This window comes from Salmo salar, chromosome ssa03, assembly GCF_905237065.1.
Source record: "Salmo salar chromosome ssa03, Ssal_v3.1, whole genome shotgun sequence".
NCBI classification, from domain to species: Eukaryota; Metazoa; Chordata; class Actinopteri; order Salmoniformes; family Salmonidae; genus Salmo; species Salmo salar.
Genome location: NC_059444.1, coordinates 66192839 through 66333770, shown reverse-complemented (window position 1 = coordinate 66333770; position 140932 = coordinate 66192839). Strand labels below are relative to the sequence as shown.

General features: G+C 42.4%; 11 protein-coding genes, 1 long non-coding RNA gene and 1 other non-coding gene across 21 annotated transcripts in view; 6 read left to right on the top strand and 7 right to left on the bottom strand.

Annotated features, from left to right (window-relative positions):
• The window catches only part of LOC106601231 (cdc42 effector protein 1), a 10048-nt gene extending 7871 nt beyond the window's left edge, over positions 1 to 2177 (top strand). The window contains exon 3 of the mRNA XM_014193273.2: positions 251 to 2177. Within this exon, the coding sequence (XP_014048748.1) occupies positions 251 to 894 (644 nt within the window). The 3' untranslated portion in view covers positions 895 to 2177. The remainder of the gene's footprint in view (positions 1 to 250) is intronic.
• Positions 2178 to 26048: 23871 nt separating this feature from the next.
• Positions 26049 to 32436, bottom strand: LOC106601232 (galectin-2-like). 2 transcript variants are annotated; one of them, XM_014193274.2, is made up of 6 exons: positions 32165 to 32436; positions 31862 to 31959; positions 27690 to 27785; positions 27210 to 27289; positions 26602 to 26773; positions 26049 to 26324 (listed from the first exon to the last, which is right to left on the bottom strand). In XM_014193274.2, exons 3-6 carry the CDS (start codon positions 27702 to 27704, stop codon positions 26178 to 26180), a joined length of 414 nt encoding a protein of 137 aa, XP_014048749.1. In that variant the 5' UTR covers positions 27705 to 27785; positions 31862 to 31959; positions 32165 to 32436; the 3' UTR covers positions 26049 to 26177. The 2 variants fall into 2 exon arrangements, with proteins under 2 accessions (XP_014048749.1, XP_045571102.1); XM_045715146.1 differs by lacking the exons at positions 31862 to 31959; positions 32165 to 32436 and adding an exon at positions 28299 to 28505.
• pick1 (PRKCA-binding protein) lies at positions 29101 to 37875 on the top strand. Of its 3 annotated transcripts, none has more exons than XM_014193144.2 (13): positions 29101 to 29305; positions 29981 to 30046; positions 31544 to 31655; positions 31884 to 32012; positions 32984 to 33050; positions 33716 to 33805; positions 34338 to 34391; positions 34484 to 34546; positions 34742 to 34875; positions 35066 to 35158; positions 35286 to 35336; positions 35462 to 35606; positions 36150 to 37875. In XM_014193144.2, exons 2-13 carry the CDS (start codon positions 30006 to 30008, stop codon positions 36404 to 36406), a joined length of 1236 nt encoding a protein of 411 aa, XP_014048619.1. In that variant the 5' UTR covers positions 29101 to 29305; positions 29981 to 30005; the 3' UTR covers positions 36407 to 37875.
• Positions 37876 to 41076: 3201 nt separating this feature from the next.
• Positions 41077 to 41149, top strand: trnar-ccu (transfer RNA arginine (anticodon CCU)). Its single transcript has one exon. It is a non-coding gene; the product is annotated as a tRNA-Arg (tRNA).
• Positions 41150 to 42059: 910 nt separating this feature from the next.
• Positions 42060 to 47242, top strand: LOC106601234 (uncharacterized). Of its 2 annotated transcripts, XM_045715145.1 has the most exons (7): positions 42060 to 42265; positions 42348 to 42431; positions 42540 to 42681; positions 42784 to 42924; positions 44015 to 44177; positions 44569 to 44733; positions 46652 to 47242. In XM_045715145.1, exons 5-7 carry the CDS (start codon positions 44084 to 44086, stop codon positions 46957 to 46959), a joined length of 567 nt encoding a protein of 188 aa, XP_045571101.1. In that variant the 5' UTR covers positions 42060 to 42265; positions 42348 to 42431; positions 42540 to 42681; positions 42784 to 42924; positions 44015 to 44083; the 3' UTR covers positions 46960 to 47242. The 2 variants fall into 2 exon arrangements, with proteins under 2 accessions (XP_045571101.1, XP_014048751.2); XM_014193276.2 differs by lacking the exons at positions 42060 to 42265; positions 42348 to 42431; positions 42540 to 42681; positions 42784 to 42924 and having other exon boundaries at positions 43895 to 44177.
• A 133-nt stretch (positions 47243 to 47375) lies between these two features.
• Positions 47376 to 65821, bottom strand: LOC106601233 (heat-stable enterotoxin receptor). The gene is made up of 27 exons (XM_014193275.2): positions 65081 to 65821; positions 64792 to 64904; positions 63229 to 63296; positions 62748 to 62966; positions 62419 to 62537; positions 62132 to 62228; positions 61931 to 62036; positions 61632 to 61788; positions 60919 to 61004; positions 60685 to 60802; positions 58356 to 58437; positions 56299 to 56401; positions 55970 to 56032; positions 54856 to 54927; positions 54343 to 54447; positions 54003 to 54089; positions 53571 to 53703; positions 53301 to 53438; positions 52933 to 53021; positions 52752 to 52843; positions 51771 to 51929; positions 51445 to 51637; positions 49539 to 49713; positions 49266 to 49364; positions 49012 to 49106; positions 48845 to 48921; positions 47376 to 48733 (listed from the first exon to the last, which is right to left on the bottom strand). Exons 1-27 carry the CDS (start codon positions 65289 to 65291, stop codon positions 48529 to 48531), a joined length of 3261 nt encoding a protein of 1086 aa, XP_014048750.1. The 5' UTR covers positions 65292 to 65821; the 3' UTR covers positions 47376 to 48528.
• An 8725-nt stretch (positions 65822 to 74546) lies between these two features.
• LOC106601237 (uncharacterized) lies at positions 74547 to 77745 on the bottom strand. The gene is made up of 2 exons (XR_001327986.2): positions 76824 to 77745; positions 74547 to 74579 (listed from the first exon to the last, which is right to left on the bottom strand). It is a non-coding gene; the product is annotated as an uncharacterized lncRNA (long non-coding RNA).
• LOC106601236 (phosphomannomutase 1) lies at positions 75719 to 83996 on the top strand. Of its 2 annotated transcripts, none has more exons than XM_014193281.2 (8): positions 75719 to 76167; positions 78301 to 78385; positions 79202 to 79278; positions 79507 to 79598; positions 79910 to 80009; positions 80408 to 80483; positions 82860 to 82975; positions 83323 to 83996. In XM_014193281.2, the coding sequence occupies exons 1-8, from the start codon at positions 76087 to 76089 to the stop codon at positions 83443 to 83445; spliced, it is 750 nt and encodes a 249-aa protein (XP_014048756.1). In that variant the 5' UTR covers positions 75719 to 76086; the 3' UTR covers positions 83446 to 83996. The 2 variants fall into 2 exon arrangements, with proteins under 2 accessions (XP_014048756.1, XP_014048754.1); XM_014193279.2 differs by having other exon boundaries at positions 75720 to 76167; positions 78268 to 78385.
• Positions 83997 to 86918: 2922 nt separating this feature from the next.
• csdc2 (cold shock domain containing C2, RNA binding) lies at positions 86919 to 91554 on the bottom strand. 2 transcript variants are annotated; one of them, XM_014193142.2, is made up of 4 exons: positions 90930 to 91554; positions 89226 to 89574; positions 88882 to 89004; positions 86919 to 88652 (listed from the first exon to the last, which is right to left on the bottom strand). In XM_014193142.2, the coding sequence occupies exons 2-4, from the start codon at positions 89405 to 89407 to the stop codon at positions 88478 to 88480; spliced, it is 480 nt and encodes a 159-aa protein (XP_014048617.1). In that variant the 5' UTR covers positions 89408 to 89574; positions 90930 to 91554; the 3' UTR covers positions 86919 to 88477.
• Positions 91555 to 91784: 230 nt separating this feature from the next.
• LOC106601238 (DNA-directed RNA polymerase III subunit RPC8) lies at positions 91785 to 103978 on the bottom strand. Of its 3 annotated transcripts, none has more exons than XM_014193283.2 (7): positions 103714 to 103978; positions 102668 to 102782; positions 102359 to 102455; positions 100195 to 100281; positions 93437 to 93500; positions 92999 to 93215; positions 91785 to 92380 (listed from the first exon to the last, which is right to left on the bottom strand). In XM_014193283.2, the coding sequence occupies exons 2-7, from the start codon at positions 102776 to 102778 to the stop codon at positions 92330 to 92332; spliced, it is 627 nt and encodes a 208-aa protein (XP_014048758.1). In that variant the 5' UTR covers positions 102779 to 102782; positions 103714 to 103978; the 3' UTR covers positions 91785 to 92329. The 3 variants fall into 3 exon arrangements, with proteins under 3 accessions (XP_014048758.1, XP_014048757.1, XP_014048759.1); XM_014193282.2 differs by lacking the exon at positions 103714 to 103978 and adding an exon at positions 103055 to 103269; XM_014193284.2 differs by lacking the exons at positions 100195 to 100281; positions 103714 to 103978 and adding an exon at positions 103055 to 103270.
• Positions 103979 to 104693: 715 nt separating this feature from the next.
• Positions 104694 to 114979, bottom strand: LOC106601239 (aconitate hydratase, mitochondrial). The gene is made up of 16 exons (XM_014193285.2): positions 114569 to 114979; positions 112921 to 113063; positions 112392 to 112650; positions 111779 to 111871; positions 111355 to 111513; positions 111069 to 111219; positions 110798 to 110902; positions 110555 to 110646; positions 110341 to 110446; positions 109965 to 110122; positions 109689 to 109874; positions 109325 to 109603; positions 108881 to 109072; positions 108626 to 108758; positions 108097 to 108218; positions 104694 to 107977 (listed from the first exon to the last, which is right to left on the bottom strand). Exons 1-16 carry the CDS (start codon positions 114602 to 114604, stop codon positions 107846 to 107848), a joined length of 2346 nt encoding a protein of 781 aa, XP_014048760.1. The 5' UTR covers positions 114605 to 114979; the 3' UTR covers positions 104694 to 107845.
• A 1201-nt stretch (positions 114980 to 116180) lies between these two features.
• Positions 116181 to 123327, top strand: LOC106601240 (protein Tob2). The gene is made up of 2 exons (XM_014193286.2): positions 116181 to 116407; positions 118342 to 123327. Exon 2 carries the CDS (start codon positions 118617 to 118619, stop codon positions 119829 to 119831), a length of 1215 nt encoding a protein of 404 aa, XP_014048761.1. The 5' UTR covers positions 116181 to 116407; positions 118342 to 118616; the 3' UTR covers positions 119832 to 123327.
• Positions 123328 to 128788: 5461 nt separating this feature from the next.
• Positions 128789 to 133213, bottom strand: LOC106601241 (thyrotroph embryonic factor). The gene is made up of 4 exons (XM_014193287.2): positions 132939 to 133213; positions 131858 to 132259; positions 131233 to 131450; positions 128789 to 130966 (listed from the first exon to the last, which is right to left on the bottom strand). Exons 1-4 carry the CDS (start codon positions 132976 to 132978, stop codon positions 130751 to 130753), a joined length of 876 nt encoding a protein of 291 aa, XP_014048762.1. The 5' UTR covers positions 132979 to 133213; the 3' UTR covers positions 128789 to 130750.
• Between the last annotated feature and the right edge of the window lie 7719 nt (positions 133214 to 140932).

The following is a 140932-nucleotide window of genomic DNA, read 5'->3' as shown; positions in this document are numbered from 1 at the left end:
CTGGTGCTCTGAAAATACTAAACACCTTGCTTGTTTTATACTGTCACCCTCTGGCCAATGTGGCAAACTGCAAGGCTCCCTGACATTATTTTCAATGCGCTTCTTTGAAAGTTGGTTTCTCTGTCTAATGAAAGTAATTGGATATTATACTGTAGATGCATTAATAGAATCAACAATGGCCTTTTTCAAGGCATGAACTGTTCTAAAAATGTTTTACATGTTAATATGTTTTTCTCCTTCCTGTCTGCAGGTCTGCAGTCTGGTTTCGTAACACTACCCCGCCACTCCCGCCTTGATAAACACCTACAGGATGGCACCGGACTGTTCGCTCAGGACTTTAGCTGTGGCTCGCTCCCAGACAACGACGGCTTCGCGCTGACGCGCTCCGACTCCTTCAACTCGTTCACAGTGGACCTTGGCCCCTCCCTCATGAGTGAGGTTCTGGACATGATTGACAGCCCCAGTTGCCTCACTATGCCCAATCACAACTGGGAGTTGGGGGAAGAGGAGGAAGAGGAGGAGCAGAGCTCTGTGTTTGAGCTGGCTGTGCAGAGCCCCATGCTAAGCTCATCAAACCCTTCTATGTCAAGCACTCCTCTCAAAGTGAATGTGAACAACAGGGGGCGCTCTTGCAGCTCAGAGTGGCCAGAGGGAGAGGAGGAGGATGAGAGGTCTCTTAAGATGCCAGACGCATCTATGGGGTCTCCTACACAGGTAGAACCAGTTATGGAAGCTGAGAGGTTCCAGAGGGCAGCTGACGTGCTGGCGCGTCACTACGGAGGAGGCTCCTTCTCCAGGAGTCATTGCAGCGATTCTGCCTCCTCCTCCTCCTCACCCCTCAGCCAGCCTAAAGCCCCTTACGCCTTCCCTGAGGAAGAGGAGATCAAAGTCTGAAACATTTACCAAATGTCTATCATTGTGAGGAGAAGAACCCTTTTGATCATTAGACTACTTACTGGGTGACCTTGGTTCTGAATCCTTGCACTCAAGACCTTCAGAGGGACCCGTGTTTTTCTATAAACCTTTTACATGAATGATTTGAATTGGAAAGCTCCTCCTCATAATGATAAGAGCTCTCTTGTCTACCATCTAACAACTGGATCAGTACTGTCTCTTGTTCAGTTCTAGAGAAGCTTGTGTAGAGTTTCTCAGACATGATCTGACAGCAACATTGGACAGGGTACATATAAAAAACAACCTTTAAAACATGACAGGTTTCATTCTATCTTCATAAGAAATATACCTTATACTAAGCAGATTCCATTAAACTGTCATTAAATTCTGGGATGGAACAATCTCTTGATATTGCGCAACTCCGTGCAATAGCAGCTGCAGTACAACAGTCACACTAGACGCCGTACAACAACCAGAAGGAAGGACACAGGGATCATGAGCCAAGGCTGTGTCTGTCAAAACCCCTCATAGTGGTCATTCACAGACATGCCACATGGATGTAAGGAACATAATACGTTTTATTTTTAGAAGACAAAGGTAGGATTTCCAGCCTAATGACACACTCCTGTGAAAAAGGATTGAAAAGGGAAATAAAACATGACTATCTGCAAAACTATTTGTAACAGTATGTGGATACTAAAGGGACAATACATTTTGTTTTGTTTGATTTAGTTTCTATCCACCTGACCTAAATTGACATATCGTCAGTGACAAAATCATCTATGTTTTTTATTCAGAGTTCAGTGGTCACAGTTTTTACTTTCAGTTAGACCTAACACAAAGCCAGTTTCATAATTTATCATTTCCTTAGAAAAGTTTGAAAGGAATAAAGCTTTTCTCACTAATATCTGGAATAATATCTGAGATTGCAATGCATGCTAAAGTTGAAATGAAGGGTGTGCCCTGTAAAATGTATTTGGGTTACACAGCCCTATAATCGTTTAAACCTATAGCTGCCTTACAGTGATAGTTATTGTCAAGTACTTTTTCCAAGTATGTTTGTTCTCAGTGTTATGTTCATACATGTGAGTATACATTTTTTTTAAATAACAAGGAAACAAATGCATACAGGCACTCTACTTAAAATGACCAGTACAGACTTGTATGTGATGTCACATATGAATACAGTATGTATACGGAATGAAATACGACTGTATAATTTGATCCATTTACCAGTAGCTGTCGTAGCAGTCATATTCTTAATAAATACCGTTTTTTAATAAGCATGGTTCTGTCCTTTTTGACACATTGAGTAGATAACGAAAATATACAGAAACAAGCAACAGTGATTTTCAACCAGGAATGGATATTCACTATAGACCAGGGGTAACTTGATTCAGCCATGGGACGATTTATTTCTGAGTGAATAGGGGGCCGAAACATAATGATAATAATTTGTACACTACAAATTGACCACAAGTAAGACCAGATAGATATTGTATTTGGAAATAACATTATCATTTCATACCATACATTGAGACACTATCACGTGTCTCTCTACTTATTCAAGGGAATACTTGGGAACAGATTTACTAGATTAACATCATAATTTGTACTAAAAACTACATTAGACATACAAAGTATGCAATACTATATTGTCCCTTCATTCAGATGTAGAAGCTAAAACACTCAAATTCCACTTTCTGAGATCCCAATGACTAAGAATGAGGACTCCATGGCACCTGTTTTATAGGACTGGGCAGAGCTGATTTTAGTTCAGAGCTGAGACACTGCATCTCTTCCTCTCTCTCTGTCAACTACTTCCTGCACACACACACCTGAGGTTATCTTGGTGCAAGTAAGATGACATTCCACAAAAGCATTCACAGACAAGCACATGTATAAATACAAATGCACTTTTACATCTACCCACCACAGCCACACACACATAATGCTATGCAATTTCTCAGAGCAAACTAAACTCATTATCCTTGTAAACCTGCTTTATAAAGGTGAGTCATTCAGAACAAACTCTGTCTTCATCATGTGACAGGGTGGGGGTATGCATTCTCAAAGGTCTACAGTTGAAGTCGGAAGTTTACATACACCTTAGCCAAATACATTTAAACTCAGTTTTTCACAATTCCTGACATTTAATCCTAGTAGAAATTCCCTGTCTTAGGTTAGTTAGGATCACCACTTTATTTTAAGAACGTGAAATGGCAGAATAATAGTAGAGAGAATGATTTATTTAAGCTTTTATTTCTTTCATCACATTCCCAGTGGGTCAGGAGTTTACATACACTCAATTAGTATTTGGTAGCATTGCCTTTACATTGTTTAACTTGGGTCAAAAGTTTCAGGTAGCCTTCCACAAGCTTCCCACAAGAAATTGGGTGAATTCTGGCCCATTCCTCCTGAAAGAGCTGGTGTAACTGAGTCAGGTTCCTTGCTCGCACACGCTATGGGATTCTATGGGATTGAGGTCAGGGCTTTGTGATGGCCACTCCAATACCTTGACTTGTTGTCCTTAAGCCATTTTGCCACAACTTTGGAAGTATGCTTGGGGTCATTGTCCATTTGGAAGACCCCATTTGCGACCAAGCTTTAACTTCCTGACTGATGTCTTGAGATGTTGCTTCAATATAGCCACGTAATTTTCCATCCTCATGAAGCCATCTATTTTGTGAAGTGCACCAGTCCCTCCTGCAGCAAAGCATCCCCACAACATGATGCTGCCACCCCAGTGCTTCACGGCTGGCATGGTGTTCTTCGGCTTGCAAGTCTCCCCCTTTTTCCTCCAAACATAACGATGGTCATTATGGCCAAACAGTTCTATTTTTGTTTCATCATACCAGAGGACATTTCTCCAAAAAGTACAATCTTTGTCCCCATGTGCAGTTGCAAACCGTAGTCTGGCGTTTTTTATGGCGGTTTTGGAGCAGTGGCTTCTTCCTTGCTGAGCGGCCTTTAAAGTTATGTCGATATAGGACTTGTTTTACTGTGGATATAGATACTATTTGTACCTGTTTCCTCCAGCATCTTCTCAAGGTCCTTTGCTTTTGTTCTGGGATTGATTTGCACTTTTCGCACCAAAGTACGTTCATCTCTAGGAGACAGAACACGCCTCCTTCCTGAGCGGTATTGTAATGTGGTCTGTGTATATCTTGTGTAGAGGAGTCAGGCGCAGGACAGCATATATGAGTAAATAAACGTAATTTACTCAAAATAGACAAATATAATACAAAGAGGCGAGCCCACATAACGGACCGTCTTACATACAAACAATTACTCACAAACAAACATGGTGGAACAGAGGGTTAAATAATGAACAAGTAATTGGGGGATTGAAACCAGGTGTGTAAGACAAAGACAAACCAAAAATTAAAAGTGGATCGTGATGGCTAGAAGGCCGGTGACGTCGACCGCTGAACGCCGCCCGAACAAGGAGAGGGACCGACCTCGGCGGAAGTCGTGACAGTACCCCACCTTGACGCGCGGCTCCAGGAGCGCGCTGACACCGACCTCGGGGATGACCCGGATGACGAGGCACAGGGCGATCCGGGTGGAGACGGTGGAAATCCCGCAGCAACGAAGGGTCCAAGACGTCCTCCACCGGCACCCAGCATCTCTCCTCCGGACCGTACCCCTCCCAATCCACGAGGTACTGAAGGCCCCTCGCCCGACGCCTCGAGTCCAGGATGGCTTGAACAGCATACGCCGGGGCCCCCTCGATGTCCAGAGGGGGCGGAGGAACCTCCCACACCTCAGACTGCTGGAGTGGACCAGCCACCACCGGCCTAAGGAGACACATGGAACGAGGGATTAATACGGTAATCTGGGGGAAGCTGCAACCTGTAGCATATCTCGTTCGGTCTCCTCAGGACTTTGAATGGCCCCACAAACCGCGGACCCAGCTTCCGGCAGGGCAGGCGGAGGGGCAAGTTTCGGTTCGAGAGCCAGACCCAGTCCCCCAGTGTGAACACCGGGGGCTCACTGTGGTGGCGGTCGGCGCTCGCCTTCTGCCGCCTCACGGCCCGTTGCAGGATCACATGGGCGGCATCCCAGGTCTCCTCCGAGCGCTTAAACCATTCGCCCACCACAGGAGCTTCGATCTGGCTCTGATGCCAAGGTGCCAGAACCAGCTGATACTCCAGTACGCACTGGAAGGTAGAGAGGTTAGTGGATGAGTGGCAGAGTGAGTTTTGCGCCATCTCTGCCCAGGGGATGAATGCCGCCCACTCCCCCGGCCGGTCCTGGCAGCATGACCGCAGAAACCTACCCGCATCCTGGTTTACTCTCTCCACCTGCCCGTTACTCTCGGGGTGAAAACCTGAGATGAGGCTAACCGAGACCCCCAGATGTTCCATGAACACTCTCCAGACCCTGGACGTGAACTGGGGACCCCGATCAGAGACTATGTCCTCAGGCACCCCGTAGTGCCGGAAGACGTGAGTGAACAGGGCCTCTGCAGTCTGTAGGGCCGTAGGGAGACCGGGCAAAGGGAGGAGACGGCAGGACTTAGAAAACCGATCCACAACGACCAGGATCGTGGTGTTGCCCTGTGAGGGAGGAAGCTCCATCAGGAAGTCCACCGACAGGTGCGACCACGGCCATTGTGGAACAGGTAGGGTTTGTAACTTCCCTCTGGGCAGGTGCCTGGGAGCCTTGCACTGGGTATTTGAGTGCAGTGTGTTCATGTGTGTAGCTGCATTAGAGAAGATTATTAGCTGACAATCAAAGGTGTCAGCCTATTGAGTCACTGCTCAATAAGCCATATCTAAAGTGACCTGGTTGGTGAGAGTTGTTGTCTTGGTGTTGTCTTGGTGTTGACGCCTGTAGTGGTAAGAAGAGAAAGCACTGGGTGAGAGTGAAGTGGTAATAAAGAGTGTTTTAAAGCTGACACAATCCCATTACAGTTCCTTAACAAGTTATTTATAATCTCCAACAAGTTTATTGGACAGAGCACACAAGGCCAAGCAGCTTAAACATAATCACTTTCAGATGTATAACACAGCCTAACTCCTATCTACTGTACTGTACCAAGTCGAGAAGGAATTTTAACCAGGTTTACAGAAAAGTAACTATTTCTTCTCATTTTACGAGGATCTCGTAAACCTCTGGCAAGGTGATTAGTGTCTAGATGGATGGGATGTTCGTTAACTGTTTGTAAACAAGACCTTGGATCGTTTTCACAGAAAGGGGTCTCTAGGTAACTGTCACGCCCTGACCTTAGAGAGCCGTTTTATTTCTCTATTTGGTTAGGTCAGGGTGTGATCTGGGGTGGGCATTCTATGTTGTCTGTTTCTTTATTTTTGGCCGAGTATGGATCCAATCAGAGGCAGCTGTCTATCGTTTTCTCTGATTGGGAATCATACTTAGGCAGCCCTTTTCCCACCTGTGATTGTGGGATCTTGTTTTTGTGTAGCTGCCTGTGAGCAGCCCAGAACGTCACGTTTCGTTTTTCTCCTGTTTTTGTTATTTGGTGAGTTTCATCTTCATTAAAAGATGTGGAATTCCATGCACGCTGCGCCTTGGTTTATTTATGATAGGGAGTTTGAAGATAGTGAACGTGACAAAAGATACCACCACAAAAAGAGCAAGCAGCGTGCGCCTACGGGGAAGACGAGTTGGACATGGGAGGACATCCTGGACGGCAAAGGATCCTGGACGTGGGAGGAGATCCAGGAGGGAAGGGATCGCCTCCCATGGGAACAAGTGGAAGCAGCGAGGGAGGAACAGCAACGAGATCGGGAGTCACGGCAACGACGAAGCCCGAGAGGTAGCTCTAAAAAAATTAGGGGGGGCACACGGGGAGATTGGCGGAGTCAGGGTTGAGACCTGAGCCAACTCCCCGTGCTTACCATGGGGAGCGTGTGACCAGTCAGGCACCGTGTTATGCGGTGATGCGCACCGTATCTCCGGTGCGCATTCACAGCCCGGTGCGCTCGTTGCCTGCGCCCCGCATTTGCCGGGCTAAAGTGAGCATTCAGCCAGGATGGGTTGTGCCGGCTCAGCGCTCCTGGTCTCCAGTACGCCTTCTCGGTCCAGGATATCCTGCGCCAGCTCTACGCACTGTGTCGCCAGTACGCCTTCACAGCCGAGTTCGTCCTGTGCCAGCGCCCCGCACTTGCCGGGCTAAAGTGAGCATCCAGCCAGGACGGGTTGTGGCAGCCCTACGCTCCAGACCTCCAGTGCGCCTCCACGGCCCAGTATATCCTGTGCCAGCCCCACGCACCCGGTCTCCAGTGCATCTCCCCAGTCCGGTGAGACCTGTTCCGGCTCCATGTACGAAGCCTCCAGTGATGTTCCATGGTCCGAAGCCTCCAGTGATGATCCATGGCCCGGAGCCTCCAGTGATAATCCATGGCCCGGAGCCTGTAGTGATGATCCATGGCACGGAGCCTGCAGCGACGGTCCCCAGTCTGGAGCTTCCCGCGATAGTTCCCAGTCCAGAGCCACTCCAGCGACAATCCGCAGTACAGAGCCTCCAGCGACGGTCCGCAGTCCAGAGCCTCCAGCAACGGTCGGCAGTCCGGAGCCTCCAGCGACGGTCGGCAGTTTAGAGCCTCCAGCGGGGTTCCCAGTTCTGAGTTTCCGGCGATGATCCACGGTCCGGTCACACAAAAGCGGAGGGATCAGCGGGCGGAGAGGGGGCTACGCCCCGAACCGGAGCCGCCACCAAGGGTAGATGCCCACCCGAACTCTCCCCTGTAGGTTCAGCTCTGCGGTCGGGAGTCCGCACCTTTGGGTTTGGGGGGGGGGTACTGTCACACCCTGACCTTAGAGAGCCGTTTTATTTCTCTATTTGGTTAGGTCAGGGTGTGATGTGGGGTGGGCATTCTATGTTGTCTGTTTTTTTGTTTTTGGCCGAGTATGGTTCCTAATCAGAGGCAGCTGCCTATCGTGGTCTCTGATTGGGAATCATACCTAGGCAGCTCTTTTCCCACCTGTGATTGTGGGATCTTGTTTTTGTGTAGCTGCCTGTGAGCAGCCCAGAACGTCACGTTTCGTTTTTCTCCTGTTTTTGTTGTTTGGTGAGTTTCATCTTCATTAAAAGATGTGGAATTCCATGCACGCTGCGCCTTGGTTTATTTATGATCGGGAGTTTGAAGATAGTGAACGTGTCAATAACACTGCTGGCAGTCCAGTCTTGAAAGACGACATTGGTGCTCATTTTAAAGGAAATAGGTATAGACTTCAGTTTGGACTGATCCTAAATAGAGAAGAAGAAGAATATTTTTTTTGTAAAGCCTCATTGCTTAACTTTGAGAGGGAAGTTTAAGGACCTGTATATTTTTGTTGCTGAAGGGAAAGGTGCGTTTAAGTGACATAATTATAGAAATTGTTGTGCACGTCTAAGATTGATTTAGCTCTAGAAACGTTCACAGGTATGAGCTTGCCAACAGAGAGAGCATGATAGTTATATTGTTAGTGTTCATAAGCAGAAACACAAGTTTAAAATAACAGTCAGGCACTACTCCAATCCACAAAGAGTGAAATGTATTTTGTCTGATGGACAGAATATGAGCATCTCTTGGTATTCTCTCACTCTTTCACTGCACAAATACTGGATGAGTTATCTTTCACTGTCAGTTTATATTTGGAGCTGCAACTGGATATATTTTCTGAACTGACATTCAAAAACCCACCGTCTGGAAAAAGCCTAGTGGATCCCAAGCTCTCAGACCACATAGGCTGTGGTTATTCCAGAATCCCTGGGATGTGTCATTCCTCCTCTTTTTATTCCTCATGACTGAAAGCTGCTGGGAAGGGGGACAGGATATCTTTGAGGCTGGAGTCATTCTAAAGCACAGAATTGGCCCTGAGAGAGAAAGCTTTGAATGTTTCATGACTCCAATAGATAACCATCATTCAGCTGAAAACTTCAGTGGGACTTCCTAAAGCCAAACTGCAGGCTTACGCTCGATGAATAGCTGGCACTTGCTGCCGTGTGGAGAATGTATTCTACACACATTCTCAGCACATCATTTGTGTTTTTCTTTTTTTTAAGGATCCAGAAAGTTGTTTAAGTGTCTTTTAACACTCATTTTACATTGGAAAAGTTGACTGATTTCTTACTGGATTTTTTATCCCCCTGATTAATTATATTTAAATGGTATTCATCTCTGCTACCATGAGTCTGGGAAAACTGCCAGGGATTAAAGGCCTAGTGTCGGGCTCTCAGGGGAAGAGGCGCTTTAAGAGTGAACTCTCCGTGGACATGATCAGCCCACCGCTCCCAGATTTTCGCCACACCATGCACGTGGGCCGTGGTGGCGATGTGTTCGGAGACACCTCCTTCCTTAGCAACCATGGGGGCAAAGGGGAACCAGTGAGCCCCGATTCAGCCACCAGCAGCACGAAGACCACCCGCTTCTTTTCCCGCACCCTGAGGCATGTACGCCGGTCCCCTGTGCCCCGTGCCAGGATTGGTTCCCGTGACCTTTCACCCCCACCACCTCCTGTCTCACCCATCATCAAGAACGCCATCTCACTGCCCCAGCTGAACATTGACATGCCCAACGGCTACCAGAGGGTGCTGTTCCCCAGCTCAGTGAGCTCCCCAGATACCTCCCTCTACAGCTACGGTAAGAACATCTGTAATGGGAAAAAGCACATACAGTGGGGGAAAAAAGTATTTGATCCCCTGCTGATTTTGTACGTTTGCCCACTTACAAAGAAATGATCAGTCTATAATTTTAATAGTAGGTTTATTTGAACAGAGAGAGACAGAATAACAACAAAAAAATCCAGAAAAACGCATGTCAAAAATGTTATAAAACAATTTGCATTTTAATGAGGGAAATAAGTATTTGACCCCTCTGCAAAACATGACTTAGTACTTGGTGGCAAAACCCTTGTTGGCAATCACAGAGGTCAGACGTTTCTTCTAGTTTGCCACCAGGTTTGCACATATCTCAGGAGGGATTTTGTCCCACTCCTCTTTGCAGATCTTCTCCAAGTCATTACGGTTTCGAGGCTGACGTTTGGCAACTCGAACCTTCAGCTCCCTCCACAGATTTTCTATGGGATTAAGGTCTGGAGACTGGCTAGGCCACTCCAGGACCTTGATGTGCTTCTTCTTGAGCCACTCCTTTGTTGCCTTGGCCGTGTGTTTTGGGTCATTGTCATGCTGGAATGGCCCCGTCCATTGTCCCTTTGATGCGGTGAAGTTGTCCTGTCCCCTTAGCAGAAACCCCCCCCCCCCAAAGCATAATGTTTCCACCTCCATGTTTGACGGTGGGGATGGTGTTCTTGGGGTCATAGGCAGCATTCCTCCTCCTCCAAAACACGGTGAGTTGAGTTGATGTCAAAGTGCTCCCTTTTGGTCTCTTCTGACCACAACACTTTCACCAGTTGTCCTCTGAGTCATTCAGATGTTCATTGGCAAACTTCAGATGGGCATGTATATGTATTCTTGAGCAGGGGGACCTTGTGGCCACTGCAGGATTTCAGTCCTTCACGGCGTAGTGTGTTACCAATTGTTTTCTTGGTGACTATGGTCCCAGCTGCCTTGAGATCATTGACAAGATCCTCCCGTGTAGTTCTGGGCTGATTCCTCACCGTTCTCATGATCATTGCAACTCCACGAGGTGAGATCTTGCATGGAGCCCCAGGCCGAGGGAGATTGACAGTTCTTTTGTGTTTCTTCCATTTGGGAATAATCGCACCAAATGTTGTCACCTTCTCACAAAGCTGCTTGGCGATGGTCTTGTAGCCCATTCCAGCCTTGTGTAGGTCTACAATCTTGTCCCTGACATCCTTGGAGAGCTCTTTGGTCTTGGCCATGGTGGAGAGTTTGGAATCAGATTAATTGATTGCTTCTGTGGACAGGTGTCTTTTTTACAGGTAACAAGCTGTGGTTAGGAGCACTCCCTTTAAGAGTGTGCTCCTAATCTCAGCTCGTTACCTGTATAAAAGACACCTGGGAGACAGAAATCTTTCTGATTGAGAGGGGTCAAATACTTATTTCCCTCATTAAAATGCAAATCAATTTATAACATTCTGACATGCGTTTTTCTGGATATTTTTGTTGTTATTCTGTCTCTCACTGTTCAAATAAACCTACCATTAAAATTATAGACTGATCCTTTCTTTGTCAGTGGGCAAATGTACAAAATCAGCAGGGGATCAAAAACTTTTTTCCCCCACTGTATTGCACACACACACACACGCACACACGCACGCACGCACGCACACACGCACACACACACACACACACACACAGGTTGCCATTTCCTCTTCTCAAACCTCCAAACAGTCAACAAACAGAGTCATCTGCAATTACCTTGGTTACACCTGTGCACAATTACGCCTATAAACACAATCAAACACAGCTGGGGAGAGAAAGATACCGAGAGGGCATTTCCTGTCATCTTTTGTGTTTGTGTGCTGCTTGACTGCACCGCATAAACCCAACACTCATCATCTCCCTTTTAAATCACTGCTGGTACAGCGAAACTGTGTGTGTGTGTTCAGGGGTAGGGTTTTTTAGAACAGTATGTGGGATGTCTGGAATTCCCCCCAGCCACTGGAATAGTTACCCAACTCAGATGGAATGTACCCAAATAAAGAGAACCAACAGAAGGCACAGAGAGCTAGATGATCAACAGGTTAACTCACACTGTACCACCCCTTACTGTGATGTACATGTTCATTTGTATATTCTTGTCATTTCTTTAGCTCTTCTTTCTTTCCTCTCCTGTCCCATTTTCCTCTCATTCCTTTTCTACTCTCCACGTCATCAATTGTTTTTAACTTTAAGTTCCTTTCTCTTTCCCACTCTGTTATCCTCTTTATATGTCTTTCTGGGTCCTCCTCTCACTTCTCTTTCAGTAGCGGCTGAGAACTGTCCACTATGCATAAAACCAAGCCCCCCACCCCACCCCAGGGAGCATTCAGAACCAGGAGCCAGTGAAGTCATGGCACTGTGGAATGTGTGTGGGTTGGGCTGGTGCTCTGAAAATACTAAACACCTTGCTTGTTTTATACTGTCACCCTCTGGCCAATGTGGCAAACTGCAAGGCTCCCTGACATTATTTTCAATGCACTTCTTTGAAAGTTGGTTTCTCTGTCTAAGGTGGAACGGGTAGGGGTTGTAACTTCCCTCTGGGCAGGTGCCTGGGAGCCTTGCACTGGGCGCACACCGAGCAGGAGGAAACATAAACCCTCACGTCCTTGGCCAAGGTGGACCACCAGTACTTCCCTCTAAGGCAACGAACCGTCCGACCGATGCCAGGATGACGTGTGGGCCCAATAGATCAGACGGTCGTGGACAGCAGACAGAACGTACAGGCACCCAGCTTGACACTGAGGGGGAGTGGGCTCTGTGCGTAACGCCCGCTCGATGTCCGCGTCCAGCTCCCACACCACCGGTGCCACCAGGCAAGAGGCCGGAAGTATGGGAGTGTGATCCATGGACCGCTCCTCTGTGTCATACATCCGGAACAGTGCATCTGCCTTAGCGTTCTGGGAACCTGGTCTGTAGGACAGAGTGAAAACAAAACGGGTAAAGAACATGGCCCACCTTGCCTGGCGAAGGTTCAGTCTCCTCACCGCCCGGATGTACTCCAGATTGCGGTGGTCAGTGCAGATGAGGAAAGGGTGTTTAGCCCCCTCAAGCCAATGTCTCCACGCCTTCAGAGCCTTGACAACAGCCAACAGCTCCCGGTCCCCCACATCATAGTTTCGCTCCGCAGGGCTGAGCTTCTTCGAAAAGAAAGCACAGGGGCGGAGCTTTGGTGGCGTGCCCGAGCGCTGAGAGGTCACGGCTCCTATCCCAGCCTCGGACGCGTCCACCTCCACTATGAACGCCAATGAGGGATCCGGATGAGCCAGCACGGGAGCCGAGGTAAACAGAGCCTTCAGGTGACCAAAAGCCCTGTCCGCCTCAGCCGACCACTGCAGTCGCACCGGTCCCCCCTTCAGCAATGAGGTAATGGGAGCCGCTACCTGAACAAAACCCCGGATAATCCTCCAGTAGTAGTTGGCAAACCCTAGAAACCATTGCACTTCCTTTACCGTGGTGGGAGTCGGCCATTTACGCATGGCTGAAATGCGGTCACTCTCCATCTCCACCCCTGAAGTCGAAATGCGGTACCCTAGGAAGGAGACGGACTGTTGGAAGAGTAGACATTTCTCAGCCTTCACGTATAGGTCATGCTCCAACAGTCGACCAAGCACCCTGCATACCAGGGACACATGCTCTGCGTGTGTAGCGGAGTATATCAGAATGTCGTCGATATACACCACTACACCCTGCATGTGCAGGTCCTGGAAAATCTCGTCAACAAAGGCCTGGAAGACTGATGGAGCATTCATCAACCCGTACGGCATGACGAGGTACTCATAGTGCCCTGAGGTGGTACTAAATGCCATCTTCCACTCGTCCCCCTCCCGGATACGCACCAGGTTGTAAGCGCCCCTGAGATCCAATTTTGTGAAGAAGCACGCCCCGTGCATTGATTCAATCGCACTGGCGATGAGAGACAGCGGGTAGTTGTACCTCACTGTGATCTGATTGATACCCCGATAGTCAATACACGTGCGCAGACCTCCATCCTTCTTCTTCACAAAAAAAAAAAACTCGAGGAGGCAGGTGAAGTGGAGGGCCGAATATATCCCTGCCCCAGGGATTCGGATACATATGTTTCCATAGCCGCCGTCTCCTCCTGTGACAGAGGATACACGTGACTCCTGGGAAGTGCTGCGTCTACCAGGAGATTTATTGCACAATGCCCCCGTCGATGGGGTGGTAATTGAGTCTCCTTCTTCTTAAACTGCCCGAAAGCGGCGGGTGAACTCTGCGTAATGGTCCAACGCCGCGTCTCCTTCACTCCATACGGAGTTGGGCCACTCCAGGGCTTTGCCTAAGAGGCAGGAGATGAGGCCGGACACGCTCTCACGTCCCGAAGGAGCCGGGTGGACAGTCGCCAGGTAGAGCTCAAGCTGGAGGAGGAACCCCTGGCATTCGGCAGCAGTCCCATCATACTCCCTCGGGAGCGCGAGCCGAATTCCGCTGGGACCGGGTGAAGGAGGGGTGGACAGTGGGGTCTGCTGTAGTGGGGCTGGTGGAGGCGCTGGACGACCTCCTCCTCTCTCCCAACAATCCATCGTCTGCAGCACGTGATCCATGGCTCCTCTATCGCCACCGGGAGGGTGTCTGCTCCTGCTGACTCCATTCTTGGTGAGTAATTCTGTAATGTGGTCTGTGTGTAGCTTGTGTAGAGGAGTCAGGCGCAGGACAGCAAATAAACGTAATTTACTCAAAATAGACAAATATAATACAGAGGCGAGCCCACATAACGGACCATCTTACATACAAACAATTACTCACAAACAAACATGGGGGAACAGAGGGTTAAATAATGAACAAGTAATTGGGGGATTGAAACCAGGTGTGTAAGACATAGACAAAACAAATGGAAAATGAAAAGTGGATCGGCGATGGCTAGAAGGCCGACCTCGGCGGAAGTCGTGACAGGTATGACGGCTGCGTGGTCCCATGGTGTTTATACTTGCGTACTATTGTTTGTACAGATGAACGTGGTACCTTCAGGCGCTTGGAAATTGCTCCCAGGGATGAACCAGACTTGTGGAGGTCTACCATTTATTTTCTTGGTCTTGGCTGATTTCTTTTGATTTTCCCAGGATGTCAAGCAAAGAGGCACTGAGTTTGAAGGTAGGCCTTGAAATACATCCACAGGTACACCTCAAATTGACTCAAATTATGTCAATTAGCCTATCAGAAGCTTCTAAAGTCATTACATAATTTTCTGGAATTTTCCAAGCTGTTTAAAGACACAGTCAACTTAGTGTATGTAAACTTCTGACCCACTGGAATTGTGATACAGTGAATTATAAGTGAAATAATCTGTCTGTAAACAATTGTTGGAAAAATGTATGGTGTCATGCACAAAGTAGATGTCCTAACTGACTTGCCAAAACTATAGTTTGTTAACAAGAAATTTGTGGAGTGGTTGAAAAACGAGCTTTAATGACTCCAACCTAAGTGTATGTACACTTCCAACTTCAATTGTATATAACTTGTAAATTAGGTCAAATGTATACTGCATTACACAATTAATGAGTTTTGTTTCCCTACCACTCAAATAAAGGGTTGTGTGATAACACTTTTGATTGGGATTTGTTTCGCTGTTTGAAGGATCTACGTTCGTAAGTGCCATTGCATTGAGCGCAGCCATTACACTTGTAGTTTCCATCCGGTAGAGGCGTTGTGCAGGGGTATTTTGGGGTGGTAAAATCAGAGTTTAACAATTGTGCTCTGAGATTTCTGCCCCGTGAGAATATGTCAGAAAACACATTACCGATCTCAGAATGTGCCAATGTTTGCAAACGATGCCCCTTAATTTGTTCAGAGCTCTTTATTTTAACCTTTATTTAACTAGGCAAGTCAGTTAAGAACTAATTCTTATTTTCAATGGCAGCCTAGTGGGTTAAGTGCCTTGTTCAGGGGCAGAATGACAGATTTTTACCTTGTCAGCTCGGGGATTCAATCTTGCCACCTTTCGGTTACAAGTCCAACGCGCTAACCACTAGGCTACCTGCAGCCCCACTTTGAATAGCAGGTAGTAAGAATGCTTCTTTTTTTCTTTTCTTTTTAATCTGACCATTTTTGTACCCGCTCTCCTTTAATTTGCTTTGCATCTCAGCCATATTTCTGTCAAAATCTGATTGTTTTTTGCAAATTCTTTTGATTCGACAGAATTGGCTGCAGGGAAAACTGTTTTTCAAGGGAAGCGGGTAACAGCTATCAGCCCTCAACAAACTGTTATGATCAGTAGGTTTCCTGTATGGAGCAGAGTATAGAACATTATTCTCACATAAAATCAGAAGATCAAGGAAAAGGATTTGCCGTGTGCCAGACTGCATAGTAAATCTCAGGTGCTCAGAACAAGAGTTAAGAAAAACATGGAGTGCCTGGAGCTGTTTTTCATCAACCCTCCATAGAACAAAAATATCAATGAACCGTTTCCATTTAATAATGTTAGGCAATACATATTTGTTTTTAGTGTTGAGTACTGTTTCACATACAAATTAGTATAGTTAGGAGCCATAGGGGATCCCATAGCAGTACTCTTGGTCTGAATAAAGAAATCATTTATAAGCATTAAATAGTTTCTAAACATGTGTGAGTACTATTTCAGTAAATGTTATTATGCATGCACTGGAAGGTAGTTCATTAGGGTCACGTGCAGAAGAAGGACACATGTCCATGGAGGAGGTTTTACGCACATCCAAAATAATAACAGGAACTGGCTAAAATAATGTCCAATACATAGATAAAAAGGGAATGTCCGCTCACTGTTTTGCTGCTCACAAACATGGTTTTAATAAATCTTTGGTGATTAAGATGTACAAAAAAATATATCTTTACATGGGCATTGCGCCATGGCCACCGCTGACAAAATCCATGCTGTAATCATCTGCGTTTGGGAAAAGAGGTAATTTGAGTGGATCTCAAATGTCCCCACCTGCCACCCCTCCCACCCCAGCGCAAACGAGCTGATGTTAGACAGGTAAATTGTCAAACCTGGTGCAAAAGGTGGAAAATGCCAGAGCGCCAGTTTTTACAAGCCAAAATTACTAACTAACGTGTGTTTAACAATAACCGCCTTGGCACCAGCTGAAAATAGAGCCAACAGAATCAATGTCACCAATCAATGCAATTATCAGGTGTGTCACAAAAATATAGTGCATAATAATAAGAGCAATTTAGAGAACTATCTCTAAATCAAAGTTATACTGTGAGAATTAAATGAGGGTTGACTAAAACGCTCCCACCTATCTTACTGCTTTGTGGGAAATTAGAAGAAATTGTTGTGATGTCTGTCTTTTCTTCATCAGCCTTAGTTGTCTTGTCATCCTGTTGGTCGCTGTGTTGACTCTCAATGTCTGTGATGTCAAGGGCCTCAGGCTCCAACTGTAGAAATAGTTGTAGTGGATGAATCATTATCATGGGAGTATCAAAATACATATCTGGATTACATCATTTGAGTACAAACATTTCTACAAGTATTTTGTTATAGTTACTGTGTAAATTAAAAGGTAGTGATCAGATTACATTTACTTCAAACCCAAGGTTTCACCAAAAAATAACTCGACTTTTGGGCTATTCATCACCCTAAAATTGCCACTTTCTATACTTTGCCGAAATTACAAAAGAATGTTACAAAACCTCCAGGGCGAAATTACACAAGAATGTTACAAAATCTCCAGAGCGTCCTATTGTGGCGGTCAGTGATGCAGTAACGGCCCCTTTATCAACTTGTGTTTACTTTTTTTATTTGACCATTCACGAACAGCTCCACCCTCAACAAAGTCTGGTTCATATGCGTCGGTGCATATTAGTTTTAATTCTGGCCATGCATTAGTCAAGCAGCCTATCAATAAAATGTTTTCAAATTGTCTACTCATCAGAGTGCCTTGAAATATTTTGGAGGTTTTTGCCCGCATGTGTTTGTATAATTCACACACTGTACCTGCACCGTTACACTCAAAAGCCACTGAATTGGTGGAACTTTTGATTTCACCTAATTTTAACATTGTCATAAGAAGCACATGTTCAACTTAATAAAAAAACGAGTTTTTCCATCTCAAGAGGTTATCTTGTGACAGGGGGAATGGAAGCTTGTTGTGTGTAACAGGGAGTGTCAATTGAATGCAAGCTTAATATATATATATTTTTAGTTAACAATTCTAGCCTATCAATGGGTAAAGGGTTGATGTGTTATGCTCGACCTGCTCAGTTTGACCACAAAACACAGAAAATGGCCAAAAAGAGTAGAACCAGTTCACCTGCTTTTACACTATGATTTGACTATGATTTTCAATGTTTCTTTTTAAAGAAATTATATTGAAAAAGGAATAATTTCATCATATTAAAATGAGAGTTTAGTTCCTATAACAGGGACGTAAATTAATCACTAATCACATGAAATAAATAATAATATTCCGAATGTCACGTTCTGACCAGTAAAGGGGTTATTTGTTATTGTAGTTTGGTCAGGACGTGGCAGGGGGTGTTTGTTTTATGTGGTTCGGGGTTTGTTGGGCTATGTGTTTATGTAGAGGGGTGTTTGTTTAGAGTGTTCCGGGGTTTTGGTTCATGTTCTATGTTAGTATATTTCTATGTTCTAGTCTTTCTATTTCTATGTTTAGTTGATGGGGTTGACCTTCAAGTGGAAGCAGCTGCTCTTCATTGCTTCTAATTGAAGGTCTTATTTAAGAGGGGTGTTTTTGTCATGGGATTTGTGGGTAGTTGTCTCCTTGTTTAGTTTCTGAGCTGAGCTGAGCTGAGCTGAGCTGAGCTGAGCACAGTTAGTGTCGTTCATTGTGTTTGTATACGTGTTTTGTTTGTTTTTCCTTCTTTTTACCAATTAAAGAAGATGAGTATACACGTTCCCGCTGCACCTTGGTCCAATCATTACGACACCCGTTACAGAACTACCTACCACCAACAGACCAAGCAGCGGGGGAAGGAGCAGCAGAGGAACTATGTGGAATACAAGGAATCATGGACATGGGAGGAAATTCTGGATGGGGCTGGACCGTGGCACCAGGCTGGTGAATACCGTCGCCCACCGGAGGAGATAGAGGCAACCAAGGTGGCGCGGCGCCGGTATGAGGCTTAATACGCGCCGATTGGGAAGCACGAGAGGCACCCCCAATACATTTTTTTGGGGGGGCACACGGGTAGTTTGGCTGGGCCAAGGGTGAGCCCTAAGCCAACTCCCCGTGCTTATTATGGGGAGCACATGGAGTGGAGAGCGCCGGAGTATGCGGAAGTGCGCACGATCTCGCCCATGCGCACGCACAGTCCGGTGCGAGCAATCCCAGCCCCTCGCAAGTGCCGTGCTAGAGTGGGCATCCAGCCTGGAAGGAGGATGCCTGCGCAGCGCATCTGGCCACCGGTGCGCCTCCTAGGTCCAGGCTACCCTATGCCTGCTCTACGCACGGCAACCATCAGGCCTCTGCACAGCCCAGTTTGCCCTGTGCCAGCACTCCGCTCGTGCAGGGCTGCTATTACCATCCAGCCAGGACGGGTTGTGCAGGAGGTGTGCTCCAGACCTCCAGTGCTTACCCATGGCCCGATGTATCCAGTTCCTGCTCCTCGCACTAGCCTTGGGGTGCGTGTCTCCAGTCTGGTACCTCCACTACCAACCCCACGCACCAGGCCTCCAGTGCGTCAGCCCAGTCCTGCTCCTGCTCCTCGCACTAGCCCTGTGGTGCGTGTCCTTAGTCTGGCACGTCCTAAGCCAGCCCCACACATCAGGCCTTCAGTGCGCAGTCCCCGTCCAGAGCTTCTGGTGACAGTGCCTCGTCCAGAGCTTCCGGCGACAGTGCCTCGTCCAGAGCTTCCGGCGACAGTGCCGGCGACAGTGCCGTAGAGAGACGGCCCTACAGTCCGGAATCGGTGCAGCCAGAGTCGCCCAACAGTCCGGAATCGGCGCAGCCAGAGTCGCCCAACAGTCCGGAATCGGCGCAGCCAGAGTCGCCCAACAGTCCGGAATCGGCGCAGCCAGAGTCGCCCTTCAGCCTGAGGTCTCCAGCAACGCACATCAGCTCGAGGTCTTCAGCGACGCGCCATAGCCCAGAGACTTCGGGAGGGGTAATATTTAATGGGTATTTAGCGGGGGTGGAGTTAGACAGGTTAGGTTGGGGAGTAAGGCCGAAGCCTGATCCACCTTACTCCCCAACCTAACCTGTCTAACTCCACCCCACTCCATAGTAGGTGGGTTGGGGAGCGGGGGTGTAGCACAAGAACCGTCGGTGACGGTGGCCACCCTCCCTTCCCTCCCTTTAGTTTGGGATTATTATTATTTCTTTTTTGGGGTGGTTATTTTTGTGTTTATTGTTTAGGTGCATCCGGGGTCTGCACCTTTGGGGGGGTGTACTGTCACGTTCTGACCAGTAAAGGGGTTATTTGTTATTGTAGTTTGGTCAGGACGTGGCAGGGGGTGTTTGTTTTATGTGGTTCGGGGTTTGTTGGGCTATGTGTTTAAGTAGAGGGGTGTTTGTTTAGTGTTCTGGGGTTTTGGTTCATGTTCTGTTAGTATATTTCTATGTTCTAGTCTTTCTATTTCTATGTTTAGTTGATGGGGTTGACCTTCAATTGGAAGCAGCTGCTCTTCATTGCTTCTAATTGAAGGTCTTATTTAAGAGGGGTGTTTTTGTCATGGGATTTGTGTTTAGTGTCTGAGCACAGCACAGCACAGCACAGCACAGCACAGCACAGCACAGCACAGCACAGCACAGCACATGACATGACATGACATGACATGACATGACATGACAGTTAGTGGCGTTCGTTGTGTTTGTATACGTTTTTTTTTTTTTTTTTCCTTTTTACCAATTTAAAGAAGATGAGTATACACGTTCCCACTGCACCTTGGTCCAATCATTATGACACCCATTACACCGAAATGACTTTGTCAAAGCTACAAAATAACTAGGGCTTTACAATGATGGTGAGCACTTTGAGAAATGTTGGGGTTAAGTGGATTAAAATCTTCCTAGAAGTCACAGAGGGTGCATGGAGGGACATGTCAAAATGCAGAATTTTGGCACTTTAGCAAATCTTTATTAATATTCCAAAAAATCTGATTTATTGCATTCTCCATGTGGTCTATATGAAAGGGCACTTAATTTAATATAAACGGCATATAAAATGCAATATTAGTGCACAATTTCTACCTAAAATATCAAAGGGTTATGGCACTTTTTGTGGAACGACCCACCTGCATACTTAATTTCGCGTGTTCAAATATCCATCCCATTTTCAAAGAACGCGTCTCGTCCGATTACCAAAGCCACGCTCCTTCAAATGTATTTAAATTTGTCAGTCCTAAAATGCCATATCAACGGCAAAAGTATCTTGCCTACTGAGAACGTGCCTCGCACATGAAATACAATTTATAAGAGCCTTTTTATTTCTGGAGAAGTGCGACTGATGTGTAAAGACATGTAGACCTACATGTTGACGCCAACTAGGACAATGTGGATTGCAAATAACATATTTAGCAAAACTGTATGCATTTTATTGTTGCTATTATTTGTTACTGTATCAATCCACCTACAATTTATTTATTCATCCAAACCCTGCACTTTTGTGTCACCGCCAGCTATTGAAATATTTCTGCCACACCCACAACTTGACAGCACTGCGTGATTGCACTGAGTTGCCATTGTTAGATTTGTTAAAATAGAACCATGTGAATATTAAATCTTGATATGTCCTAACAAAAAACAACTCTCCTGCCTCTGTCTATACCTAACAGACATTGAAAACGAAAGCGATGATTTGGTGGAACGTTGTGATTAAACTTTAATCGCTACTTGCACAATTCCTTCGGCTCATCAAGATCAAGATACCATGGTTCACCTGGATCACTTTACTGACACCCATATTTCAAGAAACGTGGATAATGTTGACACAGTGAGCAAAAAAGCTGTAAGAAATATTGCAACAGCAGTGTTTATACTATTGTTAAACAATGGGGGGTCGGTCATTGAAATGTTCAAGATAAGTGATATTGTATTTCCTGTACAAGTAAGGTTAAACCTCTTTCAAGAATACTTGGAAATTTGGACCAACATCTCTCAGTAGTTAGAGCTTTTGTGTTAAAGCACTGCAACTATTTCTACAGTTGGAGCCTGAGGCCCTTGACATCACAGACATTGAGAGTCAACACAGCACAGACAATCAAGACTGATGAAGAAAAGAAAGAAATCATAACATCTTCTAATTTCCCAGAAAGTAGTAAGAAATTTACATTTTAGTAATTTAGCAGATGCTCTTATCCAGAGCAACTTACAATTAGAAGTAAGACAGGTGAGATTGTTTTGGTCAACCATAATGTTATAGCATTGTAAGTGATTTACAGCTACTAACTTACAGTATGTACATTTAATTGTTCTTATAATCATTTTTCAGCGACACCTGTTCTGACAATTGCATTGATTGGTGGCACTGATTCTATGTAGATTGAATCTGGAAATCTCCTTCTTGGTCAAGATGATCTACCAGCAGCAGAACTCTCACAGATAACACCCAGGATGTATGATCTACCAGCAGCAGAACTCTCACAGATAACACCCAGGATGTATGATCTACCAGCAGCAGAACTCTCACAGATAATACCCAGGATGTATGATTTGCCCAGTCATTGTGTCTCTGTTATCAACATGCTGGGCTTGCAGAGTTCTGAACTTACCCAGGAGAATCACATAGGTCTACTTGTTCATAAGCAGGGTATCAATGCTGTCCTCTTACTTCTACCATTGGGTCAGCATATTGATGAATTCAAAATGGGAGTGGGGTGGCTGGAAAGAATGCTTGGAGAGAGAGCCCTTGCCTTTACAATAATCGTCTTTACCCACAAGAATGGGCAAGACTTTGGGTTGGGTGATCTAAAGGACAACAATGATCTGATGGATCTCATAGAAATGTGTGGAAATAGGTATCTCACCTGTAAAAAGAGTATGAATGATCCAATCGAGATTTCAACATTACTTGAATAGATAGACCTCATGGTGTCTGAAAATGATCCATGCTGCTACACAGGATACATGTATGATGAAGAGATCAGGAAACGGCAACTGAAAACAGATTGGGGTGACCGATCACAAAGCGAGGAGAAAACTGCATCAGATATGTTCTCAATGCATTTCTTACAGCAGCCGTAGGAGGATTTTCCCCATCTTGACAGGTGGCTCCGTCTACACAAACTTACCCCGATCGTTGATGATACCCAAAAACTGTTTTACGGCCTATATTTCGCATATTAAGAAAGGCAGAGTGTGAATTATACCGTGACATTCGAGGGGGGTCTATTTTTTCAGAGAGCACTCACACCATTTGATAAATGGAAAGAGACATCTGTTACAAAACACCAAAAAGTGTAATGACATTTGGCGATTGTCATTGACCACGTTTACATGCAAATCAAATCAAGCTTTATACAGCACATTTCAGAAATGGAATGAAACGCAATGTGCTTGACAGGAAAAAACTATGAAAATAAAAGCTGCAATATTTACTACACAACAAAGATAAGGTAAAAAACAAAAGAATGACACAAACTGAACAACTACAAAGCACCCTAAGGAAAAGCAAAGCTAAAAAGATAAGTTTTAAGATCTATTTGAAATATGTCCACAGTTTCAGCCCCCCTCGGGTTCTATGGGAGGCTCTCCATGCATCTTGGTCCTAGACTTTGGGGTAGTTAAAAGGACAGTGCCAGAGGACCTGAGGGACCTACTGGGTACATAACTTAAAAGCATGTCTGACATGTATTGGGGTGAACAATCGTGGATTGATTTAAAAACCAAGAGAAGAATCTTACAATTAATTCTAAAACTCACAGGCAGCCAGTGCAGAGACCTTAAAACTGGTGTAATGTGTGCTCTCTGTCTGGTCTTGGTCAGTACCCGTGCTGCAGCATTCTGTATGTTTTGCAGTTGACCAATGGCTTTCTTGGGTAGACCAGACAGGAGAGCATTACTGTAGTCAAGCCTACTTGTAATAAAAGCATGGATGAGTCTCACTGTATCAGCCTGAGAGAGAAACGTCTGCACCTTGGCAATGTTCCTCAGGTGGTAAAAAGCCATTTTGGTCACATTCCTAATGTGTGACTCAAAATGTAGTCCAGAATCGAAAATAACACCAAGATTATTTTACCTGGTGTTTTTTTCTTTATTGCCTGTGAATTCAAATGTGTGGCTAGATTCTCTCTCTGTGCTTTGGCTCCAACAATAAGTATCTTGGTCTTTAACTGGAGGAAGTTATGAGCCAACCAAATATTTAAATCACTAATACAGTCTAATCATTTATCCATGGAGCTAAAATCCTCTGGTGACACAGAAATGTATCTGTGTGTAAGTTGTGTATCGTCTGCGTAGCAGTGAAAATCAATGCTGTGCTTTCTGATAACGCTGCCAAGGGGTAACATATATAAACTGAACAGTATTGGGCCCAAAATCTAAACTTGTGGAACGCCACGTGATATGTATTTTCTCTGAGTTATGTTCACCAAGGGTCACAAAAAACTCTCGACCGGTTAAATAGGTCTAAAACCAATTTAGAACCGGAGAGGCCAACCCACCTCTCCAGTCTGTCATGGTCAACAGCGTCGAATGCAGCACTTAAATCTAAGAGTACAAGGACAGAGAGCTGTTTGGCATCTGTGTTGGCTCTATAATTATTTACTACCTTAACTAAGGCTGTCTCTGTGCTGGGCACAATAACCACATTGGATTTTTTTTTTTTTTAAATACAGTTGACACTTAAAAAAATAATTTAGCTGTTTGAATACCAATTTATCCAGAATTTTGCTTAAGAATGGAAGGTTGGAGATTGGCCAAAAATGGCTAAAAGTTGAAGAATCTAGATTATATTTCTTCAGAAGGGCTTTCACCATAGCAGTTTTTAGTGCACACCAATATCCCGTTATTATTCTGGATACTTAAGTATTCTGTTTTTGAGTTGAGGCATATAAACATCATATCCCATTTACAATAACCCGAAAAGCTTGTATCCCCGTTATGAGAAACCTGGATAAAATGCCTGGGATATGATCATCTTAGACGGAATACTGTGGCATGTAAACATCTTATCCCGTTTACTGTTATTTTTCACAGTCTGTGCAGGCTCACTTTCACATATCATGGGTGTTGTGTGATGTTTTCATCTGATTGCCAAACAAATCACTTCAAAAAGTAGGTTTGATCCACCATAATCATTTCATAATAATTTATTTTGCTGATAATCATACTGCACCGTATTGCCTACTGGCTATTTTCACCCCTAATTTAGACAAGGTTCAATGACAGTTACATGCAAGAAATAGGAACTCATGTCAAAGAAAGCATTTAGAAATTTGAATCGAAGATGAGAAAATATGCATTCAAAAAGGAGTTTACGATTGATCTTTCACTTCATGTGTGTGAGCTTGCAGGAAGTAAGTTAGCAGATTCCCATAGCAAATTCAGAAGCAACAATGATGCCCTTACTTACCTGGAGCAGAAGAGGCCACACTACAACAAGATTTAAGGGACACTGCAAAGGTTCCTCATCTGCAGCTGTGCTTATTGAGTGAATTTGCAACACACTGAAAGAGTCGATTGTACAGGCGGTTTATGACCAGACGGCCATTGACTTGGCTGGAGAAATGCAATTAAGTCACCCACCATTCATTGGAAACAGGTATAACATGGAGAAACATCCTGACATCACTGACGGAGAAGGAGAACTTTGACAAGTTCATGACCTACATTCACAACCCAAGGAAATTTATGAGAGAGAATGTAGAGAAATATATGCTCACAGAAAGGTCCAAAGTCCTTGCCTTGATTGAAGGGAACATAAAAGTTAAAGAGCAGCGTGTGAGCCATGCAGTGCATACAGCAACAAAGACGGTCAAAAACAGGAATGGAGACACCAACATGTGGCTTATTCCAGTGCTCTAAAAGATGAGCTGAAATTTGCCGAAAATCATTTCAGTGATTTCTGTGACATAACTGACTTTGACTTTCTCGAAGAAGAGGTAAGGGAAGGTCTTGCCAACAGAATCATGAGATCAACAGAAGCCTCAGCAATGTGTCACTCCTGGGCATGAAGCAGTTCAGGGAGAGTCCAGATGAGATTCTGATCAAACATTTTTGTGATTGCTGCTGGGTACCGTGTCCCTTCTGTAAAGCCATCTGCACAAACACCATGGAGGGGCACAAACCGAAGGATCACAATGTCCCTTTTCATCGCCCTAAAGGAATCAATGGATGCCACTTCAAAGACACAGTAGAATTTTGGATAGATTTTTGTACAACTTCAGTAACAAGTAATGGCCGGTTTTACCCATCCCATCAATCAGAGGATAAATATATTTTGAAAGAATACTGAAAAGCTGGCTCAGGATTTGCTGATTGGAGCAACACACCAGACCTCTCTGAACTTCCATACTGGAAGTGGTTTGTTTGCCGATTTCAAGAAGATCTGGAAAGGTATTATGACCTAAAATTCCAGGGCAAATAGTTCCATAACCTCATATTACCCTTGTGTTTAGTGTACGTGCGATTGTGAATATTATTGCAACAAATATACCATACTATGGGAAAAAAAAGATAGACTGTGGTCAACCCAGATACATATTTATTATGTCCAACAGTTCACTAATACATATATTAGAACAATGATTTGATGAATGTCATTGCTCCTGTCCTAACCCATTGCTCTAACTAAATCACCCCTCATATATTGGGGTCTAGTAGATTTTGAACGAAGTAAGCTTGAGGTCTCCTTTGATACGAATGTAGGTAATGATGTCTAGGCCTTCACGATTGGGGAACTGGATCTCCTGTCCATCAGGCATCTCCACTTCAAACATGTCGCCCGTCAGCTTCAGCACAATCTTGAGAGGGAGAAACCCCATTTGTTTACATCATTAGTGTTGTAGCACATTCACCCTTATACCCACATGGCCAATTGCAACGAACAAGCTAGACTAAGCACTGTGCAGTGCATTAGCGCTAGTTTCCTTAAAACGATACAAGCAGGAGATTACATGGACATAGGCCTTATTTGTTTCTGTTATATTGAACACCTGAAACATTATGCCCAAGATTCTCAATTTTTATAGTCAGGACCAAACCCCCCTCCCTCCATATTTTCAACCTCAATTTTCACACCTTGAATGTAGAACCCCTTTGGAGTGGATTGTGGATCTCTCTCTTCTCATCACCCCAGCAGCCGGCAATCTTTGAGTTGCACACGAGCACAGTACCGTCAGTGTCATCATTGAAGCGTGGGTTAAAGTGCAGTGCCAGGTCATCTTCATCACAGCCCAGGTCGATCTGGAACCTGGATATGGGAAAAAGGAAATCACATCCTTCCAGAAACCCTAATACATGTCTGTCTAAGATTAATTGATTTCACACATACAGTATACCAAAACAAAACCATTCTCTGGTCCGTCCTCTCCTCTTTTGAGCAATAATTTGTAAAACTGGCAGTTTATTTATTTTTTTATGCATAAATTAATCTTATGGGTCCCTCTGTGTGATATAAACACAAAAAAACAGTTAAATGCAGCTCCCGAGTGGTGCAGACACTGCATCTCAGAACCCGGTTCGAATCTAGGCTGCATCACATCCGGCTGTGATTGGGAGTCCCATAGGGCGGCGCACAATTGGCCCAGTGTCGTCCAGGTTTGGCCGTCATTGTAAATAAGAATTTGTTCTTAACTGACTTGCCTAGTTAAATTAAAAAATAAAAACATATTTTTTTTTAAATGTACCTCTCAGCCTCATCCATAATCCTCCCCTGTACTTTGAACTGGTCTCCAGCTCTCAGCTCCACATGCTTCAGCTCAAGTTCCTATGAAGAACCATATAATTAAATTGAGTGCTTTTGAACATAAGGTAAAAGGGATTTTGTATTTTAGTATGCCATGTTGGGTTATAAAATATTTAATGACTGACTTTTAATAATCATTGGAATCACAATGTACAGTGCATGCATAGATTACTTTTTCAACAATGACCAAGTTGTCAAAACATAAGAGTCAAGGGCCTGACCGTTTAAATTAATTCACTCAGCAACACATATGAGTGCAGTAAGCATGTAGGCCACTATGGCTGAGTTTACACAGGCAGCCCAATTCTGATCTTTTTCCACAAAAGATAAGATTTGGCTGCCTGTATAAACACAGCCTCTTCAGTAAGTAACTGTGTGGGATAAAAGTATCAGCACATGCATGAAAGTTAATGAGACTTACCATTGGCATTGCCATGTTGTCACTGGTGGTGAAAGCGGCCCTGAATCTGGTTTGAGTTGCAAGACGGACTGGGATCGGACAAGATAACCTTATTTCCTGAGATACAGAGAGTAAAATGTTCGTTGCAAGTTTGAACTATCCTTTTATGTGCACAACCCTCCTCACACAGGTCTCTCACTGATTAGCATGATAATGAGGCGTGCTTAATGATGATTCAATAAATAAATACAAATTACTCTCTCACTCACACCCTGATACTAAGTTATGAGAAGAAGCTTGGTGGCAGACTGGCAGTGAAGATAGTTGCCTACTAAACTGATGCTTTTACTCACATTGAAAAGCCTGATATTTGATCAAAGTCACTCTGATCAGTAATCAACTGTGTAGTGCTGCACTGTATATTATAAACTGGGTGGTTTGAGCCCTGAATGCTGATTGGCTGACAGCTGCTAGTGGTACTGTAATGACAGTGTTTAAAGTAAATGACTGCCCAGTGAAAAATCTCACTTTAAAAGCTCATGTTGTGTTAACTCATACCCAAATAATGTTATCAACTCATCTTTTACTCATATTTTGTGGCAAAAGCATACATTTCAGAAAAAAACTCACTTCAAACACCACCTTAAAGTTGTACCTCAAACAGACCGTTTCAAAAATGCTTGATATTTCCACATATAACGTGATGTCACGTTTTTGGCCGAGACATCTCATTGGTTCATTGGCTGAGCTGGCCATTAAGTCGTTTACTTGTCATTAATATTTTTAACGACTGGTATACGCCCACAGCATTCTGTTGTTTCAAACACAGAAAAGCGGCTTTTTAACATAATATTTTTTTTTGAAGGAAATAACAATTTAAATAATATTGTAATTAATTATAGGTCATATTTAATAGAAATCTGGAAACATTGGACAGTTAAAGTGCATGATCTACCCTTAACAAATACAACAATGAATAGATTTTATGAATCAACAGTATATTCAGATATATGTGCTGGGAAAGTGTGACTACGTCCCTAGCCTATCAACATTTTAGTCTTTGAATGGTCTTCCAAGTGCAAAACACACAAAAACGCAATTGAAAATCTTTTAGAAGGGCATCAGGTAGAATAAGTAGATGAATCCACAAGTACAATTTTATACATATCTTAAATGACAGCGTGTTCATGAATTTGAGGATATAATATTGAAATCCAGTCCAAAACAGTATGGTCCTTGCTATCTGGAATTCTTGGGACCTCCCTACCCCATTGAAGTAGAAACGTTAAATGGTTAAGGTAAGGGTTAAGGATTATGGTTAGGGTAGGGGTTAAGGTACGGGTGGGACGTCCCAAGGGTTCAGGATAGCGCTGTTTTGCATTTTACTTTTTAATTAAAAAAAAATATCTATGGGGAAAGAGGAAAAAGAAATCAGTGACAGTTTCCGCCAAATTCCCGGAAGTTACGAGGACAAGTAAACAGAATCTTCTTTTTGACAGAGGAATAAACTGTGAAGTGGTCCGAAGAAATACATAATAATCTAAAATAAAATGTACATTTAAATAAACATTCCCCAGGGGCATGAGATAAACGTTTGTGTTAAGATAACAACGCGGGTGTCATCAACTGTGTCGGAGGTAAATGGCTGGCCAGTGGCCACCTTTCTTTTTTTATCATGCTCATTTGCAATATACATACTGCTGACAGCTGCCAACATTAGGTAGCTTAGCTAGCAAGTAAGGTAACAATTATTTAGGGAGGTGGCTAGAAACGGTGCAGCGGTCCAAGGCACTGCATCGCTGTGCTAGAGGCGTCACTACAGACCCTGGTTCGACTCCAGGCAGTATCACAACCGGCCGTGATTGGGAGTCCCATAGGGCGTCGCACAATTGGCCCAGCGTCGTTAGGGTTTGTCCGGGGTAGGCCGTCATTGTAAATAAGAACTTGTTCTTAACTGACTTGCCTGGTTAAATAAAAGCCTAACTCGGCTTGAACCAGGACCGACTAGCTGTGCTTGTGGAGACGACGATCTCGTCATATTCATCGTCTACTAAAGCCCAGGTACTGGTTCAAGCTAGGCTCAGCTATCTACCGTTGGCTTCATCATTAACTGACTAACTAATTCCAAAAAATTTTGCCAGCAAATAAAGGAAAGCTTTCTAGTTATATTTGTTGCCCACATATTCTGTTACACTTACTGTGGCAACCTTAACCTGTGATGGAATTTTGTGTGACGTAACTAGTTAATATTTTTTTGAATGTCTTTATAGACTAAGAATAATCAATGTCATTCTTGTTTTCCTCTTAGCCAGATTATACAGTATAAACAGTCCTGGAATGTTCACAGACATGGACTATGAGTTGGAGGAGGACAAACTGTAAGTAAATATGATTTGCATCCTTTTCATGTTCTACATGTAAAAAAAGTGAAATCAGGTTTTTAGAAATGTTTGCATATATATATTCAGACCCTTTGCCATGAGACTCAAAATTGAGCTCAGGTGCATCCTGTTTCCAGTGATCATTCTTGAGATGTTTCTACAACTTGGAGTCCACCTGTGGTAAATTCAATTGATTGGACATCATTTGGAAAGGCACACACTTGTCTATACAAGGTCCCACAGTTGACAGTGCATGGCTGAGCAAAAACCAAGCCATGAGGTTGAAGGAATTGTCTGTAGAGCTTCGAGACAGGATTGTGTCAAGACAGAGATCTGGAGAAGGGTACCAAAAAATGTCTGCAGCATTGAAGGTCCCCAACAACAGTTGCATCCATCATTCTTATATGGAAGAAGTTTGGAACCACCAAGACTCTTCCTAGAGCTGGCCGCCTGGCCAAACTGACCAAGAACCCGACGGTCACGCTGACAGAGCTCCAGAGTTCCTCTGTGAACATGGGAGAACCTTCCAGAAGGACAACCATCTCTGCAGCACTCCACCAATCAGGCTTTTATGCTAGAGTGGCTTGACTGAAGCCATTCCTCCAGTAAAAGGCACATGACAGTCTGCTTGGAGTTTGCCAAAAGGCACCTAAAGAAATCTGACCATGAGAAACAAGATTCTCTAGTCTGATGAAACCAAGATTGAACTCTTTGGCCTGAATGCCAAGCATCACATCTGGGGGGAACCAGGCACTGCTCATCACCTGGCCAATACTATCCCTACGGTGAAGCATGGTGGTGGCAGCATCATGCTTTGGGGATGTTTTTCAGTAGCAGGGACTCGGAGACTAGTCAGGATCAAGGGTAAGATGAACGGAGCAAAGTACAGAGAGATCCTTGATGAAAACCTGCTCCAGAGCACTCAGGACCTCAGACTCGTGCGACGGTTCACCTTGAGAACAATGACCCAAAGCACACAGCCAAGACAACGCAGGAGTGGCTTCGGGACAAGTCTCAATGTCCTTGAGTGGCCCAGCCAGAGCCCAGACTTGAACCTGATCAAACATCTCTTGAGAGACCTGAAAATAATGGGAGAAACTCCCCAAATACAGGTGTGCCAAGCTTGTAGCGTCATACTCAAGAAGACTTGAGGCTGTAATCGCTGCCGAAGGTGCTTCATCAAAGTACTGAGTAAAGGGTCTGAATACTTATGTAAATGTAATATTTCCGGGGGGGGGGGGGTTATTATGCATTTGCCAAAATTTCTAATAACCTGTTTTTGCTTTGCCATTATGGGGGTTTTGTGTGTAGATTGATGAAGGAAACAAATTATTTAATACATAAGGCTGTAATGTGGAAAAAGTGAAGGGGTCTGAATACTTTCCAAATGCACTGTACATCTCATCTAATTGGCTTTGACAGCGCTTGCTTTCCAAAATCATATTGTAGATACTAGACAATGTATTTAAAAGATCTCCAATTATTCTTCAACAGGGGGATCCCTACAGTCCCTGGGACTATATCCCTGAAAAAGGATGCTCAGAACCTGATAGGGATCAGCATCGGGGGTGGGGCGCAGTACTGTCCCTGTCTCTACATTGTACAGGTATTATGTACCTCTATACTGTACCTCAGTCCAATAGAGCGGTTTTTTGGTTCAGTAGCTATGTATCCAGAGTGTTAACTAAATCAGAAACATTAGATTATAGATGCATTGTATAAACCATTTTCTTGAACTTTCTTAAAGCAGTTTGTTTTAAAGCTCTGAGCTCTTATGGCTTGGTTTTTGTAATTATTGGATATATTCTTTACCTGTAACTGGGATCTCTGTCAGGTCTTTGACAACACCCCTGCTGCTCTGGAGGGGACTCTGGCGGCTGGCGATGAGATCACAGGAGTGAACGGCAAACCTGTGAAGGGCAAGACAAAGGTGGAGGTGGCAAAGATGATTCAGGCTGTCCAGGTACAATAAGAGGGCTTGGAATCAGCTTTTCAATCAATTTTGGTTTGATACAGCAAAAGACTACAAACCAGTTAGTGTATTTCCTCTAGTTATTTTTTTGTTAGCCAACACAACCCAAACCATGTACCAACACTGACAAGACTAACACTTACCAGTAGATACAAATAAAGTCCAAAGCCACAGTATTTGATTCTGTGTTTTTTAGCGGTAAGTTACCAGTCAGTCTGAAAAGGGCTGCGGTCACTATTAGACGTTAAATAATAGGGACACCTCAGATCGCTCAGCGGAGTTAGTGAGAACAGGACGATAACCAGGAGTTTGGGCCCTCACGTCACCAGTGTGGAGTGGCAATGTTGTTTTTAAATCCATTGTGATGACACAGGAAGCTATGCGAGTTCAATGACTACCCCACCATGGTCTGTGCTCAGGATTAGAGAGATGAGGAGAGATGCTCCACTGTCTCTATAAAGGATTAGTATGTGCCATTGTTGCCCTTAAGCTTCGCTGACTCTTTCATTTTTTTTGCATGCTATGCCCACTGAGTTGAAATTGTCACAGTGGTATTTATTGATATTACTTGCAAACTTTGTGCAGTTTTATCAGAGGATCTGTAATTCATATGTTTCTACACTTGCAGAATCACCTTTGTTTGGCTTAAATACTGCTATATTGTGCAGTCTTGTCCTTATTTGCAGACACACTTTGTACACATGGATTGTTTTGCAGCACCTGGTTGACTATGACCTGCCTGTAAGCGAGTCCCCAGACTAACCAGGGGAGAAAGCCAATGTTGGGTAGATCTAGCAATACTGTATTGCCTGGGGGAACTCCATAGGCTATATATTTTAGTTTGAGTAATATGACCCCTGGGAGAAGTGTCGATGTGGATTTGATTAATGGTTTTTATTATACTGAGATGGTGTTTTGAGTGACTGTCTTATCTCTTCCATGCATTCCTCTTGTCTTTGCAGGGAGAAGCAACGATCCACTACAACAAGCTGCAGGCTGACCCCAAACAGGGGAAGTCACTGGACATAGGTAACAGACGCAGAATACATCTCTAACATATACAGGTAATTGACAAAATAAAGGAAACACCAACATAGTGTCTTAATAGGACGTTGAGCCATCACAAGCCGCTAGAACAGATTCAATTCCTCCTTGGCATAGATTCTACAAGTGTCTGGAACTCTACTGGAGGGATGCGACACCATTCTTCCACAAGAAATTTGGTGATTTGTTGATGGTGGTAGAAAACGCTGTCTCAGGCGCCACTCCAGAATCTTCCATAAGTGTTCAATGGGGTTGAGATCGGGTGACTGGCACGGCCGTGGCATATCGTGAAACATCAGCAAATTGAGCAGTCTTCGTCACTGAAGCTCTTGTCAAACTTGCCCCAACAATCATCCCTCTTGCAAAGTCACTAAGATCTCTTCTAGCCATGGTAGCCAAAATATTGGGCAACTGGGCCTGCCCAGCATTTTTATACATGACCCTAAGCATGACGGGATATTAATTCCACAACTGTGTGGAAGCACCTGCGTTCAATATGCAGTACAATGTATCGCTCATTTACTCAAGTGTTTCCTTTGTTGGCAGTTTCCCATATATGGATAGAGTACCATTCTTACTCACCAGACCGGCAGATGCTACCATCATAGTATGTTTTTACATTGTGGTGTGTGTTATCTGGTGTGTTTTAGTGCTGAAGAAGGTGAAGCACCGCCTGGTGGAGAACATGAGCTCTGGTACAGCTGACGCTCTGGGGCTCAGCAGAGCCATACTCTGCAATGGTGAGACTGGGACAAAACACACTGTCCATCCATCTGGCCATGTTATAGATTTCTATTATTTCTGACTTTATTTTCCTCATTGCATACACTTGAAGCCAATTACAGTCAATTGAAGCCAATTTAGTTGACATCACCCTTAAGATACTGGCCCTGTCCGAATAACTATACCAGCATACTACATACTTAAACTGCATACTCATTTCGGCATTTGATCTCGTAGAATTCACTTGTCTTTTCTGACTCACGAAGTTTGACAAAAGCTGATAATCAGATAAATTGACGCTCAGTTCCAAAATGAACGAATGGTGGGAGTTAACGCAATCACGCAGTAGATGTCTCGTTTGAGGTACTATTTAAAATATGTCACAACTTTTTTTCAGATACTATCTAGTATGCTAGTATGGGTATTCGGACACGGCCACTGCATAAGCTCTGTGCAATCTCATGATGACTGATATCATCTGAGAGGACCGGAGAGGGGCACTATGCTACTACTGTAAGTGTCCTCATACTAGGCCCATTTCTTTTTCAGATGGTCTGGTGAAGAGACTGGAGGAGTTGGAGAAAACAGCAGAGCTGTACAAAGGTGTTTTTTAAATGATTGTAATGTTATTATGTCTGACATTCTCCAAACGTTCTCCCTTCTTCATGCACTACTGTCCTTGTTTGTCTCTACAGGCCTGATGGAGCACACGAAAAGACTGCTCAGAGCCTTCTTTGAACTCTCTCAGACACACAGAGGTGAGTTACCACACCTTGAAACTACACAAACGTTATGTTAAACTACAGATCTAGACACAAGATAACCATGTACTATGATCATACTCCAGCTCCCTCACACTGAAAGTGAACAGGTTTGTATTTACAGTAATTTGTTGCATGCCATGAGACTGGATGATGTTTGATTGTTCCACTCTCTGCCTGGACGACCCTCAGCGTTTGGAGATGTGTTCTCTGTGATCGGGGTACGGGAGCCTCAGGCTGCAGCCAGTGAGGCCTTTGTGAAGTTTGCTGAGGCCCATCGCAACATGGAGAAGTACGGTATCCAGCTGCTAAAGACCATCAAGCCAGTGAGTAGTAGAAGAAATTAACAAACAGTCATATCAATACACAAACCATTAATAGGATTCATATGCCAACACCCCAACAGCTTGCATTCAATCCTGCATATACCTAGATTAGATAATGTACATCCCACACATCCATATATATATTGGGAATCAATTAATCATGTTCCTCTCTCTGTCTCCTGTTTTGTAGATGCTCCATGACCTGAACACCTACCTTCATAAGGCTATACCAGACACCAAGCTCACCATCCGCAAATACCTGGATGTCAAATTTGAGTACTTGGTAAGAGCAGACCCCTTATTCAAAATGTCAACATTGATCAACTAAAAACAGGGTCTGAACTGTACCGACGCGTTTATTTCTAATGTGTTAGTCATTGGCGTAAAGGTTCACCCATTTTGTGTTCCAGTCTTACTGTCTGAAAGTGAAGGAGATGGACGATGAAGAGTACAGCTGCATTGTGAGTACCTTACTTCCTATGCCTGTAGTCCATACAGAAACACTGATATATCATTGAGTAACAAACTGGATCTCTGTAGCGTGTTTGTAATTTAGTTTTTCTTATATACCTGTGTGTTTCCTTAGGCGATGGGAGAGCCCATGTATCGCGTCGGTACCGGGAACTACGAGTACCGGCTTGTGCTGCGGTGTCGACAGGAGGCCCGTACTCGGTTCGCCAAGATGAGAAAGGATGTGCTGGAGAAGATTGAGCTACTGGACCAGAAACATGGTTTGTTCTCTCTCTGTGTCTGTCTACCTAGGAGAATCATCCTCTCCATTAACGCTCTGTCCTGTAATAAGTGGACAGAGTATCTCTCCAAACAGTCGCTCTTTGTTTGCCCATTACTAATGGATATAAAAGCCTTCCCACTGGGCAAAAACTGGGTATATCAATGTTGTTTCCACATGGAAAACTGATTGGATTTGCAAAATCATCAACGCAATGGAATTTTGTATTTTTTTCACCCAACTTTATAATAATTATTTTAATTTGTTGAATTCAAGTTAGTTGAAACCTCAATCAAATGTAAATGAAAACTAGACGTTGAACTGACATCTGTGCCCAGTGTGGGTCAATTTTATCCAATGAATGATCAGTCCCTCTCTCCCTGCTTCACGATATACTAATGTATCAGGCTGAGCGTTTCTCGGCACAGATGGCCTACTAATTGTAAACAACTCTTTCTTTGACCTCTACACTGCTAGGAAATACCAGATCTGTCTAAAGTATGGTATAAAGGTAGGGTGCGTGTTAACATCCTTTTCCCTTCAGTCCAGGACATCGTGTTCCAGCTGCAGCGTTTTGTGTCAGGCATGTCGCGCTACTACGACGAGTGCTATGCCGTGCTGAAGGATGCTGACGTTTTCCCCATCGAGGTGGACCTCTCCCGCACAATGATCAACTACGGCAGCCAGTCATGCTCCTTCACAGAAGAAGAGGAGGAGGAGGGAGGTGGAAGTGAAGAACAGGATGGGGGTGCTGGCAAGCAGGCTGAGAACGGCGCTGAAAAACTGATTGATGATTTTTGAGAGTTAATATGATTGTTTTCTGAAGCAAAGTTCCGCCTACGTCTACCAACTGCCACTCTGCATTTATTTAGCAATGATTAGTTAAATATGTGGAAATGGTCAGCAAAGTCATCACAATGGAAAATACTACTGTGAATTGCTGCTATTCAACTGTACTGGAACTAACTATTGCAACCTACTGTAACCAATACCATTTCCACAACTGACAGCCATCACTGTAACTAACTTTGTGGCGCTTGAATCGATTCAATGGGTTTTTTCTGGGTCAGTTTATTCTGCAAGTTTATTTCTAGTTCTTACCAAACACGCATATCAGATTGGTGGATGATATTTCCCTAAAAAATGTTATATCGTTGCTAAATGAGTGCAGCATAGTATGTTACAGAATGATTGGGCAAAGTGTATTTATATCTACAGGTTGTAGGAGGTGCTGATGCTTCAGTTTAGGCGTGTATATATGTTTGGGGTGCCTTCAGTCTCATTTGAATCATATGTGAACAGATGAGTCTATTCTCAACAAGTGGCCAGTCCTGTGTCTTGATGAGATGACAGCGGTTAAATGCTGTTCCCAATAAAATGATGTAGTCATTTGGGGCGAGCACATGATTAAGAGAGATCAATAACCAGGGCTGGCCACAGACCAAAATGGGACTCATTTTCCATTGACACAAGCCCTGATGTTACAAGTTTAACAGTCCCACTCAATATTTTGCATTCTATCTGCACTGAACCACATGACATTTTAATGGGGTAGCTGAACATAGTAGTGAGGTACAAATCACTTGTAAAGGATGAGTGTGCAAGGGCAAGGTTCAGCCCGAACAGCATTTTAAACTGTATGAAGGAACCTCGGTCAAATTAAATGTTATAATTCCACTGTGTTTTTTGTTACTTGTCTTTTTCTGTCATTGTAAAGGATTTCTCTGTCTCGCTGCTGCACCCGATGCTAGATTCTCAGCCCCACTACAGTTTAATAATCATAAAACAAGTGCAGTAGAGGGCTGTGTTGTTTCAAATTGGAATGTATTTAATCAAAGGGACCTTTGTTGTCTTATGTTTTGATTTGTCAACTACTGAACTGTATTGATTTTGTGCTGAAGCTTTAATCTGGTTACATTGCTACTCTTGCTCAGTTCCACAAACAAAGTGAACCTTGAACATTATACCAATTTGATATTTTTGTGTAAATTCTTTTTATTTTGCTCTATGCTTCATGTATTATTCAAATACAGTATGTGTCCATTGTGAAAACCATGGGCTCATAAAGGATTTACAATATAAAAATATACCGGAATTTACATTGCTGGAGCTTCCAGAATGTCTTATTTTATGAAGATATTGAATGTTTTTATTTCTTATGGGTGTTTTACTCTTGTGTTGAGCTCTTCTGTCTTTGTTTATGTTACATGTTGTGTGGCAGAAGGATACATGAATTATTCAGATTTAATTAAAGTTTCTGCAAAAAAACATTTGGTAACCATTCTGTGTGTTATTAAGATACAAAATATAACTGGATTGTTTGGATCACATGTGACATTCTTTGCACGCTTTGAGGATAACACAGTGCCCCCGACGCAGCCCGCTACCAAGGACTGTGGGCTCTCCTTCTCCGTGGCCGACGTGAGTAAAACATTTACAGTGGCTTGCGAAAGTATTCACCCTTGGCATTTATCCTATTTTGTTGCCTTACAACCTGGAATTTAAAAAAAAGTGGGAGTTTGTATCATTTGATTTACACAACATGCCTACCACTTTGAAGATGCTAAATATTTTTTCTTGTGAAACAAATAAGAAATAAGACAAAATAAAATAATTAAAAACTTGAGCATGCATAACTATTCACCCTCCCCAAAGTCAATACTTTGTAGAGCCACCTTTTGCAGCAATTACAGCTGCAAGTCTCTTGAGGTATGTCTCTATAAGCTTGGCACATCTAGCCACTGGGATTTTTGCCCATTCTTAAAGACAAAACTGCTCCAGTTCCTTCAAGGTGGATGGGTTCCGCTGGTGTACAGCAATCTAAGTCATACCACAAATTCTCAATTGGATTGAGGTCTGGGCTTTGACTAGGCCATTCCAAGACATTTAAATGTTTCCCCTTAAACCACTCGAGTGTTGCTTTAACAGTAAGCTTAGGGTCATTGTCCTGCTGGAAGGTGAACCTCTGTCCCAGTCTCAAATCTCTGGAAGACTGAAACATGTTTCCCCTCAAGAATTCCCCTGTTTTTAGCGCCATCCATCATTCCTTCAATTCTGACCAGTTTGCCAGTCCCTGCTGATGAAAATCATCAGATGGTGTTCTCAGGGTGATGAGAGGTGTTGGATTTGCACCAGACATATCACCTCAACCTTACCTGCCACCCTAAACCCACTTCAATTTGCTTACCGCCCCAATAGATCCACAGTTGATGCAATCGCCATCACTCTGCACACTGCCCTATCCCATCTGGACAAGAGGAATACCTATGTAAGAATGTTGTTTATTGATTATAGCTCAGCATTCAACACCATAGTACCCTCCAAGCTCATCATTAAGCTCGAGGCCCTGGGTCTGGACTTCCTGAGGGGCCGCCCCAGGTGGTGAAGGTAGGAAACATCACCTCCGCTCCGCTGATCCTCAACACCGGAGCCCCACAATGGTGCGTGCTTAGCCCCTCCTGTACTCCCTGTTCACCCATGACTGTGTGGCCAAGCACCCCTCGAGAACTCAATCATCAAGACTGCAGACGACACAACATTTGTAGGCTTGAATACCAACGATGACGAGATAGCATACAGGGAGGAGGTGAGGGCTCTGGTAGTGTGATGCCTGGAAAACAACCTCTCACTCAATGTCAACAAAACAAAGGAGATGATCGTGGACTTCAGGAAACAGCAGAGGGTGCACCCCCTATCTACATCGACGGGACCGCAGTGGTGAAGGAGGCACAACAGAGCCTCTTCAACCTCAGGAGGCTAAAGAAATTTGGCTTGTCACCTAAAACCCTCACAAACGTTTACAGATACACAATTGAAAGCATCCTGTCGGGCTGTATCACCGCCTGGTACGGAAACTGCACCGCCTGCAACAGCAAGGGTGGGGCTGTGCTTTGGCAAAGTGGGTGGGGTTATATCCTGCCTGTTTGGCCCTGTCCAGGGGTATTGTCGGATGGGGCCACAGTGTCTCCCAACCCCTCCTGTATCAGCCTCCAGTGTTTATGCTGCAGTAGTTTATGTGTCGGGGGGCTAGGGTCAGTCTGTTATATCTGGAGTATTTCACCTGTCTTATCCGGTGTCCTGTGTGAATTTAAGTATGCTCTCTCTAATTCTCTTCTTTCTTTCTTTCTTTCTTTCTTTCTTTCTTTCTTTCTTTCTTTCTTTCTTTCTTTCTTTCTTTCTTTCTTTCTTTCTTTCTTTCTTTCTCAGAGGACCTGAGCCCTAGGGCCATGCCTCAGGACTACCTGGCCTGATGAATCCTTGCTGTCCCCAGTCCACCTGGCCGTGCTGCTGCTCCAGTTTCAACTGTTCTGCCTGCGGCTATGGAACCCTGACCTGTTCACCGGATGAGCTACCTGTCCCAGACCTGCTGTTTCAACTCTAGAGACAGCAGGAGCGGTAGAGATGCTCTGAATGATCGACTATGAAAAGCCAACTGACATTTACTCCTGAGGTGCTGACCTGTTGCACCCTCGACAACCACTGTGATTATTATTATTTGACCCTGCTGGTCATCTATGAACATTTGAACATCTTGGCCATGTTCTGTTATAATCTTCACCCGGCACAGCCAGAAGAGGACTGGCTGGAGTTTTTCCTAGCCACCGTGCTTCTACACCTGCATTGCTTGCTGTTTGGGGTTTTAGACTGGGTTTCTATACAGCACTTTTAGATATCAGCTGATGTAAGAAGGGCTTTATAAATAAATTTGATTTGGTGCGGTCTGCCCAACCCATCACCGGGGGCAAACTACCCGCCCTCCAGGACACCTACAGCGCCTGGTGTCACAGGAAGGCTAAAAAGAGCATCAAGGACATCAACCACCCGAGCCACTGCCTGTTCACCCCGCTATCATCCAGAAGGCGAGGTCAGTACAGGTGCATCAAAGCTGGGACCGAGAGACTGAAAAACAGCTGTCTCAAGGCCATCCGACTGTTAAACAGCCATCACTAGCACAATAGAGGCTGCTGCCTATAGGCATAGACTAGAAAACACTGGCCACTTTAAGGAATGGAACACTAGTCACTTTAATAATATTTACATGTCTTGCATTACTCATATATGTACTGTATTCTATCCTTCTACGGTATCTTAGTCACTTAATAATGTTTACATATCTTGAATTACTCATCTCATATGTATATTCTGTGTTCTATACTATTCTACTGTATTTTAGTCCGTTCTGCTCTGACATTGCTTGGCCATATATGTATATAGTTTTAATTAATTCCTACTTAGATTTGTGTGTATTGGGTATATGTTGTGTAGTTTGTTAGATATCACTTGTTAGATATTACTGCACTGTTGGAGCTAGAAGCGCAAGCATTTCGTTACACCCGCAATAACATCTACTAATCACGTGTATGTGACCAATACATTTTGATTTGATGCTATGCTGTACGTAAACGAATAAACGACGTAAACGAATTACTCCAAATTTAAAAGGACACGCCCCCGCCTGTTTGCTCGCACGCGCCCCAGTGGCCTAATGGATAAGGCACTGGCCTCCTAAGCCAGGGATTGTGGGTTCGAGTCCCATCTGGGGTGGATTGTTCTTTTGCGTCAATTTCAACTAACTTTTTAAATCAAATTAACGAATAATTGTCTTTTGTTGAATTCATATAACAACATTCCAACCTTGTTTAGCACTATCTAATCCAATTGTGGTATAATTCCACTATTTTTTTCCGTTTGCGTAGTTTCAATAGGGAACTTTTATTTTGAATGCAAATAACTGATTCCACTATTGTTTCTTATGCTAATATTGTTCAAAACACGTTTGTGATAAATTCCCCACCGGCTCCACCAATAATGAAACTATAAATTTGAACCAGACTTTCAGTTCCCCACTGTTTTTATTTTGTGAATAGTGTGATTTATTCAGATAACATTCATATCTGTAAATCACGCATTTAAAATCTGTATTTTCTTCGAACAGAAATGAAGAGGCTGTGTCTTTTGTTTTTTTCTATGTTGCTGCGACTTTCGCCAGTAAGTGGAACATTGTTGCCGAAGTTATTTTGTGAGCTGTATTTGATTACACACAGCGAATGCGTGTATACATGTAGACTAGACGAAATAGGCTGACATCTCAGATAGTGAAACTTACAGTGAAATGTACAGGGTTGTACTGTGGTCGAGACAATTTGTTCCATTAAATGCAGAAATGAATCCATTTAAATCAATGATAAACCCAGGAATTTACAAAGCTCACATCGTGTTTTTATAATGATTAATTTCATGTTTTTTTAAATGTAATTTTACTTTTTGTCTATCCTGCACAAATGGAGCTAGAAACATAAGCATTTCGCTGCACCTGCGATAACATCTGTAAATATGTGTACACGGCCAATACATTTTTATTTGATAATGTCAATAGAAAGAAATACTCTGTAATGTTTCTCTTGAAAGTTGACATGTGTATATTGCCTGCTTTACAGAGTTCAAAGCAGCCACAGTGTACTGGGATGCTACACATAAGGCTGTCCAACTGAAAGAAGGAGTGATAGAAAAAGAGGGGGATGCATATGGATACCTCAATGACAGCCTCTCTCAAACGGGATGGAGTGTACTGGAGATCCGTGCAGGGTATGGGGAGACCCTTGAGCATGACGAGGTAACCTACTTCCTTGCGGGATACCTAGAGGGCTTACTCACTGCACCGTAAGTGGCTTGGGCATTGTTGCATGTCAATTCAATTTCTGATCGACGTTGTCATGTTTAATCTTATTTTGTTTTTCATCAGGCAAATGATTAGTCACTACGCCAACATGTATCCCCAGCTGATCAAGGACCCTGAAGTTTTAGGTCAAGTGGAGCGCTTCATGGTGTGAGTGTTTTTTCTCCTCAGGGATGATGGCCAATAACCATAGTGAAAAGCCAGATCAGATCCGCATCCTGTCCTTTGAGGGTTTTGAAATGTGCTCTGCTCTATCAGGAAGCAGGACTCGTGGACCAGGGAGCAGGTGAAACTGAACAGGAGCACTGATCCTCTGTGGCACCACACCGGCTTCATAGTGGCCCAGATGGACGGACTTCGGGCGGGGGTCGCACACTGGGCCAAGAAACAAGGGAAAGAGGTGCGCTGATATCTAGGAATGGATCAATAGATTCATGGATCATCATTCAGTGGCACAATGTGATCTCTAACCTCTTTCTGACTGGTGTCTCCCCCACTTTAGCCTCTGTCCCTGTTTGCTGTCCAGTTCCTGAATGCGGTGGGAGATCTGCTGGACCTGATTCCAGCCCTCGTCCCTGGCACTGAGCCACCTCTCGGACATTTCAAATTACCCGGAATGGGCCGCTGCTCTGCCCTCATTAAGGTTAGAGGTCATTCTGCTCTTGCTGTTGAGAGATTTATTCTAGACAGATCATTAGTGATATCAAATAGTGTGGATCTGTTCTTGACTTACATCAGTCTTGTGTAGAACTCAATATGGTTTTCCCTCTATCCATTACAATCAATGAAGAGTTGCCTATGGGGTTAGGGTAATGGAGGAGGGAGGTTAATGCAGATATACTATCATCTTTATTTACAGTCCAATATAGTAAATCAGCCTCGGGGGGGAAATGCTGCAATAATGATCAAGCTTCAAGGAATTCTTATTTTATCTGTGTTTTGTCAATAGCCTACCTACTTTTTTCTTCATGCACTCCGTTGACCTATGTCTTGGACATTGACTAAGAGTTGCTGCTGTACCGCTGTCATTTAGACATATTTTGAAACACGCTGAATCAATGTAGAAAATGACTGAAGCCTGGTTTGTTCGGTGCCAAGTACTATCTTTTTAAATTCAGGTCAATGATTCAGTACCCTTTGTATTATAATCAAATCCTGACCTTGAAACTAATTACAATCATGTTGTCATATGTTGAATTCACTATATGATAATATCAATGCAATTCTCAGGGCTCTTAATCTCATGTTTGTTGCATGGCCTGCTGCTACGGTGGGTGTTTCTATTTTTATACATGGAAGAATATCTTTGAACTTTGTACTTGTTTGATGTCTTGGAAAGCTGCACTTCAGAAATGTATTTTCTATGATCGTTGTTAATACATTTGAACAGTGCCCATAACTTTCATATCTTTATTCACTTTTATGTGCACCCTCAGCTGAACACATCTTATCCAGTCAAATATGACTTTTTCTGGTTTAAGTTTGATTCTCTCTCTCTCTCTCTCTCTCTCTCTCTCTCTCTCTCTCTCTCTCTCTCTCTCTCTCTCTCTCTCTCGGGACACATTGGTGATTCATCCTTTCCTACAAAAGGAAGAACTGAAACGTCTGTTGAGGGACTCTTCCCCTCCGTTGCCCTTTCTTTCCCCTCATGTCTTTCTCTCTGTCTGGTCCAAATGGTTTCACTGTATGTTATTCTCTGGCTCTCTCTCTCACACACACACACACACACACAGCTCCATGAGGACAGAGTGAGGCAGCAGGTTTCTCTAGTATGGGCATTAATTACATGACCAGGCATCAACATGGCAAAGAAGACCTGTAATCCGGGCACAACGTGGGACAAACTGCTCATCACCTGTGTCAGCTTGACAAGGCCTCAGCCAAAGGCAACCACAGGTGAGTTTCACTGCTCTGGTTTGTCTACGGGCTCTATTCAATCCGTATCGTGGAAATTCAACATTACAGCGTGATTGGAATTTAAAGACAATGTGCTCACTTTAGCAGAGACTGCATTCAATGTAAACGCTGCAGATGTCGGCGCAATAGGAAGTGACCTTTACATTTCTACAGCGATACAGATTGAATAGAGCCCTAATCTTGGTTGTCCTCACTTATTGTCTGCAAGTGCTTCTTTTAGGAAAAATGTTTATTTAACTGGCTTCTCTATAGTATGGCATTGATATGGAGCTATATATCCTCCCCATTGTCTTAGCGATGGATGCAGCATAGTCACTGATAAGCAGCATTGATACAGTATTATGGGGACTTTGTCATACTTTTCCACCAGAATCCCCACCTGTAAAATGGAGTAGCGATGTTCCTCCCCAGTACGACCCGGCAGTGAGTCCAGCTGTCTGGATATCAGTGGTAGTCGTAGTGAACGTCTCCATCCTGGCAATGTTTCTATGGTTCATCATATACAAAATGCAGACAAGGCGCAATCACACTGCAGGTAAGGAATGCCATTGAGGCTAATGGAGAATGTGTATTTTTCAGTGCTTTCATTTGAGTGAAGTGGGCTTGAAGACAAATGAAGCATGAAGCTCCTCTAGTTTCTGTTCCCCTGTGATAGGCTCTCTGGGGACTGCCCTACTGTCTATTTTACTCTTAACATGCATCCGTTGGTTTTTGAGGACCAAAAAAGTATTCTTCACACCCAATGACCTCACACACTCATACTTACACACACACAAATAAACACCCAAATGGCAGCAGTTTCAACTACATGCGAGTACACCACTGAATGGTAATGAGATTACTAGGTTATCTCCATTACATTCAGGGATAAATGCCCTGAATACCAGCCCTCATTTACATCCCTCCTGCTCACAGTTCGCTCTGTGTTGAGCTAGATAGAAGACATAGAACAACCATTTAACTTAACAATGTTTGGAATTGGGTGACAGGTAGAGGGCCGGCATTTAAAAAAAAGTATTATTTAACCTTTATTTAACTAGGCAAGTCAGTTAAGAAGACATTCTTATTTACAATGACGGCCTAGGAACAGTGGGTTAACTGCCTTGTTCAGGGGCAGAACGACATATTTTTACATTGTCAGCTCGGGGATTCGATTTTGCAACTTTTCGGTTACTAGTCCAACGCTCTTACCACTTGGCTACCTGCTGCCCCATTGTTGTATATACATTACCATTCCATTGATTGTGGTCACTTAGAAATGTCCTTGTTTTTGAAAGAAAAGCAACATTTTTTGTCCATATAAAATTGATCAGAAATATAGTGTAGACATTGTTAATGTTGTAAATGACTATTGTAGCTGGAAATGGCAGATTTATTTTTATGGAATATCTACATAGGCGTACAGCAGCGCATCATCAGCAACCATCACTCCTGTGTTCAAACGGCACGTTGTGTTAGCTAATCCAAGTTTATAATTTTAAAAGGCTAACTGATCATTTTAAAACCCTTTTGCAATTATTCTAGCACAGCTGGAAACTTAAAGAAGCAATAAAACTGTCCTTCTTTTGACTAGAGCATCAGCATTTGTGGGTTTTATTACAGGCTCAAAATGGCCAGAAACAAAGACCTTTCTTCTGAAACTCGTCAGTCTATTCTTGTTCTGAGAAATGCGAGAAACTGTAGATCTCTTACAACGCTGTGTACTACTCCCTTCACAGAACAGCGCAAACTGGCACTAACCAGAATAGAAAGAGGAGTGCCAGATTGCGCTGTTCTGTGAAGGGAGTAGTGCACAGCGTTGTACGTTTCTTGGCAATTTCTCACATGGAATAGCCTTCATTTCTCAGAACAAGAATAGACTGACGAGTTTCATAAGAAAATTCTTTGTTTCTGGCCATTTTGAGCCTGTAATTGAACCCACAAATGCTGATGCTCCAGATACTCAACTAGTCTAAAGAAGTCCAGTTTTATTGCTGCTTTAGCTGTGCTAACATAATTGCAAAAGGGTTTTCTAATGATCAATTAGCCTTTTAAAATGATAAACTTGGATTAGCTAACACAACGTGCCATTGGAACACGAGTGATGGTTGCTGATAATGGGCCTCTGTTCGCCTATGTTGATATTCCAGAAAACAATATGCCGTTTTCAGCTACAATAGTCATTTACAACATTAACAATATCTACACTGTATATCTGATCAATTTGATGTTATTGTTATGGACAAAAGATTTGCTTTTCTTTCAAAAACAAGGACATTTCTAAGCGACCCCGAACTTTTGAAAGGTAGTGTATATATTAATTTAGCTTTTCCGAGAGAACATTCTTCTTAACTCTATCCAATTGCTGCCAATTATTCTATGATTCAGATTAGAAGTATAGGCCTTCTTTATCATGTTGATGTAGATTTCTCTTTAGGAAGAATAATGCTGGGTGATGCTTGTTTCTACTCCAGGTGAACCAGAGGCAGGACTTAACCCTCCAGCTAAAGCCCTGCCACCTGTGGAGGGAGACTGTACAGCAGCCGTGGTACAGAGAGAGGAGGAGGCCCCTCCAGCCTGTCCTCAGCTGAACGCTGGGCCCCAAACATGCTTCAGGCAGGAGGTGTCCACCTACAGCGGTGCTTCAGGGTGTGGCTCTCTTGGGGAGGTCGGTGGCATGTTCATGTGCAATGGTCTGAGGGAGCATTGGATCCCACTTCCTGCCACTGAGCTGGGGGATGCTGCTTTGGTGACCACCAAGACTGTGCAATGCTCCGACTGAGAGGACATCATTTTGACATATAAAAAACCACATGGCCATTGTCAAGCAAAAGGACTTGTTCTTTACAGTATTGTTGGTACAGTATAATCATTTACATGTAAAAACATACATTTGAGATGGTGTAGGCATAAAGACAAGCCTGTAAGCCTATACTGTGGGAGACAACTATGTACTTGTGTTTCTATACTTAAATATTGTCAAGACAATAAGACAAATCTGAGTAGATTGGGTTAATTCCAATAATAACACGGCTGTTATAGGATATTTCTATTTTAACTCTTATTATGTGTAGATTTTTCTGGTAGTTTAAGAATGAAGGTATTATCTGGACAATTATATGGCTATATATCGTGCTGTACATTTGTGTATGATGTGGAAAAACAATAACATGGAATTCATAAAATGCAGCGAAATGATTTGATGCAATTTGGCAATATATGTCAATGTAAAACCAGTTGTAAATATTACTTTAAAATGAGGAATAACATTTAGGAATAACATTTACATGAACTTAAATTCACATTTAGATAATGTAGAAGTAAAGGTGACAACTGCTATTAACTTGGGGATAAATTTGACAAAACAGTCAACAAAACACAAACTTATTATGTAGAAATTTTACCCCGGCTCATTTACAGTACATTTGAATAAGAAAGAGGCAAGGTTTTTGGTTAAACAAAAGTATACTCATCTTTTTACAGAAAGTTATTTTGTTCCAATTCAGTGGACATGCTTTACTAATAAAGGTTGGAAAACCTATAAAAAAAATTGTGGGCCTTTAAAATTATGACATGTATTAGCGTTTCAGATTACTCTATCAAATTTGAGGATAAAAACACATTTCGTACTATGACCCAATAAAATGCGCTGAGATTACGATGATAAACTATGACCCAATAAAATGCGCTGAGATTACGATGATAAACTATGACCCAATAAAATGCGCTGAGATTACGATGATAAACTATGACCCAATAAAATGCGCTGAGATTACGATGATAAACTATGACCCAATAAAATGCACTGAGAAACTATGAACCAATAAAATGTACTGAGATTACAATGAGAAACTATGAACCAACACTGTGTGTATACATCATTTATAAGATGTAATCATCATGTTATTGATGGCAATATTAAGCTTTAGTATTATTATTATGCTTCGGTGATAATCAGTGATATTGTTTTGAACAATTGTTCATTGTTGATCGCTGAGAAAATGCAACAATACTCATATTTGTCTTTTCTTCAGGGGCTTCTTAAAATAGACAGTACCATCCTGTTCCTTGGTTTACTGGTTCAGGTTTTTCCTACAGCATCTCCATTACAGACTATTTATGGAACGTCCCCACACATTTTGCTCATGTGACCCAAAATAACCTTTAGGTCAAACCAGAAAGCCATGTCTTTTACCCAGAAATTCATTGGAAAATAGTCAGGTTTCCTATGTGTAAGGCATTACTGTAGCTATTGTATCAGGTGAATATAAGGCTACTTGACTCCACTGTCACCATTTGACAGCATGTAGTAGCCCTGTATCTCCACAGGAGGCAGTCTGGTCCTGGGTGGCTACAGGTAGGTGCTGGAAATGTCTGTGATGGCCAGGTGCAGGTACTCTGGCAGGCCGTCCTCCTGGCTCCCATTGGTCTCCCTCCTCCTGACTCTGGTGGAGAGGGTCTTCCTCTTCTCCATGCCGTTGGTCCCCGGCCCTCTGTTCTCCAGGCTGGACACGATCATCTCAGACAGATCCTGCTGTAGCCTCTGGAAGTTCTCCCTGAGGAGACAACCAGGGACAAGATGTTTGGATTATTTGACATACATAATGCTCCATATAGATATGGTTGATGGATACAGTATAAGTTCAGGATGGGTGGTTTCTACTCACGCTGTCGGGGGCGTTGGCAGGTTGTATTCTGTCCCTGTCACCCCTGTTAACCAGTATGTCATCTCATTGCCTTTACCCTATAATACATACACAAACATACAAATCGTTGGCATAATCTGAGCTCTATACTCACAAAACCATCTCATAGCTTAATGAACCCAGCTTACCTTCAGAAAGGTCTCTCCTCTCTGCTCATACTCAAACTTGCAGTCTGTCCGTTGGAGGATGTTTATGGTGGGCTGGCTGACATGGATTCTTAGTGCTGGAGAGGAAGCATGAGAGGTGTCATCCTATGGTGAACTATGGTGAATATACGCTGCTAGAATGGAGCTGTGCTTGTGATAGCTGAGGAGAATGTATGTAAGTGTTCATCCCAGTGGTTATGTTTGATGTGTCGGTATCTGTGTGTGCTGTCTCTTACGCAGGCCTGTGGACTCCATGCGTGAAGCAGTGTTGACTGTGTCTCCAAACAGACAGTAACGTGGCATCTTGTTCCCCACCACACCTGCCGCACACGGCCCTGGAAATACACCAGACACAGTGAAAGCTAAACACACAGCAGGCAGTGAAAGTGTTGCTAACAGGACTGTATTGGCCCAATATTATGAACTTAAAATAAAACTAAATTGTGGGAAAATTAAAGCTCCATACAAACTACTGTATGGGCCAGTTATATTGTGCTCAGATGGGGTACCTGAGTGCACCCCGATGCGGATCCACAGGGGTATGCCCGGTAGGTGTTGGAGCTGGAAGGTCCCTACGAAAGCTAGGATGTCCAGGGCCATGTGGGCGATGTCCACTGCGTGCCGGTTGCCATTGCGCCGTGGCAACCCCGATGCCACCATGTATGCATCACCAATCGTCTCCACCTGGCATAGAGAGAGGAAGAGACAATAACCCTCTGAAATGTCATCTGAATACAATAATAACATTCATATGAAAACTGTTTTCCCCACTCAACAATTCCATCTCAAACTGTATGAATGCTTTCAATTCCATAATACTACAGTAAAAACAGTACTGTAGATTCTTGGCATTGTTCCTACTTTGTTGCCTTACAACCTGGAATTAAAATAGATTTTTGGAGGGTTTGTATCATTTGATTTACACAACATGCCTACCACTTTGAAGATGCTAAATATTTTTTACTGTGAAACAAACAGCAAATAAGACAAAAAAAAAACGGAAAATTTGAGCATGCATAACTATTCACCCCCCCCAAAGTCAATACTCTGTAGAGCCACCTTGTTCAGCAATTACAGCTGCAAGTCTCTTGGGGTATGTGTCTATAAGCTTGACACATCTAGCCACTGAGATTTTTGCCCATTCTTCAAGGCAAAACTGCTCCAGCTCCTTCAAGTTGGATGGGTTCCGCTGGTGTACAGCAATCTTTAAGTCATACCACAGATTCTCAATTGGATTGAGGTCTGGGCTTTGACTAGGCCATTCAAGACATTTAAATGTTTCCCCTTAAACCACTCGAGTGTTGCTTTAACAGTATGCTTAGGGTCATTGTCCTGCTGGAAGGTGAACCTCCATCCCAGTCTCAAATCTCTGGAAGACTGAAACAGGTTTCCCTCAAGAAATTCCCTGTTTTTAGCTCCATCCATCATTCCTTCAATTCTGACCAGTATGCCAGTCCCTGCCGATGAAAAACATCCCCACAGCATAATGCTGCCACCACCATGCTTTACTGTGGGGATGGTGTTCTCGGGGTGATGAGAGGTGTTGGGTTTGCACCAGACATAGCGTTTTGCTTGATGGATAAAAATCTCAATTTTAGTCTCATCTGACCAGAGTACCTTCTTCCATATGTTTGGAGAGTCTCCCACATGCCTTTTGGCAAACACCAAATGGGGTTGATATTTTTTACTTTAAGCAATGGCTTTTTTCTGGCCACTCTTCCATAAAGCCCAGCTCTTTGGAGTGTGTGGCTTAAAGTGGTCCTATGGACAGATACTCCAATCTCCGCTGTGGAGCTTTGCAGCTCCTTCAGGCCTCTCTGATTAATACCCTCCTTGCCTGGTCCATGAGTTTTGGTGGGCGGCCCTCTCTTGGCAGGTTTGTTGTGATGCCATATTCTTTCCATTTTTTAATAACGGATTTAATGGTGCTCCGTGGAATGTTCAAAGTTCCGGATATTTTTTTATAATCCAACCCTGATCTGTAATTCTCTAAAAAAAAATCCCTGACCTGTTTGGAGAGCTCCTTGGTCTTCATGGTGCCGCTTGCTTGGTGGTGTTGCAGACTCTGGGGCCTTTCGGAACTGGTGTATATATACTGAGATCATGTGACACTTAGATTGCACACAGGTGGACTTTATTCAACTAATTCTGTGACTTCTGAAGGTAATTGGTTGCACCAGATCTTATTTAGGGGCTTCATAGCAAAGGCGGTGAATACATCTGCACGCACCACTTATCCGTATTTTCATTCACTTCACCAATTTGGACTATTTTGTGTATGTCCATTACATGAAATCCAAATAAAAATCAATTTAAATTACAGGTTGTAATGCAACAAAACAGGAAAAACGCCAAGGGGGTGAATACTTTTGCAAGGCACTGTATGTGAACATGTCAAGCCTCAGTCCCAACTACCTTGTATACATCGTGGTGGTCCAGGATCCTGTCAAAGTTCTTGTAGATGTCATTGAGCATGTCCACCACCTCCATGGGTGTGCTGTACTGGCACAGAGTGGTGAAGCCCACGATGTCGCTGAAGTAGACCGTCACCTCGTCAAACAGCTCTGGCTCCACACTGCCTGTCTCCTTCAGGGAACGCACCACTGGGCTGAGGAGGGAAGCAGGGGGACGGGAGGTTAGGCTGAGCGACTCCTTATCATTCTGTTGGCTTCCAAAAGCTAAATAGGCTGGCAGGTGTGTTAGGGTTAAGCGTTAAAGTTGAGCTGGGATGAATGACATACGCTGGCAGGAGCAGGAAGTTGAGTCTGTCAGCCCTGTCCCTCTCAGCCTTGTACAGAGAGGTTCTCTCCTCCACCAGGTGCTCCAGGTTCCTGGAGTACATCTGCAGCCGACGGATCAGGTTGTCCATGTAGCTCTCATTAGCCTGGTTGTGCAGGTTGCTGAATGATTGTGGAACATGGAAGAAAATGACAATCTCTGTAATGATAAAAGCGCAATAGCTCAGAAAATCTTTAACAAGAGAAAAATCCAAATTGGAGATTGTCTATCACTCCAACTTTTGCATGAATAACGCATTGATAGAACTCTAAATTTCTAAGACGTCTGTATGTTAAACACTAATCAGCTGTTGACATGCCATGGCCTTTGGTATGTAAAAAGGGTTTTGATTGACTGAATGTACTGAGTGTACAAAACATTAATAACACCTGCCTTTTCCATGACATAGCCTGACCAGGTGATTCCAGGTGAAAGCTATGATCCCTTTTTGATGTCACTTGTTAAATCGACTTCAGTCGGTGTAGATGAAGGGGAAGAGACATGTTAAAAAAGTATTTTAAAGCCTTGAGACAACTGAGACATGGATTGTGTATGTGTTCCATTCAGAGGGTGAAAAGTGCTTTGAATGGGGTATGGTAATAGGTGCATGGCGCACTGGTTTGTGTCAAGAACTGCAACGCTGCTTGGTTTTTCACAGTCAACAGTTTCCTGTGTGTATCAAGAATGGTCCACCACCCAAAGGACATCCAGACAACTTGACACAACTGTGTTAAGCATTGGAGTCAACATGGGCCAGCATCCCTGTGGAACGCTTTCAACACCTTGTAGAGTCCATGTGGGGTGCAACTCAATATTAGGAAGGTGTTTTGTACACTCAGTGTAGATATGGAATATCAGGCATTTTGTACACACACACACAAACTCACACATCATGCACACACACTCACACTCTCACTCTCACTCTCATAAAGCACTGGGCTTACCTGAATATCTTACCCAGAGATCCCTCTATCTTCTTGAAGTCTGGCCTCCTCTCCGGGTCCTCTTCCCAGCAGTTCTTTATCAGCATGTAAAGCTGCAGGAGACAAGTACAATGACAACCATACATACAAACTAACACAGATATGCATGCATACGTGAGGAATGCTATGAGGGGCCTTGTACCTCCGCCTCGTTTTCTGCTGCTGTCTCAAAGTTCAGATCTGGCCTGAAGAAGCCAGTTTGACTTGGGTACTGCACCATGTACAGCTTCTCTGAGGGAGGAAGGAAAGGGGAATTCAGTTGACAGCCATGCCCTCATTTACAGTAAAATAATATCAATTTCACTCTCCTTTTGCAAAATCCCTAGAATAGTAATTGATAACAGTGATCCCTAGTGAGCAGAAGTTGTATTTACATGTAATGGTCAACAGGAGTCGCTGTTAAATTACCAGTGTGAGATGCATAGACATAAAAAAAAACTTGATAACTTTTACTATTGCTGAAAACTGTTCTGCATGACTCTCTGACTCTAGCTGCCAGACCGTTGTTACCTGCGATGTCGGAGCAGGCCTGGGTGAAGAAGGGGTTCTTCCTCAGTATGATCTCCTGAGCGATGATGGCAAAGCTGTAGACGTCCCCCTTCTGGGAGATCCCCTGCTTCCGGAGGTGTTCTGGAGCTGTCCACAAGTCTGACAGAAAGGAGAGGGACCAGAATGGATATCAAATCACTCTCCTGCTTGAGTGTTTTACTAACTTAATTGCATAATACTTTCAGGTTGAATCATTTACTTGTAAGGGAAAAAGTGGGCAGAGGGATTCACCTTTGCAGGGGTTGAGGATGGTGTTGCAGCCAAAGTCTGTGATTTTGACCACCATGCGGTTGTCCACCACACAGTTTGAGGACTTCAGTCGGCCATGGACCTCAATGTTGCTGGAGTGGAGGTAGGACATGCCCTGAAACCGTCACCAGGGTGAGCCCCACACAGCTACAGCATGCAACACCAGTGGTTCCCAACCAGGGGTACTAGGACAACTGGGGGTACTTGGCCTATCCATAGGGGGTACTTGAGAAGACTCATGAGACCATAGGGTTACTGGTAAAATGCACATGAGGGGGTACTGCGGCCAGAGCAAAATTCAGTTGGTGGTACAGTAAGCAAAAAAGGTTGGGAGGCACTGGATTACACGATATTACAATGTCAGTGCATTTACCCACAGTAAACACATAGTACAACCAAACTACATAAGCATACCTTAGCTATGTCATACATGACTGATATCTTGAATTCCAAGTCCATGAAGGTCTTTTCAGGATAGGAGATTGTGTCATTAAGGACATACTGTAAAGACAGTGAATTACAGAGTTTACTGCAGTTCAGTTTATGCTTGAGTGTTTTTGTTTCTTCCTGGTAGGGTATTTGAAAACTGAGTGAATGTAACTGTGATTGTGACCCAGGCGCTGTCAGTAAAGGAGTCCTGTAATCAACATGTGTGTAAATGTCATTTGCTTATCATTGCGCAATCAAGATATATGGGTGGAAAGTAGGCCACTGATTCCCACCATAAAGTCATGTTCTCTGCCAATCCTCTTACCCTCAGGGATCCCCTCTCACAGAATTCAAACACTCCAAACAGGCCATACTCAAACTTCACCGTGCCATAGAACTTGGTCAGGTTGTAGTAGTCAATATGCAGGAGCTGAGAGAGGCAGAAAGAGAGAGAGGAAGCAGGAGAGAGAGAGAGAGTCTGTGTGAAAGACATCCTCTCATGGGTGATCTTGACTTCCTCACACTTATTTACACACTCTACTTTTATCACCTAGTTGCTCACATAAGGTTACATAGTCTATCTCCTCTGATTGACAAGGAGATGAAAGATTCCTCCATAGGGCCACAAAGCCACAAAACATACATACACAAATCCGCAAACCTCTGTTGTTCACATCACATCAAGATAAGCAAATATATGGTTGACCTTGAGCTTGGGCCATATAGACACTCAAAATGGACACTAGATCAGTGGATAGCTGACTGGACTACGATATATCGTAGGAGGAACTAGGATATATCGGGGGAGAGGAAGTGACATCACTAGCAAGAACCTTACAGTGTTGAGCTCAATCCTCTGGATCTCACTGAAGTTGCCGTCTGTGTGTTGCAGCTCCTTCAGGATCACGGGCTGAAAATAATAGATCCATAATAATAGACTAGAATTATGCCCATTTCAGCCTTTGAGAGTAGTTACTGGTGGGTCGTTCCTCCAATTCAGTGCCTTTCAAGAAGTGTAACTGTCACAAAGAGCACATATTCAACTTCATGAAAAACACTTTTTCCCCATCTCAAGGGGTTAAATAAAAATATGACTATAGTAAGTGCCTATTAAGTGTCAAATAAAGTAAAAGGGTTGACGATTTCATCTTAAATAAGCCATAATCCCCTTTTGACAGGGGAAATGGAAGCTTGTTGTGTGCAACAGGGGGTTGCAATTGAATGCAAGCTTCACAATATTTTTTAAATTGTTCAATCATTTCTAGCCTATCTATCTACGGGTAACCTGGTTGACTTGTTATGCTCGACCCGCTCAGTTTTCCACCACAAAACACCAGAAAATTACCACAGAACCAGCTAACTTGCTTTTTACACTATGATTTCACTATTAAGGGAAAGGGGATATCTAGTCAGTTGCACAACTGAATGCATTCAACTGAAATTTTTATTCCGCATTTAACCCAACCCCTCTGAATGAAAGATGTTTATTCTGAAAAACATATTTAAAAAGGAATAGTTATACCATCTTAACGAGAGTTCAGTTCAAGTAACAGGGTTGACCTTAAAATGAGGAACAAACGTAAATGAATCACTAATCACATGAAATAAATAATAACCTTCAGAAATGACTTTGTCAAAGCAACAAAATAACTAGGGCTTTACAATGATGGTGAAATGTGGGGGTTAAGTCGGTTAAAATCTTCCTAGAAGTCAGAGTGGGTGCACAGAGGGACATGTCAAAATGCTGAATTTTTGCACTTTAGCAAGTCTTTATTCATTTATTGAATTCTCCATGTGGTCTACATTAAAGGGCACTTCATTTAATATAACAGGCTTTTAAAATGTTATATTGGTGCACATATCAAAGGGACGCAAAAAGGCAATCTTTTCGCGGAACAACAACTCACACCACATCTTTAAGTCAGTTTATGGACCAAAGAGTGTAATGGCACCTTTTTGTCATAGCGAGCTCTGTGAATCTGGTAACAGCTGTCCTTCCTGTTGTCTTCATCGATCTGATATATAGAAAGAAAAAGGGATAAATAATGTGGAATAAACCATCAACATTAATAAAATATCACAAGACTATAGGCATCCAATTAGATCCCTGGGTATTAGAGAACACAGGGAGTATCAGAATGTAAATGAAAGAATTTAAACCAACATCAGTGTAACACCAGCTTGTATTGACCATGCATTATGGGAGTTTGAGAGATGATATACTATAAATACAAATAGACAGGCAAAAACATCATGACAAGGAAGAGGTGATGGAGCTCACCTTCAGTGAGACCAGACTTAACTCTTTCCCATCCAGCGGACTAATCAGGTCTTGGCTGATGTGGGACCACCTCTTTTGGTTTTGACGTTCCTTCATGTTCTGCCTATTGGCCATAAATCAAATCAAATCAGAGTTTATTTGTCACGTGCACAGGTTACAGCAAGTGTAAACAGTACAGGGAAATGCTTGCTTGCAAGCTCTTCCTCAACAATGCAGTAATGCTAAGTAATATAAAAGAAAAATACACACGAGAATATATACAAGGTCAATATCAGTACCAATCAATGAATTGGATTCTGATGACAGTTGTGTAATCAGGTTTAAAGTGACTGAACAGAAGGGTAAATATACTGCTCAAAAAAATAAAGGGAACACTTAAACAACACATCCTAGATCTGAATGAAATAAATAATCTTATTAAATACTTTTTTCTTTACATAGTTCAATGTGCTGACAACAAAATCACACAAAAATAATCAATGGAAACCCAATTTATCAACCCATGGAGGTCTGGATTTGGAGTCACACTCAAAATGAAAGTGGAAAACCACACTACAGGCTGATCCAACTTTGATGTAATGTCCTTAAAACAAGTCAAAATGAGGCTCAGTAGTGTGTGTGGCCTCCACGTGCCTGTATGACCTCCCTACAACACCTGGGCATGCTCTTTATGAGGTGGCGGATGGTCTCCTGAGGGATCTCCTCCCAGACCTGGACTAAAGCATCCGCCAACTCCTGGACAGTCTGTGGTGTAACGTGGCGTTGGTGGATGGAGCGAGACATGATGTCCCAGATGTGCTCAATTGGATTCAGGTCTGGGGAACGGGCGGGCCAGTCCATAGCATCAATGCCTTCCTCTTGCAGGAACTGCTGACACACTCCAGCCACATAAGGTCTAGCATTGTCTTGCATTAGGAGGAACCCAGGGCCAACCGCACCAGCATATGGTCTCACAAGGGGTCTGAGGATCTCATCTCGGTACCTAATGGCAGTCAGGCTACCTCTGGCGAGCACATGGAGGGCTGTGCGGCCCCTCAAAGAAATGCCACCCCACACCATGACTGACCCACCGCCAAACCAGTCATGCTGGAGGATGTTGCAGGCAGCAGAACATTCTCCACGCCGTCTCCAGACTCTGTCACGTCTGTCACGTGCTCAGTGTGAACCTGCTTTCATCGGTGAAGAGCACAGGGTGCCAGTGGCGAATTTACCAATCTGGGTGTTCTCTGGCAAATGCCAAACGTCTTGCACGGTGTTGGGCTGTAAGCACAACCCCAACCTGTGGACGTCGGGCCCTCATACCACCCTCATGGAGTCTGTTTCTGACCGTTTGAGCAGACACATGCACATTTGTGGCCTGCTGGAGGTCATTTTGCAGGGCTCTGGCAGTGCTCCTCCTGCTCCTCCTTGCACAAAGGCGGAGGTAGCGGTCCTGCTGCTGGGTTGTTGCCCTCCTACGACCTCCTCCACGTCTCCTGATGTACTGGCCTGTCTCCTGGTAGCGCCTCCATGCTCTGGACACTACGCTGACAGACACAGCAAACCTTCTTGCCACAGCTCGCATTGATGTGCCATCCTGGATGAGCTGCACTACCTGAGCCACTTGTGTGGGTTGTAGACTCCGTCTCATGCTACCACTAGAGTGAAAGCACCGCCAGCATTCAAAAGTGACCAAAACATCAGCCAGGAAGCATAGGAACTGAGAAGTGGTCTGTGGTCCCCACCTGCAGAACCACTCCTTTATTGGGGGTGTCTTGCTAATTGCCTATAATTTCCACCTGTTGTCTATTCCATTTGCACAACAGCATGTGAAATTTATTGTCAATCAGTGTTGCTTCCTAAGTGGACAGTTTGATTTCACAGAAGTGTGATTGACTTGGAGTTACATTGTGTTGTTTAAGTGTTCCCTTTATTTTTTTGAGCAGTGTATAATAATAATAATAAGGTTAATAATAATAATAAATAGACAAACACAGAGGTGAGTGAGACATGTCATCAAGTAACAATGTGATTGGACAGAAGTGAGAACACAGAGGTTGGTGTGGTGCATATTTGACCTGTAGAAGATCAGAGCGATGGCAGTCACCACCACAACACTGACACTCAGGACGATCACAATGATATCCTCTGTCTTCAGATCTGGAATCACAAACATAGAATAAGTATTCCCCCCACCAATACTGTATTTTCGTACCAAGACGTAACAGAAACTTCAAAAGAGCTTGTGTACTAGAATAAACTTTGTACTGTTACTAGAAGCACTAGTGTTTATAAATCAAATCAAATAAAATTGTATTTGTCACATGTGCCGAATACAGCAGATGTAGACCTTGCCATGAAATGCTTACTTACAGCCCTTAACCAACAATGAAGAGTTTTTAAAAAGTAAGACAAATGTGCTAAATAAACTAATGGGAAAATAGTAACACAATAAAAAAAACTATAATGAGGTAATGTACAAGGGGTAAAGGTACCGAATAAATGTGAAGGGGTTCGGCTTAGTCGAGGTAATTGAGATAATATGTAGGTAGGGTTAAAGTGACTATGCATAGATAATTAACAGAGAGTAGCAGCAGCGTATGTGAAGAGTGTGAACAAATGTGCATGTGTGTGTGTGTGTGTGTGTGTGTGTGTGTGTGTCCAGTGAGTGTACATTGAAATGTATGCACTCACTTTGGATAAGAGTGTCTGCTAAATGACAAAAATGAAAATAAAATAAGAGGGTCAATGCTAATAGTCCGGGTAGCCACTGTTCAGCAGTCTTATCGCTTGGGGGTAGAAACTGCTACTGGCCTGTTACAAGAGCTTATACAGTGCATTCGGGAAAGTATTCAGATCCCTTGACTTTTTCCACATTTTGTTACGTTACAGCCCTATTCTAAAATGGAAAAAAATATATATATTTTCCTCATCGATCTACACACAATACCCCATAATGACAAAGCAAAAACAGGTTTTTAGAAATGTTTGGAAATGTATATTTACATAAGTATTCAGACCCTTTACTCAGTACTTGGTTGAAGCACCTTTGGCAAAGATTACAACCTCAAGTCTTCTTGGGTATGAAGCTACAAGCTTCGCACACCTGTATTTGGGGAGTTTCTCCCATTCTTCTCTGCAGATCCTCTCAAGCTCTGTCAGGTTGGATGGGGAGCGTTGCTGCAAAAGCTATTTTCAAGTCTCTCCAGAGATGTTTGATCAGGCTCAAGTCCGGGCTCTGGCTGGGCCACTCAAGGACATTCAGAGACTTCTCCCGAAGCCACTCCTGCATTGTCTTGGCTGTGTTTTTTAGGGTCGTTGTCCTGCTGTAAGGTGAACCTTCGCCCCAGTCTGAGGTCCTGAGCGCTCTGGAGCAGGTTTTCATCAAGGATCTCTCTGTACTTTGCGCCGTTCATCTTTCCCTTGATCCTGACTCGTCTCCCAGTCCCTGACGCTGAAAAACATCCCCACAGCATGATGCTGCTACCACCATGCATCACCGTAGGGATGGTGCCAGGTTTCCTCCAGATGTGACACTTGGCATTCAGGCCAAAGAGTTCAATCTTGATTTCATCAGACTAGAGAATATTTTTCTCATTGTCTGAGAGTCTTTAGGTGCCTTTTGGCAAACTCCAAGCGGGCTGTCATGTGCCTTTTACTGAGGAGTGGCTTCCGTCTGGCCACTCTACCATAAAGGCCTGATTGGTGGAGTTCTGCAGAGATGGTTGTCCTTCTGGAAGGTTCTCCCATCTCCACAAAGGAACTCTGTAGCTCTGTCAGAGTGACCATCAGGTTCCTGGTCACCTCCCTGACCAAGGCCCTTCTCCCCCGATTGCTCTCAGTTTGGCCAGGCGGCCAGCTCTAGGAAGAGTCTTGGTCGTTCCAAACTTCTTCCATTTAAGAATGATGGAGACCACTGTGTTCTTGGGGACCTTCAATGCTGCAGAAATGTTTTGGTACCCTTCCCCCGATCTGTGCATCGACACAATCCTGTCTCTGAGCTTTAAGGACAATTCCTTCGACCTCATGGCTTGGTTTTTTCTCTGACATGCACTGTCAACTGTGGGACCTTATATAGACAGGTGTGTGCCTTTCCAAATCATGTCCAATCAATTGAATTTACCACAGGTGGAAATTCAAGTTGTAGAAACATCTCAAGGATGATCATGGGAAATAGGAAGCACCTGAGCTCAATTTCAAGTGTCATAGCAAAGGGTCTGAATACTTAAGTAAATAAGGTATTTATGTTTTATAAATTTGCAAAAATGTATAAGAACTTGCTTTCGCTTTGTCACTATGGAGTATTGTGTGTAGATTTAATACATTTTAGAATAAGGCTGTAATGTAACAAAATCTGAAAAAATTCAAGTGGTCTGAATACTTTCCAAATGCACTGTATGTCATTACCATTAGGGTTGATTGGCTTGTCATCTGGCAGTTGGGACCCGGGCCAGGGCAGTGAGGGGGTGTTGTCCTCCACTCTGGTCTCATTTATGGACGTATCAAACACAAACAGGGTTTTGTACTTGAGGGGAGGTGCAATGACAGTGTTATTAAGTGATCATTAAATGATGTCCTGCTGCTGTTTAACAGGGGACGGAGATGGTGACCATTCCAACAGTTACATTGGATGAAGCCTACCTGTTTATCGATGGTGGATGTGTAAATCACAGAGAAGTTCACGTCCCTGTCCCCATTCTCATCCAGCACGTAGTGTCCCCCCATACCTGCACACAGATACTATTATGTCTAACCCTTTAAGAGTATCACCATTTATCCTCCTGAGCAGAAAACGGTTGACTGAAACACCTGCCCTTAACAACCATTTTCTCCCTCATTATAGCACCAATAATCACACCACTGTGAGCAACAATTCCAAAGAAATTGAGGCTATGACCTAGTGCTATACTCAAGGTCCAGGTTGGGAAATGTTATCTAATACAAGAGGTTGCAGAAGACATATAACCAGCTGAATTACTATGGTCCTCAGCTATAAATGGACAAAATGTGAAACATTGCTCATAAAAGTCAGCCAAGAGAGAACACTCTAATTAGCCATGTACTGCACTGTAAAATACATCTAAGTGAATGGGTTCCTGGATAACGTGTGGCTTTTCATTCCTTTGTGGAGAATGACGGTGGTGTGACAAAAATGAAACATTTACTGTTCTGGTTTGCGCAAGTTCCCGTTGGACGAGAGTCAAAGATCAGATGCTAAAGATTGCCGCCGAGCAGCTTTGCCAAGTCCAACAAGTATAGGTTCTCACCACTGCCTGACTTAAAATGTTATGGTGTTTAAATGGAGGACTGAAGACAGGATGGACAATGGCTCTGGCCATTAGGCCCTCCTATACCTTGAAAAGAGACATTCCTGAAGGGGTTTACATCAGAGAGCTCCGTGGCAGGGGGTTGTGTTGCTCTGCCTCTCAGCTCACTGGTCAACCTCTGCCTCAGCACATGGCCAAAGAGCAACACACCGTCATGGTACCCCGCCACATAGTCATTTAACTTCTGCAACAGGAGAGGAGAAGCAGTCAGGAAGACAGATAGAGAGATCGAGAGAGAGCGAGAGAGAGAGATGTTATCTCTGTTTAGACATTAGGAAGTCAGAAGAATTGAGGAATGAAGACAGATGAGTGGATCAGGGACTAACCGTGCTGTTGTAAACTACTGTGTTGTTGTATTGTCTCTCAGGCAAGGTGAGCACCAGAACATTGTCCATGCTTGGGTTGGCAGTCATGTTAGTGTGATACCCATGGCTAGGAGATAGAAAGGTTGCATGGTTTCAACTTTCAATCTGGGTCCTCAAAAAACGATGTAATGCAGTGTAACAAACTACCAAAACCAGTCTCACTTATAGATATCGATGAGGATGAAGATAATTTCTGGGGGAATCGTTGTTTCGTTCTTTATAGTGGTGACGTCATCTGGGGTTCCACAGAGAATGAATACTGAAAAACATTGTGCAGGGTTTATAAATCTGTGTGATGAAATAACATCTAAAAGATTGTAGGTGGTTCCAAAAGTTTTGTTTTAAGTATCCATTGATTTATTTCCTATTCGGGGTGGAACAAGTGGCTGGTGTGTAAGGCATGGATAAGACTTGAGAAGGTATTGAAGAAGACAGAGGGAGATACACACCGTTGCTGTGTCTGTTTTCAGAGTGAATAGCTTTCTTTAGCTCTTTCTTGCTGCGTAGCATCTCTCTTGAGATTGACATAGCAAACTGGACCGAGGGTGCCTCCAGAGCATTCATGTACCTATATGACGATGGCAAAAGGGAAGTGATGTAACGGTGCACCATGGAGCACCCAACAATAAACTCTTCTCTCCCTGGCATCAAACTTACTCTAGATATATATGTTACAGTGTTACAGTCTACCATACACATGCAATGAGCATCTCTGTACTGTCTGTACGTGTGTATGTGGCAGAATCCCCCTTTTAAATCCCCAGGTGTTCCATCTCACCAAAAACAGTCTTCAGTTTGGTCTGCCTTCTTGTAGACATAAGCCCTCCCCCAGTGCATCTTCAGACCATGTCTGGTGAAGTTCCAGAAGTGGACAAAGAAGTTGGAGATCTTGCGTGCCGGGGGCAGCAGGCGGGTCAGGTTGGCCTTGTAGTCACAGGACAGACCGAAGCTCCCGGCGGAGATGATGGGGATAGTCAGGGTCAGACCTATCTCCACGCTGAGACACACAGACTGGGGGTCACACAGTTCTCCAAATAGAGGGATCATGACTAGCAGGTCAATCTATCCTTATCTTACAGGACAGCATATTATAAACCAGCATAACAATAAACGCTATTATCATAATCATCTAGTGGGTCATTTACCACATCATCATCAACTACTAATAATCAGGCAAAACAAATACTTGTTCAATGGGGATGACAGAGACAGGGATCATTAACATGCGTGTGTGCGTGCAAGACAGAGAGAGTACTTACTCCACCATAAAGAAAGTGGCAAATGTACAGGAGGGTCCCAGCATGGCACATCCCACCTCACCTTTAGTCTGGAGCACAAACAAATGCGTACATAAACATAGGCACTCATGTTGTTGAGTAATGGGGAAGGGCTTGTTCCTGTCTCAATTCTCTCACTGAAATAATGTCATCTTTATTAATCTTATAGGCCCTCTTCATCACCCCAATTTTAATCTGACTGAAATTACTGTCTAGTTTCAGTATAGTCATTGCAGTATACGTCCGTAAAAATGGGAACTTCTCCACCTGATGTCTTTGAACAGTTTTACAAGCCAAGCGAATCCGCCTACAGGGAATGGTTAAAATGACACTTTAATGGCAATTCATCTTCTCATCTGCACATCTAAATCAGTCTGTCAGTCAACATATACAGTTGAAGTTGGAAGTTTACATACACCTTAGACAAATACATTTAAACTCAGTTTTTCACAATTCCTGACATTTAATCCTAGTAAAAATTCCCTGTCTATGGTCAGTTAGGATCACCACTTTATTTTAAGAATGTGAAATGGCAGAATAATAGCAGAGAGAATGATTTACTTCAGCTTTTATTTCTTTCATCACATTCCCAGTGGGTCAGAAATGTACATACACTCAATTAGTATTTGGTAGCATTGCCTTTAAATTGTTTAACTTGGGTCAAATGTTTAGGGTAGCCTTCCACAACCTTCCCACAATAAGTTGGGTGATTTTTGTCCCATTCCTCCTGAGAGAGCTGGTGTAACTGAGTCAGGTTTGTAGGCCTCCTTGCTCGCGCACACTTTTTCAGTTCTGCCCACACATTTTCTATAGGATTGAGGTCAGGGCTTTGTGATGGCCACTCCAATACCTTGACTTTGTTGTCCTTAAGCCATTTTGCCACAACTTTGGAAGTATGCTTGGGGTCATTGTCCATTTGGAAGACCCATTTAGGACCAAGCTTTAACTATTGTTTGTACAGATGAATGTGATACCTTCAGGCGTTTGGAAATTGCTCCCAAGGATGAACCAGACTTGTGGAGGTCTACAATTTATTTTCTGAGGTCTTGGCTGATTTCTTTTGATTTCCCATGATGTCAAGCAAAGAGGCACTGAGTTTGAAGGTAGGCCTTAAAATACATCCACAGGTACACCTCCAATTGACTCAAATGATGTCAATTAGCCTATCAGAAGCTTCTAATGCCATGACATAATTGTATGGAATTTTCCAAGCTGTTTAAAGACACAGTCAACTTAGTGTATGTAAACTTCTGACCCATTGGAATTGTGATACAGTGATTTATAAGTGAAATAATCTGTCTGTAAACAATTGTTGGGAAAATTACTTGTGTCATGCACAAAGTAGATGTCCTAACTGACTTGCCAAAACTATAGTTTGTTAACAAGAAATTTGTGGAGTGGGTGAAAAACGAGTTTTAATGACTCCAACCTAAGTGTATGTAAACTTCCGACTTCAATTGTAATATATTCAAGTAGCAATGGTCTCCTGGAAGAGATGGTATCAAGATGAGAATGGACATTACAGTCTAAAAAAGACTGGCTCACGTGCAGGGACTTGAGTATCTCCACTCCCTCACAGGTGCTGCTCCCACAGCCCCTTCGTTTGTACAGCGTGGTGTTGAACCCATTGAAATTAGCCGTTAAATTGGTGTTCAAACCTTGGCAAGGGAGAGAGTGTTTTAGGAGGATGAGATAATAACTGTTATCAAGCATAATGAAATGTCCAATAGGTTTGTGTGGTAGGTTACAGCTGAATTTTGTTTATCACTGACACGTTTGTTTTATGTTGAAATTAAAATATGTTGAAATTAAAAATAAATTCATGTTTCTGTACCTGCTGCAATGTTCAGTTGCCTGTCCGCTTCAATTGCTTGCAACACTGCACCCTTTACAAACCCTAGGCTCCAGTCTGAGGTTTTATCCTCCAAAAGTACAACGTTCATGGTGTATTTGGGTTTTGATTTCATGCATTTGTCCAGCATTCGGCTCTCAACAAGTGCCCCAAATAAGACTCCAACGCACAGAAAACAATGTGAATTCAGCATTTTGATGCTGTATAGAACAGGATTTTTTTAAATACTGTAAAAAAGACTCCACTATCTAAATCCAGATGTAGAAATTCTTAACATCTTTAAAGACACCCCCTTAAGGGCTACAGGCCACTCCAAACCAAAAAGGTAGAAAAGTTAGAAATAGGAAAAATAAAAAATATTGTTTTAAAAAGTGGGACTGTAAAAAAAAAATCTATTTGAGTAAACTACTTCAATTCTTAGATAGGCTAAATATAAAATGGAAAACAATGGTTAGACCTTCAAAAACAAAAAACAAATGAACACTAAGTTAATTGCAATCACAGGAGACACACCTATCAGAGCTAAGGTAGAACAAGAAAAAATGGGATAGAAAGAAGTTATGTCAGCTCAACCAACTCTCTGGATAAAGTAATGGTAAATTAACAAAAAGTAGACAGCCCTTTGATATTAAAAGAAGAAAGGTTTGAAGGAGTAGCGAAGGCAATAGATCCACCAGTGAGCGCTTCAGTGAGATAGTACCTGTCAGCCACTCTGTCCCACACGTTAATGAACAACCACCAGTTGACAAATTGTGCACACAGAAGAGGGAGGGCAGCTATGCCTGACACCTACAGTTCATTTATTTATATATCTCAATATGAAACTGAATGATTTAATCATGTTTATAAACATGCTATTTGTTGACCCTGTTAACTTATGGGAATAATCCTGTAGTATGCAGAACACCCTATAGAAACATTGTAATTGCCCTTATTAAGTTATTGTAGGCCCTACAATAATCTACTTGCCTCTGATAATTTATCTCTTTAAGCATGGCCTTTATTGAGTCTCTATTGTTTCCTTGTATAGGATACAGGTGAGTAGGCCTAAATCCAATGTTCAACTGACTAGTAGATGGAATTGGAGGAAACCATGTGTTTCTCCTAATGAGAATTAGGAGAAATGAAAATACAAGAGAGGAAAACTAAGACAAAGGAATGTTGACCAGTTCACAAGGAGGCATGTGAAAATCAAACAGGTAGATGTGAAATCGTATCGAGGACAAACAGATGTGAAATCAATGGAAATTACAGAATTATTATATAGCAACACAGTCTAGCCTTCCCTGTAGCTCAGTTGGTAGAGCATGGTGTTTGCAACACCAGGATTGTGGGTTCAATTCCCACGGGGGGCCAGCACAGGAAAAAAAAAAGTATGAAATTGTATGAAATGTATGCATTCACTACTGTAAGTCGTTCTGGGTAAGAGCGTCTGCTAAATGACTAAAATGTAAATGTAGAATACCCCAGAAACTCCATGTTCAGTAGAAGGGAGAGCTTTTGCAGGGAGAGGGGCGAAGGTCACAAAAGTCCATAAAATGGATGCCTTGTGTGCTGCAGATAAATGTGTCGGTTATAAAAGCAGGTAGATTGCAAGCCTATAAAACTGTTTGCTAGCCCTTTAAAGGGGCAATCCGCAGTTGAAACAATAACAAAGTGAACTCCCCGCCACTGTTTTGGTAAAAAGCTGAGTAACGGGGCTGGAGAAATGTAACCACTCTCAAATTCATAGATAGAGCTATGGATGCAAGTTCTGACTATCCAGGCTGCATCACATCCGGCCATGATTGGGAGTCCCATAAGGCTGCGCACAATTGGCCCAGCGTCGTCTGGGTTTGGGCGGGGTAGGCCATCACTGTAAATAAGAATTTGTTCTTAAATGACTTGCCTAGTTAAATGCATGTTAAATTAAATTAAATTAAATATCCATGATATCAAAACGATAGCTTTAACCATGTTTTGAAGCTATGCAATTTTTGTTTACATTTACACTGTTTACAAACATTGGAGTAAAACAATCAGATATTTTATGGTTCTGATGGGTTACGACAGTTGAACTAAGCTCATGAGATATTTATTAGTTATATTCTTCAAGAACCAATGGGTACATACCACTAATTTCTAAGTCCAAAAAATGGATGTAACAACACTTTATGAAATATACACATTTTGGAGAGACATATCAACTAAACATTTTTATACATTTTTAGGCTATTACACAATTTTATTTTCAATTATCCAAAACATGTATAGTTAATGTAAAATCAAGAGAACTGGTTGCAGAAACACATATGCCTTCTCTGTGGCAGAACCTGTGTGTACTGTAGTCTAGACTACAATACATTTTCCAGACTGGCATATGCATTTGAGTTGTTATATTCCTCCCCTCCTTACTGCCCTCCTTCCAAGATTGTGCCCAGTCTCCATGTGTATCATTCATTATTGCGCTCGTTATTATTCATGTTCTCACATTGCTGTTGTTTTGCTCCTCAATGAACAGAATATCATGACTTGCAGTGTGTGTGTATTGTTTGGGTTGCCATGTCAACACCTAGGCGTATTTACTCTGAGTGTGCATCTCTTTCTGGCATAAAAACATCTTTGCCCCAATACCTTGAACTCTGACAGTAACTCCATCTTGTTCTGAGGCAATGGGCTGTTAGTTCTGTTTACTCAAGTCATGTACTCTGCACACACTCTTACACGTAGACCGATGTGTTCAGGAAGGAGAACTGGTCACTGGGGCTATAAAAACGTATATAAATATTACATTGAATGTGTCTAAGTGTAATGACTGGGTTGGTTTTGGAAACACAGTTATTCTGCCACATTAACACAGAGAGAGAGAGAGAGAGAGAGAGAGAGAGAGAGAACTGATAATGCTTCCGTCTTCAAACACCCCAGTTGATTAGCAAATGGAGTAATAATGTCACGTTATCCAAGATAGCAGGAAAGGGGTAAGTCAGGCGCAGGAGACTAAGGTCCGTTGAACAGACGTTTAATACAGCCAAGAGCAAACACAGCAACAAGGCAGGGAGCACAATCACCAAAAGGAAGGAGAACAGCTCCAAAATCCAAATAGACGGGGCGCAGCCCGGCAACCGTAATGCCTAACAAAATACGTTGCGCAATCCAACACATACAGTAAACCTGCCCACTACAATAAACGTAACAAGTAACAATCCAACACAAATCCCAAACGAAACAGACAAACTAAATACCCCCCACTAATGACAAAAAAGGAACAGGTGCAGACTAAAACAGACATAACCAACAGACACTGAAACATGGATCGGTGGCAGCTAGTAGGCCGGCGACGACGACCGCCGAGCGCCGCCCGACCGGGGAGAGGCGCCACCTTCTGTGGACGTTGTGACAAATAATGTGTTAAAGGAACAACAGAACAGGAAATACTCTGCTTGGACACGCCAGTTGATTAGCAAATGGAGTAATAATGTATTTTAATTTTTTTATTAACAGTAACATGCAAAACATAAACATAACAGCCAGAGGGATTCCAAAGAAATGAGAAAAAAAATTAAATAAAACTATTCCACATTATATCAAATCAAATACAGACATATAGCGAATACATTTTTTGGACATTTTGTTTTGTATACGTTTTAAAGACTCTAAATAGTTTTCCACATCAGATTAAAAAAATAAGAAAAGGGGCTTTTTCTTCATAAATTTTGATTTGTGTATGAAACATTTTCCTAATAAAATAAAGAGATTTATGACATACTCACGTTCAATTGTGGAATCAGTGTAGTAAAAAAATATGTCAAACTTAGAAATTTCAATGGTTGTATGCAATTTGAGGCCAAGATATAGTTTTACATCAGTCCAGAACACTTCACTATATTAACAATTACAGAATAAGTGTTCAATAGATTCAGTTTCTAGTTCACAAAAACTGCGTTCACTGGTAACATCAAGTATGTATTTAGAAATCAAACTATTACATGGATAGAATCTATGGATTATCTTAAAGGAGATCTCCTTCACTTTATTGGTCACCATAAATTTGTGTGGAGTGAGCCAAGCACGGCGCCAGTTTACATCAAACGATGAAGCCCAACAAAAAGTTTTTATCCCACTAGGTATAGCTTTAATAACAGTGTCATATTCCTTGCTTGAAACCTCAAAGTTGTATCTTTCCATAAATTCTCTCCGTGTAAATAGATTCCCACTTTTATCAACTAATTGGCTGACAAGAACAATGTTTTTCGAGAACCATTTATGGTTAAATAACATCTTGTTTCTATGTAATATCGACCCATTGTTCCATATAAAACATTTATGAGGTGAAAAGTTGTGTTTATACAACAAAGCCCAGCACATTAAAGCCTGCTTGTGAAAACCCGCCAGTTTCACAGGAAGTTTACACACAATATATGGACACTGTAGTAAAAAATGAAGCCCTCCGAACTTCTGAAAAACAAAATGAGGTATAATATTCCAGAAACTATGAGGATTTTTTATGTACCTTTTAGTCCAGTTAACCTTTGATATCTGATTAAAGAGAGTGAAATCTAAGACATTTAGACCGCCATCACAAACCCTGTTGGTGATAACATCTCTTTTTATCTTATGTGGCTTGTTTTTCCATATGAAGTTGTACAAAAGCCTCTCTAAGGTACAGCAAGTGGATTTGGGAATGTCAATAGATGAAAAAAGATAGGATGCACGAGATAGCCCCTCAGCTTTGGATAAAAGCACCCTTCCTTGAAGACTTAAATCCCTCCCTAACCATGAGGATAATTTTTTTTTACAGATTCAGTTATGGAGTAATAATGTGTTAAAGGAACAAGAGATTATTTTTATACTGACTGTAAAGCTCCTTGTTTGCCACTGGACAGAGTGGCATGACACATGCCTGTTATGGATGTTTTTGTTTCCCTCAGAAATATGGACTTTGCTGAACACTTCAGTGCATCTATAAAAAGATAAATGTAGAAAGACTGTCTATGTAAATGCTTCCTCACACACACAAACACAGACAAAACCTGTAGGCATACTATAAATAAGAAAGAAGTCATTTTTAATATAAGTACTACTACTTAAAACATGAACACATTTTCAAATATAAATCATAAATTGTGTAAAAAGTTAAATCTTGCCTACTGCATAGAGTGATTTGTTGTGCATCACAAAGTGTTTATGAGCAATAAACGCCCACACGTCCAAGCAGAGTATTTCCTGTTCGCTGAAGGGTCTCTCAGTGTTTTCTTCTCAGTGACTGAGGCTCATGATGGGATCCCTATGGCCTGAGTGATCATCTGTCTCCTTTAGCCAGCCCTATTTATCTCTGTCCGTCCTGTAAATAAAATATTTAGCAAAAACACAGATAATACAAATCTCTGGATACTGCAGAAGCAGGCTGTCACCCCGACTAGGACCCTGACACATGTTTAATGAAGGGGAAAGTGAGAGTTGAGTAATGGTAAACTCACTGAGGCATGCTGTAAGTTGTGTGTTGTGACTTGTGGCTGTAAGTAATCCTGTCTCTGCTTCACAGTATCGGCTCTGTTATCTCCTTCCTCATAGGGCAGCCCCTTATCTATTCATGGCTTTGGCATTAATGGGGCCTTTTAAAATAGACTTAGGGACTAGCCTCAATATTCATCACGTTAATTGATATTATGTTACTAAGGCCAACTGAAGCATGTCTTTAAAGTCAAACATAGATGGCTTTTTCTTTAACATCATTCTTATATTCACTATACATACGCACAGAAATAATATCTTGTGTCATGGTTGTCATAGGAAGGAGCGGACCAAAGTGCAGCGTGTGTGTTGTTCCACATTTTATTTTCACTGTGAAACTATGCAATACATAAACTAAAGAACAAAAAACAACCAACCGTGACGCAGCGTTTACATACACGTACTCAAAAACAATCTCCCACAAACCCAGGTGGAAAAACCACCTACTTAAGTATGATCTCCAATTAGAGACAACGAGGACCAGCTGCCTCTAATTGGAGATCATCCCAAAAAAACAACAACATAGAAATACAAAACTAGAACATAACAACATAGAAAAACTAAACTAGAACCCCCCCGTCACGCCCTGACCTACTCTACCATAGAAAATAACAGCTTTCTAAGGTCAGGACGTGACATCCTGTTACAAATTAAAGGCACAAATAGATTCCAGGCCAAATCAACGATGTGATTTATTGCTGTTGTGAAACTTGAGAGGTATATACAGTGAGGGAAAAAAGTATTTGATCCTCTCCTGATTTTGTATGTTTTTCCACTGACAAAGAAATGATCAGTCTATAATTTTAATGGTAGGTTTATTTGAACAGTGAGAGACAGAATAACAACAACAAAAAATCCAGAAAAACACATGTCAAAAATGTTATAAATTGATTTGCATTTTAATGAGGGAAATAAGTATTTGACCCCTCTACAAAACATGACTTAGTACTTGGTGGCAAAACCCTTGTTGGCAATCACAGAGGTCAGACGTTTCTTGTAGTTGGCCACCAGGTTTGCACACATCTCAGGAGGGATTTTGTCCCACTCCTCTTTGCAGATCTTCTCCAAGTCATTATGGTTTCGAGGCTGACGTTTGGCAACTCGAACCTTCAGCTCCCTCCACAGATTTTCTATGGGATTAAGGTCTGGAGACTGGCTAGGCCACTCCAGGACCTTAATGTGCTTCTTCTTGAGCCACTCCTTTGTTGCCTTGGCCATGTGTTTTGGGTCATTGTCATGCTGGAATACCCATCCACGACCCATTTTCAATGCCCTGGTTGAGGGAAGGAGGTTCTCACCCAAGATTTGATGGTACATGGCCCCGTCCATCGTCCCTTTGATGCGGTGAAGTTGTCCTGTCCCCTTAGCAGAAAAACACCTCCAAAGCATAATGTTTCCACCTCCATGTTTGACGGTGGGGATGGTGTTCTTGGGGTCATAGGCAGCATTCCTCCTCCTCCAAACACGGCGAGTTGAGTTGATGCCAAGAGCTCCCTTTTGGTCTCATCTGACCACAACTCTTTCACCCAGTTGTCCTCTGAATCATTCAGATGTTCATTGGCAAACTTCAGACGGGCATGTATATGTGCTTTCTTGAGCAGGGGGACCTTGCGGGCGCTGCAGGATTTCAGTCCTTCACGGCGTAGTGTGTTACCAATTGTTTTCTTGGTGACTATGGTCCCAGCTGCCTTGAGATCATTGACAAGATCCTCCCGTGTAGTTCTGGCCAAGCTGCTTGGCGATGGTCTTGTAGCCCATTCCAGCCTTGTGTAGGTCTACAATCTTGTCCCTGACATCCTTGAAGAGCTCTTTGGTCTTGGCCATGGTGGAGAGTTTAGAATCTGATTGATTGCTTCTATGGACAGGTGTCTTTTATACAGGTAACAAGATGAGATTAGGAGCACTCCCTTTAAGAGTGTGCTCCTAATCTCAGCTCGTTACCTGTATAAAAGACACCTGGGAGCCAAAAATCGTTCTGATTGAGAGGGGGTCAAATACTTATTTCCCTCATTAAAATGCAAATCAATTTATAACATTTTTGACATGCGTTTTCTGGATTTTTTGTTGTTATTCTTTCTCTCACTGTTCAAATAAACCTACCATTAAAATTATAGACTGATCATTTCTTTGTCAGTGGTCAAATGTACAAAATCAGCAGGGGATCAAATACTTTTTTCCCTCACTGTAGGTAATTAATGGTGGCTATGCAAAGCCATTCATCACCTGCTGCAATTCAGCATTGTATGATCTCCATTTCTGACCTCATTTCATTGTCCATTAATCACATTACAACAATCTTTTTGACTAAAAAAGCCAAAAAAAATAATCAAAGTCTACCTAACCTTGTCTTAAATGTTGCTCAATGGACAACCCTTTGTGAATTGATCAGATGGCCCTTATACCTAGTATCTCCTTAGAATAGTCTAGTGATAGGCCTATTAATAAAAAAACTATGCCAACCGATGCTGTTAGTCTTATTGTGTTCATGATTATGTAGCCATTCTCCTGCAAGTGGTGAATGAGGTTATACAAAACCCAGCGAATTCTATAAAATGTAGGCCTCTGATATTGATTCCTAGATGAAGGTGCATTGTGCGTATCAGCTAAATATAGAGCAAGGGTATACCAAGATAACTGGTAGATAACTGGTAGATAACTGGTAGATAACTGGTAGAAGGATAAAAGACACACGACAGGAGTTTTAATTAATTTAGTTGCAAGTTGTATTAGTTGTATGTACAGGATACACGTGGTCCAACGAAATGCTTACTTGTGGGATTCCTTCTCGACAATGCAACAATAAGAAATATTTTCGAAATGTATTTGAAATGCATGGTTTTCATGTCCATTCATGATGTTAGAATATCAAAATATGGACTGTTTATTAAGGAGTGACGCAGAACAAATGGCCATCTGTGCTAATAGGGACCAGGACTATAATCATGTCTTTATGTAAACATGATTTTCCATTTGATGCTGACAGACCTTTCATCTTTATTTGAGTTTCTCACCACCCACAAGACATGTTAGGATTGCAGATATCCTTAACAGACAAATCCATCTAACAGCCCTCAGAACCTCCTTCGGGATATAGCTGTTCTGCACTATGCTATTTGGCTTCCATAGGGCACCGGCATGTATATTGTTTTAGCCTGCCGTCTTGTGGACAACTAACTTACTGATAACAAAAGCGACCACACACAAACGTCCTGGTAATCCTGCACAACAACTCTATCCAGACGGAGCCAAGTGTGAGTGTGTATCTTGGAAGTTGGATCTATTTTCCATTTTACAGAGGTAATTAAAGCAACACTTGATGGATCTATCAGCTAAACATTATTCGTCATACATTTCTCACTGCCTTGGCAGGGGCGAAAATCTGATATCAACTTTGGAGGGGACAATTACATTACATTTTCTCAAGAGCAATTCCTGAGGGGGACACCAAAAGTAGTGCTGTAACACATAGCCTACGTTTAATATGGTAAATGTATATTAAGGAACCAAAGAAATAAGGTGTTTGCCGTACTCCTAACTACCGGTACCCAAAACTACACAACTAATCACAACAGCAATACCATTGCCTTTAACAAATCTTAGTTCAGTCACCAGTTTAAGTTGAGAGTGGGGGTATCCATGGCATTTTCCAATTATGTTCCTATTTTACAAGTCAAAAAAATTGAGAACCTTTCATAATGTTGCCAAACAAAGACTCAACAAACTTACCTGAGACTCCCTGTCTCTGCCAGTCTGTCCCTGCATATCTGTCCCCAACTCTGCTGTCTGTGTGCCATCTGTTGCCTGCTCTGCCTAATGACATCATTGTGAAACATTTCCATTAGAATTACATTTCTTTCTTATGAACATTTTATCAACTAGTCTTTGAGATATTAGGCTACTAGGGTTCTTACTTTGCGTTTTGGTGTACTGCAAAATACTCTGATGTCCGTCTTTTTTCTGCCATTTTTCTGCCATTTTTCTACCTGGTTGGCTACACACACACAGTATGTAGGTTATTTACAGTAGGAGATGGGCTTCTATCATCTTATCTTCTATCATTCTATATGGGCTTCGATCTAAAAGGTAGCTAGCAAATGTGAAACGGATTGCAGTGACAAGAGTTGACAGCTGTATGAGTTCACCATTTACATCGTTTGTTTCATATTGGCTGGCTTCTAACAATAGCTGAATTTGCAAAGCTAGCGAGCACCAATTCAGTGGTGTTTGCTATAATCTTTGCTACCCGGGTTAAATAAAGTTGAAATAAAATATATAAATAAAAGTTCCCTTGCGACAATTTAGCTTTTGCAACGAGACCATTAAATATATTTAAAACAATTGTAGAAGAGAGTGTAGTTCTGTTCAGTTTATCGCTAACCTTATCACAGGGACTTTGAAGCACTAACATGCATGCTGATCTTGGAATAAATTGACGATAGCAAAGATTCCATCTTTGACGACGCCACATAAATGGAATAGGTACTAGCTAGCTTAATAGTTAATATTTGCGCGCTAGCTCTGCATATTCAGCTAGTGTGTGTGCGCGATTGACTGGATTAACCTCACGTCAGTTACGTGCATTGAGTGCCTTTCAGACAGTAGATATGACCTCTACGTTACCTCGCAAGCTAAGGAACTGGCAGTGGATCAAACCATTGTTAGGCAAAGGGTGGGGGGGTCGCAATCTTTTGAAACTTAAAAACGAGCTATTAAGTGTCTATAATCAGCACAATTGCTTTCATTGCGTATTATTAATATTATTTAAATTACATAGTTATGTTTCAGTGATATATTGGGGGGGGACAAATCATATTTTTCCCAGGATGGGGGGGTCGTGTCCCCCCCGGGATTTCCGCCCCTGTGCCTTGGCTGCCCTGATTAATGCCCTGGCTGGCCTGAAATGCAGTAAGGAATCATTCCATTGCTTGGGCTGTGAATTTATTATACGGTAGCCTACATTGTACATATATAGGCACAGTCTGAGCACTGTCCTCCCCTCTAGGTGAATGGTCGAATGACTGTTGAGATGGGTCTTAATCAGTCTTGATTTGACATGGGAGGGCAATGGACTTCTATCTTTATATATCTTGCCAACACCCACTTCGCGTCATCAACCATAGAAGCTGCGATTGGCTGTTTGCATGTAGTTTACGAGAGTCGAGACACTTGCAAAATAAACCTGAGACGTGTCGAGCTGCCTGTGATGATTATCTGAATTCGATCGGAAACGGTGTCTTCAGTCTGAGGATAAGCTACAGTTCAACAAACAACTATTGGATATGGTTTGTCGTTATCTACTAGACCGCATATCATATATTAATCCAACTAGTGGTAGGCAATACATTTGACAGTGTACTGTGTTGTAGCCTATACAGTAGTCTTTGTTTTGCATAAGAGGCAAGATCAGAAAATCGTCACTCTTACCCAGAATATTTCTTACACATTAGTAACATTATCATTACTTACACATTAGTAACACTGTCATTGAAAAATAAGAAATGGATGAATCAAACGGTTCTTCAAAAAGGACTATTCTGTGTTTATTTGACGTGGACGGCACTCTTACCCCACCGAGAGAGGTAGGCTAAATAACATTTTTCATTATCCCATTGTATTAATTGTGTTTTGTTTGTCATTTTCTTCTAATGTTGCTGTCGAACTTGTCAAGCCTTTCTATTTTTAAAGAATTATAGGGCGCTTTGCCAATTGCCATGCCATCTTGATAGCGCAAAACTGTAGCAATAATGTCAATGTCTTATCTGTTGCAAGGTCTGGAATGTTACTGCACGTTATGTAATGATTTACTATTTTCTGTCGATGTACTTCCTGATAATGTAGGCAAACAGCATCATTTTCTGTCCTTCTAAATTCTTGCTTTCATATATTATTTAATCCCGTGGTTGTAGCCTACAAATGGAGTCGTCAGCCAACTCTTTTGAATGAAACTGAAATGTCTTCGTTTGCATCTGAAGCTTGTATTTCACTAAAAGTAGCGCGCGCCCCATGGAGCGGAGATATAATTAATTTGGAAGAACGTTATGTCCTCCGTCCGTACGAGAACACGACTGTGGGCTACTGTTGCCTACTTGCACAACACGTATGATGTCAAGTTTCATATAGCATCCTGGTGATGGTCAACCCTCCTAGACTACTGTTACACTGGGACACTGCTTATGCTTATTCAAAATACCCTTTCCTGAAAGTTTCAAGTCCGTCCATATGAAGTATCAATTACCTTGCAGCTGTTCGCTCCAATCCTTAAAAGCCCAGTGTTGTATATATATTGGCACACTATTAGTTTGGAATAATACTGTGAAATTTTGAAAATTATAATAATGCTCTTTTAGTGTAAGAGCTAGTTGAAAAGACAGCTGTTTGAATTTCAGCCTGTTTTGGTGGGATGGAGTTTTGGCATGCCTGGTGAAAACACAAGGCAGGAAATGAGTTAATAGACCAATAAGAAAGAGAGTTCCAAACCTCTCTGCCAATAACAGCACATTTCTTTGTTTTCCCCTCCCCACTCAGACAACTCTCAGACAGTCCTAGCTAAATTCTTGCTTGACAAATTGCTCTTTGCTCTGAAGCTATTTTTTGTTTCTTTTTGACAATTAAGGTACTTCATTTTTACCCAGAAATTATTTGACTTTGAGAGAACAACAGCTGCATTGGAAACTTTAACAGACAGATAACTGATAGTAAACAACTTAAATTGGGTACATGGGAAAAAGAGTCACATGGAGTTCCTACCCTAAAAACTCTGACTACTTCGATCAAGGATGTTGACATTCATAATGGGGGTAGCCTATTAGTCATGTCCTCAGCCTCTTTTGACCCTCAGATTTGAAATGCAAGATAATCAATTAATAATCAGTGAAACGGCTCTCTAGTGCTTTTCATAATTATTTCAGTAGTTTAACAAAAATTACTAATTCATATGTTGATAAATGGTTAACTCAGTTACACAACGCTGCATCAATGAATGCCTTTGCAATTGTCATGTGTGAAAACAGGCAGTTTTCCATGTCTTCAAATAATTAAATTAAACAGGAGGATAAAAATGTTGATTATCCCGCTTGTCTCTGCCCATCATCACAAGATGATGTCTTTGTTGTAACATAGCCTACAATATGATATTTTTTTGTCTATCGGCATTCTTGTCTCAGTGTCTGAACCGGTGATGTAAAGAAACGGTCAGTGACCGTCGTGTAGGCAGTGTCCAGTTCAGCAGCCGTTGGTCGGTCACAGAGACATAAGTGTGCAGAATAAACCCACTGCCCTTATATTATGTAATGCAGTTTCCTCATGTGAGCATGAAGCGGTCCCTGCCTGATCCGTCTGCCCAAGTCTCTCTGGCAAGATGGAAAGCTGGTTTAATAGGATTATTTCTGCAGAGGATGAATAAACCACTATAAAAGTTGCTCCTCCTTCAGAGACAGATGCCACTCTCACTCTGTCTATGCTACCTAACCTCACAAACAAAAGCATTCTCCTGCTTTGTGGTCAGACATCAAAAGCAGTTTTCAGGACTGTAAATGCCTGTCTTGTCACAGTTTATATTATGAGTCCCTAAAACGGTGTTTTCAATGATAGACAACACAAACAGGTACAGACTGTGTGTGTGCCTCTGTGTGTGCATTCGTTGTGTGTACGCGTCATGCGTGTGTGCTTACACCCTGCAGAAAATTGACCCTAAGCTGGATGAGTTTTTCCAGTCTCTGCGCAGGAAAGTGAAGATCGGCATAGTGGGTGGATCAGACTACTCAAAGATCGCAGAGCAGCTGGGTGAGGGAGATGAAGGTGAGCGCTCCTCATTCTCACTTTGGTCTCATTTCAGTCTCACATATTCACCCTCAAACCCACATTATTGCCTTTCTCTCACAGGGCTTTGCAAACCCCAAAAGGCTGTCGCTTTCATGGTCATGAAATTATTTCAGGGAAATTCACCAGAGAGACAGTTTAGGGGCTTTCATGTTGGCAGCACACTCTCATTTGACATCAGTCCATAAATAACAGACATAGACGAAAGCAGCTACATCATAACTGAAGTCTCCACTCCGGGTCGCACATGGACCCAGATGGAGTTACATGTTTGCTCATGTACCTGTGTTACCTTGACACACTGACCCTGTGGTGGAGTTTACACATAGCAGTGGAGACTGGCCACCAACACACTGACAACTGACAGTTATCCCTCAGAGCAGCAACAAAAGTAAAGCAACGAACGATAGCGTAAATATAAGTGGGAGTGCTACTAGTGCATTCAAGGTTTTGTTTTCAGTGCATTTTTTGCATCAACAGTTCTCTATCCTGATCATCCCCAGACTGCATTATGCAAGACTGATTGAGATGCTCAGTACTTTGATACTCTAGCCATGTGAGATATGTGTACAGTGAATGGACAGGACAGAGATTAAACTGGACTGTTCCAGGTAGTGTTACATAGGTGGTAATCTGCAATGACCAATAATCCCGCTGCACCAGGTACAACATGCCTGTGTTCCAGTTGGGGGAGGTTTTTTTAGGCTATGTGCTGGTAGCTTGTGTTGTCTATTTACTATGAATGTTCTCACAGTAACACACTTTTACCTAATTTGCCCTCTTTTTCTCTTATAGTGATACAGAAGTTTGACTATGTGTTTGCTGAGAATGGCACGGTGCAGTACAAAGATGGGAAGCTCCTTTCCAAACAGGTGGGTGTGACTGAGGTGAGGGAAGGAGTAAAATATATTTTGGCTCACTAACAAGCTATTTAAACCTGATTCCATGTAAACAACATGCAGGGACAACCTTTTTTCTTGTAAACTGTACTCAGCTAAGAAGATTGGAAGGGAAAGTTATGATCAGGCCTTTAAGAGAACTGCACTGTGTTAATAAGAAAAGACAGTTCAAATATTTGAACTATGTCCTCTGTCCTACAGGCCATCCAGAACCAGATAGGAGAGGAACTACTACAGGACCTCATTAACTTCTGTCTCAGCTACATGGGGCTGATCAAGCTGCCCAAGAAAAGGTGAGACTCCCTCCCTCTGACCTACTTCCAGCTCCTTTTCCATCCTAGTCATTCAGAGGCCCCATGGCCACTACAACCTGTCTATCACAGCTGTAGGCATTGGAGAAAGGAATGGTGGCTCTGTCAGCATTCCTAAGGGAGAGACTAAGACAGAAGGATTGATCTGTATCTGGGTGGAAATACTTATTTCCTTGAGAAACAAAGCAATGCTGACTCTTAACGCTAGAATCTCTAGAATTTTTGTATGATGGTTGGTAACAAAGCCAGACTAAAGTCTCTTCTTACAGATTAATGCCTTATTCTGCCCTCAGGGGCACCTTTATCGAATTCCGCAACGGAATGCTGAACATCTCCCCCATTGGCCGGAGCTGCACACTTGAGGAGCGAATCGAATTCTCTGAAATTGACAAGGTATTACACAGTGTAAGAGTGCCTAAATAATGATCCAAACAGCAGCCATTATCTTCTAAGGAAAACGCCTAAACATATAAACTTTTAAAAATTAATAGTAAACAAACAAAGCACATGTTATTGATTGAGTCATGTTTTCAACATCTTATAACCTCAAATCACTGCACAGTGCAATAAGGCATTATTTTGTCTTATATTCTGTTATGTTGGCTCCTATTAAAAGAGGGAAGAGAGTAAACAAGTCAAAACAATGCTGAGCTTTCAAGATGGCTGAACAGACATCCCATTGATGTTTCACAGCCACATATTATGGAGGGTCTAGTGGTCTGATGGGAGATGTGGAGAGGCTTAACCCTTAGTGGCCTGAAGCCTGACCCCTTTCCTTAACCTCTTCACAGAGAGAGAAAATCCGGGAGAAGTTTGTTGCGGCCCTGCAGGAGGAGTTTGCTGGGAAGGGTCTACGATTTACTAGAGGTAAGCCAACTGGCACAGGACGCGAGCTGGGAATCAATATCAGTGTAACTATTAGCACCTCTAGTCTTGTATTTCAGTATTCTTTTGTATGCCATCTGTGCATGGTGTGATATCTACATTTGAAGACTCATTTATCTTTCAGATAGAATCCTGTTATGACTTGAATGTACTAGCTCCTTTGCTGTTGTTTCCTATCTGCCAGTTCACAAAGACGATCTGCCATGCGTAGTCAATCTCCTGGACACATTGTGCCCAACTTCATTAAACATTACTCTCCCCTGCTCCACTCTCTGAGGTTCAGAGATGTTTTTCTCTGGTTAGTCAGACTAGGTGTTTGCTGACTGTAAAGAGGTGTGGGACTTACTTAATGACCTGTGAAACTGTACACAATTCAGGCAGCTGCACAAACAGCTGGGGATAAGGCTGTTGTCTTCATAAGGCACTCTGTTAAAGCCTTGGGCCAGTAGCAGCAGTATTTACAAACACACACATGCATCCTTACTTCATCCTAACGGCCTTACTTCACCCTAACTGAGTGACTGCCCTGGGAATCCCTCTGATTGCTGATATTAACTGGGAATTAACTGGGAATCCCTCTGATTGCTGATATTAACTGGGAATTAACTGGGAATCCCTCTGATTGCTGATATTAACTGGGAATTAACTGGGAATCCCTCTGATTGCTGATATTAACTGGGAATTAACTGGGAATCCCTCTGATTGCTGATATTAACTGGGAATTAACTGGGAATCCTTCTGGTTGCTGATGTGGAAGCTGATGCTCATACCACTGGCAGCAGAGCCAGTTGGAGGGCTGTTTGAACTGCAGCCGCAGAGCCTGATAAAACAAGCCAATGAGAAGGCTAGTGGATAAGATTTATGTGTTTGCTCATTTCAGTCTGTATCTGCACGTCTACCCTGCCTTGGTTTGTTCACATTTCACATATGCAATGCTGTTTATGTGTATGCAGCACTGTCTGTTCTTACGCCATAGATTTTTGCCCGTGTCACTCAGCTCAAAAGGCGACACTGCAGCGTCACGTCAAATACAGGAACCTTTGTCCTGGCTCTGTTTTCTTTCACCTTTATGGTGCATGGCCAGGGGCAGGGAAGGAACTGTGTGGGGGATGGGCTGAGGATGTGGGTGTTTGTGGCCAATACACCCTCTGATTGGCTGAAACCTCCCTAGCTGTTGCATTTGTGAGCTTTCCCTTAGGGTCAAGCAGCAGTTGCTACATCCATGTTGGGACTAATAAATTAATGATATGTAACCATTGATTCTTGAAGGATATAACTTTTAAATGCCATATCATCTTAGTTCAACTGTCGTACCCAATCAGAACACAAAATATAAGCTAATTTTACTCCAAAGTATGTAAACAAAGTAAATATAAACAAACACTGTATAGCCTAAAAACATGGTTAAAGTTATACTTTTGATAAAATGGATGGTCAGTCCTTGCATTCATAGCTCTGCCTTTGAATTTGAGAGTGCTTACATTTCTACAGTCCCATCGCCACACCTTTTACTGAAACAGTGGTGAGGAGGGTGCTTTGTTATTGCTTCAACTGCTGATTGCCACTTTAAACACTGGGGGGTAATGAAGTAAAATCTGAAGGCAGGGGGGATGGGCGAGAAGCAGAATTTAAACTTACTTTGCTGATGGCTTTTCGTGCACATTCACAGCTCATTGACCTGAATATGTGGCAGAATTTAAAGACTAACTGCTCTGGTTGTAGAATGAAAAGGAAAGAGCGATTTAAAAGAAAGGAGTCAGCCACAGGCTGTGTTTGTGGAACTGAATCCACCTCATGGGGCAGCCTGATGGCTGTCACATACTGTTAGTGACCTCATGGAGGTCAGCCAAGTAATGAATAATCACTAATAATAAGACTGTCTTCCTGAACACAGACTGTATGTCAAAGCCATCACCACACAGTCGATGCACAGGGCATAAATAAGTCTGTTCTGCTGAACTGAGCACAGTGATTGGGGCTTTTAATAACCTTTCATGCTTTTCAAGGGGAGAATGTGTTGGGCTCCAAGTCTGTTGCAGAGAAATGTGCAGCATTAACCGGTAGAAGTTGCAGACTTAAAAATATCTCAAAGCTGCTGTTCCTATAATGGGGGAAATATCACACCTATTTTACATGCATTGGGCATCCTCACTCATCAGTGCATTGACCAACCAAAACAAATATCCCTGACACGGCATGAGAAAGCTGGTTGTAATGCGTTAATAATCATCACTAAAACACGACTGAGGGTTTATTTTATGGGAGGGACTAATATTCTGTTCAGTAACATGATGTTAAATTGTAATGTATAAATTGAAATTGACTGAGTTATCCCCCCTTGTGTGCCTCTCTATTCAGGCGGTGTCATAAGTTTTGACGTGTTCCCTGAAGGCTGGGACAAGAGGCTCTGTCTGGACGTGCTGGAGGGGGAGGGCCTGGACGCTATCTACTTCTTTGGCAACGAGACGTCGTCTGTAAGTGAAGGGGAGGACCTTGTGGACGTGTCAGTGGTGGGGAATGCTCTGAGGCTAAAGATAGCAATGAGAGTAGGATTATGCTGTGGCTTGAATGTAAAAGGTTAAAGTTCAGAGATCATTGTTGTTGTCAATCTAAGTGGAGTTGACCCCTGCCTGAAAGAATGTTGAATGAGCTTTGTGATGGTTGTGTGTTTATTTAACCTTTTTTACTGAGACATTGAGTGAGATAAAGAGTGAGTGAGGAAACAAGGAAAGAGGTCGACAAGGGTGAAAAGGATAGTTGGTGCAAACCTATTTGTGAACAAGCAGATTCTAAAGCTGTATCTACATTCCTCTCTGTTCAGGGGGGAAACGACTATGAGATCTTCAACGACCCGCGCACCATTGGTTTCACAGTATACTCACCAGAGGACACAGCCAGGCACTGTCGAGAGATTTTCTTCAAAGCTCCCGCCAATGAGTCGTGATAAATCGTGCAGCAGGCACTCTCACAGTCAGCCTCCCCTGGGCTCCCCCTGTTGTTCAGGGCAGGTACTAAGAGCACCTGAAGGAGAAGAGGTGGACATGGGAGGTAAACCACTACAGATTTGTTAAGTAATCAATGCATTGTTGTTGTATAATATTATTCTAACTAGCACTGGACACATAAAGGGATCATCAGTAATTCACATTGGCTGGACTCCCATGGAAATTACTATGAGATATGGACAGATCTGCTTTTTAACTCAAACAATGTGAGAAAGTGTACTAATGTTTTCAGTTTTTTATCATGACTAAGTGTTTCTCTAAGGTTTTAATGTAATATCTGACTGTTTAACACCTATCAACCCAATGTTTTTTGTAGTGTGTGTCTGTATTTGTATGTAACATCAAATTAACCAAAATGTCTTATAGGCCCTCCTGTAAGACAATCCTCTTTTGTGTATATCATGTGAAGATTTCTATACATTTTGAGTATATAATGTAAATACCCACTTATGTTTTGCACTAATATTGATACAGTTATCTGACAAACTGGGTTTTGGATCATTTGTTTTCTTTGTGAATGTAGGGAAGTGACTACTGTTGTCTTTGAACAAAATGGAGCGAGACAGAACTGAACTGAGCTGCAGGACAGGAAGGAAACTGCTTAGGGATGAGGTCATTGGGGATTTTAAAACAACTACAGAGTTCAGTGGCTTAGATGGGAGAAAACTGAGGATGGATCAATAACATTGTAGTGACTCCACAATAATGACCTAAATGACAGAGTGATAAAAATAATAAAAATACACAGAATAAAAATATTCCAAAACATGCAACAAGGCACTGAAGTAATACTGAAAAATAAACACGGGAAAGGAATATACTTTTTTGGGGCCTAAATGCAAAGCCTTATGTTTGGGGAAAATCCAACGCATCACTGACTAATTGCCTTCATGGTATGGGTATGCTTGACATTGGCAAAGACTGGGGAGTTTTTCAGGATGAAAAGAAAGGGGATGGAGCTAAGCACAGGCAAAATCCTATAGGAAAACCTGCTTCAGTCTGCTTTACACCAGACACTGGGAGAGGAATTCACCTTTCAACAGGATAATAACCTACAACACAAAGCTGAATCTACACTGGAGTAGCTTACCAAGGAGACAGTGAATGTTCTGGAGTGGCCAAGTTACAGTTTTGACTTAAATCTGCTTGAAAATCTATGGCAAGACTTGAAAATTGCTATCTAGCCATGATCTCCAACACCTTGACAGAGCGTGAATAATGGGAAAATGTTGCATAATACAGGTGTGTAAAGCTCTTATGAGACTTACTCAAGATGACTCAAAGCTGTAATCGCTGTCAAATGTGTTTCTAACATGTATTAACTCAGGGGTGAATACTCATCTAATCAAGGTATATAAAAACAAATGTTAGATTTTTTTCTTCCACTTTAAAATTAGAGTATTTTGTGTAGATTGTTGACAAAAAATTCGAATTAAATCAATTTTAATTTCACTTTGTTACACAATAAAATGTGAAGAAATCCAAGGGGGGGGGTGTAGACTTTTTACCAAAAGGGTTCTTCAGCTGTCCCCATAGGAGAACCTGTTTCGGTTCCAGGTTGAACCCTTTTTCATTCCAGCTAGAACTCTGTTGGGTTCGATGTAGAACCCTCTGTGGAAAGTGTTCAACCTGGAACCAAAAAGGGTTCTTCAATGGGGACAGCTGAAAAACCCTTTTAGGATCTACAGTGGGGGGGGAAAGTATTTGATCCCCTGCTGATTTTGTACATTTGCCCACTTACAAAGAAATGATCAGTCTATAATTTTAATGGTAGGTTTATTTGAACAGTGAGAGACAGAATAACAACAAAAATATCCAGAAAAACACGTAAAAAATGTTATAAAATGATTTGCATTTTAATGAGGGAAATAAGTATTTGACCCCTCTGCAAAACATGACTTAGTACTTGGTGGCAAAACCCTTGTTGGCAATCACAGAGGTCAGACGTTTCTTGTAGTTGGCCACCAGGTTTGCACACATCTCAGGAGGGATTTTGTCCCACTCCTCTTTGCAGATCTTCTCCAAGTCATTATGGTTTCGAGGCTGACGTTTGGCAACTCGAACCTTCAGCTCCCTCCACAGATTTTCTATGGGATTAAGGTCTGGAGACTGGCTAGGCCACTCCCGGACCTTAATGTGCTTCTTCTTGAGCCACTCCTTTGTTGCCTTGGCCGTGTGTTTTGGGTCATTGTCATGCTCGATTGCCCATCCACGACCCATTTTTAATGCCCTGGCTGAGGGAAGGAGGTTCTCACACAAGATTTGACGGTACATGGCCCCTTCCATCGTCCCTTTGATGCGGTGAAGTTGTCCTGTCCCCTTAGCAGAAAAACACCCCCAAAGCGAAATGTTTCCACCTCCATGTTTGACGGTGGAGATGGTGATCTTGGGGTCATAGGCAGCATTCCTCCTCCTCCAAACACGGCGAGTTGAGTTGATGCCAAAGAGCTCCATTTTGGTCTCATCTGACCACAACACTTTCACCAGTTGTCCTCTGAGTCATTTAGATGTTTATTGGCAAACTTCAGACGGGCATGTATACGTGCTTTCTTGCCAATTGTTTTCTTGGTGACTATGGTCCCAGCTGCCTTGAGATCATTGAAAAGATCCTCCCGTGTAGTTCTGGGCTGATTCCTCACCGTTCTCATGATCATTGCAACTCCACGAGGTGAGATCTTGCATGGAGCCCCGGGCCGAGGGATATTGACAGTTCTGTTGTGTTTCTTCCATCTGCGAATAATCGCACCAAATGTTGTCACCTTCTCACCAAGCTGCTTGGCGATGGTTTTGTAGCCCATTCCAGCCTTGTGTAGGTCTACAATCCTGTCCCTGACATCCTTGGAGAGCTCTTTGGTCTTGGCCATGGTGGAGAGTTTGGAATCTGATTGATTGCTTCTGTGGACAGGTGTCTTTTATACAGGTAACAAGATGAGATTAGGAGCACTCCCTTTAAGAGTGTGCTCCTAATCTCAGCTCGTTACCTGTATAAAAGACACCTGGGAGCCAGAAATCTTTCTGATTGAGAGGGGGTCAAATACTTATTTCCCTCATTAAAATGCAAATCAATTTATAACATTTTTGACATGCGTTTTTCTGGATTCTTTTGTTATTGTTATTCTGTCTCTCACTGTTCAAATAAACCTATCATTAAAATGATAGACTGATCATTTCTTTGTCAGTGGGCAAACGTACAAAATCAGCAGGGGATCAAATACCCCCCCACTGTAGATAGTACCTTTTTTTTCTAAGAGTGTTTAGGCACTGTAGGGAGAAGTCTTACCTCATCTATGCAATTACATATAAATGATTCCTGCTACTTCAGTCTGCACCGCTATAAGAAATGGATCTCACAGATGGCTTATACAGCCTTTACATTACCTACCCAGTATATCCACAGGTACGCATCCTTTAGTTGTATCAAATCAAATTTTATTAAAATGTTAATGCTGTCTGCTACAAATATAATAATCTGGATGTCTTCACCCTTCTGCCAAAGGCCATTAGACCTTCCTGAATGACAAAGGTCCAGTGGACTCACTTGTACAGTTTGATCGGCATACACTAATTGTGAAATCATCATGTGATTGTTGAGTACTGTATTCATTTGAACTATGTTCATTGTAATAAATTATTTTATATCATTCTGCCAAGTGTGACTTGTTATTTTTTTGTACAACAGATGGAAATTATAACTAAGGCATAGGCATGTCATTCTAATGTCAGACTATGTATACACCCTTATCTCCAAAGATAAATACTAAAAAAAGATAACAGCCACCATAATTGTGAATCATAAAATGTTATTAGTGCTCTTTCAAGGCTCACATAGAAATGAGGGTAAACTATAGCCACAGTGTCTTGTCTAACAGAAAATGCTCTGAACTGTGACCAATGGAAAACCTAGCATTTTAACTAAAACAACCCAAAACAGTAAGAATGAAGGATATAAAAATGCATAGAAATTGCCTAAATATGGAGAAATGCTAAACATAACAGGCAGACATGAAACAAATACGAATAATGGTTCAGTAACAATCAAATGATCATCAGAACTTAAACAAATACATTAAAATGTATTTCAATTCCATTGACAGTGTGTTACAGTGTCTCTCAGACAATAGAAAAGTTTCAAATAGTTTCAAAAACCTTACAGTAATTTGCTCATACCATCATGGTGAGTTACAATTTGCAAACAGGACTACAAATTGACACATGATAAAGCCTAATATGAGTTGTAGTCGGTTCGGCAGTATTTCGGAATGGAAGTTCAAGTTTTTAAGTGCATTTTTTTGACTACAAAACCCAAAACTTAAATTCAGTAACCTCAAAAATAATGGATACAAAAAAATCTAAACAAAATGATCAAATAAATATATATAAATAAAAGGCAAAAATACAAAGATGGTTGTGTACCTCGAGAAAATATTAATAGTGGCTTTTCCATTCACAGTAAAATATAAATCATTCTTCCAAGCTTTTTTTTGTCTCCCATTACGCCCATCTCTCCCTCCCTTCTTCTCGATTGCTCTCTCAATCAGACGTTTCCGATTCTGTACCTCTAAACCTTCATCAGTTATTTTCTCTCCAACCTCATTTTGATTTCACACCAATAGTAATGCTTCTCCTCAAAATGGTGTCGGATTTCTCATTCTATTTCCTCCACTACTCTGCTCTGTCCCCTAACCCACTTCCAGTACCTTCAGGTTGAACATATTCTCCTCCCTTACTTGCTTTTATGACTTATCAATCCAGTCTGTACCAACCACATCCTAGTTCACGGATGGCCAACTTGTGTCCTGAGGAGCCAGTCAGTGTATCTAGAGTTTTGTTCCAGCCCAGCTCTAGCACACCTGATTTAGACAGACTCTCCAGCACCAGTTGGCCATCCCTGCCTGCCCTAGCCAGACCCCTCAACTTCCCACCCTAGCCCTCCCTGTAGCCAAGTGTAGATAAACAGGCCAGCGCTGAAGCCTAGCTCTCGTCTAGCTGGCTGATGATCTGGCCAGACCAGGTCTCATGCTTCGTCCCTGGGTTCAGATGAACGATCTTCACCTCCACGGCCTGGATCTTCAGGTTTTTGGGTGGGATCCGGGAGACTTTGTATGTGACCTCATCTCCTTCTACTGGGACATACTCGCCCTCGATACTGAAATAGATTGAATTAATGATTTAGATGTTCATTTACTGCACAATATGAATATGCAGTCAGTTCCTGCTCTGAACCTTGCCATATTTTATCTGACACTGAACACTGATGTTACATTGCTGCTCTAAGATAGAAAGCTGTGAACAGAATATTAAAAAACAGGGCATTCTGTTCATTTTAGCAATTTGCCAAGCTAAAGAAGGCTGCTGTAGTGATGAAGGCCACTCACTCCGAGATGTGAACAAAGATGTCATCTCCGCCATTGGTGGGGCGGATGAAGCCATGACCTTGTGACCTGCAGAAGCTCTTGCACACGCCCTTAAAAGCTGGCCCTGTGGTGGCCCGCACCGTGCTGATTCGAGACAGGTGAGAGAGCAACATGTCCACTCTCAACAAAACATTTCATCAACACACCATATCCCTTCTGCTACTGCTTGTGGAAATAAGTTATTCTCTAAGAAGTTAAGGAATGTATATATATGAATGTCATAAAAGTGAAGGATAATAAACATGCACTATCAAACCAATTGTAATACAGAAACGCATTCATGAGCAGCATATCTAGTTGCTTACGCTGAATAGGTGCGGTTGCGTTTGGTGGGCAGTGGGCTGGGCAGTGACCGGGGCTGGGGTGGCACTCCTCTTTCCCACACACGGCTGCCCTCCCTCAAGAAGGGGAAGGAGAGGGAAAGGGGTGCAGCCCGGGGGGAGCGCAGAGGGGCCTCTGAGGGGGACGTCAGGCTGGGGTCTGCCATGGCTGAGGCACGGGCCAGGTCGCTCTTCCTACCACTCTTCTGGTTCTTCACCACCCGGCCTGATGCTGACACTCCAGTTATGTGTTTGTCTGCTCACTGTCGCTGCTTTAATATATCTTGCTATTGAGTACACAGGTCAGTTTGTTTCAGAAAGTTTCTTAAGGGGCCTGCTGTGAAGAAAGACAGAGAAGAAAACAAACAAAAGTAAAAGGTGAAAGTTGAACCAGAAGGAACAACTGAAACAAAGACAGATTTCATGAAGTTTATCCCGACTGCAGAGAACATTATGCATCATTCATAACAGCTTCATATTAAGATGGATGTTTGGATTTACATTACTGGACACTTATGGAGCCATTTAGTCAGACTACCCTGGTTAAGAGTATCAGCCTAGAGGCAATGTTTTACCAAAAATGACACTGGCAGCCTTTCACTTCATTACAGACAATTTTTACTTTCAAATCCCATACATTTCAACTGCAAACCATTCCTAAGTCTGCCCACAAACAATAACAGGCTCAACTTAGATATATGACTGTTGTTTACATTATGTATCAAGTCCTTCAAGCTCAAGAAGAGCACAGCTTTAGGAATAGCTGCAACAAAAGCAGTTAAATAATGGTTAAATAAAAATAAATAAAAAAGCAGCCATTGTGTGCCAAGACATGGTGGCGCATATTGATGGCATGTGCACACAATAAGATAGGACACAGCACACATTCTAAGGCCAAGATGGCTTTGCATGGTTTAAGATTGTTACATTCTTTCTCTCTGCCTGCATCAAGGTTACAGTAAATCAGAGTTCTCTGACAACTCGCATGTTGAAGACGCCGTCGACAGAGCTGCTGGCAAAACGCTAGCCGTGTGTTTCTGACGTCAGCATGCAATACTGGAAAGCGTTGGATAATGACTGCAAACCAAAACATTAGGGCTGCTACATTGTAACACCAAAATGGTCAAATTGGAAAAGTAGATGATCCTTTCACGCGAATGCAAATTGACTGTTTAAAGAACGATAGGAATCCGTTTGTATAAAGTAAAAATGAAAAACGAGTAACATTGAAGTCTATCTCTCTGGAAATAGTCAGTTGACTCGGCTCAATGTGTCTAAATATCGCAAGAAAAATCCCTCTACGTGAGACATTCATAACATTGTATGATTCGTCATGTTGCGGAGGCGTGCATTTCGGGCAAAGTGAATGACCAGTTTGCATTGCCAAATTATTCTGTAATAAACACGCATATCATCCGACTTTTTCTAATTTCCAGAACATTCGAAAAATCGGAGCGCGCAAACAGAGACTGTATAGGGATGAGAGGATGAGTAGCCTCGTCAAAGGTATTCTATACCCAACAGTTGTCATTATCATACATTTCCTTTAGCCTATACTTTGGTCAAAAAGGCGGTCACACGTTAATGAATAGGTGACACAGATTTTCTACAATCCAAACAATAGCTGGCATACCCATACTTGAATATTTGTACAATAATAAAAAAAAAAAAAAACATGGGCCTACTTACTGCATTGCTAGAGTCCGTTTGTCGGTAGAGGACGGGTGTGTGCCTTGTCAGTTACTATTATATAACATTAATTAAATAAATAACCAGTAAATACGCGTAGTCGCGGAATACCCTGATCTGCGGTGTTGTTGAGGCTGCGCAGCTGCCGCTGGCTGAGGTTACACCGTAGTTGAGAAAATGGGCGTGATGTTTGTTGTGATGTGTGTTTGCCGACAAATTTGCAGGCATAACAAGACTGCCATGCTCATACGCGTCAAATCAGTTACTACATTAAACAATTAGGTATTCGTATTGTAAACCATACTGATGTATCCTTCATGTAATGGTGTAAGTAAAAATAACCAAAATCAAGATCATAATATGATACATTCATTTGGCCTGGACGAAACGGGCTTCTATGGTTTATCAAAAATGTTGTTAGGCGCTTCAGAGGACCAACTTCACACCCACTAAAATACTCAAATTACAGTGCGGTGTAGTGCTTGTGGGTTCATGACAGCCCTTCCCAAGGACTGTACTTTTTTAACGATATTTTTGGGATACATGCCCTATACACAATTATAAACTGGGTGGTTCGAGCCCTGAATGCTGATTGGCTGAAAGCAGTGGTTTATCAGACCATATACCACAGGTATGACAAAATATGCATTTGTATTGCTCTAATTACATTGGTAACCAGTTTATAACATCAGTAAGAAACCTCAGGGGTTTGTGATATATGGCCAATATACCATGGCTAAGGGCTGTGTCCAGGCACTCTGCGATGCGTCGTGCCTAAGAACAGCCCTTAGCCTTATTGCTTAAATAACCCAACTCAAAATCATGCAAACAAAAATGATCACTGATGAAACATCATACTGGTCACAAAGACAACACACATTTGTATATTTATGCACACTCACTCCATTATTTGTTCAACTGAACACTCACAGACTTACATGGTGACACTAAATAGGCCAATTGGGGGCCTTTAGTCAGTCTTTCTTACAGTCATGTGCACCAGGTGTAACTGCTGGTACATTAACAGTTATGCTGGTAGTATTTACAATATACAGGGGGAAGTGGATCTACACCTTTGCAAGTGAGACAGTTCTCCATGTCCCCGGCCTATGTGCTCTATTAGAAATCCTTGCTACTGGTCCCTTGTCCTTGGGTCTGCCATTATGAAGGCAGATAGGGCAGTTCCTATTATGGGAATCCTGGCTCCTCTACTTGAGCCCACAGTTCTGTGTCTATTAGCCTTGTGGACACTTCACAGGAGGCATGTTTCTCCAGTGTTAAAGTCACAACCTGGGAGGAGTGACTGAGAAGAGTCCAAAAAGAAGGTGCATGTCCAGCAGCTGGGAAGAATACTTGACATCTGTCTCCCGTTTTCTATACTGTAATGGTCTCTCCTTTCGCTAGCTGTTCCACCAGGACAGGAGGCCCAAGCCTGGCTCGCTAATGGTACCCTGATACACAAGAAAGGCAGGGAGGGAAGGGGTGGAATTAATTACGGCCATTATTAGAAAAAAAACTGACTTATAGTAATGGAAAAAGACCTTGAAATAGTCATTTGTAATGAGGATGTATGATGTAAAACCAAAAGTACACCTATGTGACGGACATCACTGTGCTGCTAACAGTTTTGCCTTCTCGAACGAGTGGTCCTTTGCTTCGCAAGCACAAGTGACTGCCCTGCTTGACAAAGTACTAACCAGTTGCACTACCCAAAAGGTACCAATTCAGCAGCACCATCACCATAGACTTAGATATACAGCTCCAGTGCCCCAAAGCTTGTTTTAGCATGGGCAGCGTCATTGAGGACTTTCAAAATGTTGAAGTAGTTAACTGGGTGGGACTTCCTATGGGTTAAGGAAAGATCACATAATTCCATCCAGGTCATCAGGAGAATTCGGCCAATGAATTATACTCCTGATCAAACATTCCATACTTGCTCACTGGACGTTTTGAGTGAGCTTACCAGTACCATTCAACTCAGTCACATAAACTGTATATGGATACTTTAAATTATTCAATTCTCAACAATAGTAAAAATAAGTCTGTTATATCAGTGAGGGCCTTCTTACTAGCAGTGTGTAAGGGGCCTCTTTCTTCTGGCCACCCTCCTCTGCTCCTGGAGCTGCAGGGGTGTTGGTTGCTGCAGCAGAAGGGCCTGTGGGCGACGTGTCCAAGAAGACTTCATCTGTGACCCGGAAGCGGATGTCCTCACCTTGGTCCATGTAGAGGTCATGGGCCCCTTCGTCCGTCTCATACTCCCACACCCACACCTGCTCTGCTTCGTCGCTGAGGCAGCAGTCAAGGAGCGCTTGCTAGATTGCTTTATTTTCAGTAGCTTTTACAGGTAAACTAAAATGTCTATCAGATAGCTATCAACATGAGGATTTGAATTAACATGTACATAATTGTATTCCAGAGCCATCTACTGCAACTCAGCTTTAAGCAACAAATTGTCAAATATGCACATTGGTAAGAAATACACAAACACACATCACTGGGCAGGATACAATTTTGCAGGCTGCTGTAGGGACTCTGGGGGAATGACGATATCATCAAAGAATCCTAGGCTGACTGTGAAACAAAATATGGCATTGTGAACAAATCTATACAGACAGACTGCCACATCAATTTTATACTTCATACTGAGACATTCTCCCTGTTGATCCACTTTATACATTGAGAGAGAGACAGGGTCGGTAGAAATCACACTGCAGTGTGTACAGACTTCTCTGGGGCTGTGACGGCGGTGTATAAAAAGCATCTGACCCAAATTAGGGTATCAGCAAATCACAGCATGTTCAAGTGTTCTTATTTTCACACGATGATGCCTATTAGTCCAGAATAGACATAGGTACAGTTGAAGTCGGAAGTTTACAAACACTTAGGTTGGAGTCATTAAAACTCATTTTACAACCACTCCGCAAATTTCTTTCGAACAAACTATAGTTTTGGCAAGTGGGTTAGGACATCTACTTTGTGCATGACAAGTAATTTTTCCAACAATTGTTTACAGACAGATTATTTGACTTATAAATCACTGTATCACAATTACAGTGGGTCAGAAGTTTACATACATTAAGTTGACTGTGCCTTTAAACAGCTTGGAAAATTCCAGAAAGTGATGTCATGGCTTTAGAAGCTTCTGATAGGCTAATTGACATCATTTGAGTCAATTGGAGGTGTACCTGTGGATGTATTTTAAGGCCTACCTTCAAACTCAGTGCCTCTTTGCTTGACATCATGGGAAAATCAAAAGAAATCAGCCAAGACCTCAGAAAATAAATTGTAGACCTCCACAAGTCTGGTTCAGCCTTGGGAGCAATTTCCAAACGCCTGAAGGTACCACATTCATCTGTTCAAACAATAGTACTAAAGTATAAACCCCATGGGATCCCGCAGCTGTCATACCGCTCAGGAAGGAGACGCGTTCTGTCTCCTAGAGATTAACGTACTTTGGTGCGAAAAGTGCAAATCAATCCCAGAACAACAGCAAAGGACCTTGTGAAGATGCTGGAGGAAACAGGTACAAAAGTGTCTATAGTAGAGGTCGACCGATTATGATTTTTCAATGCCGATACCGATTATTAGAGGACACAAAAAAGCCGATACCAATTAAAATCGGCCAATTTTTTTTTCATTCATTTGTAATAATGACAATTACAACAATACTGAATGAACACTTATCTTAACTTAATATAATACATCAATAAAATCCATTTAGCCTCAAATAAATAATGAAACATGTTCAATTTGGTTTAAATAATGCAAAAACAAAGTGTTGGAGAAGTAAAAGTGCAATATGTGCCATGTAAGAACGCTAACGTTTAAGTTCCTTGCTCAGAACATGAGAACATATGAAAGCTGGTGGTTCCTTTTAACATGAGTCTTCAATATTCCCAGGTAAGAAGTTTTAGGTTGTAGTTATTATAGGACTATTTCTCTCTATACAATTTGTATTTCATATACCTTTGACTATTGGATGTTCTTATAGGCACTTTAGTATTGCCAGTGTAACAGTATAGCTTCCGTCCCTCTCCTCGCTCCTACCTGGGCTCGAACCAGGAACACATCGACAACAGCCACCCTCGAAGCAGCGTTACCCATGTAGAGCAAGGGGAACAACTACTCCAAGTCTCAGAGCGAGTGATGTTTGAAACGCTATTAGCGCGCACCCGCTAACTAGCTACCCATTTCACATCGGTTACACCAGCCTAATCTTGGGAGTTCATAGGCTTGAAGTCATAAACAGCGCAATGCTTGAAGCACAGCGAAGAGCTGCTGGCAAAACGCACGAAAGTGCTGGTTGAATGAATGCTTACGAGCCTGCTGGTGCCTACCACCGCTCAGTCAGACTGCTCTATCAAATCATAGACTTAATAACATAATAACACACAGAAATACGAGCCTTAGGTCATTAATGTGGTCGAATCCGGAAACTATCATCTCGAAAACAAAACGTTTTTCCTTTCAGTGAAATACGGAACCGTTCTGTATTTTATCTAACGGGTGGCATCCCTAAGTCTAAATATTCCTATTCCTGTTACAATGCACAACCTTCAATGTTATGTCATAATTACGTAAAATTCTGGCTAATTAGTTTGCAACGAGCCAGGCGGCCCAAACTGTTGCATATACCCCTGACTCTGCGTGCAAATAACGCAAGAGAAATTACAATTTCACCTGGTTAATATTGCCTGCTAACCTGGATTTATTTTATCTAAATATGCAGGTTTAAAAATATATACTTCTGTGTATTGATTTTAAGAAAGGAATGGATGTTTATGGTTAGGTACAGTCGTGCAACAATTGTGCTTTTTTTCCGCAAATGCCCCTTTTTAAAATCATCCCCCGTTTGGCGAAGTCGGCTGTCTTGTTAGGAAGAAATAGTCTTCACAGTTCGCAACGAGCCAGGCGGCCCAAACGGCTGCATATACCCTGACTCTGTTGCAAGAGAAGTGACACATTTTCCCTAGTTAAAAGAAATTCATGTTAGCATGCAATATTAACTAAATATGCAGGTTTCAAAATATATACTTGTGTATTGATTTTAAGAAAGGCATTGATGTTTATTGTTGGAGCAACGTGTACCTAAGCGATTATATGCAACGCAGGACAGGCTAGATAAACTAGTAATATCATCAACCATGTGTAGTTAACTAGTGATTATGATTGATTGATTTTTATAAGATAAGTTTAATGCTTGCTAGCATCTTACCTTGGCTTCTTACTGCATTCCGTAACAGGCAGGCTCCTCGTGGAGTGCAATGTAAAGCAGGTGGTTAGAGCGTTGGACTAGTTAACCCTAAGGTTGCAAGATTGAATCCCCGAGCTAACAAAGTAAAAATCTGTTGTTCTGCCCCTTAACCTGTTGGGGGCAGTATTTACACGTCCGGATAAAAAAAACGTACCCGATTTTAAACTGGTTACTACTCTTACCCAGAAACGAGAATATGCATATAATTATTGGCTTTGGATAGAAAACACCCTAAAGTTTCTAAAACTGTTTGAATGGTGTCTGTGAGTATAACAGAACTCATATGGCAGGCAAAAACATGAGAAGATTCCTTACAGGAAGTGGCCTGTCTGACCATTCCTTGAGCATCTTGCCTCTGTTTATTGAAGACTGAGGATCTTTGCTGTAACGTGACACTTCCTACGGCTCCCATAGGCTCTCAGAAGGCGGGAAAAAGCTGAATGATAGAGGCAGCCCCAGGCTGAAACACATTTGCGCTTTTGGCAAGTGGCCGATCAGAGGACAATGGGCTTAGGCGCGTGCACGAGTCGACCCCATTCTTTATTTTCTTTCGTCTTTTTACCTAAACGCAGATTCCCGGTCGGAATATTATCGCTTTTTTACGAGAAAAATGGCATAAAAATTGATTTTAAACAGCGGTTGACATGCTTCGAAGTACGGTAATGGAATATTTCGATTTTTTTTGTCACGAAATGCGTCGTGCTCGTCACCCTTCTTTACCCTTTCGGATAGTGTCTTGAACGCACAAACAAAACGCCGCTGTTTGGATATAACTATGGATTATTTGGGACCAAACCAACATTTGTTATTGAAGTAGAAGTCCTGGGAGTGCATTCTGACGAAGAACACCAAAGGTAATAACATTTTTCTTATAGTAAATCTGACGTTGATGAGTGCTAAACTTGCTGGGTGTCGAAATAGCTAGCCCTGTGATGCCGGGGTATCTACTTAGAATATTGCAAAATGTGCTTTCACCGAAAAGCTATTTTAACCTCTTACATCTAGATGTTCCGCTAGCGGAACACCTGCTCCAATATCCAATAATAGGCGTGGCGCAAATTACAAATTCCTCAAAAATACAAAAACTTCAATTTTTCAAACATATGACTATTTCACAGCATTTTAAAGACAAGACTCTCCTTTATCTAACCACACTGTCCGATTTCAAAAAGGCTTTACAGCGAAAGCAAAACATTAGATTATGTCAGCAGAGTACCCAGACAGAAATAATCAGACACCCATTTTTAAAGCTAGCATATAATGTCACAAAAAACAAAACCACAGCTAAATGCAGCACTAACCTTTGATGATCTTCATCAGATGACAACCCTAGGACATTATGTTATACAATACATGCATGTTTTGTTCAATCAAGTTCATATTTATATCAAAAAACAGCTTTTTACATTAGCATGTGACGTTCAGAACTAGCATTCCCACCGAACACTTCCGGTGAATTTACTAAATTACTCACGATAAACGTTCACAAAAAACATAATTATTTTAAGAATTATAGATAGAGAACTTCTTTGTGCAATCGAGGTGTCCGATTTTAAAATAGCTTTTCGGTGAAAGCACATTTTGCAATATTCACGGGCTAGCTATTTAGACACCCACCAAGTTTAGCCCTCACCAAAGTCAGATTTACTATAAGAAAAATGTTATTACCTTTGCTGTTCTTCGTCAGAATGCACTCCCAGGACTGCTACTTCAATAACAAATGTTGGTTTGGTTCAAAATAATCCATAGTTATATCCAAATAGCGGCGTTTTGTTCGTGTGTTCAAGACACTATCCGAAGTGTAAATAAGGGTCACGCGCTTGACGCATTTCGTGACAAAAAAAATTCTAAATATTCCATTACCGTACTTCGAAGCATGTCAACCGCTGTTTAAAATCAATTTTTATGCCATTTTTCTCGTAAAAAAGCGATAATATTCCGACCGGGAGCGGTGGTTTTCGTTCAAAGATAAAACATGGAGTCCACTCGTGCACGCGCCTGAGTCTCACAGTACTGTAACCCGCCACTATCCAAACGCGCTACTTTTTTTCAGCCAGAGCCTGCAAAGCCACGATTCAGCTTTTTGCCGCCTTCTGAGAGCCCATGGGAGCCGTAGGAAGTGTCACGTAACAGTAGAGATCCCCTGTAATGGATAGAGATAATCAAGAAGGCCAAGAAATTGTCAGACAGGGCACTTCCTGCATGGAATCTTCTCAGGTTTTGGCCAGCCAAATGAGTTCTGTTATACTCACAGACACCATTCAAACAGTTTTAGAAACTTTGGAGTGTTTTCTATCCAAAGCTAATAATTATATGCATATTCTAGTTTCTGGGCAGGAGTAATATACAGATTAAATTGGGTACGTTTTTTATCCGGCCGTGAAAATACTGCCCCCTAGCCATAACAGGTTAAAATCGGACATATCGAGTGCGTAGAGGAGTTCTGTATCTATAATTCTTAAAATAATTATGCTTTTTGTGAACGTTTATCGTGAGTAATTTAGTACATTTTTGTAAATTCACCGGAAGTTTGCGGGGGGTATGCTAGTTCTGAACGTCACATGCTAATGTAAAAAGCTGGTTTTTGATATAAATATGAACTTGATTGAACAAAACATGCATGTATTGTATAACATAAGGTCCTAGGTGTGTCATCTGATGAAGATCATCAGAGGTTAGTGCTGCATTTAGCTGTCTTCTGGGTTTTTGTGACATTATATGCTAGCTTGAAAAATGGGTGTCTGATTATTTATGGCTGGGTACTCTGCTGACATAATCTAATGTTTTGCTTTCGTTGTAAAGCCTTTTTGAAATCGGACAGTGTGGTTAGATTAACGAGAGTCTTGTCTTTAAAATGGTGTAAAATAGTAATATGTTTGAGAAATTGAAGTAATAGCATTTCTAAGGTATTTGAATAACACGCCACTGGATTCCACTGGCTGTTACGTAGGTGGGACGATTTCGTCCTGCCGACCCTAGAGAGGTTAACAAGGCAGTTAACCCACTGTTCCTAGTCCGTCATTGAAAATAAGAATGTGTTCTTAACTGACTTGCCTAGTTAAATAAAGGTGTAAAATATATATATAAAATTCTATTTTTATTATTTTTTTAAATCGGCGTCCAAAAATACCCTCAGCCATTCCGATTAATCGGTCGACCTCTAATCTATAGCCACAGTAAAACGAGTCCTATATCGACACAACTTGAAAGGCCACTCAGCAAGGAAGAAGCCACTGCTCCAAAACCGTCATAAAAATGCCAGGCTATGGTTTGCAACTGCACATGGGGACAAAGACCGTACTTTTTGGAGAAATGTCCTCTGGTCTGATGAAACAAAAATAGAACTGTTTGGCCATAATGACCATCATTATGTTTGGAGGGAAAAGGGGGAAGCTTGCAAGCTGAAGAACACCATCCCAACCGTGAAGCACGGGGGTGGCAGCATCATGTTGTGGGGGTGCTTTGATGCAGGAGGGACTGGTGCACTTCACAAAATAGATGGCATCATGAGGACGGAAAATTATGTGGATATATTGAAGCAACATCTCAAGACATCAGTCAGGAAGTTAAAGCTTGGTCGCAAATGGGTCTTCCAAATGGACAATGACCCCAAGCATACTTCCAAAGTTATTGCAAAATGGCTTAAGGACAACAATGTCAAGGTATTAATTGAGTGTACGTAAACTTCTGACCCACTGGGAATGTGATGAAAGAAATAAAAGCTGAAATAAATCATTCTCTGTACTATTATTCTGACATTTCACATTCTTATAATAAAGTGGTGATCCTAATTGACCTTAGACAGGGAATTTTCACTAGGATTAAATGTCAGGAATTGAGAAAAATCATTTAAATGTATTTCGATAAGGTGTATGTAAACTTCCGACTTCAACTGTATATGCGTTATGGACAATGCTGTTGCACAGAGTCATATAGGCTACTAGGACTTAACATTCAGATGGGTGGGGAGAAAACTGGAAGGTGGGGGGAAAGATGAGGTGTTTCTCTCACCATGTACTCCTTCTTGACTGCAGTATTTGATCTTTCCAACAAGAATCTCATCCAAGAAAGGGTGGAACACAACATACCTGAAGTGGACTAACAGAGTTGGGAAAAGACAAGGTCACATCAAAATGGACAGTCAGTCCTAAGAGAAAGTCCCTGCCCAGAAACATCTCCTATGCCGTGACCTCCAGGCACTTGTTGATCTGATAGTAATATGGTGCAATACGGTGAATGTTACACCAAACCTATCAACGGGCAAGGTGGGGCTACTTCTATAACATATGGAATGCCTTTTGGGTCTTTGCGTGTCAAAAAAGATACGCGTCAAATAAGCTTTTCATTTGACGTGTCAAATAGCAAAATTCTATTCTAGAATGTTGTGTGAACTAAATTTGAATGCGCAAGCTTGAGCGCCACCACTATAGTCAGTAGCACGGTCAACACTGAGGAAAAAAAAAAGTCTGCAAACAATCACACACGTCGGCCACAATGTGTTTACAATACCGCTTTGGTAATAAGCCATTATTTGTTCGACTGAATTGGAAAACGTCAGTGTGAGCATTTGAAATAAGATCAGGATTAAACGAGCAGGATCAAGAATGTTAGCTAGGTAGTCCAACATTCTCCCAGACTTCAACCATCCCAAAGGCAGGGGAGAAAGGATGGTGAACCTGCTGCTTCTGACACCTAGCTAGTAACCGATTATGTTGCTTGATCGAATCCCCAAGCTGACGAGGTAAAAATCTGTCATTCTGCCCCTGAACAAGGCAGTTAACCCACTGTTCCTAGGCTGTCATTGTAAATAAGAATTCTTAACTGACTTGTCTAGTTAAATAAAAAGGTAAAATAAAAAAATATAAATAAAATAAAAACGGCACTGGTCCAATGAATGTGATTATTTTTGACCGCTCCACATGGAATTATTAAGTTGTCTTAACCTGTATTTTTTATACCTTAGATAAGACAACGTAATAATTCCATACGGAGCGTTCGAAAATAAACACGTTCATTGGACCAGTGCCGTTTTTATTAAATTTTTATTATTTTGCTGCGTTTTGACCACGATTATTGCATGAATATTGATTTGCAGGTAACAAGTGAATACATTTGTGGGCTCAATCCTAAAACAATGTATTCACTTGTTACCTGCAAATCAATATTCATATGAAACATGTAGGCCTATCAGCGACATTAAGCAGGTTCCCATCCAACCATTTCATGCAGATGAATTACACATAAAAAAATTAACTCACAGCAGGCCTGATGGAAACAGCACATTTGAGGGCAAAATGTCAACAACACAAAATACACTAGACATGGGTGGATAATTTTTTTTGCCTGTGAAATATTATGCAATAATCGTGGTCGAAACGCTGCAACTATTGATATAATAACCATCTTGTCAAGGTTAACTTGGAGTCACGCAATGATATGTTACGTTGTAGCCTACTACCACCATGCCATGGAAAAGCATGTAGAGTTTATAGGCAGATTAAATAAATGGTGGTTAAAGGCCCAGTGCAGTCAAAAAACTGCGGTTTCCCTGTGTTTTATATATATTTACACACTAAGGTTGGAATAATGCTGAAATTGAAAATAATGATAATGCCCTTTTATTGTAAGTGCTGTTTGAAAAGACAACCTGAAATTTCAGCCTGTTTTGGAGAGATGGAGTTTTGGCCTGCTTGGTGAAATGATTTGATATTAAGATACAAATGGCTGTACTGGCCCTTTAAGTACACTTTTAAGCTTGCAAATGTCCAATAAATATTGAGGGTATTATTTGATTGCTAGTGACATGATCGGTGTTTGGCTTTATCAAATAAAGTATCTTGCGCTTTATCCACATCTCATCATATAACCTACTCTGTCAACTTTATAAGTGAACTGTTGTCTAGAGAGCATGCGCCAAAACCAGATTGAGCATGTTTGCTATTTATTGTAACAGTTTGTGACAAAACCATTGGTCGAGTTGAAAATGCAATGGAAACATCGAACTTCCATTTTTTTTATTCGGGACAAAGAAATGTAAGCACAAAAGGGCTTTTTATGTGCACTGTCAGCACACAGCGTTTTATCTGCAACAAGTCCGTTTGATGGAAATATAATATTTTTATGCCGATTTTTAAATATTCACATGAAAATCTGTCGCAAATTGTAATTTCCTTACCTTTGGTGTGGGAAGCTCCATCGCCAGGGAATATGTAGGAATCCTCCAGTTTTGTGATGTCATACAAACAGATACAGAGGCCAACCTGGTAAACCACCTGTGGAGATGCAGGTAAAGAACAGCCAAACATACAAAAGCAGATAAGTTAACAAGACTATAAGTTAACAAGACTATAATGTCACAATTGTGTTAGGCTAAACCAAGCAAACATTAAAAGATTAACTCAGTTGACAATATACAGAACCCCTGTACTACCACTGATGAATAGGGGGAGTTGGTCACAGTATCTTCGGTACTGCATCCTCTCACCTTATTGGCTAATTTCTTGTTGAGTTCTTCGGCTATGGCTTCATTGAACTGCCGCTGGAAATTCCATGGGGGGATTCTGACAGTGTCAACCATCTCCACTGCCACGAACATGATTCTGGTCCGAGGAAAAACAAGAAACAATATACAGTAGCTATGAAATCACAGAAAAATACCTTTCAGACAGGGTGGTATGACAGTAAGTCTGCCATATGTTAAAGTGCTATCGCACAGGTACATTTACCAGCTAGCTACCTTATATTAAATTCCATTGTTACAGTGTAATGAAACAATGTAGCTAGTAACGTATAACAATTTCACCAAGAAACATGTCATCTCCCTAGTTAGCTAACACAGCATCACTGTCCTGAAACTGTTAACGTTACCTACCTTTCCCTTCAATCCTTTAAACTACTCAAATTATTTAAATTCTGACAATGTATCTTCAACTGCAAGGATAAACATCGTATTAGTTTGAATAAATACTGGTATCATAGATAAATTGACACCAAAATCCCCATCTTCGTGTCGCTAGCTTCATAAAATCATTTTTTCACACGTGTTATTGATTTACTACATTAGCATGACCGTTTACGGCAGGTCGCAATCTTAAAGGCACAAAACACTTTTTTTTGGCGAAATTTTATTTTAGTATTTTGTTCGTCAAAGTTCTTGGCTTCCTCCTCTGGTCTACTGATCTGAGAACTCATACATTTGTTCTCAACTGCCCAGTTCTTCAACATAGTGTAGAAAAGGACACACAGAAAGGAGGCCACTTAATACTATTGAGATACACATTTGTCCTTACGCTCAGTCATGCAGTTTCCTCTGTAAGTACCTGGGAAATACTTACAATTTCCCTTGAGGATTTACCCTGGTTGTTTAACCAAAAGACTCAGACTTGTCTGTTTTACATAACACTGGCTAACTGTGAACTTCAGCACCTTCTCACAAATCAACCATCTCGAACAACGCAGAGGTTGTTGATTCTGCTCGCCCCGTCTTTAGTGTCACATTCCTGAAGGAAACACAATTACACTGGAGCTTACATTAAACATAAAACACTGGCAACCCACTGGTGTGGGGGTAGAGGTCTTCATGGGTTCAACTGAACCCGAAATTTGGCTCTAGGTCTGGTTGTCATTGGGCCCATTCGGGTTCAATTGTTCTCGGATCCATTCGAGTGCGGGTCACCCTTTAAAAAAATGTGTTTGGGCATTCCGAGTGGTGCAGCGGTCTAAGGCACTGCATCGTCCGGCTGTATCACAGCCAGGCACAATTGGCCCAGCATCGTCCAGGGTTAGGAGAGGGTTTGGCCGGCCGGGATTTCCTTGTCCCATCGCACTCTAGCGACTCCTTGTGGCGGGTCGCCAGCTGAACGGTGTTTCTTCCGACACATTGGTGCGGCTGGCTTCCGAGTTAAGCGAGCAGTGTGTCAAGGAGAGGGGTTTGGCAAGGTCGTGTTTTGGAGGATGCATGGCTCTCGACCTTCGCCTCTCCCGAGTCTGTAGTGTAGTTGCAATGATGGGACAAGACTAACTACCAATTGGATTTCGCAAAATTGGGGAGAAAAAGGGGAAATTGGCCTTGGTCCAACTTTTAGGACCCGTGAAGATCTCTAGTGTGGGGGTAAACTTCATTCGAAAAGCACCATAATTGCATATTTCCACTAGGGACTTACCTCAGTGTTTTACCAAAAAGGCTCAGACTTGTGTGTTTCCAATTCCACAGCCCTGCTCAAAAAAAATAACCCTAGAGTCTACATTAACATATTCACTGGCAACACACTGGTGCTGTAATGGAAAAACCCAGACACAGGTTAAGCCTAGTCATGGACTGAAAATAGCCATTGGAAGTACTTCTTAGTCCAGGACAAGGCTCATTCTGTGTCTGGGAAACCGCCTCTATTATAGCTAAGGGATACTATATTCACAGTGCTGAATTGTGTAGTATTTTAACTGTATTACTGGTACAGTAACTATAAAAGTGCTGAATTAAATCTAATTAAGACTTTCAAAAAATAAAGAAATTACAAAGATTTTATTCATCTTTATTAAATATTAATTTACCACAGGAAATATCCTAAAATCTCTTTTTAATCTTGCACGCTATGAAACTGCAAGCATTCAAATCACCTAATACAAAACCAACTTTAAAATCAAAACAAATATGGAAATCAGTGAAGCGGAATTCACCACTTGAGATTACATTAAATAACGCCTGTCAATCGGTGTCTACATTTAATTGTTTGCAGTGTCTGAACAAAATTTGCATTCTTATGAAGTCAATCATTGACAGTGTTTCAAAATGGAAAATAAATAGCTAGGCCAATAAAACAAAGCAACGGTTCCATTTAGAGACTGCATTAAATACTTGGGAATTTAAGACTATTAATTTATTTTTAAAAGCCACACAACTGACAAACTTAAATGCTGCTGGCATTACACTGGTCATCTTCATACATGGGGTTCATTGACATGAAAAAAATGAAACAGAATGGCAAACCTTTGTAACACTTATGTTTGATTTAGTATGTAATGGAGCATTTTCATGAGGCATCTTTGGCGATTAACTTCAGTAGACAGATCAGAGAGAATTCATCAGCAACATGTTAACTTTGCTAAGGTTGAGCAAATGAGGAATTAGTATAACAAGTTGGTTAATGTGCTCTAAACCGCATACACCATGGGTTAAAGTCGCAATGATCAAGAGCCAATCCTGTTTTAAATCAGGGGTTCCTTCATCTGCATCAAATAATTTTAAAACAAAGCCTAGACATGTCTCACCTGACCAGTCTCTCCCTTTACATTGACAACTCCAACATTCACCTGGGAGCAACATACAAAGACGGACCACTGTACAGCACAGGTCCAAGAGTGACAAAACATTGAGACTTACAGTACAACCCTACTTTAGTGCTTCAACAATAATTTACCTTTCATTTAAAACCTCCAACCACCTGTTAATTGGTATGACTAGTTGTGAAACCCTTAGATTGGGGAGGGGGGAATGGAAAAAATATTTTAGGCTTCAGATTAACAAAAGATAATTGATGGGAGATTAAATGATTAGTTTGATACAGTGGGTTTATCAGAGAACGAAAGGCTCTGCATTCAACCAGGCAGCTACTGCCCACCCTCTCTCCATTTTATAATATAGTGCATATGTACACCTCTATATCACATTATTTACACACAGGCCCAAACCAAGTTCCTTTAAATACATGTGGGTTTGACAGCGCCATTGCCATTCATCTGAATATATTGTCACTGAAGTCAATGAAGACCATATGCTAGAGGACCAAAACAAATTTAAAAAAATAGGCATTGCATTTCTACTTTCATTACACCCTACTGCAACTACAAAAACTGAGACAGTTAGCTCTTCAGTTCATCACTGACATGAAAATAAACATTGATTTGATAGCAACATTAATCATCTTGGCACCATGACCAATGGAAGTAGCCAATCCAATCTCCAAAGTAATCCCATGAATACTTTGATTCTAACTTACTTTAAAGTAAATTAGTACTTAGTGACGAGAAGACAACGAATGCAATGAATAGGTGGTCATGGCCCCCCAAAGCCAATTTAAAAACATTCACACTTAAAGACTTAGCTGCAATATCCTCAAACACACAATGTACCATTTAAGTGGGAAAATGTAGATACAAAATGGCAAGAGTTTTAGCCAAATGTAATAACTTGAATCAGATAATGGTATACATTTCTCAAATTACATTTGTCATTGTATTCTGTCATTTCAAATGAATAATCACACCCTTGCTTTAAGATGCTATGGAGTGCAGCTTTTCGATGTATAAGTGAAAGCGTGGAGTGTCTACAATAGTACTACATATAGCGCTAGTGTACAGCCATCTGGACACTATATTGTGCGTTCATTTTGTAAGAGGAGGTCCCTCAAGCTGTGCGTGGAGCCCTGGAATTAGCAAGGACAGAGGGGCAGCACAAAGCCAGACAGGGATATGGACAGGCAAGGGTCTGATTAGCTAGCTAACATATATGGACACACGCATGGAAAGTAATGGCAAGACTAGTACAACACAGCAGTATGTAGCATTTTACTCCCACCTACAGAGACACACAGAAAAGGGCTGCTAGGATCTAATATAAATGTCATGCAATAGCCCTCAAGTAGAAACAAATGAAGCATGTGGAGAAAACAGCGGTAGAGAGTTAAAGTGTGGAATGCAAAGGAGTGACAAACGGTACACCAAATTCCGTGGGTTAAAATTGATTTTGGGTCAAGAGAAAACGCCAGAAAAGGAAAACCCTACAACAAAAGTCCATGCATACACTACACTCTGTAGAAGGATTGACCTTATCACTACAACCTGGTCCTGGGGCCACAGAATCTAATGGTTCCATTGATGCCTTTAATCTACTATATGAACAGTTATTAGGCCTGGGTAACCAGGTTAGGCCACTTGCTCTCTAATCAACGACTAAAACAAATCAATTCAGGTAAGTCACAGGAAAAATGTGCAGCTCCTGAGGCCCAATAGAACTATGGTGGACTTAACTAAACAAATATTCACATAAATCTTCACTAGCAGTAATATTGAACTAACAAGAGTTGTAAATCCTGGGAATGAGAGGGATACATTCAGTGAACTAAAATGTGCAACTGGGTTAACCAGCTGTCTGTGTTGGAGGAAACAAGTGGAGGTCCAGGTACACAGCTTAACACAACAACTACGACAGGGAAAGTAATGTGAGCAGGATTCAAGCTACAGACCAGATATGGAGAGCTAGCAGTGTGTTTGTGAGGTAAGAGTGAATTGAATACTGCAGCGCTACAGTCAATGGCAAGAAGCGTGACAAATGTGATTTCTACACAAACAGAGTACTGCCAACAAGAGCAGTGCTGCCTAGAATAGGAACACAAATGCTATGCTGAAACAAAGACAAGGGTTCTTGTGTGTGTTATGTCAGAGCTTGTGTGCGTATACGGCTCTACCTGTCTGTGGGGAGAGCATTGACAGTAATCCTGTATGTGTGCGCGAGTATTTCATCTGTACAGCGGCATGGGGTGCATTTACGCTAGGCAGGCTGCTACCACCCATTTCCCACCTCTGTGCAGCCCCTCCCCCTCAGTATCTCCAGGCCCGCTTCTCTCTGTGCTCCTCCGTCCCTGCGGACCCCCCTGGGTCCCTTCAGTTACTGAAGCTCCTTCATCCTGTTGAGGGCGCTGCCGGCGTGGAACCACTCGACCTGGTTCTCGTTGAAGGTGTGGTTCAGGGTGATGATGTCCTGGCTGCCGTCACCGTGCTTCACCACTCCCTTCAGGGGCTAGAGGAGAAAGACAGCTGGCCTGTAAGGCATCCGTGTAAAATACACATACTACCAAGTCCCATCCCCATTATATGGAGGTCGGTAATTTGGGTGGCTGAATGGTCAATGACGCTCACCTTGCCGGGGGCAAAGGTTGCGAGGCCTGTGATGGAGATCTTGTCATCGGGGCGGATTTTGTCATAGTCGGTGGGGTCGGCAAAGGTCAAGGGCAGCATACCCTGCTTCTTCAGGTTGGTCTCTGAGAAGAGGACAGAATGGCAATGAGGAGAAAAGAAAGAAAACAAGACAGAAAAAAAGAAAGTGGGGAACAAGAGGGAGCTTGGGGAATTGGCTAGTATCGAGCTCCATTGTGTAAACAGAGGCCTCCTACCACAGCGGGGCAGATCCATTACATGCCAAGTCAAGGTCATAGAGAACAATGTGCACATTCAAAGTGTGTGGGTGATCTTGTTTCTAACCATGTTTCCCCTCTTGTGCAATGAGTCTCATGATAGCTACATGAGCTCTGTCTCAACACAAATAGTCTCAGATTGAGCAGGTTCCCACCAAAAGCTTTTCCTCTCATGCTACCCACCCACTTGCCCCGCCACACCCCTATACCCTCTACTCTCTCTTGGTGACTCCACATGTAACATCTAAGTGTACCGTGGATCCTGGCGAAGCTCTTGACGAGGATGACCCTGCCTCCCAGGTGTCTGGGCTCCAGGGCTGCGTGCTCTCTGCTCGAGCCCTCCCCATAGTTGTCATCCCCCACAACCACCCACGACAGACCGTTAGCCTGGCGGGAGCAGAGAGGGAATATTTCTTAAAATCAGATTCTAATTTAAATATTGTTATTCTGGGACAGCCCAACAGTACACAGCCTCTATAGGTCCCCCCTCCAGTTACTGTCTGTCACACCTTGTAGTGGCGAGCCACGTCAGGCACGCCCCCGTACTCTCCCGTCAGCCGGTTCTTGATCTTGTTGACCGCATCGTTCTCGATGTTGATTGCTCCAATGAGCATGTTGTTGGAGATGTTGTCGAGGTGACCGCGAAACTTGAGCCAGGGGCCAGCGGCGCTGATGTGGTCTGTGGTGCACTTGCCTTTCACCTGCGGAACAGGAAGGAAGAAAAGAGACTGTGGGGTAAATGGCCATCCAAATGTGGCACCACATGCCTGAACAACCATCTGCCAACTCAGTGGTTTCTAAGTCTTTAATAATTAGAACGTAATGCCACCGTTGAAGGCCTCTCAATTCCAACCATGGTCCTTGGTGGAGGATAGAACTCAGCCAAACAGTGAGAAGAGGCCTTCCTCATCTTATCTGTCTTGACATCCTCTACACATCTCCCCTTCCCTCACCTTGATCAGCACTTGCAGGTCCTCAAGGTCCTTGCCGTTCCACTTGTCAAAGGGCTCCAGCAGCTGCAGGCGGGTGCTGGTGGGGCTGACGTCCACCATAACGGAGCTGCTCTCGGCAGGGGGGTGTTGGTAGGTGTCCTGGCCGGGGTCAAAGTCACGGGCAGGCAGCTCGTCACCGTTGGGTGGCTCCAACTTGAATTTCTCACCATTGGCCGCGGTGAGGTAGTCAGTCTCAGGATCAAACTTCAGGGTACCAGCGATGGCCAAGGCTGTGACAATCTGTATAGGAAGAGAGGGTTATCAAGGCAGTTACAGGGGGACAGTGTGGACGTCATAATGGTGTGTGTGTTGTAATTATTGGTACCTCAGGGGATGTGACGAAAGCATGAGTGGCAGGGTTAGCATCATTCCTGGAAGTGAAGTTCCTGTTGTAGGAGGTGACGATAGTGTTCTTCTCCCCCTTCTTCACATCCTTCCTGTCCCACTGGCCAATGCAGGGTCCACAAGCATTAGCAAGGACCACTCCACCCACATCCCTCAGGATCTTAGACTGAAGGAGAAAAAAGCAATGTACCTACAAATCAAGTAAAGGGCAACTAGTTTGGAAATTGACTTTTTCCCCCAAAAGGTTTGAACTCACAAAGCCATCCCTCTCGATGGTGGCGCGGATCTGCTCAGAGCCGGGGGTGACTGTGAACGCAGCCTTGCACTTCAGGCCTTTGTCTAGGGCCTGCTTGGCCAGGGAAGCAGCACGGCCCATGTCCTCATAGCTGGAGTTGGTGCAGCTGCCAATCAGACCTAGTGGGACCACAAGGGACCACCGGAAATCAGGTTAATAAAGACAGGAGAAACGCAGGTGATTTTAACAGTCATGTAAATACGCCTGCAAATATATGATAATGAAATGTTACTGTACTTTCCTATTATAGGGCTTTCCTTGAATATTAACAGAGTGCAAAATGTAGACTTTAAGGCAGTGTTAAAGATACCGTGTGACCACTGGTGCTGATACTGACCCACTTTGACCTCCAGGGGCCAGCCGTTCTTTTCAGCCACAGCACCAATCTCAGACACTGGGTGGGCCAGGTCAGGAGTGAAGGGCCCGTTGATATGGGGCTTCAGCTGCCAGGGACAGACAAACAGTTAGCATTGACAATGTGTGTTATTTCTTGAAAAGATATTCTATAAATACAAGTAATGGATGTCAGCCTAATAACCGAGTGGACTCACCTCACTCAAGTTGATCTCAATGACCTGGTCGTACTTGCAGCCTTTGTCAGGGACCAAGTCATCCTTATGCTTGTCAGCCAGGGCAGCGATGTCTGAAAGTAGATGGAAAAAGTTAGAAAGAGAATACAAAAATGCTAAAGGACTATGCTGTATGTGTATCAGTGGCTGCTAGACTGACACGGAACATATTGTGAAATAACAGGCTTTAAAAATATTCCAGAATGTCTTATTGTGAGTGCTAACCTGCACGTCCAGTCTTATTCAGGTAAGTCTTCATGCGGTGGTTGTAGGGGAAAACAGAGGTGGTGGCCCCAATTTCAGCTCCCATGTTGCAGATAGTTGCCATACCTGCAACCAGGAGGTGGGAACAGTCACATCAAGTTTTTATGCAAACTAGCACCAAATCAAGACCAAACCACTGGACAAACTCAACTGAAACAAGCAGTGTTAAAACAAACAGCATAGAGTAGTTTACTCACTAGTTCAGGTAAACCTTACTATCTTTTGGCCTCACCGGTGCAGGAAATGGAGTCGACGCCTGGGCCATGGTACTCCACAATGGCTCCAGTGCCCCCCTTCACTGTCAGGATCCCAGCCACCTTCAGGATAACATCCTTGGGAGAGGTCCAGCCCGATAGACTACCAGTCAGCTTCACTCCAATCACCTGATGGGGAGGAGGGAGTTATTACTACATTTGTGAAAAGTCTTTTTTTTTTATTTTTATACATGTAGGAAGGAGATCGATACATGAGTGGGTGAAGGGAATGCAGTGAGGTGGTTCACTGTCATAGCAGCTCACATTGGGACACTTGAGCTCCCATGGAATACCAGCCATGACGTCCACAGCGTCAGCGCCACCCACTCCGATGCAGATGGAGCCCAGGCCGCCCCCATTAGGTGTGTGGGAGTCTGTGCCAATGAGCAGGACTCCTGGGTAGGCATAGTTCTCTAGAATTATCTGTCAAGGGTAAGTGAAATCTGTTAGCCAATGCACAACAATCCTTTGACGTATTGATCTCAATAACGTCAAGATCTGAATGTATAACAGGTTTGATATCATGAGTGAACAATGTATTCTGCTACTCGTTTCACAGCAGTATTCCTGAGCTCCAATCTAGTTGTTAGTCTAATTTCAGAAGTGGATATTGTTCAAATACAAAATTAGTCTCATGGCAGCTCAATCTAACCAGTTATCCTTTATTGTACCAGTATAGTTCCAGTACCTGGTGAATGATTCCAGAGCCTGGTTTCCAGAAGCCAACTCCATATTTGGCTCCAGCTGTCGCCAGGAAGTTGTAAACCTCCTGATTCACTTCCTGGATTAAAAAGGACCAGGGAGAAGAGGTTGGCGTGTCAGTTGAGGAGAATATATTTTCAGCTGGTAGTCCCCTTTATGTAACCGTCACAGCACATATTTGGCTGCAGACCTTAATTCCCCTTTAATCCCTGTTCCTCAATTTGACCTCTGTACAATTGGATGTAGTAAGTGTCACCCATGCTAAATATTCCTCAGGGCTTCGCTTTGTCTAAAAATATAATGTGATGCTGTGTGTGTGTGTGTGTGTGTGTGAGTTAACCAACATTCCCTCTCATTTGGGTCATCTTGGCCCCAATGCAATACTTATGGTAAGCCGTCATTGTAAGTAAGAACTTGTTCTTAACTGACTTGCCTAGTTAAATAAAGGTTAAATAAACTTTTGGTTACCCCTAGGAACTCGTGATACCATGGAAAGATGATCCCTCTGTAGAACACCCTAAATCTCAGCCAACAGAAATCAGCTGGACAGCCCAAAAACATCTGGACAGGCCCTTGAGTTTCCCCTGCTCCCTACTGACCTTGGCCCTCTTTAGATCCTCGACCCCTCCGATCTGCGCCTCAATCAGGTGGTCACAGTGGATGGTTGAGGGCACGGCCACCTTGGGCAGGCCGCTGCTGATGAACTGTAGCATGGCCATCTGGGCCGTGGCGTCTTGCATGGCCACACGGTCCGGACGCAGACGCAAGTAAGTGCGGCCCCTGGCGATGTCCTGCCCCATAGGGTCATCCAGGTGACCATACACAATCTTCTCCGACAAGGTGAGGGGGCGATTGAGCCTGAGGTGAGAGGAGGGCAGGGATTGGAGGCCAGTGTGGTTAGAATTCAACTTCTAAAATACATTAAAAAAAGGTTAACTCACTAGGAGGAATGCTTTGTAATCTAAAGTTAGCTCAGTGTGGCCAGTGTTGCTGAACATGAGAAGTCAACACGCTAACATGTCAAAGGATTTAGTGAGCAGTTGTAATGGGCATGTCATAGTAGTAGTGGTTATTAACAGAGGAACACTGAGGAGCGCTGGGTGTGAGGTTGGAAAGGCAGCTACTGACCTCTTGCGCACAATGTCAATGTTCTCATGCAGCTTCTCATAGCTGATGCTGGTGCCAGGCTCAAAGCGGCTCATGGCCACCTTGGCTTTGGCGTTGAAGGCTGCTGAAACATGGAGACGCCTTGCCCCTTCTCCAAGGACAAGCTAAAGGAAAGGGGGGTGGGTACATTTTTAGTAATGATACATCAAACTTGGAAACATGTTCATCATCATGGAAGAGGATAGAGGGGCTTTAAAGTTCCTAATCATTGCAAACAGTCTCCTCAAACTCAACTCTGGACCTCAAAGCCAGTTCCACTGCATTCTCATTACTGTACCAGGTGGGTGCAATTATCAGGTAGATCAGAAAACCAGCAGGTTCCAGACCTTGTAGCGTAAGAGTTGAATTCCCCCGACCTAGTCTATAGCCTAATGACCAGAAAGTTTAAACAGAGACATATAGGATTCATACTCTCAGAGAACAAGATAAAGTTTCACTTGACTCATGTTCAAAGTGTTAGGCTCTGTTATTATGGGGGTCATTTCAAGTAAACATGTTGGCATTATCAGAGAGGCCCAGACAGACAACATTATGGATTTTCATGCTGGTTCAAGAATCCCAAAGCCCAATCAAAAAACAAGGCCACCATAAAATGACTCATCTACAATCTACGTGAGCTCCATGTGACTTATGTTCCATCACCTCCTACACAATGGAGACTGACAGCAAGACTAATAAAGTAAAGACTAGATCATTGCATTACACTAAGTAAATATGTCAGCCAGCTACTTGTCACTAAATTTCCCAAAATACACAGCACCTAAAGTTTACAATGAGTAGCCTAAGTGTTAGGTAAATTAGTGTTTAGCCCTAAAGGAGACACCTAATCCCTACACATTAGCACAGACAATTTTGTGACAGCTCAAGTAGCCTAACCTAGCTATGATTTTCAACATGGCATCATCATCAACACAGCCAATCGTCCTCAATAAGATATTAATCAGCCTGTCTAACATGAGTTATCTAGAGTGAAAAGACGTAAGCAAATGGAATATCACAACCAACTGAGAAAAATCAGTAATGTTAATTTGCCGAATCAAATATATATCTACCTCATATTAGCAGGCCCTTGGTCAAATATCTTTACAGACGTAGCAGAACAGTATTGGACACTGTCCATTCAGATAATTTCATTCGGTTTTTATAAGATCATATTCAATTAAATTTCTAAATGTGGTGCCGCATTGTCCGACACCGTGATTTGACTAAATCTGTTATTAGACGTGGAAATCAGACAAGTGCGCACTTAACTTCAGTAACCTTGAATCACCTTGCAAACAACTGGACATTTGGTGCAATTTGAAGTATCCAATTTATTACATTTCGACAACACATTGCATTATAAACCAGCATTATAGATAAAGCGTTATTATACACTTCCCTGACTAACTTATAGCCGTTGCACGGAGCGCTAGTTAGTAACGTTTACAGTCTACTGGGACACCGCGACCAAACGACATAGCTGCTAAGATGGATTGTTTACAATATTGATGATTTTTTAAAATATCGTTGTGGACAACAATATCTCGTAATTCATTTTTACCTGAACATTTGTACTTGATGCATAGTGTTGAATATATTTATTAATATAAAATAAAGTTGTACTTACCCGAAGCCGAGTGACAGTCATACAGTAGGACGCCATTTTGTTCACTCACAAAGCTGTGTTGCTGTCAGGTGACGTCAGGAACCCCAACTTAAACGCGTCCATTATTTTTGTCCTGACAGGTGTGTTAAAACTGCCTACAAGTGTATATCTCTGTGAATCCTTACGACTATAATAACGCAAGGTCAAAATATAATATTTCCATACAATTATCAAAGTGGTTCCAATAATTATCAAAGTGGTTCCAATAATGTAAGATGTTGATGTTTTTGTTTAGTACTTATCTGTAAGGTTGTTGTCATCAGCTCCCTATAATAAACTATGCCTAGTTACCGTACAGTTGATACACTTTTACAGTTTAAAGGGGGCTATTATTTTACCTAACTAGGCAAGTCAGTTAAGAATAAATTCTTATTTACAATGACGGCCTAGGAACAACAACCGCCTTGTTCAGGAGCAGAACGAGAGATTTTTACCTTGTCAGCACGGGGATTCGAGCCACCAACGCTCTAACCACTAGGCTATCTGCCGCCCCATGAGGCTACCTGCCGGCTATGAGTTTTACTGATGCAAATTAATTGGACATATTTACATAGTAGCCTATATATAGTCTGACAAAACCACTGAAGACAATGACTGTGATGTGGCACAGCAGTAATATAATGACGTTCCTGAAGAAGGTATTTTGACAGAGAACTTGGAATCTATAAAACAATTTATAATAATTACTTTCAAGAATACTCATTACTCAGTATATTTCTTCCAGTACCTGTCCTGGTCCTCGACCAATGATGTGTACAAATATTTTCCTTTTTAATCACTCTCCTTATGTGGCTATAGATTGTTGTTGCATATTGAAAAATATAGCATATAAAATAAAATTAAAATGCATAAAAAATTATATCAACAGTTAGAAAACAATTCTTAATGTTTGAAAAGTAGGGTTCACTCCGGGGGAGAAAGTATAAAAAAGTAGAAACCATGCCAATCTTACATGGTAACTTTACAGCCTTATGTAATTTTATCTGCAGAATGATTTCCCAAAACAAGTCTCAGCGGGAAGTTCAAGCAAATAGGTAAATAACGCTATATGGTTGGAACGACATTACCCACAACCCCTGCAAAATGTCATATCACTTACTTGCTGACTGGACATCCTTGCAGCCCAATAAAATACGGGTCCTCCCCCTTCTCAGCCAATAGGGACTCTGTTGCTATCACCGCTTATATTTTTAGCAATGGCACAGTACTTACTTGGAGTTACAAATATCCGTTCGCCAACGAAACTAGGATTTCGCTTTCTGGTTTTGCAGAGCCATGGATGTAATTGTGTGGCTCATAGGTGGGGAAAAATAAAGAAAATGCATTTTATTGTTTACCATCGTTGTTCTTACCAATATGTTCAATCATAACTACCAGCATTTGCAATCCTCAATTACCCGTAACCTATTTCATATGATTTACTTCTTTTGAAACTATAGGCTTATTACTGAGTGTCGACTATTCTCTCCTAGGTGTGTATGAGTTTATTTGATAGTGTACATTATAAAAGTATTAAGAAAGTAGTCCCTATTCAGACCAACGTCATAGAACAGGGGGTGTGGGCGAAATGGTCCTGTATAAATCCGCAAGGTTGTCAAACACTAAAGTTTTCTCGGGCAGTTTTAGTCAACCTGTCGGTTGTGGAAATGGAGGCCGTATGAAGAGAATACGTTTCAATACCCATTTAACACACCACATTATATCTGCCTCCAAACAACTACCTTGAAAAGCCACATCACCTTCAAATGCAATGTAAAATACGGGAATTAAAACCGCAGGAACTGAACACAAGCTGCATTAGTAAGTATACACAGCGTCCGCATATAAACATGTATGGCATTGACATACATTTTTATGTATCTGCCATAACCGTACATTTGGCTAGATGGTGCATCCTCATAATTTAATCAAATAGTCTTTAGGACTCTCCAAAGATGCCCTGCCTTTTGAGAAACGGACTCTGTAATTGGCTCTGTCATCCATTTTAGATTCTGTTTTTATTTTTAGACAGACCCACTCAAACTCGTATCTGAGATTGGAGTTGTGAATATTCTTCTCATATACAGCTAATAATTTCTTCCTGTTTTCGGGCAGGACCAATTTATTATTGAGCTGTTGTAGTCCTGCTCATCGGTCGATATAATGACATGAGACTGCAACATTCACCACTTTAGTCTCCTTACAAATTGGCACTGTAAATAAATGATTAGGTCTTCCAGTTTGTTAGAAGAATAGTATGTGTCCTTATTGCTGAAAGGTGGAATTGCCATCACGTAGAGAAGTAAGTATTGGACATTTGGCATAGGCTTCACCACGGCACTTCAAAGCCATATAGGCTACTCTGTCATTGCACACCATCACTCTTGCTTTACTGTATGTAGCCTATTGTTTTGCTTGAGTTAACGAAGTTAGCCTACATATTGTAGACATTGTTTTCACACCCCTTATCATCAACATCCTGTTTGCTACTTTTTCTCTTTATTCTATTATTTTCGATTAGGCTACCTGCCCATAAATTATTTAGGGAAATGTGTGCTGTTACTGTATACAGGTATAGTATTCACTTGAATAAGCTTGCTACGTTGTTACAATGAGTGGACAGATGTGTGCTTTATGGTGGTGATGATGCACTGTAAACAATATGTCAACTATCAGATTAGGTCATGTAACCTACTGTTGGCTTGTGCAGTCTACTTAGTAGTAGGACACAACTATGACAAACAAACATGTTCATGGTTGAGTAATGCTGCATTAACTAATATAGTATATGCATTATAGGTCAATTGTCAAAATTAACAACTAAGATCCATTATGATACATGACAGGTTTTACTTTTTACTGTACATAGTCCCAGCTACATATGAAATGATGAAAAACAGCTTTGTAGGGATGACATTGAATGACATTGGATATTGGAAATGACTATGGTGATTAATGCTTTTCGAAGCTGTACTGTAAACTTCATTATCATTGATTTAAATGTAGTCAAAGGTGAAAGTTTGTTTGCTGTCTGCCAAACATCTCCTATTGAATGGTTTCACACCTCTCCAAATGAGTTTCTTCATAGATTTAACACAAGTAAAACACTGTCTTAAATAACAAGCGAAGTCAGGTTGTGTATTGTATCTTGTTCTTGCCCATCTTCTAGCCATTGACGCAATGTTCAGCCTGCAAACAGAGTAGCTATATTTCATAACAATAATTATATATATTTTCTCAACCTAATCTGATTCACAATATAACATTCATCGTCCTTGATGCATACATTATAACCATGTTCTCGTAGATCTCAAGTATACACTTGTTCAATTTAGCTTGCTGGGTAATCCTGGCTGCTGGGCAATGTTTATGGTGCGTAGGTGGACTATGTATTGCACGTGTTGTGATGACGTTAATAGTGCTGCACGGTGGGAAATGGTGTCCTTTATGCACTGTAGCCAGTACCGTGCCATTTACAGTATGCAAAACATGCCTACATGTGAACTGTATGCCCACAGCCTACTCTCGCACCTACACTGTTTGATTTTGAACTTTCTCTAATTGTGTAATCCTGAGTAGTGAAGCATCTGGCAGAAGCAGATTATCATGGCTTTCTGCCTTGATCACTGCATCTGTTACTCCCCTCCATGTTGGCTGGCTAACCCATTCACTCTCTCATTATCCCTTCTGTTGAACCTATTTGGTCTGCCTTTTACCTTCCTAGAAATAACACCATGTTTTTATTTTTCCACCAGTTGGACTCCATCTCGTTACCTGTCAAGTCTTGTTACCTGGCAACTGAAAACAACTGGTTGGACTAGTTTTTGGCCTCCTGGCAACCAAGTCTGTCCATGTTGACCACCCAGGAAGAGGTTTAAAGATTCTGCCGGATTTCAACTTACCTGCAGTACATGTAGTTGAGAAGAAAACATCAGACTTCTACAAGCCAGAGATAACTGTTCCAGTATAGTCTCATTTTGGGCTTGATTTCAATACGTGGCTATCCAGACTGCATTGGCCAGGTACAGTCATGCACCTAGAGGTAAAGGTAGCTCTGAATTTCATTGTGTCCTACCTGTACAACAAACTGCCCCGTCGTCGTGCTGACCTCTTCGGGGAGGAGTTGGAGCGGATACTGTTGTCGCGCTATGAAGGCCACTGGTACCCTGAAGCTCCTCTGCGGGGCTCTGCCTTCCGCTGCCTGCACCTAGGGGCCCCCAGGGACCCAGTGGTGGAGCTAGCTGCCAGGAGAAGTGGACTGGACACAGAGGAAGTGCGTGCCAATGTCCCCCCTGAGCTGAGTGTGTGGATCGACCCCTATGAGGTGTCCTACCAAATCGGGGAGAAGGGAGCCGTTAAGGTTCTGTACTTGGAGGATCCATCCGGTTTAGGTGGGGAAGGCGAAATGGTGGAAGTAGTAAGTGGAGTGAGTAAAGGGGACATGGAGGTAGAGGAGGCCAAGAGCTTAGGGTTCAACCCTGAGGCTCAGGTGTTTGTTCCAATTGGAGCCCAGATATCTCCAGTTCTGCTTCCTTCCCTCTCCAGCTCACCCACACCTCTCTCGGACTCATCCTGTCCAGTGATTTTCAGCTATCCCAGCTCCAGCACAACCACGAACCCAACGGCCCACTCTAACACATCCACACCTTCCCCTCCAAATGGGGCACTCCCTTACCTCCCCTCTCAGCAGCCAACGACCGCACTGCCCAGCACCCGTCTACCGCTGCAGCCCATCACCTTCACCACAGCCAGTTTCGCCGCCACAAAATTTGGCTCCACCAAGATGAAGAAGTGTGGCGGTTCCGGATCGGCTGGTGGCTCGGGTGTAGGCGTGCCCCCGCCACAAAGGATGCTCACCCATTCCCCCATCAACATCTCTCCCCCAGGGCTGCTGAAGCACAAGCCCCTCTCACTCTCCCTGCACTCCCTGGGGGCTCAGATCCCCAGCCAGCTCTCCCCTAATGCCAAAGAGTTTGTTTACCCGGCATCCCCTGGGCCCATATACTTTGACAACGATGCTCCGCCCATACTACCACACTCAAGTCCCTTCCAGCACCCTCACCCTGCCCACTCTCACCCCTCATTTGACCCATTCTCCAGCCCCCCACCTGGTCCAGCTGTTGGCATCATTGGTGGTAGCGGTGGGATTTCTTACATTGAGAAGCCCTCATTTGTGGAGGGTATAGGGGGGTATAACCTGCAATATCCCAGCCAGGCCTTCCAGCCGGTGGTGCTGGCCAACTAAGCCTTTCTTATGAGTATTTCTGTTGCAGCAGTAGGGCAGTAATGCTCAAGTATGTTTTGGGGAAATTGTTCTTACTGATACTACAGTGTAGAATTTGTTTTATTACTACTACAACCTCCAATATATATTTCAATATGATTATTTCCATATCATTAATGTTCAGTTTTGTTGTTGTGGAATTTGATTTCAGTTTCTCTAACCAGAGGAGTAACCAGCCTCCTATTGCACAGACATCATTTTCATTGAATGTTCAGCAGAGTAAAATGCCCTTCAGCTTTGGTCTATTAACAGCAGTATGGTAGTTATGCTGTGAAAAAGGACCAATGTCCTGTAAGATGGCTTTGGAAAGCTTAGTGCTTTGCAATCTGCTCGGCCTTAGTTACCAAAAATGCACAGAGGGGTTTGTGCGGGTTTGGTGATGTCTTCTTCATGCTAACAAATGTTAAATGTGCTCTTCTGTGTCTTGGGTCATTGTGAATATAGTGGGCCTGTTACTAGAGCCTTGAAACATATCACATACCATGTCTGAATCGGTTTGGCGTGAAGTATCAGGATTTGCCATTCATCAGCTCTAAAATCTGGTCATGGACCATTCTAAGAAAGGGAGCCTGTGTGTAGTGTCTTGGGAAAAGGGAGGGTTTAATGAGCAGGGTATGAGGAAATGTATCTGTCATGACAGAAAGAATTACTGCCAGGGAGGTCAGCGAACCTTGGTGAACGTCTTTGTCTTCGGCTATAATGACGTACTAATCTCACACAGACACACACAGACTGAATCTGTCAGCAGTGTGTGAAGGTGAACGGGCGTTGTTGGAGGGGAATAGGATGCTGCTAAGCAATGGGGATTGTGATGAATGGCTTAGTGTGACTTTGACTATGAAGGAGAGGTCTTACTCTGCAGGGAAAGGAGGACGGGGAGGGAGTAAGGAGAGGAAAAAGGGATGGCAAGACAGGGGCATCGATGACGTTTTAACACCTTTTGGCATCTTGGGTGCAATGGCTTTAGACGGACACTTTAAAACCCGGAGCATGTTTCTGTAGAACTTTAGTGGCGTTGCAGCCAAAGGCTCACGCTAGGTCCCCTGCTCTTTAATCCCTTAATTATCTCTGTTCCAGTTGCTGCTCCAGTGGGAGACCAGCATCATTTCCAGGACTATGAATGTTAACTAAACCTGTGTTTTTGTCACTTTATGATGCCATGTCAGATCATTCTCATGTAGGTGGTGATACCCTGGCTCCATATAGGTAATAGAGGGGGCAGTAATTGTCACCAGGGTTCAGGCAGCCCCCACCTTTCCTTTTGAGCCATCCAGCACTTTATATTATTGGGCTATAGATGCCATGTGACCCCCCCCCCCCCCCCCAGTCATGTAAGGCGCTAAACATGATTTTTTTCTTCTTATTGGCCCATTATGTTACAGCTGCATCTGCTAGGAAATGTTGGTTCTGTTCCACTGAGATTTGGATAGAAGGGGGAGTGTCCCTAGCCATCATCTGAATGTTTTCTAGATTGTGCCCGTAAACATCTGTTTATAAGCTAACATAAGTACACTGGTAATTGCTGTGATAGTCAGTCATATGCGTGTCATTCAAACTGTTTATTTATCTTTACGTCCAGGGGTTGGGAGGGGTGGATCTCTTTATACATGTAATGGTTGTGAGGGAAGGGGTCATTTTTACATTTGTAATTTATTTTACATTTTCTATATTTTTCCTGTTTTTTTTCAAAAGTAATTAAGTACATTTGTAAAGTTGAGAGATGTTATAACAGTAGGAATATGTATATATTATGTTCAGGTTTCCTTTGTTTAGTTATGTGCTGAAGTTATTTTTACAAAAATAACTAAATATATATGCAAGTTGGGAATAAAAATAAAGATGTATAAAGTATTGAATGTGGATTGTACCTTGTACAGAGTTTGTCCAATAAAAGACGGGTAAATGTAATTTGTTAAATTGGGTTTTTGAAGAGCTTCAGAGATGAATGTTTACAATGGGTAGATAGACTTTGACAGCATCATTCTCAGTCTGTGTTTCTAAGGGCAGTCTGATAACTTGTGTAAGATTTCTGTTCCTTCATAGTTCGTACACTTAAACCAAAATCTCCACATTTAAACCAAATCCCCTTAGTAGTGCTCATATGTTACTAATTTTGTCCCTTATTCATTCATATTCCATCTACATATTGTCCAGTGCCATACATCTTTGCTTTATACCACTGACCTTATTTGTGTGCCTGAACAGTCCTACTGTGACTGAATTGGCTGCCAATTTCATTCTCACACAAAGACTGAGGGAAAGCAAAAAACCCATTCCTGCAGTCTAATCCTTGATGAGTATTCACCTCACATCCATTTTGTGGTAACATTCCCCTGCTCCCGCTACTATAGCCATAACTAAGACTGTCTTTACTCACACAGACACTGACCCTGGTCCAGTGCAATGGTGTAACTAACGCCATATTCTAGACCACAATTGTGGGGGGGGTCTTAGCCCTGATAAACCACAAATATTCCAATACATTTCTTCAAGTCAAGTGTTTCAAGCAGGTTTAGGAGGAGGATAGTCATTGAATGTTCTGTGATTATGATCAGTGACTGGTCAATCCTGGTGGTGGACAGCCTAGTGATGGATAGAGCTATTTTTTGTTTGTGCTTGTTTCAGTGAGATTTTTGGTTTCCAAATTCCTACAAGTATCCCAAAGTGCTGCTGCCCCCCATTGCTTAAATAATGGTCAGATTACTCTTGGTAATCGGATGTGTGCTGTATTTAATTCCCTGTGCCTGCATAGCAGGTCTGGAGGTTTGAGTGGTGGCTTGGAGGCCATGTTGCGGTCACTGACGGCCTGCCAATGGGAAGGCCAGAGGACTGTGACGTTTGAGGGATGGGGGCTGCTCTACTAGGAAGTTCTGATGGATTACAGGAAGACTATAGATATTGTTTCACATTGGCTTTTTGGTCACAGGATGGACTGTGTTTTGTTGCGGTATAGTGGTTGGCTGTTGGTATATGGCTTGCATTAAAAGTTTGTAACATTACACTATCCTCTCCAAGTGTTGTAATTAAAAATACTTGGTTTTTAAATCCACACTAAAAGCAGGCCATTCTACCACCAGGATGAATCAAAGTGAGGAAAAACAGAGTTTTGTATTCTGTCTTTTGCTTATATCTATCTACATGTGTTTTATTTAGCACTTTGGAATATTTTGTTGTAATAAAGAATTTTCTATTTAACATTTAACAATAAATGGATATAATTGAAAAGATATATTAATATAGTACTTTCTTTTTTGCCTGTATTTTGTTATCATTTTCCTATTTTGTATCTGATCTGTACACCCTGTAGATGTATATGAACCTTTCACTACTGAAATGCAATGACCTGTTTTCTGTGCTCCCCCATGGGAATGGGGACTTACTACTGCACTTTCTTATTGTATCAGATTCTTTTTTAAGTTTGTAATAAAACAATTGCAAAAATAAGCATGGAAAATAATACAGTTCTCTTGTCATTTGTCTTTCAGTTTGTCAAATGTGACAAATCCTGGCAAAATAATTATTACAAAAGGATTTAGAATAGTGTTTGATGGCCTTCTTGTGATCATGAATTCTTCTAGTATTTATGTTCCCCTGCGGTATAAAAAGCTTGTTGTTGACAATAAACATGTATTTCATAGCATTGCAATACATACGTTCTAATATTGATGTAAACAAATTGAAGCCTGATTAATAATTCAACCCAGATATGAAAATCTCAAATAGCTCATCTCACACACTCTTCTACTTAGACCCCAGACAAATATTACCTAATTTCATCACCTCGAAATATGGCCGGTGCATTATTTTGACTGTTAGTATATCTGTCAGATGTTTGCGTGACTCCACTGGGCTGTGCTCTCCTATGGCGTGTCGATGTTTGGCATTAACATGCTTGGTCAGCTTCTCCTTGGCTCCCTTCTTTATCTCCTCACCGCCCACTCACCACATCTCATTCCCCTCCTCCATCACCCTCTCATCTTCCCTTTATCTCCGCTCTGTTCTCTCACCAAATCCCTATTTTTCCACTTAGCCTTTCTGCTCTCTATCCCATCGCATTTCCCCACTCATCCCTCACTACTCCTCTCCTCTATCCCCCCTTGTCTTTGAGGCTGTGTTTATGCAACACTGCTCCCCTGTGTGTGGATGTGATCATTACGCAACATCTCATACTCCGTTGGAATACTAATGAAGATGAGGTAGGGGGATAGGCAGAGGACCTCAAATCTCTGTTTTTGTGTGTCTGTGTGTGTGATAAACAGCGCATGTGTTTGTGTGCATGAGGCAAGAAGAGTGATGTGCTCCCTGTTTGTCTCCCAGCATCACAATGTCCATCCTGTCAGAGTTGGTCAAAATCACTGCTGTTGGCCGATTTTTCAGGCAAGTTCAAGTCAAAGGCTCACCTTTCATTGAATTCCACTTTATTAATATGCATGATACGTATCCCATACATGGGTACATACAGATTAAAAAACACAACAGGAAATGCATCTTCATTTAAAAGAGTTGAAAAAAAATGCACTTGACAGGCAAAGTTTGAAATGTCCTCAAGGTAATGTTTATCCTATCAGGAGTGTTATAGCTGTTAAAAGAGACCGTTATACATTTTTTGGGACTGTTTTCTACATTCAAAGAGGCTATTCTTTAAGGATGACCTTGGTATTGGGAAGGGCTGTTTCACCCTGGAGTTGGTATCTTTTATAAAGGTTTTGTATGCAAATCTGGTAGGAAGTAACTGCAATTGTATTCATGAACAATGTAAAAAGGAATAATTCAGTCCCCACCACCTCATTGAGAAGACTTCATTATCCTGAAACACGTGTAACAAAAGGAACCAAAAACAAACATTTGACATCACAAAAAGCTAACGTCCAGTTAATTTCAAAATAAATATTTTGTATTTTACAAGATGTTTCAAACTAAAATAAAAGGAATCATTTATAACCTTGTGACTGCCCAAGGTCAAACGCTACAACAGTTAAGGTGGTGCTAAAAATAGGAAGTACACTACATGACCAAAAGTATGTGGACACTGGCTCGTCAATCATCTCATTCCAAAGTCATGGGCATTAATATGGAGTTGGTCCCCCCTTTGCTGCAATAACAGCCTCTACTCTTCTGGGAAGGCTTTCCACTAAATGTTGGAACATTGCTGCGGGGAGTGGCTTCCATTCAGCCACAAGAGCATTAGTGAGGTCGGCGCTGATGTTTGGTGATGATGCCTGGCTTGCAGTCTGCGTTCCAATTCATCCCAAAGGTGTTCGATGGGGTTGAGGTCAGGGCTTTGTGCAGGCCAGTCAAGTTCTTCCACACCGATCTCGACAAACCATTTCTGTATGGACTTCGCTTTGTGCGCAGAGACATTGTCATGCTGAAACAGGAAAGGTCCTTCCCCAAACTGTTGCCAAAAAGTTGGAAGCACAGAATCGTCTAGAATGTCATTGTATGCTGTAGTGTTAAGATTTTCCTTCACTGGAACTAAGGGGCCTAGCCCAAACCATGAAAAACAACCCCAGACCATTATTCCTCCTCCACCAAACTTTACAGTTGGCACTATGCATTGGGGCAGGTAGCGTTCTCCTAGCATCCGCCAAATCCAGATTTGTCCGTCGGACTGCCAGATGGTGAAGCATGATTCATCACTCCAGAGAACACGTTTCCCCTGCTCCAGAGGCCAATGGCAGCACTCCAGCAAACGCATGGTTATCTTAGGCTTGTGTGTGGCTGCTCGGCCATGGAAACCTACTTAATGAAGCTCCCGACGAACAGTTATTGTGCTGACGTTGCTTCCAGAGGCAGTTTGGAACTCTGTAGTGAGTGTTGCAACCAAGGACAGACAATTTGTACACGCAACACACTTCAGCACTCTGCGGTCCCGTTCTGTGAGCTTGTGTGGCCTACCACTTCACGGCTGAGCCGTTGTTGCTTCTAGACGTTTCCACTTCACAATAACAGCAGTTACAGTTGACCAGGGCAGCTCTAGCAGAGAAGAAATTTGACGAACTGACTTGTTGAAAAGGTGGCATCCCATGACGGTGCCACGTTGAAAGTCACTGAGCTCTTCAGTAATGCCATTCTACTAACTATGGAGATTACATGGCTGCATGCTCGATTTTATAGACGTCAGCAACGGGTGTGGCTGAAATAGCCGAATCCTCTAATTTGAAGGGGTGTCCACATACTTATGTATATACAGTGCATTCGGAAAGTGTTCAAACCACTTCCCTTTTTCCACATTTTGTTACGTTACAGTCTTATTCTAAAATATATATATTTTTAAAATCCTCATCAGTCTACACACGATACCCCATAATGACAAAGCGAAAAGGTATTTAAAATTAAAAACTGAAATATCATATTTACGTAAGTGTTCAGACCCTTTGCTATGAGTCTCGAAATTGAGCTCAGGTGCATCCTATTTCCATTGATCATCCTTGAGATGTTTCTACAACTTGATTGGAGTCCACCTGTGGTAAATTCAATTGATTGAAAAGTTTGTGGTCATACGCACATCCTTAAAAACATAGGTGCTGGGCTAATAAAGAATACTAGTATAGAACAAGAAGGCCCGCACACTGTTAAAGCTCCCAATTCACCACTTTACTGACAACGTTTCAATCCAAAACGGATATTCGTCAGGTCGAACAAACAAACCGAGTGCTCATATCCCAAAATATACACATTTCACCTCACATGACCATTGCAGACATGATGCGTGCAAAAACAATTTGTCTATCTCTAATAATTTAATAACAAGGAGATGGGTACATGTACTAGTTCCAGAAAATAATATATTTTGCAAAATGACCTAGTAGGTGACCTGGAAGGCAAGACAAATCAAGGTGACATATTCATATAAGAAAGTCTGATATTAAAATCTTGGTTCAGACCTCTAGGAGACATGGTACACAAACGGTGAATCCAAAACAATTCTCTTCTCAATAATAGATTATCAGTATCAATTCAATTGAATTGTACATGATTTGGAAAGGCACACACCTGTCTATATAAGGTCCCACAGTTGACAGTGCATGTCAGAGCAAAAACCAAGCCATGAGGTCAAAGGAGTTGTCCGTAGTGCTCTGAGACTGGATTGTGTCGAGGCACAGATCTTTGGAAGGGTACCAAAAAATGTCTGCAGCATTGAAGGTCCCCAAGAACACAGTGGCCTCCATCATTCTTAAATGGAAGAAGTTTGGACCCACCAAGACTCTGGCCGCCCAGCCAAACTGGGCAATTGGGGAAGAAGGGCCTTGATCAGGAAGGTGACCAAGTACCCGATGGGCACTCTGACAGAGCTCCAGAGTTCCTCTGTGGAGATGGGAGAACCATCTCTGCAGCACTCCACCAATCAGGCCTTTATGATAGAGTGACGAGATGGAAGCCAGTCCTCAGTAAAAGGCACATGACAGCCCGCTTGGAGTTTGCCAAAAGGCACTAAAGGACTCTGACCATGAGAAACCTGATTCTCTAGTGTGATGAAACCAAGATTGAACTCTTTGGCCTGAATGCCAAGCGTCACGTCTGGAGGAAACCTGGCACCATCCCTACGGTGAAGCATGGTGGTGGCAGCATCATGCTGTGGGGATGTTTTTCAGTATCAGAGACTGAGAGACTAGTCAGGATCGAGGGGAAAAATGAACGGAGCAAAGTACAGAGAGATCCTTGAGGAAAACCTGCTCCAGAGCGCGCAGGACCTGACTGGGGCGAAGGTTCACCTTCCAACAGGACAACAACCCTAAGCACACAGCCAAAATGTTCAAAGACCCCAGTCACCCAAGTCATAGACTGTTTTCTCTGCTACCGCACGCCAAGCGGTACCAGAGCACCAAGCCTAGTACCAACAGGGTCCTTAACAGCTTCTACCCCCAAGCCATAAGACTGCTAAACAATTAATCAAATGGCCACCGGACTATTTACATTGGACACCCCCCACCCCTCCATTTGTTTTTTACACTGCTGCTACGCTGTTTATTATAGTCACTTCACCCCTACCTACATGTACAAATTACCTCGACGAACCTGTACCCCCGCACATTGACTTGGTACCGGTACCCTCTGTATGGGGCGGCAGGTAGCCTAGTGGTTAGCGCGTTGGGCCAGTAACCGAAAGGTTGCTGGATCGAATCCCCGAGCTAACAAGGTAAAAATATGTCATACTGCCCCTGAGCAAGTCAGTTAACCCACTGTTCCCCAGGCGCCGAAAACATGGATGTTGATTAAGGCAGCCCCCTGCACCAATCTGATTCAGAGGGGTTGGGTTAAATGCGGAAGACACATTTCAGTTGAAGGCATTCAGTTGTACAACTGGCTCAACGCTCTAACTGACTAGGTTATCCCCCTTTAAGACAACGTGGCAGTGGGACAAGTCTCAATGTCCTTCAGTGGCCCAGCCAGAGCCTGGACTTGAACCTGATCAAACATCTCTGGAGACCTGAAAATAGCTATGCAGTGATGCTCCCCCATCCAACCTGACAGAGGATCTGCAGAGAAAAATTAGAGAAACTCCCCAAATGCAGGCGTGTAGCGTCATACCCAAGAAGACGTGTAATTGCTGCCAAAGATGCTTCAACTCTGCGTCGACTAAGTGAATTCTTTGAATACTTATTACATTTTTTTATACATGTGCAAACATTTCTAAAAACCTGTTTTTGCTTTGTCATGTAGATTGTGAGGAATTTCTACAAAGAAAACAAACATAGTTTGGGACAACTTGAGTTTCATTTCTACATACAAACTGGCTTTTATCCAGCTTTAACTTCATATCATACTAAAATGACTATCATACCTAAATGTTGGTCTATCGATATGACAAGATTCTGCACCAAGCTTAAAAATCACTGTTTAAACAACTATATGCCTAAGCATACAAGATAAGAATGTCAGTGCAATGCCTTCCACTGAAGCAAATTCTGTAAATATTTGTTTTGATCCTTTAATTTACAGACATAAGTACATACACTTAGTGTAAAACATATGCAAACATTACACCATTAACACATTTTCATGCAGCAGGATTACTGGGAAACTTAATTGGAAGCACACATGACTTTGCGCCATTTCAACATTTTGTCTATCATAGTTATTTTACAGAAACAAAGCAGAGTAAAATTAATATTATTGCCACATGTATGATTCTAATATGCATCATAATGAAGATCGGCACAGGAACAGAAATTCATCAGACACGTAAGAGATTGAGTTCCTTTACTTAACAGTCTGCTATGTAGTATTTGCAACAATTGAGGCACAGCCACTTTGACAAACAGAACTCTGCGTCGACTCTGTACCTTGACTTATCATTTTTTATCAAACTTAACCAAAACCACCTTTCTTGTGCTCACAATTCCTGTCAACATTGTCGTAGGCACCCCAACCCTTCAAAATTATTGGTATCCAATAAGATAGGAGCATTAAACAATGGAAGTGTTGGATGAGGTAAATAGGAAATTGTCTTTAGAAAAACAAAAAATCTGTAAAATTCTGGTTGAAAAGCGGTTAAAAAAAAATACAATAAAAATAAAAAAAAACACAGTTTGTCCATTGAGATCCCTGCTTAATCATTGGTTCATTGTTTTCTTTCCTCTAAAGAAATATAAATCTGACAGATTGTTGCACATCAATCAAGGTGCATTGTTAGAATAAATACAGCATTGATCATAATAGCTATTCAACAAACATAAGGAATAGCAGTAAATGAAGATAAAAAGACACAGGTATTGACAAAATAACTGACTCTTAATCCCAGACAAACTACAGGAGGCGCAAATATACAGTGGCCTCTACTTGCAGTGTGCAATGAAATAAACCAACATACATATTAAATACCCCTCCACCAGTGAGGGCCCTTATAAATGCCTGACCTATGAGCAATAAACATACAGAGAAAAGACAGTCCTTGCCATACTACTTTTTAAAACACCTCTTTCCCCCCCAAAATACTGTTTTTTGGGGAAAGATATTAGAAGCAGAGTTGGTTTTTGTATAAACAATTGCTTAAAATGTGTGGGTCATGTCATAATAGGAAAAAAGTACCCACCCAGCCCTATATCTAATCTTCACCCACAAGGTGTTGCTTTGGAAGGGTTGAGTGCAAAACAGGGGTAACACAATCTATGTGGTGCAGGGAGAAAACTATGTACAAAGAGTTCTCTCCACACACACCTCAGTGTGTGGTACAAACAAAGACCAACATAGAAGAGCTGTGACAGGACAACACCACTATCTCGCCCTTTGTCTGACCAATATCAATTATTTCCTCTGTGTACGATCACGGAGGTGCAACCCTCAATCTGTCCGTTCTGTTATTCATTGTTTTCTCCCCTACCCAATTATGAATAAATCAAGAGTTTGCATATCCTTCTTCAGAGCTTCTGCACAAGTACTTGAAACAGAGGAGAGAGACAGTCAGTTACTGCAAACAGTGGGAAGAGGAGAGCAGGGGGACAACTTTCAATATTCACTGATGATGTTCATGCTTTGGTCCACAAAACAACCTATTAATACGCTGTATAAATGTGTAACTTTTAAGCGCTTCTTTTCACAAGCCTGCTTTTCTCCACCAGCTTTCTCTGACTTCTCTGGCCAGTGATAAGACCTGACTAGCAGTAGACAATATACATGTTTTGTCTGTAATTGAGTCCCTGTATGTGTAGGAGCTAGTCGCTCTCCACTACCCTTCGTGTCCACCTCTCGCCATGTTGCTGCCTGGCTCACTGACAGTGTGTATCCATGCCTCCACTGTCATGTTGGAAAGGATCTAGAACTTGACGCAGTGACCGGTGTTCACCATGAAAGCAGTTCAATTCAGATTCTCTTTGTGTCTGCGTTTTGGAGGGCGTTTTTATTTTTCGGTTCTTTTCTTGAAAGATAAAGTTTGTCCCTTACAATGGTCCATATTTGGCTTCATATCGGGACATGATGTTCTTGCAGCGACCACAGTCCTTTCGCAACTCAGCCACTTGTTGCCGCAACGCAGCATTTTCCCTCTCCAGAAACGAAGCGCGCACTGTGATCTGGTTCTCCTTCAGCCGCCGGGCGTCACGTGAACGTTTGGCTGCAACGTTGTTCTTCTTCCTCCTCGACCAGTATTTATCGTCCTGTGGGAGACAGAGGATTGTAATACAAAATAATAGAATCAGTGTTGTGGAAACATCCCTAATCCCAGACAAACCCCCTTATTTCATGGCTTACTACTTACTCGCTCATTAATTTTGCTGGTGTAACATAGTGATACTACAATCTTCATCAACCAATGATTATTTGGTGCCCAATTGCAGTGGCTACATTCTCATTATCCTACTTCAGAACAACCAGTTCCATCATTCATCACCTCCCTGAAACAAATATTCACCGGTCATCTTACCTTCTGCTCAGTGGGCACAAAGACCTTTTTGGCCTTCTTGATCATGGGCTGTGGTTTGAGGTCCTCGTCAGAGAACTTGTGTTTGCGTGGGTTGAACAGCTCACCCCCAGGCACGCTGGACAGCACCAGGTCTGTGGGGTCCGGCTGGAAGTTGATGTCCACCTCAATGTCCTCCGGGTCGATGGGAGTGGGTGTGAGTCGGTCTGCAGACTTCCCCTCTAGAGGGAGACAAAGTCAGTTCAATGATGAGTATATATTCTTTTATATTGGTGGCTGTTAAGTATGTTTTTATAAATCTTGAAGGCTATAGTTAATAGAAAATTCAAACTGTTTGCTAGATTTTTTCCTTAAGACATACTAAGGGCAGCACTATATGAATACTGCTATTTGTTAATGCTGTAGAGCTCAGGTTTCACATGTACATGTCCATGTGTGTGCTGGAGGCAAGGTGTCGAGTGCGTCAGGTAAGTCTACTTGACATTTGAATACAATATGGGAGTATCTAGGGTCAGCATGTTGCAAGCATCTATTACAGTGTCAGTGTATGTGCATGTTGAGTTCAAAGGTAGAATTTGTTACAGTGTTACCGTGTCTGGGCTTTTAACAATGGGCCCCAACAATGTACCTTTTTTATTTTTTGACACTTCAACCTCCGCTACTTCAAACACAGAATCTTCATCATCCCCATCTTCTTCCTTCTCTTGTTCAGTTGGCTCTAAGGTGAGTGTGACGGTCTCTGTGTCAGAGGTGGTGAAAGGGGGTCTTGTCCCCTTGGTTTCCTCCTGGGCCAGGCTCTTCTGCAGCTCCTCCTCTAGGGTGACTGGGATGCCATTCTCCTGCAGGAACTCATCCAGGTCCATGTACTCCAAGTGGAAGGTCTCCCCGTCATAGGGGATGGTCTTCTCCCAGATGGCAGGGGTAAGGGAGGCAGACACCCCTCCGTTGCCTGTACCTCCAGTCCCACCACTGGCCCCTCCAACACCGGTCTCGCCATTATCGGCGGAACACAACTTCTTCTTATCTATTTCTGTGGAGATAACCGTGAAGAGCATAATGGGTGACGGTTTCATGACCATGTGAACACAGACAGGATGGTAAATAAAGGAAGATAGAAGTCTGATGTCATGGAAAGAAGTAGAAAAAAATAAGTGGTGAAATGACAGAATGAGGGAAAAGAAAGGGGGCTGCATCAACCCATAACAATGATGAAGGGAAATCTGGACTTGTCAACACAGCCCCTAAACACAAAAACGAACGTGAAAAAAATATGAATTGCCCTTCAAATGTAAGAAAATGATGTACTCATATTGTATGTGAAAATGGTTTGACTGCAGTGCTCTAGGACAAGTTGGGAGGTGTGAGAACTTTATGTTCTTTTTTCCTCCCTCACTCAGTTCAGTGCCTCAGGGGAAACTGGCACAGCACTCAGAATGTACAAAGGGTTTTAACCCCAGTACTGCTCTATACTTGTCACATTTGAACAACTATTGAACTAGTCATATATAATGATCAAACATAGCCGATTTAAAAAAAAATTGTCCAGTTGTTTGAGGGTACACAAACGCTCATTAAAAGCACTACTACGTCTCCATACACCAGTCAACAAGTCAACGATCACATCAGATCTATGCAGTTCACATAAAAAATGTGTACATTGCAAAGGATCTCTCAATTCATCCAAAACGACACCAGTAGGCTAGTCTTACCATCGTCGCCTTCGAGAATATTAGGTGGGGGAATGTCCATAATCTTCTTCAAAACAATAGGAAACGATTTCTGTGGATCCGACCGAGGCTGCAGAGGCGTCTTGAGTGTAGTTTCCCTGACACTGTTAGCAATATCCGTGGGTAAATGAAGTCAAAGCAGTGTTTCAGTCTGTTGCTTTGAAACCCGTTTCACAAATTAAAACAAACAACACAGATCCCGTCGGTCGTAGCCTACTGCGAGCGCTGTTTTCTTATTCATGAGCTATACGCCTCTTCAGAAAATACTCGGCGTGGATTGGTCACATATGTATCTTTTAATATTAAGTAGCTGACATAGAAAACTCACTGGTGAGCCAATCAAAACAGAAGCAGTAAAACACACCGGGAACTCATTGGCTGAAGGAACACTCCGTTTCAATCCTTTGTACGGAAATAACTACATTGCGTGCAGAATGTCAATATAGGGTCTCCTGACTCCTATTGTTGCTACATTTAGCTAAACCAGATAGATCTGGAACTGTATGACTATGGCCATTCACTGACCCTGGGAACTGGAGGAGACGAGGACAAGGATGCTTCGCGACATTTAATGTCAACTACTAGGCTACATCAAATCGTAGTAGGCCAGGCTTCCCCAACCGGCGGCGGTTTTATTTGGCCCCCCAAGTTTTCTGAGAAAAAAAGAGACATGTTTTGTTTTCATTGTTGGAGATAAAAACACCAGGAAATCAGCTCCAAGTGATTTTAATTTTGAACATCTGTTCCCAAGTATTCCCACTCATAGAGGCATATGTGGTCGTATAATAATAATGAATAATAATATATTGGATTTATATAGCACTTTTCTACCAACTGAGGTACTCAAAGTGCTTTACATAGTAGGGTGAAACACACCTCACCCAACATCAATGAGTAGCACCCACCTCAGTGATGCACTGGGATTGTGCCAGAACTCTCACCACACAATAGCTATCAGTTGGACAGGTCAGGAGTGATATATGCCAATTAGGAATGAGGGGGTGATTGGGTGGCCATGATGGAATGTGGCCAGGTTGGGAATGTAGCCATTACACCGGGGTGAACGTCCATACTCTTACAATTTTGCAGTCTACTTAAAAAAATAAAAAAGTTTATTATGGTCCGCCCCCGACCACCCACTCAAAAAAATGGCCCGCGGCTGAATCTAGTTGAGGATCCCTGTCGACGTTGGATACTTACTTACGTTTGCATTGCATCCAGTTTCTCAGCACGACATGATGACTGGATGAATTATACATTGATACATTTGTATCCACACTCGTGGCCAAACAAAACACGTGTGTTCTTTTCTTTCCTTCACGTGCCGAGACAAGCTGTTGAGGGGCGTGGTTATGGCACGTGCAAAAGCAGGGCGGCTGTAGCCCGGGAAGCACGGCCTCGCACTATACTGAACAGCTGGCGTGTCCCGATCATGTATTTACACCCAGCGCAACCGTTCTACCATTGGATTGGAAACGTGTTAATAACATATCAGTCATATCCCCTCACCTTACACCACATCAATAAAATGGTTATATTGATAATGGTTTCCGATATGCTAATAGACTAGAATTCTCACATTTCTGCGCGCACATGCGCATCCAAATGGAGCTTCAACATCAGTCTGTTTTTTGTTGCAGGATGTTCAGACAGGAACATGATGTACTGAACACATTCCACCACTGCTCTTTAAAAAAAAAAGTACAAACCAGTCATTCCAAAAAGAGTAACAACAACACTTAATAGCCCATGTTGGTCATACCTGGAACCAATTAGGGGCTTCATTCATTGGGTGAATTAAATCTGATTTGTTGAGTTCTAGTTTAAGTTCACCTATGTATTATCTATTTAGGTCAGTGTCACATTTTGTAAGACAGTTTGTACAGTGGATTTAGGTCTGACCTTCAGACAATATGAACCTTTATGGCAACACAACATATGATGCAATGCAATGTTATTCTAGCAGGCCTCTATATGCAACAGCTCAACTGTTCACTCACTGTACAATTTACATGACAGAGTGGTACAGTAACAGTATATCCAAACTTTTACAGAGTAAACAAAAGTCTAAGTGTGTACATGAGGGAGGAACTAGCCACAAATAGTTATCGAGGTTAAAATACAGGTGATATGAGCCCAGAAAATAGGTCAGTAGGCTACCTTGTATCTAGATTAGCACCTAAATGCACCTAAATGTATAATAAAGTTATATAGACTCTGACAAGCTTCTACAAATGCCAATCTAATAGACCCTACAGGCAGTACTTGAAGATGGCTATTATTTAGTCAGGTCACAACATTTACGATAAATTTATACTGAACTTAAATATACATGCAACATGTAAAGTGTTGGTCCCATGTTTCATGAGATGAAATAAAAGATCCCAGAAATTTTCCATACGCACATAAAGCTTATTTCTAAAAAATGACGTTCAGAAATGTTTTCACATCCATGTTAGTGAGCATTTCTCCTTTGTCAAGAAAATCAATTGACCTGCAGGTGTGGCATATCAAGAAGCTGATTAAACAGCATGATCCTTACACAGGTGCACCTTGTGCTGGGGACAATAAAAAGGCCACTAAAATGTGCAGTTTTGTCACACAACACCAGGGATGTCTCAAGTTTTGAGGGAGCAAGCAATTGGCATTTTGTCTGCAGGAATATCCACCAGAGCAGTTCCCAGAGAATATAATGTTCATTTCTCTGCCATAAGCTGACTCCAACGTCATTTTAAAGAATTTGGCAGTACCTCAAACCGGCAAAACAACAGCACACCACGTGTAACCCAGGACCTTCACATCCGGCTTCTTCACCTGAGGGATTGTCTGAGACCAGCCATCCGGACAGCTGAGGAAACTGTAAGTTTGTACAACCGAAGAATTTCTGCACAAACTGTCAGAAACCGTCTCTGGAAAACTCATCTGCGTGCTCGTCGTCCTCACCAGGGTGTTGACCTGACTGCAGTTTGGTATCGTAAAAGTGGGCAAATGCTCACCTTCCATGGCCACTGGCACGCTGGAGATGTGTGCTCTTCACGGATGAATCCCAGTTTCAACTGTACTGGGCAGATGGCAGACAGCATGTATGGCGTCGTGTGGGCGACAAGTTTTTTGATGTCAACATTGTGAACAAAGTGCCCAATGGTGGCGGTGGGGTTATGGTATGGGCAGACATAAGCTATCAGACAACGAACACAATTGAATTTTATCGATGGTAATTTCAATGCAGAGATACCGTGTCGAGATCCTTAGGCCCATTGTCGTGCCATTCTTTTGCCGCCATCACCTCATGTTTCAGCATGATAATGCATGGCCCCATGTCGCAAGGATCTGGTGGTCACACCAGATACTGACTGGTTTTCTGATCCACGCCCCTACCTTTTTTTTAAGGTATATGTGGCCCATAGATGCGTATCTGTTTTCCCAGTCATGTGAAATCCATAGATTAGGGCCTAATTTGCTGATTTCCTTATATGAACTGTAACTCAGTATAATCTTTGAAATTGTTGCATGATGCGTTTATATTTTTGGGATGATTTTGGCCATATGGTTAATTAGGGGTGTTTCAAAATGCAAATAGCCAAGGTCGTGCACAAGCACTGGTTCTCTTACTGGTGTGAGTATGACACTGGTAGGATTGTTTGTTAAATCACACTTTTTCTATATGTACAAACATTCTAAATTCCGCTCGTAAGTAGTATTTTAGAATAGTTTCTACGTAATATTGATAAATGAGGCCCCAGATGTGCAAAGCTCTTAGACTTAGCCAGAAAGACTCACAGCTGTAAATGCTGCCAGAGAGAGTTCTGTATTTCATTATCAATACATTTGCAAACATTTCTAAAAACATGTTTTCACTTTGTCATCATGTGGTATTGTGTGTAGATGGGTGAGACATGTATTTCTTTAATCCATTTTGAATTCTGGCTGTAACACTAAATGTGGAATAAGTCAAGGGGTATGAATACTTTCTGAAGGCACTGTTTTCCAGTCTGTGCTAGCAAAACAGTCCTGTAGCTTAGAATTTTCTTCATCAGACCACTTCTGAATTGAGCATGTCACTGGTACTTGCTGTTTCCCCCACTAGATTTATGGAAAGAACAAGCTATTTGTAAACACAGACAGCAAAATGATTACGAGAGGGTCACTGTGAATCACCAATGCATGCCAAATTCATGTGGCATAAAACACTGATGTCTGGGGTGAGAGTTCTGATGTGTAGACTGTCTGTGGGTATGTAAGCAAGTCTGATATGAACTCTATCATGGGAGCATGCAAATTAATTTCATTGTGAACACCATACACTGAGAAAGAATGAACTATTTTATTATGGATTTTCTATTTTCTTTGATATTGAATACTGCATTGTTGAGGAAGAGCTTGCAAGTGAACATGTGCACGTGTCAAACTTATTTGATTTGAATGGCTATGGCCTGTGTCCATCACAATTCAGTAAAACATGTCAGACAGAAAAGCAAAGGCACTGTATTTGGGATCTAAATTAAAAACAAGGGTATGATGAAGAGTGTGTGAACATACACTAGGACTACATCAAGTTGTGAGGATACCTCTCCGCATAATGAGGGCACGCTGTGTGCATAAGTGCCCTACGACCTACGCAATATTTGGAATATACAAGGCCTGTTAGCAGAGGGGTTAGTTATGTACTATTAAGAGTAGGCCTATGTAATGGGAATCTCTCATGTGATTTACACTGACTAACTTGTCATCGGATCATCACTGCTAGCTAGCTGCTACCGAGTGGCTAACTCCCCTGTCCCGAAGCTAGCACCAGTTAGCCGCGAGACAGGCGCATCTCCCGGCTAGCAAACACAATTACTACAGCTACAATACCTCTTTCGCTAACTGGCCTAGAACCTTTGTCGACACGGAGCCCCGCCGTTCCACCACAACTGGTCTGCCGACGTAACTCCATCCGTTGTGCCCTTAAACTGGCCTTTTCCGGATGTCGGAGCAGACGCTTCTACTAGCCCCTGCCTGCTAACTTTGAACGCAGTGTTTCCCGCTTGCTAGCGTAGTAACGACTACCCAGTGGCTTCCCTGTTTCATCTATTGCTGTTCACTGGACCCTATGATCACTTGGCTACATAGCTGATGCCTGCTGGACTGTTCATTAATCACGGTACTCCATTTTGTTTATTTTTTGTTTATGTCGGCCCCAGCCTTGAACTCAGGCCCTGGGTGTAGTTAACCTGTTTGGGCTAGGGGGCAGTATTGAGAATTTTGGAAAAAATATGTGCCCATTTTTAACTGCCTCCTACACCAACTCAGAAACTAGAATATGCATATTATTGTTCAGGTTTGGATAGAAAACACCCTAAAGTTTCTAAAACTGTTTGAATGGTGTCTGTGAGTATAACAGAACTCCTATGGCAGGCAAAAACCTGACAAGGTTTCATGCAGGAAGTGGCCTGTCTGACAAGGAGTCGTGCGTCTTGCATCTGTTTATTGAAAAGTAAGGATCTTAGCTGTAACGTGACAATTCCCAGGGCTCCAATAGGCTCTCAGGACGCGGGAAAATCATGAAGGTTGACGAGGCAGCCTCAGGCTGAAACAGATTATCGATTTATTCAAGTGTCCCATTAGGTGACAATGGAGTGAGGCGCGTGCGCGATTAGCCCCCGTGGAGTATTTTAATTCGGCTGTATAGTTTATTGCAGATTCCCGGTCGGAATATTATCGCTTTTCTACGAGATAAATGGCATACAAATTGGTTTTAAACAGCGGTTGACATGCTTCGAAGTACGGTAATGGAATATTTAGACATTTTTTGTCACGCCATGTGCTATGCTCGTGACCGTGGATTACCATTCTGATAGTGTCTAGAACTCACGAACAAAACGTCGCTGTTTGGATATAATGATGGATTATTTGGGACCAAACCTACATTTGTTATTGAAGAAGAAGTCCTGGGACTACATTCTGACGAAGAACAAGAAAGGTAAGAACATTTTTCTTATAGGAAATGTGATTTTGGTGAAGGCTGAACTGCGTGGGTGTCTAAATAGCTAGCCCTGTGATGCCGGGCTATGTACTTAGAATATTGCAAAATGTGCTTCATCCGAAAAGCTATTTTAAAATCGGACATATCGAGTGCATAGAGGAGGTCTGTATCTATAATTCTTAAAATAATTGTTATGCTTTTTGTGAACGTTTATCGTGAGTAATTTAGCAAACTGTTAGTAAATTCCCCGGAAGTTTGCGGGGGTATGCTTTTTCTGAACGTCACATGCTAATGTAAAAAGTTGGTTTTTGATATAAATATGAACTTGATTGAACAGACATGCATGTATTGTATAACATAATGTCCTAGGTGTGTCATCTGATGAAGATCATAAAAGGTTAGTGCTGCATTTAGCTGTGGTTTGGGTTTTTGGTGACATTATATGCTAGCTTGAAAAATGGGTGTCTGATTATTTCTGGCTGGGCACTCTCCTGACATAATCTAATGTTTTGCTTTCGTTGTAAAGCCTTTTTGAAATCGGACAGTGTGGTTAGATAAACGAGAGTCTTGTCTTTAAATAGCTGTAAAATAGTCATATGTTTGAGAAATTGAAGTAATAGTATTTCAAACGATTCAAAAATCGCGCCACTGAATTAGACTGGCTGTTACGTAGGTGGGACGAAATCGTCCCGCCTTGCCCATAGAGGTTAACTGACCCTCTCTGCCCATTCATCACTATTTTACCTGTTGTTGTTGTCTTAGCTGACTAGCCCAAACAGTTCGAGCTTCTAAATTTAAAAATTAATCTCTCCAGAAACAAATCTCTCACTGTTGCTGCCTGTTATTGACCCCCCTCAGCTCCCAGCTGTGCCCTGGACACCATATGCGAATTGATTGCCCCTCATCTATCTTCAGAGTTCGTTCTGTTAGGTGACCTAAACTGGGATATGCTTAACACCCCGGCAGAACCACAATCTAAGCTAGATGCCCTCAATCTCACACAAATTATCAAGGAACCCACCAGATACAACCCTAAATCCATAAACATGGGCACCCTCATAGATATTATCCTGACCAACTTGCTCTCCAAATACAACACTGCTGTTTTCAATTAGGATCTCAGCGATCACTGCCTCATTGCCTGCATCCGCTATGGGTCCGTGGTCAAACGACCACCCCTCATCACTGTCAAACGCTCCCTAAAACACTTCTGCGAGCAGGCCTTTCTAATCGACCTGGCCCGGGTATCCTGGAAGGATATTGACCTCCTCCCGTCAGTAGAGGATGCCTGGTCGTTCTTTAAAAGTAATTTCCTCACCACCTTAAATAAGCATACCCCATTCAAAAAATGTAGAACTAAGAACAGATATAGTCCTTGGTTCACTCCAGACCCGACTGCCCTCGACCAGCACAAAAACATCCTGTGGCGGACTGCACTAGTATCGAATAGTCCCCGCGATATGAAACTTTTCAGGGAAGTCAGAAACCAATACATGCAGTCAGTCAGGAAAGCAAAGACTAGCTTTTTCAAACAGAAATTTGCATCCTGTAGCTTTAGTGTTTTGGGACACTAAAGTCCATGGAGAATAAGAGCAACTCCTCCCAGCTGCCCACTGCACTGAGACTAACTAGGTAACACTGTCACCACTGATAAATCCACAATAATTGAGAATTTCAATAAGCATTTCTCTACGGCTGGCCATGCTTTCCTGGCTACCCCTACCCCGGCCAACAGCTCCACACCCCCCGCAGCTACTTGCCCAAACCTCCCCAGCTTCTCCTTCACCCAAATCCAGATAGCAGATGTTATGAAAGAGCTGCAAAACCTGGACCCTGACAAATCAGCTGGGCTAGACAATCTGGACCCTCTCTTTCTAAAATTATTCGCCGCCATTGTTGCAACCCCTATTACCAGTCTGTTCAACCTCTCTTTCGTATCGTCCGAGATCCCTAAAGATTGGAAAGCTGCCGCAGTCATCCTCCTCTTCAAAGGGGGTGACACTCTAGACCC

What these genes read in the sequence shown, in the direction of transcription:
- LOC106601232 (XM_045715146.1), bottom strand. Translation starts at nt 28,424, where the DNA reads ATGGCCAGCTCAGCCAATGAACCAATGAGATGTCTCGGCCAAAAACGT. An exon ending in ACAACATGGCAATGCCAATG is followed by an intron (nt 27,290 to 27,689) that starts GTAAGTCTCATT and finishes GGTTCTTCATAG; the next exon opens with GAACTTGAGCTGAAGCATGT. An exon ending in ATTATGGATGAGGCTGAGAG is followed by an intron (nt 26,774 to 27,209) that starts GTACATTTAAAA and finishes TCCCATATCCAG; the next exon opens with GTTCCAGATCGACCTGGGCT.
- pick1 (XM_014193144.2), top strand. Translation starts at nt 30,006, where the DNA reads ATGTTCACAGACATGGACTATGAGTTGGAGGAGGACAAACT. An exon ending in GAGTTGGAGGAGGACAAACT is followed by an intron (nt 30,047 to 31,543) that starts GTAAGTAAATAT and finishes ATTCTTCAACAG; the next exon opens with GGGGATCCCTACAGTCCCTG. An exon ending in ATGTCAAATTTGAGTACTTG is followed by an intron (nt 35,159 to 35,285) that starts GTAAGAGCAGAC and finishes TTTGTGTTCCAG; the next exon opens with TCTTACTGTCTGAAAGTGAA.
- LOC106601234 (XM_045715145.1), top strand. Translation starts at nt 44,084, where the DNA reads ATGGCAAAGAAGACCTGTAATCCGGGCACAACGTGGGACAAACTGCTC. An exon ending in TCAGCCAAAGGCAACCACAG is followed by an intron (nt 44,178 to 44,568) that starts GTGAGTTTCACT and finishes CTTTTCCACCAG; the next exon opens with AATCCCCACCTGTAAAATGG. An exon ending in AAGGCGCAATCACACTGCAG is followed by an intron (nt 44,734 to 46,651) that starts GTAAGGAATGCC and finishes TTTCTACTCCAG; the next exon opens with GTGAACCAGAGGCAGGACTT.
- LOC106601233 (XM_014193275.2), bottom strand. Translation starts at nt 65,291, where the DNA reads ATGCTGAATTCACATTGTTTTCTGTGCGTTGGAGTCTTATTTGGGGCA. An exon ending in CAAACTGAAGACTGTTTTTG is followed by an intron (nt 62,538 to 62,747) that starts GTGAGATGGAAC and finishes ATCGTCATATAG; the next exon opens with GTACATGAATGCTCTGGAGG. An exon ending in CTGCCAACGCCCCCGACAGC is followed by an intron (nt 48,734 to 48,844) that starts GTGAGTAGAAAC and finishes TTGTCTCCTCAG; the next exon opens with GGAGAACTTCCAGAGGCTAC.
- LOC106601236 (XM_014193279.2), top strand. Translation starts at nt 76,087, where the DNA reads ATGGATGAATCAAACGGTTCTTCAAAAAGGACTATTCTGTGTTTATTT. An exon ending in CTCTTACCCCACCGAGAGAG is followed by an intron (nt 76,168 to 78,267) that starts GTAGGCTAAATA and finishes TACACCCTGCAG; the next exon opens with AAAATTGACCCTAAGCTGGA. An exon ending in GGAAGCTCCTTTCCAAACAG is followed by an intron (nt 79,279 to 79,506) that starts GTGGGTGTGACT and finishes TCTGTCCTACAG; the next exon opens with GCCATCCAGAACCAGATAGG.
- csdc2 (XM_014193142.2), bottom strand. Translation starts at nt 89,407, where the DNA reads ATGGCAGACCCCAGCCTGACGTCCCCCTCAGAGGCCCCTCTGCGCTCC. An exon ending in CGCAACCGCACCTATTCAGC is followed by an intron (nt 89,005 to 89,225) that starts GTAAGCAACTAG and finishes GTCTCGAATCAG; the next exon opens with CACGGTGCGGGCCACCACAG. An exon ending in ATCTTTGTTCACATCTCGGA is followed by an intron (nt 88,653 to 88,881) that starts GTGAGTGGCCTT and finishes AATCTATTTCAG; the next exon opens with TATCGAGGGCGAGTATGTCC.
- LOC106601238 (XM_014193283.2), bottom strand. Translation starts at nt 102,778, where the DNA reads ATGTTCGTGGCAGTGGAGATGGTTGACACTGTCAGAATCCCCCCATGG. An exon ending in ACAAGAAATTAGCCAATAAG is followed by an intron (nt 102,456 to 102,667) that starts GTGAGAGGATGC and finishes GCATCTCCACAG; the next exon opens with GTGGTTTACCAGGTTGGCCT. An exon ending in CTACAGCAGCCTGCAAAATT is followed by an intron (nt 93,216 to 93,436) that starts GTATCCTGCCCA and finishes CTGCTGCCTCAG; the next exon opens with CGACGAAGCAGAGCAGGTGT.
- LOC106601239 (XM_014193285.2), bottom strand. Translation starts at nt 114,604, where the DNA reads ATGGCGTCCTACTGTATGACTGTCACTCGGCTTCGG. An exon ending in GCCCCTGGAGGTCAAAGTGG is followed by an intron (nt 110,123 to 110,340) that starts GTCAGTATCAGC and finishes TGGTCCCACTAG; the next exon opens with GTCTGATTGGCAGCTGCACC. An exon ending in CAACCTTTGCCCCCGGCAAG is followed by an intron (nt 107,978 to 108,096) that starts GTGAGCGTCATT and finishes TTTCTCCTCTAG; the next exon opens with CCCCTGAAGGGAGTGGTGAA.
- LOC106601240 (XM_014193286.2), top strand. Translation starts at nt 118,617, where the DNA reads ATGCACCTAGAGGTAAAGGTAGCTCTGAATTTCATTGTGTCCTACCTG.
- LOC106601241 (XM_014193287.2), bottom strand. Translation starts at nt 132,978, where the DNA reads ATGGACATTCCCCCACCTAATATTCTCGAAGGCGACGATG. An exon ending in TATTCTCGAAGGCGACGATG is followed by an intron (nt 132,260 to 132,938) that starts GTAAGACTAGCC and finishes TTATCTCCACAG; the next exon opens with AAATAGATAAGAAGAAGTTG. An exon ending in AGTGTCAAAAAATAAAAAAG is followed by an intron (nt 131,451 to 131,857) that starts GTACATTGTTGG and finishes GTCTCCCTCTAG; the next exon opens with AGGGGAAGTCTGCAGACCGA.